This window comes from Morchella importuna (genome assembly GCF_003444635.1).
Source record: "Morchella importuna strain M04M26 chromosome Unknown Morimp01GS064, whole genome shotgun sequence".
Taxonomy (NCBI): Eukaryota; Fungi; Ascomycota; class Pezizomycetes; order Pezizales; family Morchellaceae; genus Morchella; species Morchella importuna.
In genome coordinates, this window is record NW_025763460.1 from 16,405 (window position 1) to 143,695 (window position 127,291).

Here is a 127,291-nt window from a genome sequence, read left to right on the forward strand (position 1 = left end):
CTCTTAAAGGTGACCGAAAATTGCGGAAAGTCGATGGCTAATAATTTGTCGACCCGAAAGGTTAAAGAAAATCGGTAAAGACAAAGTCAAATACTAGTGGTGAAGTTTAGTTATTAGAGCTTGAAACCAGCTGTTTTTGTATGTAAAAAGCACCAAGACTGAGCGAAGTGGAATAATATTAATATACCCATTTATACCCCTCAAAAGTCAATTCCGGCAGGAATGTAGCAAAGTGGCTAGGAATAAGCCCTCCCATTGACTTGGAGTTCACCTTGCAGCCACGATTGTTCTTCCAGATACCGCAGTGTCGTCACCTTTAAGAGTGTGCGCACCATACTTGTTTTTTACTGCCCTATCGGTGCTTAGATGCTGTCTATTTGACAGAATATTATAGTTGCTAAAAGAGGAATGGTGGCAGCGGAATATGTGTGATCCAGACACAAGCCACAGCTGAAAATACGCCGCCCGAATCAATAGGCAGCTTTAACGGACTATGGGATACTGGCGGATATGCAATAAGGCTTAAAAGTCGAGACCTCGGCGGTCTTGCAAAAGATAGCTCATAGTCCAGACCTCAAACTGCTGGTTTTGTAGGCACCTATTTCATGTCTCCTACCCTGCAAGGCCGCATGTGTTATGCACCTTTGCATATGGGTTAGGTTTGTGGATTTTGTGAGGCTCGCTACTGTCGGATTGGATAACTGTAACTTCGCGACATTATGAAAGGCTACCAAATCTACTCGGAAGTCCAGTAATGCAGACGATGTACTCACGGGCCGCTTGGAATTTTATACTAGGAAGCGCCCGTTCAGTGGTGCCAGTGCACAACGCTTTGCTCTCATGAGAACCGAGCCGTTGGAAGCTAGACCCGAGACCAAACCTGTGAATTTTTCAGGGCTAAGGTGTTACCTAAAGGCGATTGAGGCTGCTGCTGTTGTGCCTGTGGTGGCAGATGTGGTGTAGGGTAATGATCGGTTGGCGGGTTTCGGGTGTCGTGGGCGGATAGATGCCTAACGGGTATAGAGGGGGGGGGGGGGGACCGTGCATATGGGTATATCTAACTGGAGATACCTGCCTGGTAGGGGGTTTGCTTGGAGTGGTTGAACTATTGTAGGTAGGGCTCCATGCAGCTGCAGAGGCTTGGATCAGATCACCACCGCAGCCCACGGCAATATATATATGCCCTAGTGCCCAGAACTGTGCCGGTGACAAATTGAGCTTTCATTGATATGATACCACCCTGTTCCAATGCCCATTGTTCCATCGTTTCGATTTTCCTAGGCCTTTTTGTCAGGTGTGGAGTACTCTGTTCCCTGTCAAGCGAGTTCGAACGTACGTTCATTATGCAACGAGTACACCATTGAATTGAGACATAAGTACTTAACTGGGTTGTTGTGGACTGCGGTAGCGGTGGTGACTCTGTGAGTAACAGTAGTAGGAGTGGGAGAGGTATCAGCCCTTGAAATCGTTCCGTGTCTCCTTATCAGGGTTAGGGTTTGCTACCGCCAGAATGTCTTAGTATTTTTTTTTTGTTTAATTCATTAATTAATTGCATGCAGACTTTCGTCTGTGGCAATATCAAAGTACCCGAGAACTGCCCAACAGCCTCCGCTACCTCAAATAAAAATAAAGAAATAAAGGAATCACAAAGGTAAATGCTTGTAACAAATAATTTACTCTGTCTCTTCTAGCTCAATTAATGAAAAGTTAACCCTGTCCTTTCTTCCCCTATTCAAGAGCCATACATTTATCCGTCCAGAAATATTGAAATGTTTCTTCCCTTCTATCCTGCGCCTGGCTAACAAGGGCTGAAACAAAGATCGATATGTTTTGTCCCGTGTCCATCATTACTCCGCGGATCCACAGCAAATATCAGATCGTCATCTTTATGATTTAGAAAGTGCTCCGAGAAGACTTATATCAAATATCTTCGTTCGCTCAGGCGCGTAAGAAGTGGAGACAGTGAGTATTCCTATTTTAATTGTAGATTTTATTTTGATTGCACAGGTATAAACATGTTCTTATATATTCTTATGCATTCTACACACTGAGGACCAGGCAGCAGCCTGGTATCATCGCTAGAAAGGCCCAGCTAAGAGAGCTGGCTATCGACTATTCATCAGGATACAGAATGACTGTAAAAACAAAACTTCCGCTTGTACCAGTCAAGTGGTACGTTTCCCCTTGACTGGATGAAAATCGGAGCGTCCAAATTACTCATGCCCTTATGATTCTGGTCCGAGCTAATAGAGGATAAATGTCAGTATTGTGTATACGGTTCAGTTGGGACCGTCGGAGAACAAACCTACTCCTATCCACACGAGATGATAACAAGGAGATCTCTAAGTTTGGATAGAGCACATCAACAAGAATCCCATCATCCTGGCCGCCGCCTCGGCTGAAGAATGCCCAGAAATAACGCTCCTCGGTGAAGCCGCTTTCCCAATCAGATATGTGTTCTCCAGAAGTAGCAGTCGAGCCGAAGAGTTCCTGTTCAACGCCAAACGACACAAGTGTTGTGCCCAAAATGGCAGAAAAGTCGAATACTTTCAAAGAGAATCGTAGAAGCAAGTAGTTCGGAATTTCAGATCTGTGCTCGTAGAATTTGTTTAGGGTCCTGTCTGAGTGGACCGGATCAACGTTGCTCGCAAAGTGAAGTTCAACGGCCTTTACACCGTTCTATGAATCAAAGAGTCAAGATATTAGGCACTGAGTATAGCCAAATTCAAACATTGCACGGCCTGAGAATATACCAGAATCCTCAGACGGAAACTATCTGCATCCTCAAACTGGCCGGGCTGGTTCACGACGGCGGGGTCTGCCTTTACACTCAGAACCTAGAAAAACAACCCTGGTCAGATACCTATTGCTGCACTGGTCGATAAAACTACTACCTTGGCTTGTATTTTTGCCATTTCATCTATCCGGAAATTGAGAAGATCTCTCCTTGTTTCACCTCCGTTCACAAACTTCTCGATTGGGACTGTAAAAAGGTTGATCAGTATCCTTTATGGCGCAAGAACGTTTCCTGGTCGAGTACTTACTTCTTTCTATGAGGTCTTTGAAAAACAGATATCTAGAGAATGAATCAAAGATTTCCCAACTCTAAGGTTGCACCGGTGAGACTTCATACCATGAATTTGTTTCGACCTGAACCTACCTTCTGCGTTGCATAAGAGTAATTCAACGGCTTGAAATGATTCTTGAAGTTTGGTAACTTCCCGTACTGGCCGAGCAGAGCACTAGGGCTTCTTAGCATATCTCGCTCAAGGTAAGGGAAGAGGCACACACAATCTTCTATAGCTTTGTTCACTCATGTGGTCATAAAACTCATCCGCTCTCCGCTTTAAGTCCAAAAGATCTGCCGGGGTGTCCCTAGTATAGTTCCCACTTCCTTCACTGTGCATTATAATACTTGTATCACTATACTGACCTATCGTTTTCATGGCGCTTTCGACTTCGGCAGTAACTGACCCGCCTACCATGAAACAGGAGAAAGCAAGTTTGGCTCTACGAACGAGCTCAATAATGATACACTTTCTAGCTGAGTGGCGGATCATTTGCTTACGATGCCTTGATATCTTCAATTATATGCTTCTTCCGGACCTTCATTGAAACTCGAGCAAAAAAGGTACCTCCAGTAATGAAGTCTAATGTGTTGTTAGCATGTATCATATAGTAGGTTCCATGTCCCTTGTACGTACCGGCGATATATCTGTCACCATACGTTTCGTGCGGATTACTGGCCTCATACCAGTTAAATTCTGCCTTGCTCGATGCGTCTGCCTGATTTTTCCCCTGAACCAACACTTGATACGTGATATCGCTCGTTTCGAACTGGACCAGAAAGATCAGTACCATACCAAGGAAAAAGTAACAGGCAGTAACAAACCTCGGTGCGGTTCAGGAAGGTGGTGTCTATCTCTAGGTTTACTCCCCAGCCACTAATGGCCGCAGCGCCAGATATCTGGAGAGATCTCGTGAGCTGGCTAAATCAAAGTTAGAATAACACTCCCAAGTTGTTGTCATCCGCTTACTCATAGTCTTCGATCAGGACCGAGCTATAGCTCTTCTGTACACCTCCATCGCCGCCAGGTTTCTGAGGGGTAATAGTGACCGCATCTTCTACGCATGTTTGTTGGACATATGTGTTGTAGCTTCAATTCTCGCACATTCATTAGAGGGCAGCATACGCATAGAGGAACAATTGTGACGCAAACCCTTGGCCTGTAGGGGCGAGTGGTTAGTGAGATTGAATACGATTCCAGGATGAGAAAGCTTTAGCATTACCAAGTTTCATTCCGTCGAAATAGGGAACATATTCTGCCATAGTGATATCGGATATGCTGCTCTCTAGACTATTGGTAGCTCCTCGAAACATCTGTTCACTAGGAAAATCTCCAAGCTATATAAACCCGAAGCAGCATTCATGTATGACGTTCTCCGGCGGAGTCGTGGATGTATAGCTTTTACAGATCGGCTTCAGATAGTCAATCTTAAACACGGTAGAAGCGACGAGAACGAGAGGTGATGAATACGACGGGTCAACTTTGCATTGCATCGAATTTGAGAAATAGGGAGTTTTAGATGGGCGAATTGAACAGAACGTCAAGCAATTGGACAGAAAGTTCAGTACCTCTTATTGGCTGAACTCTTGCAAGTCTTTGCCTAAAACAGCTAGAATTTCTGTCCAACCCCTCCGACCTTCTGTTCTGGCGTAGCTAAAACTTTCTAATATGGCCTCTGAAATCGTAACATTGGGACTTACATATGGATATCCAGCCTACATCGCGATCATAAATGAAATCGACGATTGCAACTCGCTGGTCCCGATTCCAACTCCAATCGAAACCATCGGTGTAAAGCACAACCAACACAATTTATTATAATTGGAGATCTTCTTTCCACAACCGTAGGAGTGATGTCTCGAGACTAGACTCTTTCTTGTAAGCCTTGTTTTGTCTTCTCTTGATTGGCCCTCCGGGTACCCTTTCGCGAGTAGTTGTAACATCAACCTCCTACGGGGTACTCTTAGCTTTGCTTAAAGCTTTGCCATTTTTATAAGCTCAACAGTCTTTTATACCTATATGTAATGTATGTCGTCCGCATGTGCGTAGTGACTGCATAAGAACTTAGCTTTTACAATCTCAATCTCAACTGGGTTACAATAGTAGCTTTAATGAAGTTGAGCGCATGCAGATATTTACCTATAGCTAAGGAGCACATGAATCAAATAACAAGTCATAATCACATTACCGTTCTAGTCTAGCCGCGAACATAGCTCGCTCGCGGAACGTTTTCAAGAGACTGCTTATTCGAAAAAGTATTTATTATGTCGGAATTCATCGCTCAATTGCGGTTCATTCATCAGCGTCGCTGGTCTAGCCTGGAGCTCTACTCTCTTTTATAGGGTAATTAGATCTCAGTGCAGTACCACTGTTTTCGTGTACATATCAATATACTGTCACCAAAAAAAGAGTTTCGAGCAGATTAACTACCTTGTGGATCTCCCACATCTAAAGTAGGGCAAGTAGAAAATACTGCCCGCGTTTGCTCGTTGCTTCATTAGTGCATCGATGAGTGGCTGTCCCCTCTTCACTGTTGGTCTTGAACGGGCATCTGAGAGTCATTAAAATATTCATCTGCTCACAGAATGCTCTCTACTATTCAACCATTAACGTTATTGTAGCCGTTGATGCTGTAAACCTTATTGGCTCCCAGAATTAGCGCTCATCCCTGGCTGAGCGATGTCCGTCAGTAAACTAGAATACTACTTGTAATTGGTAGGTCTTTTTTGTTGGATCACCGGGGGTGCGCAGCGGGAGTTCAGGGGGGGAATTAAGCTGGGCCTTGCAATCCATATATGCACACCCGGATAGCTGCGGTAGAAAGGAAGTAGAGGCAGGAATGGATGCGCTATATGTAGTATCTATTATTCTGGTTGCAAGGTCATGTGACATAATTGTGTGAAGTATCTGTGCGGGAGCATGAGAATTAGTACATATACATCTTCATCTGTATTTGATAAGTGCAATGCAGCTGTTAGAGTCTCCTCATAGCTGGTAGAATTTGGCAGCGAAGGCGGGAGTGGTGGGGCGAGATCGATAGGAATTGGTGAATGCTTGGGCTTTCCAGTGATCTCAGATAGCAGTCCTTGAAATCATTCTAGATCCATCTCTTTATTGGAACATATGTTTATAGGGTTAGGGTTTGATACTGCACCATTTTATAAAATAGATTACCAAAGATACCGCCAGCGTTTAAAAAAAACATGATTTAAAAAAAAAAAAGATACCGCCAGCGCCCCCACCACGATCCAAACAACACCCCGAAATCCCGAGTCCCCGAAGTGGAGCAACGGAAAAGGCCCGAGCCAACTAGACTTATGAAGGTGGGTACTCGTGGGCGCTCGAGTTCTGGGCTCGAGCCACTCGTCTCGTCGACAACACTACTTGGCTCATAGTGGATCGGGCCTCATGTAATTAACTTGATTAGAATTCCTCCCCTATCCCATATCTTATCTCCTTTGTCCTCATTATCAACTTTAGTTTGCATTTTCACCAGCGTTCGATCAATAAGGTATCTATTTCCAATACCAAGTCCCGATCGAGCAGGGCCTGCGGGGTGCGGTGATAATATCTATGGAACGATACAGAAAAGGCTCAGAGCTGCATATCCATAAACGCACGCACTTTCTAGTAGTTACAGGTCGTCCGTTCGAAGTATATAATTGTCCATCGAGTGATTTCCCACGATAGACATATCCGTACGTGTGCAGGGACTGGTGATTTTGACGGACAATCACTGTCTCTAGTAGCAAACTACCAATGACTATGTCGTTTAGTAGAGTCATTTACTATAAGTGACCAACTCAATTAGACTAAACCACCTTTGTCACTTATACTAAATGACAACGTCGAGTGTATGAGGACAGTTAATAAATGACTAGTTTTTTAGAGATATATATTTAATAAATGACTTAGGTAGTTGTTTAGAGATATATATTCATAAATGACTAGTTGTTTAGAGATATATATTTAATAAATGACTTAGGTAGTTGTTTAGAGATATATATTTAATAAATGACTAGTTGTTTATAGATATATAAATTTATTTAATTAATGAATTAAACAAAAAAACTCAATTTATTTTATCAATTCTAATGCTACTGCTGCTGCTACTTCTATCTATTAGTAATGGCTATACTAATCAATGGGTTGGATATGTCTTACGTTGACACTGGTGATGGTGATGGTGACCCAAGCACTGAACTACGTTAGCAAATGGGGAGAACATAGGGGAACTGGTGGGGAACGTAGAGGAACAGGAGGGGGAGCAGAGGGGAAAAGGTAGGAACAGATGGGAGCAGTTGGGGAACTGAGGGGAATAGATGGGGCACTGATCTAATATGATGAACCTGATGTAAATGAGGGAGAAGGGGATGATGCTGAAGACATTGGTGATAATTATTGTGGAGGTGTTGGTGGTGTTGATGTGTTCGTGTTGAGGAAGAGGAAGGCCACCCGTGGTGGTGCTTTAATAGCTGGCTGCTGGCTAAATAGTCATTTAGGTGAACAGTGGATTAAACTGAGCTCAATTATCTTATCTGCAACTTTTTGGCAGTTTAAACAACGAACTGACTTAGCTAAACGACGTAGTCACCTACAGTTGTCCTCTAGAGTGTATACCTATTCACAACTGAAGCCAGACAAGAGGGAATGCCAATATACATATCTTGCATACAAATCCTTTTAATTGTATTATAACATCTTTATCGGGTAGATAATTACTAGCAGCTACCCGACCCATAAGTTGGGTTCCTCTCATCGGTAAGCGAGCGCCAGGAATAATAGATTGCCGCGTTAACATAATGTATATATACGAGAGATCGAAAGATTAAGAACAATGTCCTTCCTAGATACATGTATCACGAAGACTTCCTGCGCCTCCTCAGAAGACCTATCTTCTTCAAAATAATTCAGTTAACAAAGGTTTTAAAGGGTTAGGGTTGCTGGCTACCAGCGTAATTTTTTTTTTTTTTTTTTTTTGGTTTAATTCATTAATTCACCAGCGTAAATGAAATGAATATAATAAAATAAAATTTACCCCGATGCAGGGAATCGGACCCCGATCTGCTCGGACCAGCTTCTCTCTTCTTAGAAGGACTTGAAAGCGAGCACCATTATACCACATCGGATTAAACCAAGTGACGAGAGAGTTATCCATTATACAGATCTCTGCGAGTATGAGGAGTACTGGGGGCGCCTTCAAGACAAATGAGCCGATTGAGAGATTGCTTGTACAGCGATAGGTAATAAGTAATGGAACGCAAGCGCGCCCGTGCTGAGACCCGGATGTCTCAGTTGCGGCTTCCAGAAGGTACGTTGAGTATCACGAGTAGGTTGGTTTGAGGATCTTGGGTGTGTTGGTTTGTATGTTGGTTTGCAGATCCCGTTGTAGGTTCGTTTGTAGGTTTTTAGGATGTTATCTCGAGTTGAGGATCTCGAGTAATATAATAGTGAATGCGCTGTGCACTGGCAGGCAGGCCATATGCAGCAGCAGCTATGAATGTGCCACGACCTCCACCTCCTCCAGATGCCACTAAAACACGCCACCTTGTTGAAACATCAGATGCCCAACGGTCCAAAGTTATCACCCTATTTGAGTTAGGGTTTACCTACACCGAGATAGTTGCAAAGACGGGAGTTAAGAAAACCACCTGCTGGCATATCGTCCAGAGAGATAAGGAGAAGCGAAACCTAGATCGCTTATTCCTTATACAGCTTCAGCACCTCATAGTGGTCGGCCAGAGAAGTGCAGTAACAGGCAGAAGAGACACCTGATTTCCTTATCCAAGCGACACCGGCGGATGCATCTGGGTGTTCTTACTAATTTGAAGAGCCTCACCACCAAAGTAACCATGAAAACCGCACGCAAATACCTCAAGCAAGGCGGTCTACATAAGCGGCGGGCACAGCGAAAACCTTTCCTATCTAAACTACATAAATTGAAACGAATGCTTTGGTGTAAGGAAGCATTGGACAATGGAGAATTGGGGTGAGGTGATTTGGACAGATGAATCACGGTTTGAGGTTGGTCATCATGAGGGCACTTGCTGGATATATCGAGCAGTCCGTGATTGGGTTCAATTCAATTGGGTCACAAGGGTCCGATGGTCATTCTACCTACTGGGGGACTCAAAGGGAAAGACTATGTGGACTTGATAATGAAACCAGCCCTTCATCCATTTTATAAAGAGAGATACAGAGCAACTCGCGAGGGTATTGTGGTGGAAGATGGTGCCTCCTGCACATAGATCTAAAGCTGCTAGGGCAGCTAGAAACAGGCTAAGAATACAAAAGATGGAGTGGCGCGCACAATCACCTGACCTAAATCCTATTGAAAATCTTTGGGGATCATGAAGGCTAGAATTAGTAAAAGAAATATTACTACAGATTTAGTCTTAAGGAGGGCATTGTAGGAAGAATGGGACCGCTTTACACCAAAGGATTTTAGGAAACTGATAGAGAGTATGCCCAAAAGAGTGCAGGAGTGTTTGAGGAACCGGGGGGGAGCGACACATTATTAGTTGAGGAACCGGGGAGGAGGAACACATTATTAATTGAGGAACTGGGGAGGAGGAACACATTATTAATTGAGATCATGTAGGTAGTAGTTCTAATCTATAATATCTATCGTTGATTTTGTTCGACATCATATTCTCGTTCGTCGTAGTTGAGCGCGCTCCCTCGTTGACCGTCGAGAAGTCAATGATGTCGGTGCCGGTAACTGAGACATGTGGCGCGCGCACGCGCGCGTTCCATCACTTACCGTAGGTACTCGATAAATTCGCTGTCACTGTAACGCAAGCCAGTTCGTGGCTGACTCTAATGAGGGAATGAGACATGGTGATCACTGGGTACTGAGACATTGTGTTTAACGACATTGTATTCATTCCTCTCCATGTGCTACAAATTCTATCTCTTCGCTGTAATCATTTTGCTCCGTAATATCTGTAAATTGACCCCCTTGATCTGGTACCTCAAGTTGTCGCCTCCAATCCCCAATCTCAATTTCTTCAAAACCTTTTATCCTCAAAGCCCACTCTTCGCTTCCGTCAACAGGTAAAGACAACCCTACATTCCGAAAAGAATTGATAATGATATGCATGCTCTCAACAGAAAATTGATACCATGCATCTCCAACTGTCCATGTTGTAACAATCCATCGTTGACCAACAGTCCACTTTGTAGAAATAGGGCATTGCGACATCGGTTATGTATGGAATTACTCATGTATAAGGGATGACTCACAGAAGGAACAGGGTTTCAGACAAGGCTTAGTATCAGGGATTATGTAATCAGGTGATCACGTGGTATTAGAATATCTGTATATATAGAGTGCTCAAACGCCCACATTGTCGCTGGAACTTCAGCGGCGCAATAGTATCTTCTTCGCACTACAAACACATCCTCCCTCAAGGTCACGTGTTCAAACCACACTCAAGTCATTTTCTCCCACACTACAAACTTCACACTTCTCAAAAGCCGACCCTTCCCGTTCCTCAACCTCAATTATAGCTTCATCTGTAAGCTCCCGTATACGATGTTTAATAGGTTTATTAATAGAAATGTCAAGCGGCTGTACAAGGCTTGTACAGCCTGCTGCAATAAGAGAAGGGAGAATATGATTCTGGCGGAAAAAGTTCATGACCATCGGAGTATAGTGTGATGTACATTTGTCAAGCGCAAATAATGTAGATCGACCTCCAAGTGCAGGCAATAGATACAGCTCAATATATTTAAGAAATAATGTATCGTTCATCTATGCCGTATCACCGAATCCCACTATAACTCCTGGGTGATATTCAGGAGACTCTCTCATTGGAACATTACCTTTTCCATGAAAAATAATCATAGGCGGAACACGATTTACCCCATCAACAAATACACAAAGTACTAGACTTGCTTGCCGCTTGTCCCATCCACTTCTGCTTTCTTCGACCCATACTGTCTTAGACCCTATCATATCATGTCCTGCCGCTGAGGTATTCAAAAGATAATGGTGTTTTGTCTAGATTGCATATATTGCTTAAAAGATACCTATTTGTGGATCGATTCAAAATAATCTCCATCCAATTGCTCGAGGGAAGCTATGAATTTCTGCGGTTGAACCTCAACCAGTCAATCACCAATTTCCGATAGTCTTCCGGTACGTTCTGTGCCTTTTTGGTAATGCAGCGAAGTGAAATACGGAATCGACCAAGGAATCCCTCAAACCACCCGTTGGAGAATCTAAAAACCGAAGTACCATGTGCTGATAAAGATGGGAAAGGTTCTCTGTATATGGTATTGGCATGCAATCGAAACCAACCTCTTCTAACAGATCGTCCCCTTTCCCGCCTCTCTAAAAATAATTGATACAATCGGGTTTCTAACTCTGACCATTTGCAAACCACCGCCACTCTTGCACTCCTAACAGCACTATTGAACCCGAACCTCTCTATATCATTCTCTCTTTTCACCCGTTCGCTAATTGTTCTCTGTGGTACACCGAAAATAATGCTTGCCTCTTGCTGGGTGGGTGATCTCAAAGTACTTGGATTTCTGGAGGTTGCCGCAATAGGGATCCGATGATGATATAGAAATACTAGAACCCGGATTTTCTGTTGCTGGCTCCAAGACCTCTCTGGCCGTGTAATTGGTCTGATATCAGGGTTTAGGATCCGGTTCTTAATAGCTTTTGGTTGAGGTCCGCGCCGTTTAGCAATACCTGAAGTGGCATTAGTGCTTGACAGCCGCTAAAGTGGTGCACCCGAAGACATAGTGGCTGGTAATGTGAGAAGACTCTTCCTATCTCTTCTCGGAGTGGAAGACTTACATTATAAAACCTCAAAACTACAAGTGCAATTATCAGCCTATGAGCGGGATCCTCAATTCAATAGTCATACTGGGAATTAAGAAACAGTCACGGTTACTTCCCCTACTAGGGCTATCTCTTCCAGCACATTCCAAAGAGAAACCGGTCCAAATACTTCAAAGAAGCAATCTACGCAAAGGTATGTTTCGGCAAGTGAGATGTGATGATGCGCTAAGGGACCACTGCGCGATCAAGTGATAGTTGGTGAATGAACGGAAAATACGCCGGAATGATTTGCACATAATCCATTATGTGCAAATCATTCCGGCGTATTTTCCGTTCGTGCAGGTTGCAACCCACGCGACCGCCACCAACGGCCTAATCCTTGCCTGATATGTCTCACCGCCTCATTTGGCGACGCCTTCAGTCACGGCGATAGCGAATTTATCGAGTACCGACGGTATTACCTACCGCTGTATTGTATCCCGTCCGCTGAGGCTACTTAACCCGGTTGGCAGTATTGTGTTAATGCTAAGTCCGCAGCTGCTAGCAGCCCTAACCCCACTAACCCCAAAATTCTGCGTCGCCGAAAACAGGTACGATCCGTCGATCCGGGACCAGGGGACAAGTCAGACTAAAAACCGGCCTGATAGGAGAGTACACCGTAGCGGATGACGGGTTATATATTGTCCAACCTGATTAAGCGTATAGAAATACAAATACCTTGCATTGATTATGTTGAGAAAACAAGAACTCTCGCTGTTCTCAGACCTGTAATTGGTAACAAATATGTTCTCAGAGGTGATCTATCATGATAGAAATACATATATAGTAGCCCTATAACTAGAATATCATCTTCTATTGTGATAAGTATATACCACACAACACAGCATCGATTGACATTTACATATGTATTTACCTTTCGGCCATTGGAGGAGAAACCCTAACCCTTATTCTTCTTCTTTCCTGCCTCCTCGAGGTACAAAGCACAATGCCACCACCGTGTAACAGGATTTTGGGCATCATGGGGCTTCTTTGAGTGGGCGAGGCTGACAGTAATATTAGATCTTGATTTAAAGACGGTGCGCATCGAAACTATCTGTCAAAGGGGATTTCGACCTCTTTCGTGACAGTCCATGAGTCGAATTACCTTTTTATCAGACACTTAAATGCGTCAAGACGGGTCGGTTTAGCGCCTATATAGTATCACCAGCCCAACCCACGATATCATGTACCTTTACTCCACTTCTTTTACGTTAATTTCATATAGCATAACTCTTTCAACACCTATCTGGTGAAATAACATCAAATCTATAGACTTACCTCCTTCCATCCGAAAACGCACGACTATTCAAATCAAGCACACCTTGCAACGCATTGACAGATAGGTATAGTACTAGGACAGAGGTTTTGGTAATATACCCTTTTTACAGCCAAAGTAGCCATGTTTAGCTACCCGAAGCAACCACCCAACCTCATCCAAAAAATTCCAAAGTTTCAAGGACAGTTGGGAACTATCTCAAGACGGAGCACAGAGAATTCTAGAATTTTAAGTCCATTCTTCAGGTGTGTGCGGTCTAATTTTTAAAGTCATGATTTGAGTGTTTCTGATTTTGTATGGTGTTCCCATACAAATTTCGTGTTGCACCGGCAACCAAAATTTACCAAAACTTCTGTACCCTGACTGTATGTAGACAGTTGCTCCAACGTACGGGCTATAGCTATAGCAAATACAGGTCTTTCACAACCAGCGCGCGCTACAATACTCCGGACGGTGTACTAGCGCCATCTTGGTTGATTGATCATCGCATCCCACCCCAATCATAATTAGTCACTCGCATCATATAGGATCACTCGGTGGTAAGGACGAGTTTCTGCCCTCCCCTTCTTTTTTTTGGTTAGCGGATTATGTAATTGGATTATGGAATTTTCAGGGATGTTGTGCACAAAAACTGGCGTAGTTACACACACAACCCCTGCACACACCAAGAGTACATACCTAAGTACCTGTTTTTACGGTCGCTATGAAAAAAGGTAAAGGGCGGTCGCACCCTTTAAATATACCGCCCCCCCATTACGCAAGTCCCCTAACCCTTCTGCCACCCACCCTCGCGCCCTTTCTGGCACTGCGCGCGCTCTCTAGTATATCTATTCTACTATCTGCTATGGTGCGCCCACGCTTAAAGGTAGCGGATCGCGACGAAATGTCAATGGCTTAAAACTTTGTGACGAAAAATCGTAAAAAAAAAAGCGTAATAATAGAACTCTAGTACTAGTGATGAAATTTAGTTCTATCAATGCAGATTTTTGATATCTGCCTGGGTTGAAAAGCCTTAGCAAGTTGAAATTGTGTATTTTTGTATGTAAAATGCGCCAAGACTGAACAAAGTGGAACAGTATTATACCCATTTATACCCCCAGAAAAGCAAAACCTGACTGATCCGTGGCAGTAATGCAGCAGAATGGCTAGAAATGGGCCCTCTTATTGGCCCATGAGGCCCTATTGCAGCCACAGTTGTTCCACTTCCGTATGCCACCATATCACCTCTAAGAGTGTGCGCACCATACCTATATTCGGTTGCCACCCGCGCCCGCGCCCTCGAGTCGCCCTTGCTCTTGCAATGCAGCACGCCCAACGCTCCCGGAAAAGCACCCGATACCTAGTTTGGTTTAATTCATTAATTGCACGATGAGTTCCCCTCCACCGGGCGTGGCAACCGGACGTGTGGTCGTGTGACCTATTGCGGGCGGAGGTGATATGATGCCAGTGATGGTTTAAGTTGCGAGCGCAGATTTCCCGGCCACATCGAGCCAACAACCGCGGCCGTTCCGAGTCTGGATACCTGATTCAATCTCTTCACAGCATATACCGCTCATCTGGGGGGAATAGAATGATCCTGACTGACTATTCTGCGTGGTTCCAGGTTACTCTCGCGCAACACAACCCTGCGAGTGATAGTCCATGACTAAATACCCCCGCCGCGCGCACACTAGCAACCGCTGTCACAAAACACAAACCGGCACATAGCAAACACTTCGGGCTGTAACGGCGGTAAAGATTTTAGTCCCGGAGTTCTATTGGAGACGTAACATTACGCCGGGCGACGTGGTAACTGACTCCACATGTACTCGTGTTGCTAGGTGTCGCGTGTACTCGCTTTCATTCCCCGCACACTAAGGGCTTCACTTGTGAAGAACTCGGTACGGGTTCACGGTCAAGAATAAGGAGCCGGGTGCGGGGGCGCCTGGTCGATGCGTGCAGGATCGATTCTAGGCTTGATAATGTGATGATATTCTAGGCCCGCTTTGACAGACCGATGCTGCCGCTAGGATCGAGGCGGGAACCACTGCGGCCAGCCATCATGAGAATATTCAATACTGCTCCAAGACTATCCCATTAATTGCATGTCTTGCGATATGAGTTGATAAACTCGGAGTTTTGTCGTCTCCGCAGAAATGGCTTTTTTCCGAGCAGTCATACAGCAATAGCCCTCCTATGCAAAGGGCTTGCCTCAAGGATTTTTTCTTCTCACACACTCGCTCCGAGGTCGCAGAGCTGTGCAACCCCTGACAGTGTTTTCCGGCGGTTTTAACTCAGCGTTCAAGAATACCGCTATAAGTACTAGGCGACGGTTCGTACTGTAGGACTATGAGTTTTGACTTGTATAGCGACCGCATTTATTCTTTCTTTAATTGGGGAGTAGTCTAGTAGGAGTTGTGCGTGTTTTGGCCATGCCTAGTGGAGCGGGGGCATCGATTGATTTTTTTTGCAACTTTTCCGTATGCCCGCCGCAAGCGCGCTCGCTTCCAGGTAAGCCGTACCAGGTGGTGGGTTTAATCATGATATCTCACTCGCGTCATGGGTGATCACTCGGTGGTACTAGCTGCCAATTTTGAACGTAGACGAGTTAGGTACCAACTGAACCAAGCCAAGAAACGATATTTAGGCTCAAATAACCTGTGCGAGGCAGCACTGAATGAATCAAGCACTGTGTATCTATAGCGGGGATTGTGTGAAAAAGGCCACCACCGGCTGTATGGTTCTTGGCGGCGGCGGGGATTTGTCTTCGATCAGATCGACGTGTTCGATGTTAAAGTTCAAAGTACAGAAAGTTTGTAGTGCTGATATAGTCGATGATGCCACTTATGTCTTGCTTCCTTGGGAAACTGGTGTGTTCTCGGCGGTTTCGTTTCATATATTTATCACCGGTTACTCTTCGCAGGCGATCTGGATCATAAACATATATATACGGTCCCGTCCATTACGACGAATCCCGCCGGTATATACCGTAGGGCTGGTCCATCAAAGGGAGACCATAGCCCATAACGGTAGCAGGGCGAATAAAAGATTAATGCGAATTGTTCTTCCCCAGACCGCTAGATACATATCCAGCGCGCGGGGATTTCCCCACATATACCCACTTCACCCACCCCAACCAGCCATAAACAGCAACCAGAAGCCCCCCACAACCACCATGCACAACACCCTACACAGACGGTGCACTAGCTAGCCAGCTAGCTACCGCCATCTCACCCCGCATGCAACTAGGATCATAGCCCATCACTCGCATCATACGGCATCACTCGGTGCTTGGCAAACCCACCCACAGCTGCGTGTTTAGTTTCTTGGCCACCGAGACTCCTATTTAGGCTGGCGTTATGTTGACTCGCTATTCTGCGTAGGGTGTGTTGTGGTTGTGGTTATTGTTGCGGCGTGCAGCGTGCGGCGTGTGGCGTGCGAGTGATGGTTCATGACCGCATCCTCGGCCGCGCGCGGCGGGCGCATACTATCTGTGGAGGGTTATACTATGGTGGGTGGAGCTTAGGTCTCGACAGTATATCAGGGAGATGTCGGAGCCTAGCGCTGGTAGGCGGTAGCTGACGTAACATATACTAACCGGCTGTCAAGTCTTCTATACCCCCTCACACTCCACCCCAACCGCCCCGCGGACACTGATGGCCTTGCTTACCGCACACTCCGGAAACCAGCGGCGTCAGTGGCTCAAGCCTCCGCGCCAGGTTCCGGAGAGTCCTGGCTCGGTGTTGAGACGGTTCCGCCCGGTGGGGTCGTGGGCGGGGGTGGGGGTGGTGCATGCGATGTTGGTGTGAGCGGGCGTATAAGTAGCGTACCTGCCCGCGCGGTTCTGTCCTGCTGCGCGTGGCGTGGTATCGGGTGTATGTGCATATAGCTTCAACGTTCTCGGAAGTGGTGTTGGCTCGGGAAACGGTGGCGTGTGTGTATGGACTCGCGCGGGGCGTGATGGGCTAGGGTTGTTGGGTTTGGTTGTGGGGAGCCGGGGGGCCAGCAGTGGGGGGGGCTTGTGCGGTGCTGGGATGGTTGTGTGCTGGGAGGTTTGGCTTGGTCGGGTATGGAGGGTGAGAGGGAGGGTGGCAGTGAGTGCTCGGGCGCGGAGTAGGGGGAGGTGGCGGTTGATGGACTGACTAGTGCTGCTGGGTGGGAGCCGGGGGTTGTGGACGGCTGTTGTAGGAAGTGATGAGGCTCGATGAGTGGTGGGTTGTAGATAGGTTGCGGGAGTGGTCAACGTGTTCGGGATGCGGTTGTCTGTGCGGTGGTGTTAATTTCGGGGTTTGGAGCTTGGTTGTTTTGGGGGGTCTACGTATACGCTTATTTGATTAGGCAAGGTTTGTGCCAAGGTGTAAGTAACGATTTAGCAGTGAAAACAGACGCGACTCCCCCCAGCGTCGACGCATGGATGCAGCTGATGTGGTTTGGCCATCACCACCGGCTCCGAGTACGAATATATTGGTCTGGACCGCTCAATTGTACGCCACCGCCACCACACGTACACGTACACAGGGACCAAAAGCCTCGTGGAGACATATAGAGCCCCTGCATGCATGCCTACCTGTAGTTTCGATCCCCGTTCGTATCTGGGAGAATCACCACGTTCACCTTATAATACCCGGATCATGTTCGATCACTCGCCTCATGGAGGATCACTCGGTGGTAATGATCGAGGCCCCCACCCGGGGTGGGGAGCTGGATATGGGCTTGCGTTATGTAGGTATTAGGTCTTGTGTTGATGTATATAGGGAGGGGGTTAAAATCGATGCGTCGCGGTATATGCGGGTCACTGCTATATTCTTGTAAGAGTTGATACCGAGTATGGTGTATGATGTGACTTGTGGCTGGCGTGAGGAGTGGCTAATGATGAGGCTCATGGAAGCGAACACACGATAGGCAAGATACCGCACTTCCCCCTCCCCTCTCGGCTCGATCTACACAGAACCCACCCAACCCCGCCACCCCAGCCACAACCCACCCCCCTCGTGCCGTTCCGAGCGGTAGATACCCGACAACGCCTCGGTTTTTTTCTTTTTTTTGTATCTCCGCGACGGACCTACTTGGGGGCGAAACGATATAATACTGACTTTGCGCGTTGGTGAAAGCAAGTGGAGGTGGTTATTGCCACTGCGAGTGATAGCTCATGACTGGCTTTACCACCTGCATGTACCGGGGGTTAAGGGTAAGTACTGAGAACCCCATTTTGGGCTGTAAGGGCCAGCTGGCATCTGCTATTGGTCGATTCCAAAAAAAGGACACTTGGCGGCCAAGAGGTTATTTGAATTGTGTGTGTTACAGCTTTTGCAATGCAACCTCCATCCCCTCTTTTCCACTGATGCTCTTTCCAAACTCCACAAAAAACATGTTTGAAAGTTTAGGATTGCTATTAGGGTGATGGCCAGAGCAAGGGCTATCATTTGGTTATTTTCTGTATTTTTAGGAAAATATTTAGATTTTTGAGTGAGTATATATGAAGTGTCTTCATACTTTTCTCCCCCATACAAATTTCAGGGCCAAGACCAAAATTCATTGGCTGCTTTTTGGTTGCCATGGGCGGTTCCCATACAAAATCCAAGGCGTCTCGGTATCTAAAGTGAACCCCTGGTACGTTGATGGTGCAGGGTTAGGGTTGTCGGTACCGATCGTAACTGAGAATGCGGGGAGAAAGAAACGGTTGATTGGGCGAGAGAAGGAGACGCAGATTATGTGTGTAGCCGAGTACATCATAGGGCTGACTCGCTGTAATGTGTTCCGATATTATGCTGGATGTCGAACAGGAGAAAAGGCTTGTGGGAGAGAGCATGGGTTCGGGTCGTGTAGGCTTGGACTAGACAATGACACGTGCCGTGACGGAGTAAGCTAAAGGTAGATTCGATCTGTCCTGTATTTTCTTTACTAGTCTACTCGCTCTCGCTCTCCTTCCCTTTCTTCTTTCTCTTCAACCATCATCATCTAGTAGGGTTGTGTATCTATCTATCATCAATACAAGCCAACACACTATATTATGCAAGGTTCTACAACCGCAACCCTAGGGGTAATGCGCAGTCCACGTACAAGTGCTTGGAAGTACTCTACCTACATGTATGTGATAGTCCGGCAAAAATGCTCTCTCCCCCCCCCCCCCCCTCCAAGAAAAAGTAAACTATGTCGCTTTGCTAATAGATCTTGTTTCCTCTCGCATGAGATAATAGACCCCACATACAAATTCGATTCCTGTTTTGCATAGGGAGGGCAGCATCACCGGATTATGAGATAGTGAGAAGCAATTGGCCATGAGGATGAGAAAGAGCTAGCTGGGAGAGTAGACCAGCTTATGGATATAGAGAGTTAAACCAATCTGGCAGCGAGAGTGAGAGGAACCACTGTGTCTCAGATGTGTAATCAGCTCCATCCCTCTACTTTAGAATCATGACGAACTGAAGTGGTCATCAATTAGAGGTTACTTCATCTAAGGCTAACACACTTATCTAAATCGTTTAGTAATGAGAAATATAGGTCTGATCTGTGCAATCGGACCGTAAACACTGCCTGAGCTGGCCTCCAGACATAGCGATCCGCCTCGTGTTGAGCCTCGCTCTCAAAAACCGGAGAGGTAACCTTCTGTCCCCTTACGATCAAAGGGATTGAAGTATTCCAGATAACTAGCCCAGTTCAATTCTTTATTCGGGGGGATATCCGGTCTCAATGGGCCCACACTGGCTGGGAAAGAAATCAGATTGAGGCTGCTCTCGCTAAGGTTTCCAATGAGGCTTCTCGGGATTGGGGGGCTACGGCCCGGTATGGAAAGAATCAGGAATGCTCCTCTCCGCGCGCACGAGGATCTTCTCGGACGGGCTCGAGGGCTGCGCATAGTACTGAACTTACAGTTTTGTTTGTTATCGTCTTACTCAACAGTCCGTTCTGGACACCCGTTCTTTTAGAAACATATCTCTTATACGCTCCTTCCTACACACACTCGCCCCTTCACGAATGCGAGCTCTTCATGGACCAGCATAGGTATTATAAAAGGAGCCGAGACGGCCCGGCAGATCCCGGGATCGGGACCATTAGCGCCGCTGTCAATGTAGCCTCAGCCGCAGCCTCAGACTCTGGTAGTGTTTTAATCCTCCCATACTTTGGCCATTTTCCGTCCATAATCCAGACTCGCAGCGCCGAGACGTGACCTATAAGAGTGAAATGGACCAGTAGCAAGCCCAAGCTGATGGACACCATTTCTGATTTGGCACCTTTAGAGCGCAGGTCTCGGCACTGCGAGTCTGGATTATGGACGAAGAATGGCCGAAATAGTATGGGAGGACTAAAACACTCCAATCTGCTTTTTTTCGGCTCTCAAATCAAAGTTCGAGGTTCCATCCGAACCCGGAGACTCCCGCGCCTGCATATGCACACCCAGTCGTATTTGGAAGGTTGTAGGTACTCTACGTACAGCGGGTGCGATATCTCATTCTATGGGCTGAAACAGAAGGCGAGGGTAGGGCTGTGGGGTGGAGATACGAATGCGGGATTCTGGGCTGGATTACATATTATATACAATTTGGCGCTGTTCTTGTTCGGTTGGGCATTTTATTTTTGAAATAAAACCACCAAAAACTGTGTTGCAACCATGTTACATGAGGCCAAAAGTCTTTAACCATTAGGCTTCAACCATCACCACAATGCCAAGCCCACCCCCTGAAATGGTCAACATCCTTGATCACTTGAGATTCAGAGAGTTAAATGAAGACCTTACCGGCTTAACCAACATCAATATCCTATCCTTCCAGGCAGCCGACATGCTCAAAGCCGAAGCCACCACGCACACCGAGCATCTTTTCCTCAACCTCATTGGCATGCTGGGAATCTTCAATCAGAATTCCATCCTCCAAAAGCAACTGGAGAGCCTCAAAGACGACTTTAAAGAGTCTATCACCAAAAGCAACACGCAGGCAATGTCCACCACGAACCGTCTTCAAGTTGAATGTATCGAGGGATGCATAACAGCTACTCCTAAAACCATTCCCCCGCACCCGCCACCTCCAACCTTCACCCCCCACATGACTACCAGCCTGAGCTTTAGTGACCACCACCCCACCCCCGACTGCCCAAAAATCATACCAACAAGTGGCGCAAGAAAACCTCAAACAATAGGAAATCGACTCTCCCAGAAGCAGGCAAAGGAAGCCCACCAACACACCTGAGAAGCCAAAAGACACCCCCACCTTCACAACCCCTCAACATTGGTTTTGTGCCGTCAGATCCTATCTTACCCCTGTCCCCACTGCTGACCAAGTCACTACCAAACTTTCTGTCAAACTCGGACAGCTTCTAGCCCGCAGCAAGCAGGTTGCACCAGTAACAGCCTTCACAGCCTGAGTCTCCATTAGTGTAAGAGGGACAATAAAAATCCTTTCCCCTGACCGCTCCTTCCTCGATCTATATACACTGGTTTGAAGCCATGACAGCTGTACAAAATAACAAACTCGCAAACCCTAAGAACCCCTACAACAGATTCCGCCCAGCCCTTACTGACATCGATATCACCGTACACATCGTCCCCCATTTCACACTCCCTTACAAGAAACACTAGACAATACATTCTTCAAAGTCTTCAAACTAGCTTCCAGTATCACACCCATCGCCACAAGATTCCTCAAGAAAAATGATGATTCCCGCAACTCCAAAGCTCCCTCCACTGGCACAATCATAGTCAGCATCTCCTCGACCGATGCCACATCCATCGGAGAAACAATCTGCCTCTCCTACAGACATCACCATTGTACGGTCATGTGGTCCGCCTCCCTCCCCACCCAGTGCAAGAATTGTTAGAAATTCAGCCACACCTCACAAGGATACAACAAACCATTTGAAGCATACCCAATATGCATGAAACATTATCAACGCAGTCACCGCTGCATAATCTACACATGCTCACGCTTCCAGAAACACACCCCAGCATGCAGTGCAGTATCGCCATCAAAGTGTGCAAACTGTAAAGGAAACCACCCTGTTGACTCCAAAACATGCCCAAACTACATTGCGATCCTCAACAGCAATAAAACAAACAACACTCCCATCCCCACGGCCCCAACAACAGAACCCACTTTAGATGACCCCCAATCCTCCATGTACATCGAATCAACTTCAGACCACTCTGAAAACAGGTCCCCTCCCCTGCCCATTAAATTATAGTATGTTATGTTGGACAACGCAACCAGCTCACGCCTCCTCCGCATCATACAGTACAATTGCGCAAACAGCAACAATGTGCTCCTAACACTCTTCCCAATACCGATGTCATACCAAGCACACATTATCGTAATTCAGGAATCACTCCTAATCAATGGAAAACCCCGTCCAATCCCATTATTTACCCTACTCTGCCCCACCCCCATGTGACTAGAAAATAAAATATCAACCTTCCTCTACCCCAACTTCAACATTCTGGACCAAAGGTCTTTCACCGCACTACCATCCCGTATGGGAGACTTTACTTCCGCCAACCGATTCTGCTCCCCCAGCACCAACATACACACAACTGTAACTAAAACATTCATCTATAACAGACAGTTGAGCAATACCACCCACTCATTCCCCCTCCCGAAACATCTTCAGCGGATTTGGTAACCCCAACCTTTATCCTAGGGGATTTCAACATGCATTTTCCCTCTACTGACCCCCTTCGAACCATCTCCCAACGTGAACTCAGGTTATTTTAAATATACTTCTATGAAGCAACAAGACAAGGCTTCCTACTCCCGAATACTTCAGGGACCTACAACATACTGTCATCCGACTCTAATAAAAGGGATAGCATGATCAATCTCTACTGTGCAAACTTCCAAGCCTCCACCCTGATCCAAAAGTGTCTCCCCCAGTTAAACCCATTGGGATCTGATTTTAGAATCATTGTCATCTCCAGGTTCCTCCCATACACCGATTTCATACAATTCAAAATGCTCAACTAGAAACAAACGGACTGGTCAGCCCTCGACAAAGACCTAAAAAGATCAAAATCCCCCCATGCCCCCTACCAGCAATCCTAGGTGACTAGTTTAACAAGTCACTTGCCACAGCCACACGCATAGTAAAATCCCATACAACCATTAAAAGAATCTCAAAATAGTCCAAACCTTGGTGGAACCCCAACCGCATCCAACTCCGATCTATTTTCCACTCCATTTCTACTGGCATAGAAGACAAAAATAGCTGAGCCCATCTATTCGAAATAAAAGCCGTAAAGAATGCCTACTTCAATGCAATCTGATAAGCGAAATAGGAAGACTGGAACTCTTTTATCTCTAATGCAGACACCCAAGACCTGTGGAAACTGAAGTACATAGCTTTAAGAATGGAAGACCTCATCCCTTCCCTCTCCAACTCACCCACTCTGATCCTCTTCAACAAAACCTCATAAACGTCTTCTTCCCCTGCGAACAGAAAGTCCCTCTCTCCCCCCCCCCCCCCCCCCCATTACATACGAGAATGTGACAGTAATAACGCCAGAAGAGATCCAAAACGTCCTTGGACACACTTTCAACATCTCCGTCCCAAACCAGATACGATCTCATACAGTGTCCGGAAAGGAATCCACAAATCTAACTCCCCAATCATAATCTCTCTGCTCAACCCATTCCTCTCGCATGGATACCATATCTTGAAATAAAACGATCAGCACGTTTCATAGTATTGGAGAATCCTCATCATTTCATTATTGTATTTATAATCGGTGTATGACTCACTCATGACTCGATTTCCTATTAATCATCGTATTACTCATAGGTCTATGACTCATTGGATTTCTTTTTGTACTACCTTTCATTAGTATAGATACGGGGCATTCTCCCTCAACTAGAGCGATCAATATGATCAATTACTTTACTTCTTCTACATACGTTCTCTACCACCCACTCTCACTAAAAAAAGACCAATATAATCATACTCGCAAAGCTAAAGAAACTAGACTACCCTCGCCCTCCGGGTACCTAATCTTCGTCCTTCTACAAATCTTTACTAAAATTCTCGCAAAAGTGACCAGCCTCCGCTTTGCAAAAATAGCCACCGCGATAGGACTAATACATGCTCAGCAATGCGGATCGGTCACTGGCTTCTCCACTACCGATTCAGTCACCACTGTAATATACAAGACAAACGCTATGCAACTGGCCAAACTGAGAGCCTCCATCCCCTTCCTTGATAATAAAGAAGACTTCAACCATGTTCTAAAACAAATCCTCACCCTCCTCCCTACCACAAAAGCAATCCCACCTTAGATAATCAACTGGACTCTATCTTTCCTCTCGAACAGGTAAATCACCCTCCTCTTCAAAGTCTCCACCAAAATCGCCTCCCTAATGCAACTAGGCATCCCCCAATGTTCCCACATCTCCCCCCTCTTCTTTGTTACATATGTCAACTTTCTCCACAACTACGATCCATCTTATAGCCTCACTCTCTCATTTGTAGATCACTTTGCGATCATTATCCCCTTCCCCTCATACCACCAAAATATCACAAGATTACAATCCCACTACGCCATACTAGTCACCCTTGCAACTCACCACAAAGTCACCTTCTCAGCTGCCAAAACAGAGTTAATGCACTGACAAACATCAAAGGACAAGGACCCAATTTTACCTCTCCCCATCATCCTAGATGGACAGGAGTTCTAAACAGGATACCAAGCCAGCTGGGTAGGATTCTGGCTCTGCCAATCCTTCAACCTCAACTCCCGATTTCCCAGAAGGCTGGATTCAGCAAGAGTCACCTTTGGCCTCATCCAATTCCTCTCCTGTGCAGGCAAAGCCCTGTCCTCCCGGAACTGCTGAAGAGTTGCTACTCTCGCAATAAGACCGATGCTCACATACAGCGCAAAAGTTCTCAACTCCACATCCGTCCTTAAATCCATGACCAAGTTCTGGAACTCCGTCCTCCTCCTCTGTACCATCTATTGCTTCAGAGCAACTAACAACAGAGTCATGTGAGATAAGTTGAAAACCTCCCCACTTGACCTATACCTCTACTATTTCAGGTCCAAATACGCAATATGCATCCTTCGCGCATCTTACCTGTAAAACCCTATCATGAGCAGAACCAGCCCCTCGTTCCCAATCTTCACAGAATCTAGATCATACTGCCAAACCCAACTCCTTAGAGCGTGCCCTTGAAGTTTGGAGTTTGAGAGAAAATGACTTGAGTGTGATTTGAACACGTGACCTTGAAGGAGGATCTGTTTTGTAGTTCGAAGAAGATACTATTGTGCTGCTGAAATTCCTCGACAATATGAGCATTTGAACGCTCTATATATACAGATATCCTAATACCACCGGATATCCTGATTACATAATCCCTGATACCTAACCTCATCTAAATCCTTGTTCCTTCTATGAGTCATCTATTATACATTAGTAATGCTATACATAACCGATATCGCAATGCCCTATTTCTACAGCCCTAACCCCCCAAAGAAATGGAACTCAACAGCCACAAAAGGTATTGCCCAACTCTCAATCAAACTCCTCGGCACAATACTCCTCCCACTCATAACAGAAGAAACCCCCTCTGAACAGACGATTGGACGCGCGAAAACACAACATATCACTAACTGGCTCTTACACCACTGGCCATCAGACTACTATCTCTACCCTCTCTCCGCCACCCCTCCCCCCTTCACGGACCTCCACAAGTTCATCGCCATCCGAATCTACCGGATGAGATCAAGTAAAAGTTACCTATGAGCTCAAAAGTCATGAATTACCAGTCATCCCTCCTCCAAATGCGAACAATGCAGATCAGTAGACGAGACACCAGAACATGTCATTCTTGACTGCCCAGGACTAAGAGTCTATAGAAAAGGCCCCCTACAAACCATCACCTTACGAGACAAAATCTGGAACGACCAGAACCTCACCCTAATGGCAGATGCCTTCATAGCCATAACAAGAACAGGGTATCCAAGAGAGATTACCTCCTCTCCACTCGCAATGGGTTCAACGGACATGTCGACACTCACATCAATTACCACTACAACTTCTACAACCCCTTCACACATGCCAGTGAGCCCAATACCCATGATGATCTACACCTCCTAAGAAAGACACATTGAAGGCACCCATGCCTGACCCAGAACGAATAGAAAACTGAGAGCACTACCCTCACCCATTCCGCCGATGACACAGCAATCCAAAAACAATGTGATTTTTTGCTTTTTACATTTTCTTCTGTTTGCGATTTGGATTCTTTTAAGGAGATTTGTTTTCCTTTCTTGTTAGAAAGTTAGGTTTCTTTATGCCGTGGTTTATACTATATGCGACCATTCTGTACCTAGAATCAGAAATGAAATGATATCACACACACACTCTTGTTCGGTTGGGTAAGCACATCATTATCATTATCATCATCATCATCATCATCATTATGTAGTGTAGTACTTGGAATGCACAGATCGGTAGTTGAATTTAGACAGAAACTTATTTTTTTTGAAATAGGACGGTCAGCACGGTTTCATAGTATTGGAGAATTCTCGTCATTTTATTATAGTATTTATCATTGGCGTATGACTCACTCATGACTCACTTTCCTATCAGTCATTCTATTACTCATACGTCTATGACTCATTGTATTTCCTTTGTACTACCTGTGATTAGTATAAATACGGCGCATTCCCCCTTAGTTAGAACAATCAACACGATCAATTACTTTACTTCTCCTACATACTTTCTCTAGTGGTAACTTGTGCAAGACGCGGAGTGTTTTCTTTGAACATTTTCCTTTTGCTTCTTATCATATGGGCTATCTCTCAGCCCGCCCCATCCCATTCTCATTTCTCTGGTTTCTTCCTCCTTGTCTTCGTGTCTTACCCGTCTCTTAGCTACGCAGAGAACGTTTCTACATGGGGCCGCTCTAGAGTACTCCTAGGTTTTTGACGTTTCCGAATACGGCCACTATTGCATGCGATACAAAAGATAGCTTGGCGGGCTTTTTCCGTGTACATATGCAATAGTAGTTGCATCTGGAAACGCTATGAAATTGCGAGTACAGTACCTACCGCCCCGAAATGCACGTGTCTCGTGCAGGGTCTGGCCTGGGCTTCTTTGGCCGCATCGGGGGAGGGACATGTCACGAGTGGAATTATGTAGATAGATAAACGTATATCGATATACACCGTAGAGTAATGAGAAGGAAGCGGTATTGCCGAGTGCACAATAGGGCTCACATGCCGCATTTTTGTACTAGTATTCTGTCTTGATACACATTCATGTGGGTGGTGGGCCCTCGAATTCTGCGGGGGTAACTCAGCATTTCTGTATGAGTGCGTAGCTATGTCGAAGCCCGCATAGAGTGATCATGATAAGAAATAGGTGATGAGCATAATTAGGCTGAGATTGAAAAGCTTAACGACACGACCAGCTGATGGCTGCTGCGCATGCATAGAGCTGGCAACACAAGTGGGGGGTGGCAGGAACTCCTGTGTTTGGAACATTCAATTATAAGATACAGTACGTAGTAGTGCTTCAGTTAAGGTTAACGTACTGAGCTATATAAACTACAGACGATTCATACTCATGTATCCCCTGGGGGTATGAGATATTTGCGAAATCTCGTGAAGAAAAAATGCATGTGATCTCGGAGAAAACATCAGAGTAGGCTGCTTGCTGCGTGTTTCAGTACTTGAAGTACATATGCTCGAACGCCCGAAACCTCGCCGGTCGATACCTTACTTCAGTCAATTACTTCATGAATTGATCACGCTAATGCATGAGAGAGATTTCGCGAATGTTTCATATATATATACATCCAGAAGATAATACCGCAAACCCGCGATAGGCATAATAAACATTGGAACTAGACTAGATCTATAGAAAGACTAACCTGAATTCAGACATGCTACAGATCGATCTGGCAGACCGCGAATCTAGAACATCTGTCCTTAAGCTGGGAGGGGCGCACGCATTTGCATATGCAGACCTGGTCATGTTCTCAATCGCATGGACTCAGCCGCAGCATACATATCGTCTCATGCACATTACCCCGCAATATGCGAGTCCAGGGCAACCCATAATCGCAGTGCAGCAATGCTTATCGGCTAGCCTCTCGCGTCTCAATGAATGCTGAACTATGGAACTTCGAGAGCTGAAGAGATGAAGTATCATTCAAGAGCTGAAATCAATCATATGGGCCACGAGGTGGGTTCCCCGCAGCCATTCTTCGTCGAAAAGCAGCGAGAGTGTAGCTGTGTGCTGAGATGTAGTTAAAACGAACTGATAGCCCACAGGAAACCTTACGAGTCAAAGGTGCTCCCACAAACCTATTCGCTTCAATCAAAATTACCCTCAATACCAATAGCAATAACAGACTTAGCATATCCCATCATGTCTTTTTCCAAGATCACCGGTGAACAGAACCAGGATACGGAGCTTCCTACCACAGGAGAGCTTCTCCGGGGCGGGAACAATGTTGTCGGTGAGGATCCCTGGGACCGTCACTTCCCTGGTCTTCTCGACTCGCTAGAGGGCCTCGAGCGGTCGCAGATCGAGGGTGAAGAATATGTCCGCAAAATGCTACTCTCGATCAAGGATACTCAGGAATTTCTTGCCTTCCTTGAAAGTCTGAACCCAGTACTGCAAAAGAAGGTGAAGGACTTCATGGCAGGGAAGACTGCCGAGGAGGTAGCGGGGAATGATTTTATCCCGCCTCTGGGGGCTACGCGTCCATTGTTCTCTCCGGAGGTGCTGAGGGAAGCCCAGGTTGGTATCCTTCTATGATTTGTGAGCTTTGCTGATATGGAAGCACGAACCCAGAAATCGGGATCCATGACAGTGATAGGAGTCGAGGATGGAGGGGAGAAAATGACAGTATGCTTAACTTCCAGTGGACCCATATCGTATGCAGACAAATTCTAACTCAACAGTTAGATCCTCACCGATGTGGATTTTGACAACTGGGGCGGCACAGTCAGCAACATTCCGAGCATCACCTGCATCCCCACCAAAGTCACCGAGGTGCAGCAAATCGTCAAGATGGCCAAACAGCAGGGCAAGCGTGTCCGAGCTGCCGGGTTCCGGCACACATGGTCAAACATGTACTCTGATAATGGCGACATGCTCGTTTCCTTGCTTAGCCTCGAAATTGCGACTGGTTCATCCGCCGAAGTCACTGCGGACGCGATCGATGGAAAGCCAACCGACTTCAACCAGATTGAGATACCTAAGACATTTACAGCAGCATCAGATGGCGATAAGATGCTGGTGCGAGTTGGCGCCGCGGTCAGTAATGAAGCGTTCCGGAGGTGGTCATTGAAAAGCGGATGGTCACTGCCCATTAATGTCATTATGGTAGAGTACGTATTATAATTATACCAAGCATCACCACACCAGTCGAAGGGTATAGTTGGCTGATCCTGGATTGAGCAGAATTACGGCCGGTGGCGCCAATGCCCCCATCTGTCACGGTGCCGGAATTACACACGATACACTCAGCGACCTTGTCCGTCAGATTGAATACGTGGACGCGAATGGAGATGTTCAGGCTATTTCTGATCCAGAGAAGCTTAAGGCTGCAGCTGGCGCGTTTGGTCTTCTAGGTATATGCCTCTTCCTTTTGGAGTGGCCACCCAGAATTATTTCTTCACACTTGAGCTAAGATTAAATGCAAGGAATTGTTACTCACATCACCCTCGAGCTTGACAAAATGACTTACGCAAATCTCGCGCCCGAGAAGACGGCGGTTGGATCTGCCATTCCTCCTCCGGCGGGTTACAAGGTTCCGGAGGGCATCAGCTATAATCTCTCGGAAGACCAAAGACAGACCGCTGAGTCTGCTTTTATCGAGAAGGCCAAATCCTTCTACTCTGAGTGGTTTTGGTATCCGTACAATCCCCGTGTCTGGGTTAACTGCTGGTATGTCATCGCCGATTAATTAGATACACCTTGTAATTGAATATTGTTTTGAGCTGAAATAACTTGTTTTGAAGGAACAATACTCCGGATAAGAAGGGTTCGGTGGAATACCCGAGTCCGGCTGCTACCTTAGTGCAGTGGTTGGAGAGCTCGGCTGCGGATTGTATTAACAAGGAGGAATGGTTCACGAGCCAGCCTGGATGGAAGCAAGGAGTATTCAATGGTAAGTTGTGTCATTGCTCATAGCTTCATACGAGCGATTACACTGGGCATCAATTACCGAAGTAGGGACTGATTGTCCTTGAATAGGAGGAAGTGCCATGGCCCTCATGCCACCACCCTTCGGTCTCTTTCACAAGACGCGTAAAACGGCTCTCATCAACGGTCTCCACTTCAGACGCGGGGTATGGTATCTTATTAATGGATATTCGTATATCTTATGTGTGCTAAAATTTCCTTCTTAGATCCAAAATTTCCACGTCCGATGTTTTGAACTGAGCATTCCCATCCCCGCGTCCTCAACCAATCCCGAGGAGCCTGACTGGAGCATTGTCCAGCGCGCCTGGTGGGATGCGTTGACCGTTACACAGGAGGACAAGTTGCAAACTGGTGCACTACGTATCGTCCTCGAGCTGCGTATCATGCGCTCCAGCGAGATTATCATGGCCCCACAGGGTGGGAATAAGTGGACGGCATGCATCGAGGTTATCAGCAATTTTGCATCGGGACACGACGGCAGTTGGAAGCCGTTTATCCAAAAGCTCGCTGATGCTTGGACTTCGTACAAAACACCCGATGGTAAACCGCTTAATGTTAGACCACACTGGGCCAAAGAATGGTAAGTAGCTTCACTTCCTTCCTTCCTTCCTTCCTCCACCGTGTATATGTGGCCGGAGGAGTATGGGCATAGTTACTTATACGGAATATCATCGCAGGGAGGACACTACGATCGGTGGTATGGAAATGAAGCAGTACCTAAAGGAGGTAGCTTATGACACTCAAATCCCGCAGTTCAAGGAGGTCCTGACGACAATTGGAGCTGCGCAAGGATGGGGGCTTGATGATCTCCGCAAGATATTCTCAAACCCCCTTTTAGATTACCTGTACTTTGAATAGTGTGGTGTCTTGTTTCGTATCATTACACATAGCTAGTTTCTGCATGTTATTCACACGCGCATGAATTAAAGCTGGGGAGATCTATGATATCTGTATTGTTCGACGGATCCCCGCCGTTGGTGGACCTGTGTTGCATGGTGCAAACCTGCCATACTCGGGGGTGCACAACAGTACTGGTTCTTATCGCTAAGACCGTGACAGATCACCTCATCATGGACACTTCTCTGCGATGTGTCTATCACGACTTCCATATCGGATTTAAGTAACAACATTGGAATCGGTAGTGACGGCTTAAGGGATACACCTAGTGTGGTCTACGAGGCATTCCTGCTCGAGGTTTAGGTAATCATACTATTATTAGATTATAGAGTATACGTATGCATATACTAGGACCTCAGAGTGATTGTGAGATTATGAGGACCTTGGCCTGTCCTGGGAGAAGCATTATATCAATAGTACATATTTGCCTCGATTCCCTCGAACACCTCGAGGCATAATATCTCATTGCTAGAGTAGGACAAGGCACCCCCCCTAAAAGGCAAAGGCATCTCGAGGCGTTTGTCTCTCCTCGCCTCGAGTAGCCTCGTGGACCACACTAGATACACATATTATTTTAAACGGCTTAGGAAAAGACTTGTTACTAGTGCCGCCGGCTAGTATTAACACAATTGGCGGTTTTGAAAGTGCTAGACTCGTCTAAAACCTTAGAAGAGTTCTGGAGTATAATTCAATTGATATTCGATCGGTTCAGCTGCCGTTATTTTCATTCAGTTCAGTAACCAATTCGGTCTAGTTTGGTTTAGTCCTAGTGAAAATATGTAGGAATTGTTACAACCGTTGGAACTTTGCAGCAACCGTGACTTTGTGTGGTGGAATCTTGTAGTAGATTTAGGTAGATAGAGAGTGATTTGATTCAATGATTAGATAGGGGGAAAACGGAACTCTGCCTATCTCTTATATGTAAATGCTCTTAGCCGGGCTAGTGCCAATGGTTACTTGAGACAGAAAACGGTTAGTATAGGTTATACCGAGCATTTTGAAGCCCTAACCCTCCCCGCGGTTTCAATCTTTCGGAGAACTCCATATTTCCGAAAGTAGGGAGTTTTTATTATGTCATTACTATGTCAAGAAAATAGTAGTATATAAGAGTGCCCACTTTCTGTGAAATCGATATCAGAACGGAGAGAAAAAGACATGGGAGGATTGAAGTCCTCTTGCTGCTCAAGTTTATCCTCCACACCTCCACCTCGCTTCCCGTCTGACAACCTCTGCGCTCCCCACCAGCTAGACCGTGTGCACCTGTGCCGAGCATGTACCTGTGCCGAGCACCTTATAATAAAGGCAGCATTTTAGCCACCATTTGGAGTGGATCCCTAGAGATCAGATAAGATGCTCGGCACAGGTACATTCTCGGCACAGGTGCACACGGTCTAAACTGCCATGCCCTCTCTCTCGGTAATGGCGTGGTAGGTTCGGCTGGTAAGGGTCCTAACTAATTCTGCAGGTCTAGATTGTGGTGTCCATTGAGGATGGGTATCGCAATTAGATAATGATACCATAAGGTTGCGTATCGCTCGGTGGGGATGATAGATAATATGTGCTATCGTGTCTGAAAATCACATTTACTAAGTCGTCATAAAAGAAAATTTTCGATGTAACCGGAGAAGATAAAACCAACCCATCCTCTCCCCATCATTAAGACGAGTGACTGGAGTTCAACCTCTCGAGTTACTTTGATGCGATGATCGGTCGGTTTTGGATGGAGGCGGGGGTAGGCTTGCGGCGCGTGAGAACGATGGTCGAGCGGTTTTCCTGGATTTCGGCAGCAGGTTGAGAGGCCTGCGTTGTGGAGTCCTATATTCCGTAGGTCACACCAGTTTAAACTACATCGCTCACAAGGTTCTTCACTGAACCCGGTTTGTGGATGGGCTAGAACATGCAAGGAGCAGCCATACATGAGTAAATGTACTGTTCTCTCCCAACAACGAAGACCCCCGTTCATGAACGAAATCCAATACCGGAGCGTTCACGAATCGAGATGATGGCTACCCCCACTCGAGAAGGTCTCAGAATATTTTTTTTCTCAAACGGCTCATTCAGTTGGGTATATGATACGATGCCCAGGAGGGAGGGCCTGTAATGAAGCATCTGTGGAACTGTGATAACTTTTGCGATAGATGATTGATTGAGGGAGGAGAGCCTCTCTCGACGTATACCAGCCACTGAACACTTGTAGGTCAATGGAGTCTATCTGACAAAAGCCAATGTGCTCCCTCGCTTAGCCTCTAGCCACATCACACCCGTGCGCACACGCTTAGAGGTGACACGGCGGCATATGGAAGTGGAACAATTGTGGCTGCAAGATGGACTCAGGGACCTATTTGAGTGCTCATTTCTAGTCATTTTGCTGCTATCGTTTTTTGTCGAAGTTATATATACGCTCCTCAGTTGCAGTATAAAACCACCAACCCTGCGCCTCTCCTCGGTTACCAATGGAGACAATGATCCCAGAACGTCCCGGGTTGATTTCTCTCAAACAGCTCATTCAGTTGAATCTAGGACATGATGGCTAGGCCGGAGGGAGGACTTCTAAGTTGTAATCACTACATATGTACCGGGTGCGATTACGTACGCCTGAAATGTAGCTTACGAAAGATGTTTCCCGAGGTACATACTTCCATAGTCGACAGCATACCGCGCACTTTTTGCACGGGGGTAGAGTCCTGTTTTTGAGTGTATTACTATGAAGGAGTTTAGTATGTCGTTGTGAATACTTTTTTTTTTTCTCTAAACTGCCATCACGAACGGGGGTGTCGCCGGAGAGTACAAATGTGGATGCGTGCGTTAAAATAGAGGAGAGTCAATCCTTGTGCCGATCATGTCTCGGGCTGATTGGCGGCTTGGCACGCACGACCACCATTGATCGCATCATGGCGCTCAATCTCCTCCAGCTCCCCTTAGAGATCCTATACCTCATCATCGAATACCTTCCCATCTCCTCCCTCTGCTCCCTGTCCGGCACCTGCCGCTTGCTCAACAGCAACAAATTCCTCATCTGCGCGATCGACGCCTACATCGCCTCCGATATCCACGGCATCCTTCTCGGGGTCGCCCTGACGGGCCCTCCTGCGACCATGCGCCGCTGTCTCGACATCGACCGCGCTACGCCGAAGGGATTCCTCCACCTGCTGGCGCATAAGGGACTGGCGTAGCGGTACAAATCGCGTTAGATTATGGGGCCTCGCTGGACGAGGTGGATCGTTTTAGGTATAGCCCGCTGGAGAGGGCCGTGAGATGCGGGAACGTGGAGACTGCGAGGGTGTTGCTGGGTACGGCGGCTGCCTGGGCAGGTCGACGCAGTATGATGATGGTTCCAAGTTTGTCAGAATTGCGCGGCGGAGGAGGTATGGGGAGATGGAGGAGCTGTTGTTGAACTTTGCGAGATGAAGGGGAAGAAACCGTCATAGGGCTGAACTATAAACGTGATGGTGGATGAGTACACATATAAATCTATTGAGCGAGGGGTCAACGTTCGTGCGCGGATTAGAATTACCTTATCTGTGGATCGTTCGAGTGCGCTAAACTACATGGTAGTTATTTAGCTGTAAGTCCGCATTCTCGGGAGTGGCAGTTTTCATTTTCATTAGTAAATTCAACGAAAGGCTTTTAAGCTCGTTTTTATCTAAAATAGCCTCAATTACAATACCCTAATCTCGAGTTTGGGAACAATCATGTGACCTGCGGCTCCCGCCAACTTTGCTCCTATGCGGGAGCGACGCGGAGTGACATGATTGGGGGACTGATCCGTGCGCAGTGATAAATAACCCCCCCCCTCCTAAGTTCCCCGGCACCCCCCCCACCAGCCCAACTCTTGCAAATTGTCATTACTATGCCCTCACCATCCCCGATAGCATCGGTGCCCCCCGAGCTGCTGCTCGAGGTCGCGGAACACCTCTCGGCCCGTGCCCTCTCTGCGATGTGCCGGACATGCCGCTACTACAACTCCATTTGTAGTCCTATACTCACGGACTATCTCTTCAAAAACAAAGAGCGCATCCTCCTCCGCGCGGCAGTCTCGAACCGCCCGCACATCATCTTCCTCTGCGTGAAGAAGGGCGTCACTCTCGGTGGTTGTGAAGTTGGGGAGCTGCTCGGTCATGTCGCAAAGCGGGGGTACGCGGAGACTATGAGGCTGTTGCTAGATGCTGGGGCAAATCCGAATTGTATGGATTCCAGGTACAAAACACCGCTGTATCATGCGGTGGCGTGTAACTGGTTGAAGGTGGCGGTGTGTTTGGTGGGGAGGGGAGCAGAATTTGATGATTTTGTGTGTTATGCCCTGACGGAGCGGGATATTGTGATGAAGTCACTGTTCAAGAAGTTCTACGGGTACAGATATTGATTAAATGGAGGGGATCACCGAGTAGTATCGTTTGGTATATATGTAGGGGAGACTAGTTGCAGCATGGGTGTACATCATACTTGTCATTAGAGTAGGACATCGGGATATTAGGAAGGAAGCGGGGATAACCCTCTCTTCCTTCTCATCATCAATAAAATCAGAAGTACAAGTAATCTCTCAAATCGTATCTCAATGCATCAATTGCAAGAGTTATCTCGTAGTAGAGTCCTCTGCCACGCTTACCTATGTAGTTGGTTACTTGTCTTGGAAGGTCTTACAATTTATTATTCGATGTGATTTAGAGGAAGGACATAGAAAATTACTTTACTAGGTCTCTTAGTAATCTTTTGAGATTGTGAATTCACTAACCTAGTAACATTGCGGACTTCCACCTTGACCTATGCGGAGATACTTGGTTAAATACCTACCGTCTGCAGAGACCTTGTGATTCGGTATGCACAACGATAAAATGGGTTGCCTGAGAAGCAATTATATATGCACAATTAATCATCCGCTTCACCAACATCACACCACCGCGGCCTCCGCATGGCAACCCCGCCACGCCGCTCCACATGTCTTCCAACCCACACCCCCCCCTTGCAAGCTCCCCCTCGAACTCCTCCTCCAAATCTCGGACTACCTCAAGACCGACATCGCCACGTTCTCTGCCCTCTCCCAAACATGCCGCACACTCCATACCCTCCTCTCACCGTTCCTCAATGCCTACCTATAGCGCTACACCCCAACGATTTTGAGAACTGCGTGCAGACGCGGCCTGGTATATATACTAGAGCCCCGTGAGAAACTCGGGAGTTTTAAACTGGTTAAAAACTGGCTGTCGAAAACCTGGGTGTCATGGTCATAAACTCAACAGCCATTTTGGGAGTGGGCTAGGGTAATTTTAGGGCAAAAATTGGTATTTAGGGTGGGTTAGGGTAATTTGGGTGGTCAAAATTAGAAAATTGAGTCTGAGTTTATGACAGTTTTCAGTTAAAAACAGCAGTTTATGACAGTCCGAGTTTATGACGCAGTTTATCACTCCAGCTCTGAGTTTGTCACCGGGCCCTAATATATACCCTACGACGCTTCATCGCTATCGGTATTCGCCCACCCCCGCAAATAGTCGAAGGCTGCGATCGACTTCTATCCCGGGCCGCGATGTGCAGATATGTGGAGGTGATAGAGGCGCTGCTGGAGAACAAACCCGCGCCCGATGTGAACTGCAACAGGTATGGCTGGACGTTGCTGATGTATGCTGCTAAGTACGAGCGGACGGAGGTGATGCGCGTGCTATTGGAGAAGGGGGCTAAGGTCGAGAAGTCGGATATGCAGACGTGTTTCCGGAGAGTAAGTTGGAGATTGTCGAGCTGATGAGTGCGTATTATGTGCCGGTGGTGGAGAAAAAGAGGAAGAGGGATGATAAGGTTTGTCGCGGCGAGGAGAGCGGATTTGACAATCATTACCCGCGGTGGGGTAAATGAAGAAGTCCGAAAGTGTTTTAGGGCGTCTATCTTTTCGTAGGGTTAGGGCTAGGGTAGGTTTCGAATTTTCTTTTTGATTAACTCATTGGTAAAAGGATGAATACAAGAGTCTATACCTGCTTGCTGTGATACCTTTATAATCCCCAATGAACCCAACTGATACACCTGGCGAGAATGTCACCTCCTTAAGGTCCTTTGATAGCCCAGCCAGTCCGAGATGTGGTATGCGTGAGGTTAAAATACAAAGGGTAATGAAGAAGCTGCGATAAAGTGATGGCCACTAGACAGGATGTCTCGGGCTATTGTCTCGAGATAAGACGAGACGAGACAAGACTAGACGAGACTTCGGAAAGTCTCGCGGCTGCTGCACAGTGTTTCCAACAGTACTTCGGTTTATTAGTTCAAACCGGCTTTTCTAGACCCGTTTAAGAAAAACAGTTCAGTTCAGCTTTCTCTTCTCATTATTTGGCTTGCGCTTCTCGCTATTTGCTTCAGTTCAGTTTTGGCTTGGGTAAAACCGGTTCCGTATACAGCTAAAACTGCTCATACAAAGTACAGCGGTGGGTAAGTGATCAGACAGAACGCCACCAAAATACGCGTTTGCAGGCAAAATTGTGGCTAGGCCGTCCGATGACTTAATACCCACCGCTGTACAAACACCCTCCTGAGAGGAGAGCCTAACCCTGAACACCTTTCGTGTAACGTGGGGACACGACGACGGGTCGGTAAAACTCCTTGCGTGACACTCGAGCGCTACCATTTACAGCATTGAGCGATTCGGATTTAACAAATCTGGACTGTTTAGATTCAGCTATCAGACAGTGGAATCCATCCCGTGGATATTCTGAAGGTGTTCAAATCTGATAAATTACAGATTCCACGTAGCAACGGCTCACCACATCAAATTCTGTAGAACAAGTCCAATGCACATAAAATTTCCTTATTCAAAAGAGAGGAGGAAATAAAGTCCCAAAATATCATATCTATATCGTCAATGGCCAATAGTAAACTGCCAGTTTTTTGGGCAGCTTTAGAGGATGTTGTGGTATTATTTTGGTTGTTTGAAGTATGGTGGTGGCAAAGAGACTAAAGATGAGTAATGCTTGTAGACCCCCCCCCCCCTAGGGGGGTCTACAGATTGCATTTGAACGCCTACAAACCCTCAAAAATATCCACGGGATGGATTCCAGTGTCTGAATAAACAAACCTGTATCAACTTCGAAGCGCAAGGCGTGCCCTGTCAAGTTCTTGGGGCATTTAGCTACCAAATCACTAATCAGAATCTGATAGGTCATGGTTACTGCCGGCCACTCTCAGAAAGGTATCGGTCACATCTGAGGGTGGTGAGGTACACCACTACAGCGGGAAGGAAAAAAAGAGCGGCAGAACCCTAACCCTGACATCCTGCCATGACCAAATTCTCTGGAGGATCCTACTCGCGAGTGGTTTTCTATGAACCACGATGTCCCGCCGGACGGTCGTAGGCCGGCATGATTCATTATGTGCGCTCAGAAACGTATGTCACGTGTATAGTCACTTTCAAAGCCCCCTTATTGTCCACTTAACTTGATGCACTTGGTTTGATCCATGCATAATTGTCAGCTGCTCCCTAGATCCATTTCGGAGGCCCCTAAAGCCACCAACTGTTCTTAAGACTCACTCCCTATCACCGGTGTTTGAAATCCAAGCAAATCACAAGCCAAAGCAGGACAGTCACCCATAATCCTTTCCATCTCCTCCCGATGCTTCTCTGAGAGCGTTGCAGCCCATTTCGTTAGCCCCTCATTGAACTTCGTTGGGCCCTCATCTGTTCCCCAGGCCCACATGGTTAACCCTACCCCATATGCTGCTTGCCACAATCGAAGATTATCGATCCCCTCAAGATCTCCGACTACCACCCGGAAATTTTTCATAGCTTCATCGACGAGCTTTGGACAGTCGTACTTCGAGGCAGCTGCGTATACGCTCACGTGGAATAGCCCTTGCGCCAAGTCCGCAATGGGAACGAGAGATTTTCCATCGCGGAACCTGGTATTATCTGGGTTATAGGCATACGTGTAGCCGCCCGAGGATAAGAACTCAATCAAAGCGGCAACGGACGTTGCGTCGTCTTCGGGCATTTTCACCACCTTCTCGGAAGCCTCCTTGAACTCCCCTTTGAGAGCTGCTCGGAAGAAGGGAAGACGGCAAAGGATGGCCTCATGTACATGCAGTGATATAGGCTCTGGGCCGGCCAAGAGAGTAATGACTGGGCTCATGAGATGCCTGTTGAAAGCACTTGTTAGTAGAACCCATAGCAGCGAAACCGCACGCTATGGAATCACTTACACTATGAAGCTTGGGAGACAAGATGAACCGGATGGAGACTTCGCATTAGCAAAAGTCGGTAGCCTCTCATACCTGACCGTACTGTGGGGATGGTCAAATTCGGCGAAGGTAGCTTGGAGTGAGGTGATTTGACCTGAGCTACATGCTTTATCTTAGCGCTGGTGCGTGCACCACGATGAACCCACGGTTTGACACTCACTAGGTTCCACGAAAGGCCAGCAGCCCCATCCGAGGGGCAACGTCCGACGGAACCTTTGCACCAGCATCCCATTGAAAGAACTCTCCCTTTCTTTCCCCAAAAGGGCCAAATGTTCCTAAATAAAATTGTCAGCGGTTCCCTAAGATGCGGATGAAAACATCACCTACGCTTGTTGGTAGTGAAAGTAAGATGGTTGATGATTCCTCCTGTCCAGCTTCCTTCAATAGCGGTAATGAGTTCGTAAGGTTGTAAAATAATCTCTTGCCTATCGCCGCTAGGCGTTCCATGCGTAATCTTGTCGACGCTACCCTTTTCATAATGGACCTATGGCATGTTAGGCTATCGATCCTTGAACTAGTGAAGCCAAGGATATACTGAGAGTCTTTACCTCCAGCGCCGTGATGTGAGCTGCGAAACTAACGTAAATACGGCTTATGACAGCAGTATCGAGACTTGTGGGGCCTGGCGTCCCATCAAACTGATCTCGTGAGGCGACGCCACGGACCTTAGTAGTGGTTAATCGGCGCTTTGGGGTCATTGTTACTACCTTTGGGTGATGAAGTTGGTTGAGCGGGTGATCCTCACGTCTTATCGGCTTATCTTTGCCTCGTCGCTTCGGGTATAGTAGATAGATATTATACCGACACGAGTTTACGGGAGTCTTGTTCGGCATATGGTCCTCTTGTTAAGAAATGATCATATGGCGGGCCTGAGGCCCCGCAGCAGCGCCCATGACGATGCCTTAAGGCAACCAACTTATTTATTGCACAAATATTGTGCAAAGCGACGTTATGCGTCGCAGGCCCCTCACAACCGGAACGCTTGATGAAAACAGCCGCGGCCCGCCTGCTAACTTAGTCAATGGCGCAACCACTGAGATGTTGACTACCGAGTCGGCGCCCTTTGCCTCCTGTCGCCCGATGGGACAAAAACGGCGCCACAAATTTAAACAGCGAGGTAGAGAACTTTAGGTAAGCCTCAGAGGGTTTACCATAAGCTGTGTGCCGTTTATTTGAACCCTCGGAGAGTCTAACATGAACTCAAAACCTTAGTTTAACATGAACTTTAGCGTAGAAGGAGCCTGCGTTACACGTGACATCACTCCATTAAACATAAACTTTAGAAAATTATATTTTCTCAAGTAATGTTCCAAAAAGCCACACCATAATAATGGATTAGATAACAATTAAAATGACAACATCCACTGATGGCTCTAGCCGTCTCTTGGCATCTTCGAAGGGTTGACTGGACAAGCCACCTAAACTCATCACTGTGACTCTAACCCTAACCACGAAGAGGCTGCGTGAGTACAAACCTTGGCGCCAAGGGGTTGGCTGGGCACGAGACAGGTGTGATTCCACGTGACACAGCTAACCGAGAAGGGCTTGGCTGGTTTGCCCGTGAACGATGAGCAGGTATGCAGATGCACGAGCGGAGCGGGCCGTCCATCGTTTGCAGGGATGGTGACGCAAGAACATGTCAATTATGTTTCACACTATTTGAACCTCCACAAAGCTCGAAAGAACTCTCAGATGGATGTGCGAGTGTAGGCTCGATATGGGTAAATGGAGATAGCTCTATATTCCAATAAGCTGACGGGAAAGATTCGGGATCAGCGCCCCAACATGTTTACCGGAAAACATAAATGGAGATGGCTCAAACCCTGTATGTACCACCAAAACTCGAAAAATTGGCTATCTCCGGCCAGGGATTATCACTCGAGTGATTGGTTGAATGGCATTGATCTGCATCGGAAGTTTCCCATACAAGTAATTTTGATCTCTGGAAGCTAGCCAATTTTTCGAGTTATGGCGGTACTATCCCAGCTAGTAGGAGATGAGGAAACTATTATGCATTTTGGAATTTGCTGAGGCCCGGATGTCGCGAGTTCCAAGTCGGAGATTTCTTCCTTAAGACTTAAGTCTAGCGAAACTGATAGAGTGTCGTAACTTGGGTGGGATCAATGAATTAATAACTGAGATTCAATGAAACAATAACTGAGATGCCCTGCCTGCGGTACCTATACCGGTTGAGCCACTCAAGAGTCCGCTGTCTCTCAAAATCCCGCCATGCTGAGCCAAAAGAATCTAACCTCCGACTTGTAATTATAACCGAGTCGAAACATCCCGCCGTCTGCGCACACTTCAAGATTTCGGATTGTAGACCTTACACTACATCCTGTTGGGCTCTCCGCACAAACCCTAACCCTGAGCGGACCCAATTGGTGGATAGACCGTGGGGAAATATTTGAACTGAGTGTCTAAGTTGATCATCTCAGGGCGGAAGGCCTACCGCGCTTATTGACAGATTGTGATAATATGGCGAATCTTAGGAAATGCGTAAGAAATCGACAAACACCTTCAGAACAATTGATTTTGTAATTCGCAAACCGACGAGGAAACAATCTGAAATAAGGTCTCCGGTGTTGACTATTATTGAAAGCAAGACTGTCTTACACTCAACTCAATCGATACATAGTCTAGTAGTATTTAAAATATTCCGAATGTTATGAATGGTTCGAATCTAGGTGCTAGCTTATATCCCCTGGGATCCGAGCCGGATTATTTCATCATAACTACAATACCAAAAAAGGCAATGGATTCACTACAGTATTCCCGTTAACGTGCTAGTAATACAGTAGAATACAACATAGCTACGGTATTTGTTTTGTAATGCCTTTTTAATTCTGTGTTGTCCACTGGATCCCGTGGTCATACGTGTACAGCACTGATTTCACCCCGTTTTTCGTGCTGCATTGATAAGCGTATAGGTGACTGAATTGCCTAATTATGTCGAAGGAGCGGGGCTGTCTGGAGCGGGATACGTCGTCATGGCTGAGGATCATATGACCAGGTGGTAATTGAATTTTACATTAATAAAGAAGTTTAAAAGATAAATTTCCGGGTGACTGGATGCGGGTTTTCGAATAAGGAATGGAGAAGAATCAGAGCGCCGGACATCTGATTCCCCAATTTGACTTGATTGAATACAATAGGGAGGAAGATAATACTCCTTTTGTATACACAGAGCCTCATATAAACGAATCTGAAAATGTACCTTCATCTTGATATTAATCTTGCTATTCATATCAGAGATCTTACACTGGCCACATAGTGTACGAAAGTTCTCTGATGCACGATTCACTTAGAACTAGGGTATTGCTCCTAGCATCGCATCTAATAATTTTAATATAGTGTTTATTTTTCTTCGTCCGAGTGATACCTTGTGATGGATATCCGGTTTACCTTTCTTCTCTCGGAGGCTCTACTGGCAGCCCGCCGGGCCCATATCGCAGTCTATACCATCCTACTGGAGCCTTCGAAGTAGCTGAACTTGAGTCCGGGCGTATGAATACCTCTACTCAACGCCACAAGCTGTCCTACAATCAGTACACGAATATTCCGAGGACCTCAGTCGCCCCCGCAATTCGATAAGTGTTTAACGATCTGAAGACTCTGGCATCGGGGTAAGGACCATGTGTGAAATAGAGCTGAGAAAGCATGATATGGTCACAGCACTAGTCTACAGTAAAGGAATAGTAAGAGATAATACTATATCGTAAAGGAAATACAGAACGTGCCATCAGTAACCCCCCCTCCCCCCCCCCTGTATATTCCCCCTTCTCTCCACTCCCCCAAACTACACACCTTCCCACTCTCCGGCCCCACTACTCCTTCAGATATCCCTCATCATCAAACAGCCCCCGATACCTCGCCAGCTCCACCAGCGTCTCCAACACCAACCCCTGCCAGTAGTCCGCATACTTCTCATGGGTAGTCCACCACGACGCAGAGTTTATCACCCTCTTGATCGTGGGGGTATTACGCAACGTACCAAGATCATGTATCGCAGGCAGATCCGCATACGCACCTCTATCCTCCAGCCGCAGACCAAGCGCCGCAAGACTCGCAAAGATGGTGTCAACGTCAGGCGTCAATCTATCGCGGGCGCGGGGGTAACTTGCGTGGAGCTTCCGCCGCAGGAGGCAGTCAAGCTCGCTGAGTGCTGTGGCAGGTAGGGCATCAACGTCCACCATATGGGTACGGCCGAGACGGCCATGCCAGTTGGTCTTGATGATTTCCTGGAAGATTTCAGGCGAGGCGGCACCACTCCCGGAGGCGATTGTGCATGCGTGGTTCGGATGCGAGCATGGGAGGGGGGCAGTGATGGCGCTAGGGGTGGTAGGTGTGGTGGTGGTAGTGATGGTGGTGGTGGTGGCAGGAGTGGGGGTTGCCTGCTCGGCTTGAAGTCGGGCGAGGGTGGCGATGAGGTGGTGGTTGAAGGTGGTTATGACTTTAAGCTCGGCTTCGAGACTGTCAATCCTAGAGAGGAGGGTGGCGGCGTCGGGGTTTCTGGAACGGTTCTCAGTACTATCACCACCGAGCCCAGACATGGTGGAAGCTAGGGCCTTGAGATTTTGCTTGTTATTGCGGTGTGAATGGGGTTTGGGGGGGGGGGGAGGTTGGAGAATAGTTTGGGGTATGTAAATAGTTGATGACTGTTGAAGGTGGTTTTGTATCCAGCGAGAAGGACAATAAGAAAGGTACTCCGACTGGCAAAGATGATAACTGCCAGATATAATAATAATACAGTAGATACAGACAACGGGAATGTTCCACCAAATGAGGGGTGACATTTATTAAGGGTTAGATTTATCTCTTATAGTTATCGGACCATGATCCGATCTTTGGACTGGATGCCTGATTTGTAGCACAAGACAGCGAGCGACACACGAGATCACTCGACCCACCCCAGTTCGTCTCACATTTAATTCTTCGCTGGCCGTTGGAACTGCCTACGAGCGATACATTGTACGATAGCTATATACTCATTCCCCCAACGATCTCCCTTGTCCGCACTACTCCTCCGCCTTCAGATACCCCTCATCATCAAACAGCCCCTATATCTCGCCAGCTCCGCTAGCGTCTCCAGCGCAAACATTTGCCAGTACTTCCCATATTTCCTGTACGCATCGAAATACGTCGCAAAATTCCTCCCCCTCCTGACCTTCGCGTCATAATTCGATGTGTTATGCAGCACCGGTACGTGGGGGTTGGCGCTGGTGGTGGCTTTGAGCTCGGCCCGGAGAGTGTGGATTATGGAGTGGAGAGCGGCGACATCGGCCGGTTCGCCAATAATAGCCGAGCTTTGTAGATACAATGTACCTACAGAAGGGCCAACCCACACCCCTACATCATAGCAACCATGAAACCCGGGAGAATCAGAATCGATAGTCCCTCTGGATACGTTATAGCAGATTTATTTCAACTTGGTAGAGGAGTTAAGAACGGATACAAAGTTCCTATCGTGATGAATTGTGGACAAATAGAGACTTTGCGCTGGATGAATCCAGCTTCCCTGTAGCCTGGCATTATATGGATTTTCGTTGATCTGGGGTGGTCAAAAATGGAGCCAGATGTTGCTTGCCACTGATTGGCGTTACCCAGTTTTTGGTGAGAGAGAAAATTCAACCTCAAAGTAAATAATTCTTTTCTACAACTAATACCTTAGCTAAATTGTTGAGGATTTAATAGAAGGTGTAGTTGCATTTGAATTTTATCATAAAAGAATCTTCATAAAAAGAAGGCCACCATTTAGTCATTCTACAAAGGATAGGAGGAGTGGAGGTCTAATTTCGCGATTAGCCCTCTCTGGGAGTCAAATGCAAGGCTGGATCTATAATTCCTTGGCTAATTAATGCCAAGTGTGTCAAAAAGGACCCCGCATCCCTCAGCGCAAAGTCTCAAGTCTTGGCATATGGCACTTATGTAGGTACAGCGCCGGACAGTCAAAATCAACCCTCATGATCTTTTCAAGCCAGAAACTAGTCCTAATCGGGTAATAATAATCATCGAATCATCCCAATAGGGTAAGAATTATCCCAATTAATGTGGCCGCCTTGGCATAAAGCTATTAAAGTTATTATTTCACACCTACATTTTTTCGGGCAGATTGCACCAAATGTTTGAGAGGTCATAGTGCAGCCAGTTCTTAAGTATTTTAAATCCCCTTTCATGGGGATGTTTACAACCATGATTAGACCCATTTTACAAAGAACATTATTTTTGGACAAATGTTGCGTTGTTGAAAGTCGATGGGGTGAAGGGGAGTCGGTGGTTGCTCTGGCTGGCTGGTTTTGGCTGTCTGACACCGTACATACTCGGGTCATCCTGCTCGGATCTTACCTGTGCTAGTGCTCACATACACTAGTGGCTTCCTTGGCTATAATTCTTGGCAACTCGAATTGCAATTCTTGGTAACTCTAATCTTTTCGTTCGTGCCCGACTTTCACACTACATGTAATTAAGCGAGAAATAGCGCCGTACTAATCGATGAATTAACCATGATCGGTAATGTAACGCTGCCATAAAAGGGAAATTTCACTAAAGATGACAAACCGTGACATTGGTGGAAAGAATCCTCCACGGAGTCAGGGTTAGGTTCACTAAAGAAATAATTACCTTAACAGGTAAATCCCAACTACCCTGAAAAGGAACGAAGGGATAGTAATTCCGGGCAACTTGATGATTTATCTAGAACTGCTAATTCGGACCTTCTTCTGACGCAGCAGAATCAGACTCATCACCCCCTCCAGACATGCAAGATTCCGAATCAGAGTCATCATCTTTTCCAGACATGCAAGATTCCGAATCAGAGTCATCATCTTTTCCAGACATGCAAGATTCCGAATCAGAGTCATCATCTTCCCAAGACGTGCAATATTCCAAATCCGAGGGAATCTCCACCCCATGCTTTTCCAAAAGCTCTATCATCTCCCAACTGCTCTCCCAATACGCCAGCCCAATTGCTGCACAACGTGTCCAGAACGTGGGGTTGTAGTTAGCGTCCGCACCAGCTCCAGCAACATTGTGACAATCACTACATCCCGCTGCATGACTGCGACCGTAAGCGGGGGCCATTCTACAATCCCATCGACCGCCCTGTTGGGGTCAACGCCATGCGCCAGGAGAAGGCGGACTATTTCGGGGGAAGTTTTGCGGATTGCCTGTTTGAGAAGGATGGCATCAAGATTACTCCAGTCTCTGGAGCTAGCGGGGTGGAGGAGGAGGCAACGTTCGAGCGTGTTGGGCCGATTGTTCTGCGCTGAGGGGCGAGCAGAGCACGAATGACGTGGCAGGTGCGGGCAATGCCGCTCTGCGCGTGGTTAAGGAGTTGGAAATGATGTAGATGAGCTCAGCAGGTAGTGACAAAAGCGGACAGGGTGGTGAGGATGACATGGTCGTTGGACGGATGATATATCTGGTTAAATGAAGCTCTGAGGTGTGTTTGTGGTTTGGATGCGTGCGGCGGCCCCTCACCCGTCGTCCCTACCGCTCTTCAATCTCTGTGCAGCTATGTAGATGTAACACCATCACCAATATCAATATAAAGTGCATAAAGGGTAACTTCGTGTGGTTACGTATGTAACCTCGAGGCATAAGCGAGAGGACAAAGTGTAACAAGCGGGTCATCACATAGCTACATGTATGTAGTCACTGTGTAACGAACAACTCCTAGACATAGACAATACACTCTGCGTTATCGACATTTACATCGACCTCTCATCTTTCCTTCTTACATAGTATTGGACGGCACGTAGCCATAGTACACTCTTCACCACCCCAAAGGCCGTAGTAATGCTAGGTATTGCGGTAGCAGAATTACTTGTTACTTTTTCCGTTTTCCTTTATTATTAATCATGTTCTACTTGTACTTTTTCCCTTCTCTTTTACTTTTTTAGTGTATACATATACTGCGAGGACCTATAGTAGGACCTGTAATTCGGTCAGAATCTAACATGAGGGTAAAAACCATGTGTGAAATCGATCTGAGTAAACTTTATAAGATATATCAGGACCGTGCATACATGTATTCATACATGCAGTACCTGAACTTGACTGGGATGAAATGTCGTTCGCGGTTGCTTGTCAATCTACGGCTTAATGGGAGGCGTAATCAGAACTACTCACACCACCACACACCTCGCATGGAATACTTGGAACAGAAATGGTCTAAGAGGTAAGTTTGGCAGCGGTGTTTAGGGGCATCTGGAAGTCGTGAATCAGAATCTCAGCGGCACCAACAGATAGACGACGGGACCAATTTATGTCAACTTTATAATGCTTGGTAACTTGAACTGCAATTCCTTTTAACTCTAATATGTAGCAATTCCTAGTAACTTGGTGGTTTCTCTCGAACTGCTAATTCTGACCATCTTCTGCCGGAGCAGAATCAGACTAATCATCTTCTCCAGACGTGCAAGATTCTGAATCAGACTCGGAAGATTCTGAGAACAAGGGAATCTCCGCCCCATACTTCACCAGAAGCTCTCCAATCTCCATATTGTCGTCTAGGTACGCCTGTAAAATCGCTGATCTCATTGCGAAGTGCCCGGGATGGTATCTAGCGTCCGCTCCGGCCTCCAACAACATTGTGACAATCGGTACGTGCTGCTGCCTGACTGCGGTCGTAAGAGGAGGCCTTCCTTGCTCTCTCATCTCCTTGGTCGTCCCGTTGGGGTCAACGCCGCGCGCCAGGAGCAGGCGGACGGCGTCGGGGGAAGTATTGCAGATTGCCTCATTGAGAAGGTAGGCATCAACATTACTCCAGTCTTTGGGGGGTCTTTGGGGTGAGCGTCGCGGTAAAGGAGGACACGTTCGAGCGTGTAGGGCCGGTTTTTCTGCGCTGCCCAGAGGGGGCGCTTGTACCAGGTGGAGAGGAAGGTTTGGTCGAGTTTAGAGGCGAGTGCAGCGTGGATGGCGTGGCAGGTGCGGGCAAAGAATGCTGCCCGGCGGACGGTTAAGAAGTCGGAGATGAGGTAAATGATCTCCGGAGGTACTGACAATAGCGGGGAGGGTTCGGCCATGGTCGTTGGACGGATGATTTATCTGGTTAACTGAAGCTCTGAGGTTTGTCGATGCTTGTAGTGGCTGGCTGCTCACTCCCGATCCTCGGTCTCTGTGCAACGCGGTGACTAATATTGTATATGACAGGGCAGGTGCTAGATAGAGAGATGTCAAGACGACTTTCTACAATTGTAACGATTGATAATTTGTGATTATCTACCTTGGCTTTCTATCTATAGCCGTCAAAACCTTTTCATCAAGTTACTAGAGAACGTTCTAGAAACTGAAATATTGCAAGCCACTCCCCAAAAAGTCAAGGAACTATAATCCGCCACTCCTAAAAAGAACAAAGAAAATTATCTTGCATGAACTGGCCGGAAGAGATGACAAAGAAAAATCTAATGGAAAAACTGTTTTTCCGAAGAATAAAGATGGGAAAATCAATAAAGAAAAAATCAATAATCGGAAGGGTAGATGAGTCAACCTTTCCCGATGGGAACCCTGTTCCAGCAGTATATACATGTAGTTATACTCAGTCGTTAATTGAAAAGTCGATATCCGACTACTTAATTAACGCGCGAGTATGTTCAAGCCTCCTCTTTACACCGCCACCACACTCCTCGCCCCATACGCCACAGCAGTGCTATTGCACTAGCGGAATTACTTGTTACTTTTTCCGTTTCCTTTTCCGTTTCCGTTATTATTAATAATGTATGTAGGAACTAGTTTTTCCCTCTCCTTTTACGTTTTTAGCCTACTTGGCATGTAGTATTATTATATAGAGGTCCTTTTCTGGCACAAATCAAAAGGATGAGTGTACTTTTAGGATTTAGAAGCCCCACTATCTCTACATCCTCTACCTCCTACCCCGCCCGCATAGCCATCCTCCCACCCGATCTCCGCTTACTAACGCTCGCGACCGCTTCTAGCAGCATTGTCGCAATGTCCGCCTGGCGGGAGTCAGAGGCAGAAAAGAGGGGGTGAAGTACAGGTAGTCGGGTTTTGCGTTACGTGGGCGCTTCCGTTCAAGACCGCTTTGACGAGGATGACGTCTAAGTTGTCGGTGGTGACCAGGGTGGGGTGCCATGGCGGTGGGGAATATGGATGTGGGAATGTGAGGAGTGGTGTGGAGGCGGGCATCAGAAATTAAAATGAGGTTGAAATGGTTGGGACTGGTCTAAAAAATGGCTTTGGACTAGACTAGAGCATTTTTAAACAATCGCAAGTCTGACCGGACTGGACTAAACTATGACATCGGTCCGGCCAAGGCCGACCCCGGCCAAAAGTTGGTAACGAAAACCATTTATTTATGTTTTAAAGCTTGTTCTAGTCCAATGTTTCTTAAACTGACTTTCTTTCTGCTAAACTAGCTTGATATTGTCGGTGAGAAAGGGCTTTCTGGGTGTGGCATATATTACCAGGTGGACCGGTTCATTTTTAGACATGGACTGGACCGACCATTTAGTGGACCGGTCCAGACCTTATAACTTGCGGACCATTTCAACCTCTTGAAGTTAACGTTGAAGTTGAAGTCGAACAGTAACAATAAGTAGCAGTAACAGTAACAGTAATCTTAGTAGGACAGCGATATGGTTCCCTCCTCAAGCTCACCCATCGATCAATGACCTAATACTAAACCCAGGACTAGATATTAACCAATTTCTAGGATTGGGCAATATTTTAAGAATTTGTGTTAAAAGATTAGGCTCCAGTACGTGATTGTGGATGAGGAAGGCTCTTCACCGACTTTCACCCCGCATTTGAAAACACATTTTCACGCCGAAGGGATGCACACGTTATCGATACTACTTTTCGATTCTCCAAATGCAGTTTGAAGCTTAATCCACAGGGCCCTGAAGATACGTGGTACATATGAAATAGAGCGTCACATATTGAACCCCTCTGTGATACATGATATGGCGTTCGAAAGCACGTCTTCAGCACTCTGCCTCCTGGGTGGCGCTCTCTTGTTCCTTGTAGTACATGATAAAGGGCAAAGGTCCATGTGGTCTTCATCGAAAGGCGCAAAGACCCTTGCGCTACGTGAAATGATAATAGCCACTAATTCTCCTGTTAATATCTCATCTTATGCGATTATTTGAGTTTAATTGGCTACGAACCTACTATATGGTGCGCCTGGTTTACGGGGTGCGCCAAGCTAATATTGAACAAATTGGTTTTAGGGTTAATCGGCCATGTAAGCTCGTTCTCCCCCTGCAAAGCAGCATGGAAAGTAATGGTAAACAGATAGGACCTGCCTCTTTCGTCAATTCGAAAGATAACCCTTCCAAAGGCCCCAGTGGTACCTAACGGCATTCATGATTTCGTTAGTTCTTATACCATGATACAGACATCGCAATGGGTGGCAGCCAACCCGGGCATCACCCGGTAGCACCCGGCGGGTATGGGTTGGGTACGGCCTTTTTTCAACGGGTCGGGCCGGGTTTGGCCTATATTTTGACCCGGGTATACCCAGCTATTTCATGGGTGAGAAAAAGGCACTTCACAATTAAAAAAATTGATATATTTCAAATTTCCACTGTAGTAATTCCCAAATATCTCCGAAATTAGATGAAAGAAATAGTATAACCCCGGATTTATACCCATATAAGAGGCGGGTTTACCCGGGTAAAACACCCATGGGTTGGGCCGGGTTAAGTACAAATATTCTGGGGCCGGGTCGGGTTGGGTACAGACACTTTGAAGTTTGGAGTGTGGGAGAAAATGACTTGAGTGTGGTTTGAATATGTGACCTTGAGGGAGGATGTGTTTTGTAATGCGAAGAAGATACTATTGCGCCGCTAAAGTTCCAGCGACAGTGTGGGCGTTTGAGCGCTCTATATATACAGATATTCTAATACCACATGATCTCCTGGTTACATAATCCTTGTCTGAGTCCCCTGTTCCTTCTATGAGTCATCCCTTATACATGAGTAATTCCATACATAACCGATGTCGCAATGCCACATTTCTACACACTTTTGATACCCGGGTGTACCTATTGAGATGTCTGCCATGATATGTCCAGTGAAACGTTGTTGAATTACCATTGCAATCTTCAATAACAGTGTTTGCAGAGGTCGCTCGTGGATTGATTGTAACTTGTGGTTCAACTTGCCATCTGCCCTGAAAAGCCTCAACCAACTGTCGGAACATATGTTGCCCCGTTAAGTTCCGAATAGTAAGGGTAGCAGTAAATGGAGGCGCTCATGAAGTCATTTTTGAATATGGCCCGCTGAGTTGTAATTGAGATTGATGAGTTTTTGATTGTTGTCACAGCTGATGCTCTGCTTAAGAAATTCCATGGTGAAGGCATTGCTCTTTATAGTTGGGATATATGTAACAATTTCTTTCCTAGCTAGCTGACAAAACAAACTGGTAATCTCCCGTTCTGCGCTCCCCGATGGTACAAAAACTATCGCAAACCTCTTTCATGCAAGGGGTTTGGAAATTAAAGTAAAGAGGATGCATATATCAGCTCATTACTTTCTTAGATGGTCATGTGGGGTCATATATATACTATGCATCGACGACCCAATTCCTTCCAAATGTGATACTAGATTTTACAACTGTATGTCTACGCATAGGTTGGGCTGGTAGGGAAAGTATGATGCATAAATCAGCTTGTGTTTTTCGTGAATACACTACAAGGTACATAAAAAGGAATGTATCTACATAGCATATTTATATTCAGCGATCTTTTGACGCATTCATTGAAAGAAATGTATAGTTGTTGTAGAACTGGGATGGCTGTGCTCCTAGTTTGTCCTGTGTCCATTGTATCCTCTATAGCTCTAGACGAATCAGCACGATGAATTTGGAACAGTATTGTACAACCTCTATATGTGCTGAGCCTCGGTTATATCACCCGATATCTACATGTAACGTATCACCAGCCGGGATGTCTCGTGTCTCGGGAGTTTCATAGAAGCATGGGCTGTGCGTGGCAACCCGCCGTGGGGTAGAGGTTTGCAGCCGGTGCCAACAACTGAGATTATTCGTCATACAGGTCTAGGCTCTGTGGGCTACCGGGGGACGCTGCCTATTGGGGTAGGTGGTAGCCGGCGGCGCGCCTATGACGCAAATGCTTCCTCAATTGGTCAACCTATTCATGGAACGTGGTAGGAGCAGGGCTGATATTCTGTGCATATGAATAGGAAATGTTTTATTACCGGACCGAGTTGTCAAATATATCCAGGAGCTGTCGTACTAAGAAATGGCCTGGAAGGTTCATATTCTGAGAGAGCTATTGTAGTCTTACTACATGTGAATCAGGACGTGAGCATGCTTTGGCAGAGATTTTGTATAGATATAGGCTACTGTCTCCGTCTATATTGGGGTTGGGTGAGAATGTCATTCAATCACGCAATATCACAGGGTGATACCTCGTGGGGGAATCGAGTGATTCTTCATGTTTTGGCAAATCTCAGCTTTGTCTACACTACGAGTTGGGGTTAAGCTGTGAAGTATGAAAGCTTGTTGGGGAGACAGTTGCTGCCGATCATGCTCTTCACTATGGTAGAAGAACTCAGCTGACTGGTCCTTATTTTCGATCTCTCGAAGGCGGGGAACTCGTGCAGCGGAAAGTATGGCATAGGTGCATAGGGGTCTCGAATGAAAGAGTATCATGGGGTGGGAGCACTTACATATGCAACACTTAGAATTGCCAGATATGAGAAGGTGGATCAGGCAGAAACATTTTACCTGCACCAGTTTGCTTTGGGTTTTGAGAGTCAAAGATCGCGTGATTCAAAAGGCTCTAGCACTATAATAAAGGAGATACATTGCCGAGGGTTCAAGGAATGGAGCATGTATCTCTGTGAGCCTATGGCCCTCTACCTACACCCTCGATCCAGCCCTTGATGGCCCCCCCGATCTCAAACCGTTTAAATCTCCCAGATTAAACATATAGATGAAATTGAATCTCCCGTGATCAGACCGCCAGGTAGTAGGCTCTTCTACCTCCATTTATAGTTTAACTAGCTTGGCGGTCCCAAGGGCGCCAATGAGGCCCAGTCTAAGACGGGCCGGGCCAGGCTGTGGGTTCTTTTTAGTAGGCTAGCGGGACGAGAGTTAAATCATGACCTGGGCCAAATGGGTACGGTCAGGCTCTTAGAAGTTCATATTATCATTATATCACCTTTCGAAGAATACTTTCAATGAATTTCGGAGAGTTCTATGCGTAATTTACTGTTACAGGTTGGAACAGTTTAACGCTGTTAAAAGTTATTTGGCTAAAGTGAATGAACGTCTTATATAGTCTGCGCGAACGACGCACATCGAGATCATATGGATCAGGGCCTCTATTTATAAACTAAGGACCGAGCTATTTATACTTGGCGAGGCCTTCAATTTGATAGCGTGGGCTGGGCGAGGCCGAACCTACTTTGAAGCCCAGGCTGACTCATTGGCGCTCCTCGGCCGCCACAGTGTCGACAAGTCAGAACCCGACCTGCTTGAGCAAAGCCTCTGCTCTTTTCTCCCAAGCTTGATGACAACTCAAAAATACAGGTCAGTGCCTTATCAATGCTGCGAGGAGATATAGGGGTGGAAAGGTAGCATTTCCTAGGTTGTGGGGCTAGATGTTAGCTGGCTAATAACTAGACGGTATCCTTGCGCAGCTGGGATAATAGGTTCTAAACCTCATTGAAAATAGCCCGGATATCTTCATCGCATACAATTTAGGAGGTTACATAACTACGTCCTTTACTAACAATATATGCTCATAAAATTAAGATCATCACAATAATCTATATATAACACCCCGTTGGAGTCTTAGTGCTCATCCAAGACCCTCCAGCCTGGCTCACTCAAGTTAAAATGTTGTGGAGATGGTCAAAATTACTGGGGGTAACTTCTCCATGGCTGTGAATTGGCGGCGGGCCCGGCACTCAATACGAGTGATAGCTCGTACAACGGTGGCAGGGGCCGCTTACAGGTGCCAGGGGTTAAGAGAACCAATAGATCAAGTGATGCAGGGAGATCTGTTGCTGTGTACCTGCTTTATCTACTCTAGAATATCCATCGTACTATCTTAATGCAATTAGAGCTTTATCCACCGTGCAATCTTTTGCATGACCGAATGGCCACGGGTCTTATTCCACTCAGAATGCCTTCCAAACGCTTGTAAGATTGTGTCTGTGTGGATTGTTACTGAAAGGTCCTCGTTGAATGAGCTGTTGGTGTATGATTCATTGTCTTGAATATATAGAGATGTCAAACTCTTAGCCCTGGGAGCATGTAGTCTGTTGCCCGAGATGTTGCCTGGTAAGACCATGTAAGGCTGGGTACACCTTCTTTCCTAGTTTTATACAAAGGACGGCAAAGCATAGCTCATATATTTATGATCACCATGACAAATGAAACTCTTAAAACCGAATTAAGGCCCAAAATAATAGGAGCTCTGGACCCAAGTTGTTCCTACACGCAAAGATGGTTTGGTAGGTAACTCTACAGCGTAAGTAAATCAATTAGTAAATGAAGACCTTAGTTCAATATGCCCCATTATTTGACACATTAAATAATGATTAAACACATTGCTAAAAAACAATAAAAACGCTGCTGGTAGTGGGGATCGAACTCAAGCAATTAAGGAACACTTGCTACATTATACCACTTACGCCACATAATACAGAATAATTAGAGGTTCATGCATAAATAACCGGAACATAGTGGAAATGTGCAAAGAAAATACTACTTTCATGCATTTTGAAAAATCACTCTGTAAATGCATCACTTGGGGTTGTAAATTAATCGCTTGTGTCATTTACCAACGGCGTCCCCAGTGAACGAATCAATTGATTCATTTGCCCTATTCGATTTGGTGGGTAATGCATCAATTGATTCATTTACATTGCTAGTAGAGTAATATAACAAGTTGAAGTTGAGTTTGTTAACTACCTTGATGTGATTAAATACAAACCTGAACTCAGTCGATTTGAGGGAAGCGAAGATGGCGGTTTGATGCGGATATAACATGTGACCCCATGTCTCGGTAGGTTGTACCCAACCCGTTCCATACAATTGGACCAGTTGGGTGGGGGGCTGGGCACAGCTTTGTTTGTGGCCTGTTTAGTCAGGTACAAGGCATTTATGCAAAGACATATACCTATGCCCCGTGTTTCTTCGTTTGCATCGCCTTACTTTGGTCAGAACTACAGCTTTTCAAATATTTACTTTCAGCGGATGTCGTGGGTCTCCATGGTGAGGGGCGAGGTATCGATGCGTTCTGAAAAAGGTTAGAGCGAAACATATGCAGCTTTTTTCCTGTGAGATTACCAGCTGTCTGGTCAGCATGGCGCGTAGACAAAGATCTCGAGCCCGTGCCGGATTGGGTGTTTGGGCGTGTTCCGCCTCGGTGTTGAACCTAGAGCACAATGTATACAGAATCGAAAACGTACACCACAGTGTCGCCGAGTGGAAGAATCCGACCTGGAATAATATCAGCAGCAACTATGTATCAACTAGCCATGACTCCGAGCAATTAATGAATTAAGCAAAAAAAAAAAAAAAAAAAAAGCTATGACTCCGAAAGCATGAGTGGCCGAGTGAGTCATGGTGAATCACACGGTTAGACTCAAGACACCCCCGCGAAAGGTCGCCGTTTTTTTTTTTTTTTGTTTAATTCATTAAGCGAAAGGTCGCCGGCGCTTGGCGGAAGAGTATTGTTCGCTCGAGTGGGCATCAGGAAAGCCGGGACCAGCTCTGACGAGCTCCAAATCGCATTTCTGGCTTTGAACCAGCACCAGGACTCTGCTCCTACTCCCCCCACCCCGGAACATGTACGTGTCTCAGGATTAGCATCCGATGGGGTAGGGTTGCTGTTCGTAACGCTGTAAACGCGTAAGTACCTACCTTACTTACCATGCTCTCCGTGGTGAGCCAGTGTTGTATATCGGCCTCTAAGGAGAGTATGAATGGTTTTTTTTTTTTTTCATATCCGGAGTTTGCGCTTCCACCGATCTTTCGATATCTCCTTTGTGAGGTATCAGCTGGCTGCACCGCGGACTGTAAGATTATGGCGAAATATATTTAGACGACTTATTAATGTAGTGTCGCTATCGGTGTCGGGGTGCTGTGCACTGCACCAGGGGTGTATGATCAGGCTCTAAGTATATACATGCAATACTGGAGCTGTTAGATTCACCACTCTGATTGACATGTATCTATATGTACAGATGAATGGTAGCTGTCATACTTGAGATGTTCTAATCATCGTACAAAAGATTCTAGCCGTACGTGGAAAAACCCCAAAACCAAAGCAAAAGCCAAACCCGAGGCGAAACCTAACTTATGCAATAACCATCTATACAAAGCATCAATATATACCAAAACCGAAACCCATACCGATCTCACCAAACCAACGTTCCAATAGTCCTCCGCAATCGCCGCAATAGAAGCCTCGTCTGAAACCCAAACACCTGATCACCACCCACGTTAACCAAGGAGGAGAATGAGGAGGGGGGGAGGAAGGGGAGGAGAACAAAAACACACCACATCACCTAACATCACACCATACCTTCCACCAAGCCCCTAAAATGGCTCACCGCCACCAGCGCGCCCTTCCCCGGCGCCAACCACCGCACAGCAAACACTGCCTCCTTCCCGCCCGCCCTCCCATCCCATGAAAACAGCCACTTCCCATTCTCCCAGCACGTGATCTGGCCATCAGACCTCGCCAGCGTGACAACGACATGCCTGTCTCCCCCGCCGGGAGGGAACTCCCTGCTCTCGGCGATGAGCGTGTGCCTGCCGGACGAGCCGTCGCGCATCATCCATGCGGGCGTCAAGTCCTCGCAGAAACGGATGGATATGCCACCGAAGAGTGTGATGCGGGTGTCCCCGCTCGGGGCACTGACCCGCAGGCGGTATTGCGTGATGCTGAAGGGAGAGTTGGATGTTGAGCGGGTGGTGTTTGACATCCACATTGTCCTGAATAAATGAAAAAGAGGAAACCGTGTCAGTACATGGATAATATAAGCGTAACTGTTCATTGGCCGAGAAAAGAAAAGGGAGAGAGAGAAGAGAGGCTGGGGAGGGACAACATACGCTCCGACCGCCTTCTCCGGGACAATAAACCGCAATTCGCCACCTCTAAACACCGGCTTCACCACCGACGCCGCGGCCCCCCCAGCATTCTCCACCACCCACGCCGACCTACCACTCTCCGAAAACACCACCTCCACAGCCCCGGAATCCGTCCTCCAAGACTGCAAAACATGGAACACCGTCGGCAGTGTCGCAAGCCCCTTGATCTCCATCGCAACCTCCCCCTCCGCCTCCTCTTCCGCGCACTGCACCAAGAACTGCAGACCCTCTGGCGACGCCACCGCCGCCGTGTGCTCGATCCTCTTCACCACCCTCCCGTCCTCAAGCACAATCACAGCACCAGCCTCGTAGTGCAGCATGATTCTGTGCCATCTGCCGTCCGCGGTGACGGAGGAGTCGGCTTGTGTCTGGAACCCCCCCCCGCTGAGATCTAATGTCTCCCACCTGACACCACCGTCGCTGTGGCGGAGCACCAGGGCCGTGCCGTCGATTAGTTTGATGGGAGAGCGCAGGTGGACGTCGGATGCCTGCTTGAGCAGCGTCCAGCGAAGGTCGTAGATGACGGTGAAGCCCAGTGCCATGCCCAGGGATGGGAGCTTGAGAGTTGCCTGTGCCAACTGGCTGTGGACTACTTCTTCGGAGGAGGCGGAGGAGGAGAGGGCGGAAGATTGCGTTGCGAACGTGAGGAGGCGGAGGTCGGAGGTGAGTGTTGCTTTGATGCTCTTCGAACTCGAGACGGACCATGCTATAGTGTCGGGGACGGGCGGCGGCAGGTGGTGGGTCAGGGTATTTGAGGCGTCGCTGGAGTAAACAGTCCAGGCGCCGTCTTCCGGCGGCGGTATCGGGGTCTTGCCGTACTTGAGGCCAAGAGTGATGACACCTGTAAGATTTTGTTGTCGCGCCAGCAGTCAGCGTCATTATATATGGATAAAGTCAATTATCACCCCCCGTTGAATGGGAGGGATCAATATGGGAGAATGAATCACTCACCCCCAATTACGCTGGAAATCTTGACATTGATCTTGTTGTTAAAAGTTGAGTCTATCTTATGCTCAATCCTAGGCTCTAACTCCTTTAGCATTTCGGGCTCTGTCTTGGCTATGTAGACATGGAACTTCGCTGGGTCGACCTCCTCTGCTGATGTTATGGCTACTGTGAAGGTACCTCCCGAAGCAGCAGCAGCAGCAGTGTTGGTGCCGATATAGAGTGGCAGACCGTCAACCTGGAACTCTGCTGGTGGAGGCGGCTCCTCGACGACGATAGAGAAGTGCGGCACCTCCGGCAGTAATTGCATGGCTGGAATGAACAGCTTGCATCTGTAGGTCCCCACTGCGATAACACATTACAGTTAGATCATGACACATCACTCGAAGTCATATCATAAGAGAAGTAAAAACGAAAAAGAAAATTTAGCACAACAACACCACGAACCTGGCACAGTCTTTGGAACAGTGAACGTCGCAATCCGCAAGCCAAGAGCATCCGCAGCTTTCACCTCCACATCCAAGACCTCCGTTATAGCCTTATCCGCCATGAGGACCAATTTCCCCTTATACGCCTTGTCATCCCCCTCCTTCCCGCCTCCTTGGATCTGCAGAGTGGCCGATTCATCAAGTTCGGCCTTCAAGGTCTCCTCCTGCTCCACCACCGTCGGTGCCACCGCCTTCGGTGATGTGGCAAGCTCAAACGGAGCCAACGCAACCCCCTCCACAATCACCTTCAGGACGGTCTTGCCCTCATTCTTCGGGTCCGGATAGTAATCGATTGCATATGTGCCGTCTTCACGGTCGAGGACACCCACCACCGGATCATCTATCGCCGGATCACACGGGACCAGTATCCGGTCTCCGCCAATGAGGCGACGGCGCCCTTCGGTGTCAATGGCGACAAGAATCGCCGTGGACAGCTCGTCGACCTTGTGGAGCTTCGAGATGAGCACGCAGCGCTCGGGATCGATATTGGCTGGGGCAGTGGCGGCGGTGGAGACGAGGAAGGGGCTGCCAGTGATATGTTCCCCTTTGTAGAGCATCCCAATGATATTGTCCGTTCGCAGCTCGGCGGGGGGCGCGTGTACGAGATGTTGAGAAGGTTGTCTGGTGTGACTGTGATCTCCGCACTCTCGCTGCTCTGGGGGTGCAGGAGGAGGACTTCGAAGGCGCCCTTGTCGCTCTCGGTAATGGGGAAACCCTTACCGGCCTGGTCGAGCCCGCGCACACTGAACGTTGTTGGCCCTGCGACGCCCGACGAGAGACCGGGTCCGTAGCAGCGGAAAGAGGTGAGCGCCGGCGGGGGTAAAACAGCCAACTCGTGCTCGGGCAGGATCGGCTTCCCCTCTGGGTGGCTGGCGTCGGTGGGCACATTGCAGGTAAAGGTGTATGTGCCGTCTTCCTCGAAGCCCAGGTGTATATCGTATCGCCCGTCTGGATGCTCCACCCACTTTACGGGTGTAGGTATGTCGGAGCCCTTCTTCTGGAGAGTCACATCAATGTCTGCCCGAGCAAGACTAGTTCCAGTGTCAGCACTGGAAAGGTAGCGCTGCCCATACTGGTCGTATGCCTCGATAGTGGCTAGGTATGTCTTTGATGGTCCTGCATAGTACGGCGGGAGTGGGAGTGTCAGGAGGCTCTTTGTAAACTTTGCAACTGCGGCATCGGGGGTGATATTGAGCCTGACGGGGGACATGTCGAGCGGGCGTTCGTTGACCAATATACGGATGTTGTAATAGGAGTCTGTCACTGGGCGGGTGTAGTCGAATGTTACGAGATGGGTTTGGGCGTCGAAGGCAGAGGGGGACAGTTCCAAGTCCCCGCCCCCGCTCCCTTCTTCCTCGCCACCTCCTTCCAGGAAGGCGGAACAGGCCGTGTTATCGTTCGCGGTCATAGCGGCGTTAAATTGGTCTCGCACCTCGATCGAGAAGCACGTTTTCTGGCCGGCGACACCAGAGCAGAGGCCTTCACCGTACGCGATGGAGTATGTCGGGTCTGCAGAGGACTGCACCTCGACCGTGGCTGGCGAGCCCTTGATGTCCTTGCCATTGAGGCTCACTCTCAGCTCGTAGGTGCCCGCTGAGGGCGGATCGAAGCTCAGCTTTATGGCGTCGTTAAGCCAGTTCCTAGCCACCAGAATCTTGTCCTGGTCCGGGTGCAGCTGGCGCAGGGCGGGGTCTTTATAGTGCATTTCAATGGTGAATGCCGTGCTGTCCTCTGTGTGAGCAAAACGAGCATGCCCTTCAGTGTCCTTCGGAAAGATGTGTGCGTAGCCACGCCGCGTGATGACCGGGCCAAGCGCCTCCAACACCGACGTGGTTCCTAGTACACTTGCGCTCTCCATCACGGCGCAGGCAAAGTCGAGGGTGTCCCCTGGGACTCCGACTCGGATGGTGTAGTCTCCCACGGCGGCGGGGCGGGTATAGGCGCACGACCAGCCCCCTCGATCGACCTAAATGCGGTGATGACTTTGACTGCCTTGAGTGCCTCAGCATCGTGCAGGATGGCGTTGGGTATGATCTGGACCTGAAGCTTCCCCTGGTCTTCTCCCCTTTTGTTTGAGCGACCGACGGGATAGATGTGCAGCTTAACCTCCTCGGACTTGGGGCCTGGGGTTCGACCGGGCCCGCCAACGATCCATTTCGCTCCTTCCTTGGGGTGTGCGTCCTTGGTGGGTTCGTCGCTCTCTGCGCCGTCTTTTCTTCTTCCTCTATCGCTGCTACTCCCGCTGCCCCCTCCAAAGATGGAGGAAATGAAGCCCCAAACGGTGGCTGCAGCTGCACCGACCGCGATCAGCTGTTTAATTGGCAATAATCATTGTCAGTCTCAACAAACGAAAAAGCAAAGCCAGATCAAGACATTTGCACGTCTCTGGTAACGAGGTCATGGGGGACAATCATGGTATGGTGCCCCCCCAGCGTTAAAGGTAATATGAGAAAAACGCCAAGCCCCAAATAACATTTTAACTGCAAAAGATATTAAAAATCCGTACAATAGAACACTTCCTCACCAAAAAGGTATGCAACTTTTTATCGTACGGATTTCTAAAATCTGTTGTGGTTAAAAGGTCCATCGACACTTGGCTTCTTCTCACGTTACCCTTAAGACTGGGGGCACAATATCTGAGAAACAGCAGACAAGAAGCAAAGAAGAGAGCAGGAGAGAAAGAAAAAACATACAGCCGTGCCCAACGCCCCCGCAATCACAGCCCCTACTGATACGGCGCGTACAAGCTTCAACACAGCCTGCACCACCCCCGCTACCGTCTTGAACATATTGTAGAGCTTCCTTCCCAGCTTAACCGCTTGCACAACGTCGATGCCCGCGATCCTCAGCGGACCCTTGGGTAGCTCGTAGCTCATGCTAACTCGCATGCCTAGAAATACGAGCTGTCCATCCAGCATCCCCGAGACACGTCCGCCGCGGACAACGCTCAGAGTCAAGGCGGGCTTCTCCATGCTGGCAAAGTCGGGGTACACCTTTGAGAGGTTCCAGTCTTCGCATGTACCTCTGAACCTCCCCGTCGGCTTGTTCTTCCACACAAGGTCGAGGTCGACCGTGAGGAGGCGCGGCCCAACATCGATGTCGAGCGAGACGGCCCCGGCGGTGAGCATGTACAGCAGCTCCGTGATGTTGCAGCCACCCAGGGTCGACACCTGCTCCTTGGCCCGATCCTTCGATTTATCCCCGAGGTCCAACGCCAGATGCAGGTTTTCCTTTGCCGCCACTAGGTCCACCAACACAAGCCCGCTCGCGCTCGGGCTCTTCTTCACCGCCAGCTCGCCATGTACCCCCACCGTCAGCTTGGCGCTCTCCATCATATTCTCGATACTGACGAGTGCAAAGATGTTCTGCAGCACGAGTGTCGGGCGGATGATATTCCAAGCGGAGCCCTTCACGCTGTACACACGGAGCTCCATGCTATCAACCATATACCTGTCCCCTTTCTTGCGGAACGTGAGCGTCGCAGTTGTCGTCTTCTCTTTCCATTCCCCAACCCCGGTATCGTCAGGCACTCCCGGCGCGTCTCTTACCATGGCCACGGTCACTGGCCCCGCGAGTGCCGCCGCCTCGGCAGCCGTTACGTTCTCAACCTCAAGCTTCACCGTCTCGCCGTTGTATGTGGCTGTTACCGTGAATGGAGCGCCCCCGATCGTGACACCTCCGGCGATGGACACGCTCCAGGGCCACTTCTCCTCCGCCGACGCAGTATCTTCTGCTTCCGCTGAGCGTGTGAAGAGCGCGCGCAGCCTGATGTCCGTGATGGTTATATAATCGCCGAGCGGCCAGGATGTTTCCATGTCGAGAGTGAGCAGGATCCTCGTCAGGCCCCACGACGACGACGGCTTTGCATCCGGCCTGGAGGCGAGCACGTTCAGCGCAAAGCCGCTGTCCGCTTGCGGCGGCGCGTCCAGCGTCTCGGCTGGGAAGCCCGAAGGGACTACCTCCGAGGGCCGGCGCGAGATGAGCGTCGAGACGAGGGAGGCGGGCGTGCCGCCGCTGGTGACCGTGAACGAGAGTCTCTGGGCGGAGGAGAAGTAGATGGTGGTCCGGACCTCGCGGAGCGACTTGCCGATGGTGAGGAGGCCGGATGCGGCGAGAGTCACCTCACGCGGTTTGGGGCCCGAGAGGTGCATGAGTGTCAGTCCGAGGGCGGCGCGGTGAAGAACGATGCGGGGGGAGCTGGTGATGGGCCATTCCTCGGTGCTGGAGAGCGTGAATGTGAGCGAGTCGAGAGAGAACCTGTTGCTGGGGCGGCCTTTTTCGAGATGCGGGCGCTGGCGGTGAGAGTGCTGCCAGCGGGGAGAGTGCTGCTGGCGGTGAGATCGCTGCTTTCGGTCTCGGTGAGTAATTTGGGTTGGATGGGGTAGGTATCTGCGTTGATTGTGTCCCGTCATATGCATCAGTCGGGCCTTCTGTGAATAGATGGATAGAAAAACTGAAAGGGGGCGGGGAGGTTTTTTTCTTTTTTTTTTGGTTTAATTTCTTAATTTCACGCAGCCTTAAAGCTATGGCAATTGGGGGGGGGGGGTGTTGGAATAGCTGTGATACTAATCATTGACCCATGCCGCCAATGATTAATCTGGCAACAAAGAAATCATCCCCACGGTACCAAGCCAAAGATCGGCCAAGTAAGAAAAAATAATTTTTTTTAGTTAACTCATATAAGAAAAATAAGATTGTTGTTTGATTTCATGAATTGTTTGCAAAAGAATGGGGTGATGGCAAACAATTTGTATCTCGCAGTGTGCTCACCTGGAAGGTCCCCCTTGGTATCCTTCTCCTCTGGCATGACATTCCCCATCACACCCGTCTCAGTGAGCGCTTTCGGCGACGGCACCACTGACTCTCTACTCCCGCCAGCCACAGCAGACTCCCTGATCAGCGACACTGCAACCTCCATTGTCGTGACTTTGGCTCCGTGGTGTGCGAGGCCCAAGAACTCTACACGGTAGTTCCCGTTCTTTGCCTTCACGGCGCCAAAGAGCTCAGCAGCCCAGTCGTATCCCCCCTCTTCCTTCTTATCATCCTGCCGCGAAACAAGCACGTTCAGGTGGGCGTCTGTGAGGTCTAGCCCTTCCCAGATCTTCCAGATGCCCTCGACGGCGACGTGTACCTTGACCTGCCTGAGGTGTGTCTTTCGCTCCGGCGCTTTTTGCTCTTCTTGCACTACTCCTTGCTCCCCTTGCTCCCCTTTTTCCCCTTTCTCCTCTTCACCCTCTTTCTCCCCCTCCCCCTTCTTCCTCTTGGGGGATCCTTTGCAAACATGACGAGCACTTTGGCCCTTATACTTTTCAGCGCCTGATCCGGCTTCTCCGGAAAGTTCCCTACGTCCCACTCTCCACTATCCGGCGCCTTCGTGCCCTTCCCACAGAACTTTCCATCGGCGATCAGAGCCAGCGGCGACACACCCAGCGGCCCATCCGGCTCCACATCGACCGAGAAGCCCAGCCAGAAGGCCGTATCCACGTCGCTACTCTTGATTCCCGCGGCGAAGGCGGAGAGCGTAATATTGCTGTTGCCGAGTGTGGCTGTGCCATAGACGTAGCCGGAGATGATGCGTTTGGACAGGTCCCGAGGCGAGACGACGTCGAACATGACGCCGCAGTTTGTGATGGAGAGCGAGTCGGTGACGTGCCAGGTCTTGTTGTGGTTGGCGGTGAAGCGCGCGCGTGTGAGAGTCTTGGATTCGAAGCGGAGGAGGAGGCCGCGGTCTTTGCCGTCGATAGGGGAGGTGATGGCGCTGAGGCTGACGGGGCTGGCGGCGGGGGCGGGGTGGCTGAGGGCGGATTGTTTGAGGGGATCTGGTATTAGTTCGTATTCCTGTTTTTCCCCCGGTTGTTTTTCTTTGTGTTCTTCTCCGTCGTCTGCGCCCTCCTGCTCCTCCTCCTGCTCCTTGTCCTCCTCGTCCTCCTCCTCCTCCTTCTCCTCCACTTCCTTGGTGTCGGGAAGCGTCAGGAGGGCGGTGTCTGCGGCGAGGGCGGACAGCTGGCAGTAGCTGTTGTCGGGCATCGTCCCACGTATCTCGACAATCTCCTTCTTCGAGTTATAGCTCATGACGACGGGCACTATGAACTGGCCCTGCCGCAGTGACAGCTTGGCCTCAAGAGTGGTATCTTTAAAAGTCCATTTACCGTCCTTGCTCTCTGCCTGTGATTGTGCCTCCTCTGTGCCTTCTAGTTCTTCTTCTGCGCCCTCCTCTGCGCCCTCTTCCGTACCCTCTCCCGCTGTGGCTGAGGTACCGCTTGTTCTCGCGAGCTTGAGGGCAAATGCAATATCGCGCACCGCGAGTCCCTCCAAGACCCTCCACTCGAAGCCCCTCAGCTCCACCCTGAGCGAAAGAGTCTTGACGCCCCAGTCACTACTCCCGCTCCCCGCAGCCCCCTTCTCGATTCTCACCATCGCCCGCACCGAGAACGCTGTCTCATCCATGCACCTGTCAGCACTTGGGATTCCAGGCGGCGCCGCCCCCAGCAAACCTGAGTCCCCGCCCCCAGTCATGGCCATCTTCTCTCCCAGAACCGCATCGATGAGGTCCTCGGACTCACATCCCTCCACCCCTGGACGCTGACCTTGACCACCGCCGCACCACCGCCCTCCGCCTCCAGGTCAATCGTCACACCGACATCCGCCACCGCCGGCCCAACCAACATCTTCCCCACCAGCCCCACATCCCAGTTCCACCCCCCTCCTCCCCTCCTCACTGTACTCCCGCCACGCCCGCATCTCCACCGCCCCATTCGTCACCAGCAGGCTCGGCACCGGCCGCCACTCCATCCGCGCCGCAACACAAACCTTGACCTCCTTCACCGCGTACACACCGTCCCCCCCACGCACCACCGTCATACTCGCACTAAGCGCCCACTCTGTAGCCCCCGGGTCCCGCAGCGCGCCCACAATCTCATCATCCAGCCCCCCAGCGGCAGCGCCGACAGCCCCACCCCGCCGTCGCCTGCCCCAGCCAGTGCCCGCGCAACGTCTTCCGGCGTGGCTAGCATTCCAGCCGACAGCACGCGCAGCGACAGCGTAAACTCGGCCGGCGTGTTTCCGCGCAGGTCCGGGATTGTGCCCGTGACGGCGAGGAGGCAGCCCGCGAGCGTGGCGGTGGCGCTGAGGGTGGCGCTGAGGCTGCGGTTGTGCGTGCTGGTGCCGTAGTAGCCGTCGAGGAGGAGAGTGATGGAGGTGAGGGTGAAGCCGGGAACGATCTCCCAGTCGCTGTCGAGGTGCGCGTAGAGGTGGGTGGATACCATGTAGGTGAGCGTGGTGCTGGCGCGCTTGGTGCTGGTGCTGGTGGGGAAGGAGATTTGGTGTTGGGCGCTGTCGAGGAGGCCGTCCATGGCGGTCTTGATGGCGGAGTCGGAGTCGGAGGCGATGGGGGGCTTGGTGGGCTCGGTGGGCTCGGTGGGCTCGGTGGGCTCGGTGGGCTCGGTGGTGGGCTCGTCCTCGGAGGCGGGGTGGTGCCCGATGTCGGCCACGGCATCGGTGTTGGTGTCGGAGTCGGGGCGGACATTCTGGTTGTGAATTCTGGGTGATGATGTTCTCTCTTGTGTGGTGTTTTAGCAGCGAGTCCTGGGAGGGGTGACGAGTGTCGGGGGGGATATGAATTCAAGTTGGTCTCTCTTCTTTTCTTTGCCAGGCCTTCCTTCTTCACTTCTTCTCCTTCTTTACGAGTTATAGGATAAGCGCTCAAAGCAATATACGCTGTCGAATTGAATACGGTATTATAGAGCACTTGGGTCCAGCAGGGCAGACAGAACTCGACGGCAATCAATTGTTCGCAGCCGCAGGACAGTAAGTATGTGTATACGTATATAAACTCGACGTGAGCAAAGGGGTACGGTACAGAGGCAGCAGCAGCAGGCAGTGGAGTGTGTACCGGGAGTCTGTCTCTCTGGCTGGGCGAACACATCCCCGCAATTGCAGTTGATGTGTCTCTCCACTCTCCCTTCTGCTCTCATCCCCCCGCTATCACGTAGCCCGATATTCAGGGACCCTGCCACCACCCCTGCAGGTCACATTACGCACAGCAAGAAAAAGCAATGATAGCGCAGCTGAAGAAGATAGATAAGCGAGGTCTGTTCACGAATCTGGCAGCGGCTGCAGAAGGGCTGATCGTAGCAGTGTGGTGCGCCACGTGGCACCCTGGTTCTTTGCAGGCACGGCGATTGCCATTGGGTACGGCGGATGCGAAATGACTAGGTTCGGCGATTGGCGGTTTGGCGACGTGCAACTTAGGAAAAGGTGCGGGGAATAGTAGTATACCGAATATGAAATGGTAATGTTAATAAAGAATAGAATAAAAGAAGGCGAAATTCGGTTAGAGAACTGCAAGGTGATGCTAGCTTCCGCTGCGACCGCCGTATAGGTCCATGTATATAATATTGAACAGAGTATCCACCTAAGAAGTGTAACAAATACAAGGATATTAAAATTGTAATCTTCTCTACCAATCACTATTTGGGTTTTGATTATCAAAACTATTGAACATTCATTGCAACTAGGCATGATATCTCACAACAACAGTCTGAAATGTAATTCGGTTAATCCCTTCTGTAAAAGGGAAATGTAACATTCTGAAAAATCAAAAGGTGTGGACAATATCATATATAATATAAATAAGAATCTAGCTATTTACCAAAGATTATATAAGGAAAAACAAGGTTGAAGGAGATAGAACTACATGTAGTTTTGTTTCTCACTCACCCGAATGTATGGGATTTCACAAAGCCTTGACTGTACAATTCAGTTCACACTGCGTTCCCCGCACTGCCCCAACCTGTCAAAGAACTCTATCAATGACAACATTAACTTCTACAATTACTACATCCCAAACCTAGTGTAGAGTTCATAATGGTTTCCTACGTTGACAGTGTTCGTTGCGTTGCGCCCAATCGCCAAATTTGCTTTTGCACTTTTGTACGCACGAGTCGCCGTATGAGCCCCCGTAACTGGGTGTGGTGGTGCGGCTGAAGAGGGATGGATGGTACTGGTGTAACGACATGTCGAGGGCTACATCTAGATCACAACTAAGCTACAGAAGCAAACATGTATGCAACTTCTCCATCTTTGCGCCCCTCCAAAGCTGACCTTGAACTCTAGAGTTGTCCTCGTGAGCCGCGATCGATCTGGCAGTAGTCCGAATCGCCAATTGGTCACGACACCAAAGGCGGGGATCCCAAAACATTGACGGTTAGAGAACGTACAATACCGGTCGCGACCAATTGCGTGTGTTTGTGCTGCGCCACCCCAGAGTGGGGCCAGCCAGCGCTGCATGCATCTTTGGCGGTCGACGCTATCGGAGAAGGAAAGATAGACAAGGGGAAATTGATTATGGAGAATCTCACTTGGAACCTCCCGAGGAAGCACAGTAGCAGCTCCTCCTCCTACTCCCCCTCCTTCGCTCGATACCGTCTCTTGACATAAACCCTGTCGATTCCATTCGGCGATTGCTGAGGAGCATTCGGGTGACCGGTCTATATCTCTTGCGCGCCCCCCCCCTTCACCACCTGTGGACATCTCCCCCCTTCCTTTCACCCCACCCCAATACCAAACAATGGCAGATATCTCCAAAAAATTCGAAAAAACAATCTTCCAGGACCAATTCCCCCCGGAAGTCGTCCAACCTTTGGCGCAACTCATCATGCTCGACGCCAACCACGGCGACAGCAACATTATCGACATGTGCGTTGAAGACCTCCGAAACGGCCGATATGTCGGCAAATCCTGGCGGCGTTTCCTGATCGATGTGGGGCCAGATGTTAACGCTGTAAACCGTAACGTCATCAGGGTGATCGTAGCGTACAAGTTCCCAATTGGTCCCGGTGGAGATCAACCATTGGGAGACGATGTTGAGCCGAAGATTCAAATGGTGCAGTTTACGCATACTGATGAGGACCATAGTGGGGGAGGTTCGTAGGATCTATCCCCCCCCCAAAAAAAAAAAAAAAACACCAACAACGATGCATCTCCTCTCTCTCCCCCTGGCCCTGGCAAGACTACAGCCACCGGAATGATCTGTGAAAAACGGGGGGGTGGTGAAATTGTATGGCGAAATATCTGTGCACCGTATAACTGTTTTTTCCATAGATCATTCCTATCGCTGTACGATGGTGCATATAAAGATGATGGCTGATGATGCGGTGATTGTAAATGATGCAGCTTGTGCGCTCCTTAAGGCGTTGGCTTGGGAACCAGCCTTGCAGAGACACTTTGTAAACACACAACTCGCGTACCATCGCCTGCCGCAACAGAACCCGGAGTGGAGTCTGAACTTGGAAATCACAGGTTAATACATGCGTGCCCCCCCCCCCCCCCCCGGGCCACTAGTTGGAGATTCCACTGACGCATCATTCCTCACGTTTGTCGTGATTATGTGAATAAGCCTCGAATCAAAGACGAAAGTGTATGCTCACACCCCCACCCCCCCCCCCCCCATATCCCCTCACCGGATCCTCTACAACACTGGCTGATGTTCATCCCTCGATCCAGACCCCTACACGATTGTATGTGCTTCCGAGCGGTGGGCCGATTTCGGGGCAGACCTTAAGGATGGAGACTATAACGTCTCTCTCTCGTACAACTTCACGGTCAATAACCTACGCGTGGCCGAAAGCCCCTCGCCCCGCCTCCTGATCACCAAATGGGATATAGACACACCGAACGAACTCACCGTCAAATGCGTGGTGTCCTTGTCCAGGCGCAAGAACGTGGGCAGGACGAACCAGCCAGTCGAGTTCAACATGCGCAAGGCACACCTAGAGATGTTCACCGTCACCAGGACCTACGACATCACGGACGGGGTCAGGGCTGGGCAACGCACTCTGGCGCTGAGCAACAAGCGCAAGGTAATATCCAAGAAGAAGAAGGATGAGGACAAGAAGAAGCCCCGATACGACCCGGTGACGAGGCAATTGGTGCCCCCGGGAGAGAAGAAGAGGGCCGACCAGCCGTACCATCGTATCGAGGAGGAGCTGGCGAAGATCCGTCGCGATCATGCCAGCCGTATCCCACCGCTCTTGGATGCGAAAGTCTCCTCTCCTGTGCAGGGTCCGTATCTCCCTCCCCTCTCCCTTTCCCGTTTCCCTTGTTCTTTCCTTTGGGGTCCTTTTGTCCCTTCCGTCGCGATGAAATCCAGCTCCGGCGCGGGACGGTTTTCGAACAGGGTGTCCGCTGACCCCAGGGGATTGCTTGTGAACATGCAGGCCATGTGGAACGCATGGAACTCGCGACGGTCAATATCGTCGGCCCAACAAAAAGAATCCATGAAGAGTTCATCGGTGACTGCGTGCGCGTCGAGTACGACCAGGGTTCCGTGAAGGCCATTCCCGATGTGCAGGACGCCCACAGCAAGGACGGCGTCCTCCACAACATGGCCAGCATTGTGACCCTCTTTCGGCGCTGGACCAACGTGTTCGGGGCGGTGGTCGCCGGGTCGACACCGCTGCTCAGCATGATCTACACCGGCGACGCCCACGACCGAGAGTGCCAGATCCGCGATACGGTGCTCGACTATGCGGGGACAATGCCCCCCGAACTGTCGACGTGCTCAAGATCCCGCACCACGGCTCGCTCTGCTCCACCTCCGTCGAGTTCTACAACCGCGTCAACGCGCGCGTCTACCTGATCTGCGCGAAGCAGAACACGCACGGCCTGCCCACCCTGCCAATCCTGAAGGCCATCGTCAGCCACACGGCGAAGTTCGGCAACCCCGGCGCCCACCTCTTCTTCTCCAATCCGGACAGCCTCTGGAACCTCCCGTCCAGCTCCGCACCCAGCGACGGCGCTCCGTCGAACGTCAACCTCCTCCTCTCGGAAGAGTTCAAGCCCGGGGCGAAGTGTCGTGGCACGGTAGGGGGGACGTACAACTACACGTGCTACATTATGAAGCATCGTCTGTCGCAGTGGAGGTGGGACAAGACCTCAGAGGAGAAGAATGCGGGCATAATACTGCTGGGGAACGACAAGAACGGCAAGCTGGTGATTACGGCGAGTGAGAAATGGTGGGATATATGGGATGAGAAGAGGATCAATCAGGCGAACCCAGCGGATGTGGATCGTCTGGCGTCGTACCGTAAGCTGAGGTAAGAGTAGGATCGGTGGATTCATCTCTGGATGGCTGTGATGGTGGGGGTTTTGGTGGCTGTGAGGGATCGGGTGGTAGTTTCTGGTGCTTAGAAATTGTATCCAGGACAGAGACCCCTTAAGCTGTCGATGCTGACCCCCCTATAACAGAGGAATTAAATTTGTATGAGAGATCTATTATTTGATAAGAGAGATAACGAGAGCTGTTAGTAAAGCCACACCGAATTTGCTTTTTTTGGGGGGGTCAGCATTTTCGCGACAGCTTAAGGGATAAAATATGAAGGACCACCGATCGATATATCATTGCTGTCCACGTAACTTAATCAGCCTAGTATCCTTGCCTGAGACCCACAAAGGAATTTGGCCTCATGTGTCGCACAGATTGCCCCATATATTTGAAATGTCCCTGGTGTTAGTAATTATTGAAATGTTCGTTTGGTGACAGCACAGTTGCTTGCTTTCTTTCTTTCTTTATCTCATGGAAGTTCCTAGTAAGGGAGTACGATCCTATATGGGGAAGAGAGATCTCTCCTATTTTGTAAAGAATAAGAAATAGATCAATTACATTTTACAACAGTAATGGTGAGCACGGCACTACATTACAAATTAATAGTAATACACACAACACACAACACAGAAGACGGGACTTATGTTGAGCTAGTTGCGTCCTGCATCGAGTTGGTATTTTGGGTGAGCAGACATATACGGTATAGGGTGGGTGGCCATGCAAACTGCCCAGATCACAGCTAGAGATCGCGGGCTACAACCCCAACCACGGCAAACCAGGGTTAGGGTTTCTATCCATGCCATAACGACTTGACGCAACTGTCTGGGTTTGAGCCTGAGACTCAAAATTCATTACGGTTGCTATAACTGTTGAGCTGTCATTATTGATGATAGTTGATATTTTTGTACTCTATATAAGTTTATCTGTAGGTACTGTTACGGCTCGTTCACGAACCCGGTTTATTCATGAAGTTCGGTGAGTGAACTAGTTCATCCAGGAAGTGAGATATATATCCGAAGGTCCCAGCTCAGTCAGGAATAACTCAGTCCACCCACGAAGCCAGTGGCAAAGTGTAATTAGGGGACCCTGGGTTTGTTCTACTGAGTTTCATACCCATTGACTCTAATCACCTAGCCCTAATTAATGCTTCCAGGCGCTCATACACCATAACGCAGTGCTCCTCCACTGCAGGCCTGGGTGATTTTCTTTATCGTGTAGTTGCGGAATATTCTTTGCAGTACGCGGAGGAGAGAAGCTGAGTTGGGGGGGGGGGGGGGGAGACATTATCCGTAATAGCCAATACTTCCTGACTGAACTGGTTCACCCACGAAACTTCGCCACTGAACTGTCCTCGTGAATGAGCCGTAACGGTACTGTAACAGCCGTTTTGTGTACCGAATTATTTAACATGTTTACGCAACTGACAACCACACTTAAAAAAAACTATCGTTATGAGATATAGCTATATTGCATTATTTTAATTCAATTTATCTTCTTAAGGTGCCCGGATGGCCCGAATCCGCTTACAGTACATGGGATAATAAAGGGATGAGAAGGAGATTGGAAAGGGATGGAAAGGGGCCCAGTGTAACGGGGATGGAAATGCACCTCAAAGCTCGTCAGGCTGGTGAAAGTGTAGGTGAGAAGTATTTAAGTGAATTAGTTAAATTGATCGCTTGTGGCTTTTACAGGAGCTATTGAGTACAAGCACATTAACAAGCGCATTCCCCACAACCGTTTGTGTAGGTAATGTGTTTATTGGTTCGTTTCCCGAGTGTGATAGAGCAGGAAGGTATATGGCTACATGTAGTTATCCTTATTCCCAATGGGTAAACAACAGGGGACAAGTATTCTAGCACACGTGCTCGACCCTTGTTTCTGTTTCTACAACGAGTTTGAATGATACGCCCACCAAGCGAGTTAATCGGCATTTACCGAGTGTGAGGGGTTTATCTGGCCGTTATCGTAACCATACCTCACTAGCGACCGCACGGGCCATGCCGCGACCCGCCCCCACTGTGTCACAACTGGACAGCCCGCGATTTCAGACACGACCGACTGCACCCTTGCATGATGAAGCACTTGTACGACAATGTCTCAACACCACAGCTGACAAGTTTTCAAGAGCAGTGTGCTGAGACAGCTGGTGGCTGGCGGTGGGCGTTTCCCGGGAGAGAAACTTTTCCCTCTGTTTTTTCCCTTGCAGTACTTTCTCATGTTGTCAGGGAAGTGGGGTATTGAGACAATTGATGCCTGGATCGAGACTGGTGGCGGAGAGGGAGTACGAGTGTGACTAGGCACGACGAGAAGAATGTAGCGGGTACTATGTGGTTTGAGGCCTGTCCTGGATGTACGGTGGGAAAGCTTTGAGAAATTAATTGGGGTTGATTTCTCTATTTCATGTACATTATCAACCTGGACTGTGGCAATTGTACAAGTCGTATCACTGCCCAGGTAGTCTAATGTCAATTATTATATCTTCTTTTCTCCCCCCGCGCCCCACCACCCCCTCCCCCACGTAATCAACCTGCTCACTTAACTTTACCCGAATTCCTTTCCTCATCGTTCGGTCCACATGGCTAATACCCGTGCGTATGCATATGTTGTCCCGTATGAAAACCAATTCCACTAAAGCGTCCGTCTAGAGCACTCTATCGTCCTCCACCTCCAAAACCACAGTGTCACATATGCCCGTTACTCCTGGACCACTGACGCCTCTCTGAGTTCCACAATTCCGCCGATCGAGTCGCATGGCATATCCAAGGACGAAGGCACCATCTACACAGTCCTCACCCAACCGGGACTCTTCAAGCAGTCACTGGTCTCTGCCGCAAATGAGTTCGGCGGCGGCCCTGGATCCACAACGCTCATTTTTGTTATCACCCAGACGGAGATACGCCAAAACGCGGACTTCCGTTCCCTGCCAGAGACATTGAATGCGCTGATTGAGGGGACCAAAAACGATGATGGGAACGTGTTTAAACTGGTGGCGTTCGATGAGTTTGATGATTTGAATGATGAGAGAAAAGGGTCGATTACGCGGCATCTTCGAGCGGAGATGTCAAAGGAATGTGCTGAACCCCTCATATATATATGTCCTTTGCAGAACAGCTCGATCTAGCGTGTGATGTGCTGACATGCGGCGATGGGGATAAATATGTAGGCTCCCGTGACATGATTGTCTTGACCCCCGCAGAAGATGGCGTTGTGAAAAAATGCCATCTAAGCCACTACCAATGGAAAGAGACCGACTCGGAACCCAAGGTCTTCGAGAGCGCAAAGAATAAGGCGGTAATTGATAAATGTAAACCACTTTTCTTTCTCCAAAGTTAACGTGTAATCCACATAAGACTGATAAACGTATTAAAGTCATCTTTGACCTCACCTCCGCCGACCTCCAAACGGCGCTCTCTTTTGTCAGCCCACTGATCCATGAGTCAAGACATGCCGTCAAAGTACCTATACTCCTGCAAGCTGGCCCTGCCATCCGCGGAAGATCAGAATTTATTGGGCTCCAAGCGCGTCTGACAAAAGAACTTGGAGATGTGCGACTGATGAATGGCATCAGGTTCATCATGGTACCCTATAAGCTTCCGCAAGGCGGGGATGCCAGTGCGCGTGTGTCTGCGCTTGCAAAAGAGAGATTGAAGCCGAAATGTAAGACTGTCGTGTAGTACTGGCTTATTTGATGTTGGAGTAAATACATCGCTGATTGATATATAGTTGCGATGGTGTTGTTTGTAGAGCGGAATGTGGCGGCGGCATGGCTGTACCGGTGGGTCGCTGTTGATGGGATCGAGGGACCACGGAAATTAGAAGTTGTCGGGGATAAGACTTTCAAAGGTTTGTGAAATTATCGTTGATCTCCTTCTAGTGTTTCTATACCATTTCATTTGATTTTTCACCTGCGTTTTCAGCACCGTTGACCATCTCGGTTTGGAAGAGGGTCAATAACACCTTTAATTCAAGCGAGCTCTAACGCAATATGTAGCACCTACCTCGGGCTCCGGCGGTATTGCCTGGCTTGAGGCGTCCCTTGCGCCGCTGGCCAAGCTTGCTTGTGCAAATCTTCCAACGCGCGCCGGGGGCGTCAAATTAATCCTTCTCAACTCCACCGCGGTGCAAGCACTTCCTCGCCATAGCACCTCTGGCTCCTATCACACGCTCTGCGATGCACTACGGGCCTGTGCGAAAGATATCCAAGGCACAAGATTTGATATTGAGGCTTGCCCTCTGATCCCTGGATACGAGGAGGCCGACGCCAGCAAGGAGTACTATCATGAGGAGGTCTTAAGGTCCTTCTTCGTGCGGCGTGAGTGTCACCCATTCGATCACCCTCTAGTGCAGGATGCATTGGGGGCATGTTGCTGATATCGACACAAATCTCTCGTATACTCCACATAGGTGCCCTTGTCCTGAACAATAATAAAAAGGACGATCACAATATGACACTTACGTTGTATGGACTCGAGCTTATCGACCGAACTGTACCTCTTGGACACGTGAAGCTCTACAAAACTCAACGGTCGGCTGATGGTATGCAGTCCCTTCTCGTCCATTCCTCCGTATGCCAGGTATCCTAAGTAGGCTAACGTTCAGCCAGTGATTCTCGACTTTGAGCACGATAGGAACGAAATTAGTAACCTCAGCGCCAAACAGATAGATCAGTTCGGGAAACGGCAAAAAAATAAAGACAAGAAAGCAGTTGAAGCAGCCCTCAAGAAGGCTTTTAACGACGCTCTTCCATGGGTGCCAAGGCTCGAGGGCAAAGTCCCCGTTTTCTTTGTCGGCACAGTAAGCTCCAATGAACAGATCCAGCGAGAAAGATATGACGCCGCTATTGAGATGGCCAAAGTGTATGCAAAGAACTGGCGGTATCCTGGAGACTCGCCGCCAGTTCAGTGGGAGTTCATTGTGGCGCCGCCGAAGGATTTGTCGGGGGAAACAGATGATCGGGTTGATGATAACGAGGAGTCTAGCCGGGAGAGAATCTGGAGATATTATAATAAATGTAAACTTTGTCACATCCTGTAACGTCTCTGCACGTGCCCTCCCTCCTCTTCCCTCCTCGGCCTGATGCACTCCGAACGCTAATCCGTCCGCTGTAGATTCCGTTGTGGTGTCCAATTCGAAAACAACAGTTTACAACTGGCACGACTGGGCTGCCGGTGACCGCTGTCTGCCGCCCCTGGAGGCCATATCCATCTGGGACACCGACTCATCTACCCCCAACGTCATCCCCGATATCCTCAAGCGTGCCCGAAGTTTCCTCCCTACATACGCTGGCCAGGTCCCCGTCTTCGTGTGGCATACCGGCAATACCGATCCCTTGCCGGATACTGTTGAGGAGCTCCGCGTCGTAATCAACTCCCTGCCATCGCCCGACGGAACTACTAGTTTCATCCTGGCGGAGTTCGCTGCCGTCCCCGACAACGAAATTGTCCTTGGAGCGGCCGTGGCACAGGAATACGCCATCGCCGCTGGCACCCCCAACAACTCCACCATTGTTAATGCGGCCAAAGCTAGACACGGCTGGTGGTACTCCCCCACCGCAAAGACGTACCTTGAGGGGCGAATGTTTGGCGTTCAAAGCGGCGGAGAAATACTCGACGTTTTTGTGCAGGGTTCGCCGGCGGTGGCGGCCAAGGACATTAGAGCGTACCCCATGGAGCTGTATGACTTGCTAGTTCCGGGGGTGGAGGGGGTTTTGCCGGAAGGGGTACTCGTGGGGTGTGCGGCATCGGAGTTGGCGCAGGTCAAGGTGGGTGAGGATATCAAGTGTAATGCGACGAGTGTGCATGTGTGTGCTGAGCACAAGGACGGGGAGGGGGTGGAGCTCGCGAGCGGGAGAAAGGCATTTGAGGAAGCATCGACGGCTTTGAGGGTGCTTAGTATAGGCTTTGGCATGGAGGTGGGATGGGAGGGGATGGATCTGGGGATGGAGAAGTGGACAATGGGGAGGATGGCGTTATGGGCTACACTAAATGCGCAGAACGACATGTGGCAGTAGGGAGTAGGTGTTGATATTTGGCCGTGTTTTGACTTTTGCTTCTACCATAATCTGCCAGTATCGAGCTGCACGCAATGTTTATCCTGTGTGTTGAGATCCATAATGAAGACAGATTTTCAATTGACACTCATCCCCGCCTTCAAGATATTCTAGTAGCATTCTCCTAGGAGTAGGGATATACCACCTTCATTCATTTACTGATTCCTTTACACGTACTGAGTTTGTGGCAATTACTTGTGCCATCATAACTCATTTCCAGGGTTCATTAACTGCCCCGCCCACCCGCTCCGTGGGGGCAGTTATAATACCTGCTCCTTTAGTGCTATCTACCGCTGGTGATTCTCTTGCTTTGATGATCAGTTCCGCTTGCGTTGAGTATGTACCCAGTAATATTTATGTTTGTAAGAGATGTAAATTGTAGTTTAAATAAATCTGGGTATCTAGGGATCTCTGGAGAATGCCACTAATTCAAAATTGAGGTATGAGGACAAAGACAGCATACAACCTTACTCAAGCGGTCTTCCTCGAGTTATAATCATATATATATAGAGATCAATTGCTGTATGCGTTGACGGCCTGAGAACGCTACTTCAAAGGGTATACAAATAGTAGTGTTTAGTTTTGTAGTCTTGAGAAAGCGTTTCTCTACTATGTGCTTTGAAGTCTGCCACGGGCTGTAAACTGTGGTCCATAGGCACAAGGACATTGTGGGTTTTGTTTGAGGGACCATCCATGAACAAGTTTCCAGTAACCGATGTAGAATGTTCTTCGTCGTTGCTTGTTGGCTCTACCAGCTATGTAAATGATTCAATTGATTCATTTCCCGGGGATGTTTGTGGAAAAGAGATACCATGATGCATTTCTTTTGATTCATTTCCAGGGTTTTACGCCATGCCAAATGATCTTCTAATGCCTTTTCTGATGACTCTTTTTCAATGTCTTCTCAATCACTTTTTTGATGTTTTTTCTTTCTTTTCTCCGGCTGTGCCGTGTAACAGAAATGCCTTTCGTATGCCTTTTCTAATGCCTTTTCTGATGCCTTTATCGTGCCTTATTCTTGTCTTATCTAGAGCACCTCTACCTCTTCCGATGAGTACCTTGCTGATCCTGCTGGTCTTTTGTGACTACTATTGTTAACGCCATTTTTAGGGCCATTTTTAATGCCTTTTTAATACCTTTCCTCGACTACACCTGGACCAGAAATATCCTCTGCGGTTCCTCTTTTGATGCCTTTTCCGGTGCCTTGGATTCGAGCTGCTCCGGGATTTATCACAAATGCCCTTTCTTATGTTTTTCGTATCTTCTCGGGTTGCTTTTCTGACGCCTTCCCTAGCAGCTTTGGAAACGAATCAATCAATTCATTTCCACACCCATTTGATACAATTCCCAATCCAATGCTCTTAATACCGCCTTTACTGACACCTTTGCTCCCACAAATGTTGATGCTGCCTTAACACGTTTCCCGACACCCTTCTGGACGCCTTTCCCGATACCGTTCCTTGGGTCCGGCGGTTGCTCTTGATGCTTTCACATGTAATTTATTGTTTTGACTCGGAGAATGCTGTTGAGAAAGGTGTCGGGAAAGAAGCAGGGGGGTGCGTAAGAATGGCACAAGCAAACTCACCAGCTAAGCAGTGTTTCCAACGGTTCTTCTATTTATCAGTTCAAACCAGTTCTTTAGAACCGTTTAAAAAACCAATTCAGTTCAGTTTCTGGCTTGGGCTAAACAGGATTTGTATGCAGGTAGAACTTCTCATCTATTATGTACCCGGAGGTGCCGGAACAAATCTGTGGTAATTTAGAAGCTGGAGATCATAGTCATAGTGAGAGTCAATGCGGTTGACTGTTGCTTCTCCTTTTACTACTGTCACTTGTCACAAGCCATTCTGCTGCAGTCTAAAAACCCCAAATCAATGGCCTGGAAAGTTGCAGACTCTATTGTAGAGACTCATTTATTGGTGTACGACTAAAATATCTATCCCGCTCAAGCATTGTGTTGTGTTAAAGGTTGAAGTTCTGAGTACCTTTCGGCGTTGCTAGGTCAAGCGTTACACCCCTTCCAGCACCGCCCGAGTACTGCATTATGGTTTTTTCAAACGCTTGCGCATTTGATTGACTGAATGGTACAGGAGTGGGTTTACTAAGCATGACACATCAAAATTGGCGGGCTGCTAAGATGATACTGGCATGCCAGGTATTAACTTGGCATGAGATCGATTGGAGGAAAGTAAGAGGGGGAAAGTACAGAATGTGGGATCGGGGAAGTATTATATTGACAGATATTCTAAGTTTAAATGACTAGTTACTCCCGGAGGGGGTGGGAAGCTATCAGAGCTGGCTATACGTATATATATATAGTCAACTATGAGAGCTGACTGTGGGAAAAACTACTCGGAAAGCTGACTATAGGCAGCTATGGCGCTTGCCATGGTCAAAATTACTGGAGCTGGCTATTGGCAACTATTGGAGCTGGGGAAGGGGAATTTTACTCACTGGAGCAAGCACCGGGAAGTACTGGAGGTGGCTGAGGGTAATATCAATCAACTACTGGAACTGATTAAATAATAGGTGAACAATTACGTGCACTGGAGGTGGGAGAATTTCCGGGAGGGGGTAGGCCTCGCGGCCACGAGGTGGGCTACTACTAGTAGGTATAAAGTACTGTGGGCCATGTCAGCGGCAAGAGGGTAACTTCATGTCACGCAACTTAGGGGCACACGTGTCAGGACAGAGTGTCACAATCGTGTCACCACATAGATACTCACTATGCATCCGGTGTAAGCAGTGAATCGAATGGTTCAAGCAGGTTCATATTTAACGAAGAACATTACAAACTTCACCATTATTATTCAGTTAGCCTGAAAATTGCGTGCTCAGGGCAGGTAAATAGTACCGGATAATGGAGGTCTTGTTCCATAATGGGTGCGCTTGCTCAGCATCAACTACAGCAAAAAAAGACCAGAGACAAAACTTTCATTGTCCAGTACTTTTTCCATGCCACGAGTAATACAAATTCCTGCACTGTTTGCACTGCATGAACCGCGGTGCAGGTGTTGATTTTAATAATGGGTTTTAAAGAGTCTCACCAAGCGAAATTGAAATCTGCGGACCCTGAATTGCCCCACCTTGCTGCAAAACCTTGCTTAAATCTTGTGATTAAGGCATAAGGCGCACTTAGAATTGTATTTCGCGCTGTCACCAGAACTTACTGTTTCCGAGTGATCTATGGTGATTAGAACTGCCTCGGGTATACCTGCCCCTGCGTGGTGATACTGTTCAAACTAGTTTAAGTTCAAGCCCGTCCGAGTACAAGCATCAACTATAATATCCCAAATTGTACATTCCGTCTCACTATCATTAAAATTTAAACCGGTTTAGTCCTAAACCGATACGCCGCTGGATTCACTGGGTGTAAGACTTACTTAATGCGTAGCGGCTGATATAACCCAGTATATAGGGGTCGCAGATGTTCGTTCGTCGATCAGTAATCCAGGCATTATTCCTTACATTCCCATATTGATGTAGGGCGTCGCTGCCCTAAGTAGCCTCACTTGCTATAACCACATAGCCAGATTTCTTAATTGAGAGATGCCCTAGTTCAAGATTAGTCCTACAAATTACGTCACTTTCTGGCAAGACTAGCTTGATTAGTCTCGATGGAGTGCATATGCGGGCATGTTCTTCCCATTCTTACGTTACTCATACTAAAATAGTTATTTCCGCGACCCAATCACATTCTCATATTGTACTCCAAGGAATCCGCATTTCTCCTAGGAGCTGACAGTCAGCAAGAGACACTGGGGCGTAAAGTCTAACTTATTTTCCGTCACGCTATCGGCTGAACAACGTGTGGAAGTAACACACTCCTTTAGTGCTTATATAGACCCCTCGCGCAGACGCATCATGCCGCCATACCTTGCATTTGGAACTTAACTAGCCGGCCATCGGATAAGCCAGACATCACCTAAACATTTAGAGTAAGAAGCCGAGCTATAATACGCCCCCTGTGTAGCTCCGTTCCCCAGAATACAGATGCAGATTAGCGATATCATCAATACACGATAAGGTTGGCTGAGTTTAAACTCAAGTACTGGGTGCATATAGCTTAGCAGCTGGCCTTAGCAACCTGCTGGGTAGCTCGGTAGTGTTTTATTCTAGAGCTGAGACCTGGCAGGTTAATAACCCTTGCACCGTCACTCAACTACCGACCCTCCATAAAAACGCAAATATTATTTGGTTTTACAAACACCCTTGTTATCTCTCTTCTCAAATCGTGGATTTCACATAGAATGTTAATTCCCAAATGATAGGTGTTTAGCAATTGACAGCTCAAGGGATACACTATCGAGCAACCGAATAGATTTTCCGGTACAGCTTTCCGCCATAAGAGATTGGCAGAAGTGTGTTAAGGCGCTAACCGGCCGAGAAAGATCAATTGACACCGTTCGCGTTTAAAGATGATTCAAAACTGAGAGGGCTACAAAGAGCTTATATACACAACATTATCGTTGATTAGATACGTATAAGGGAACATGTAACCCATGTAATGCGACTAGCGGATGTCTCATAGCTCTGGAGGGGAAGTACCCGTGGTATTCAACCTTACAAAGTCTCTATTGCGTCTTCAGTTCAAAGCCACCGCTGCATATGTTCCCCAACAGGGACCGGAACCACCACGCCTCAGTCTTTCCTCCATCGCGACTCCTATTAACGAACTCGGCCATGGTGCGCTAGCAACAACGCCTGCATCTCCACCGCCCGGGCGCCCCCTTCCTCCCAGACCCTCGACCCCTTCGCCCCCGCCCCCAGCAGCCACTTGACAGTCTCCCCATGCGCTCCCCGCGGTACCCTCACTAGCGGCGAGGCTCCGCCCTCTTTTCCATCCACGGGCAACCCATGATAAGACACCAGCCTCCTGACAATGTCCGTGCAGCACCTCTCAGCAGCGAAGTTGAGCAGGTCCAGCTTGCGCTTATAGTCGGGTACTTTGTGGCACCGCCCGTTTCGCCACTGTTGCTTGACGAGGCGGTAGATGAAATTTGGGTCGGTGGTGACGAAGTGGGCGGTGTTGAGGTGGTTGAGGCTCAGGTGGAAGGTGCGGCAGGTGGAGGGAGTGAGCGGGCGGGTAGGTACAAGGCGATCATGATCACCAGCTCGGTGGGGAGATTGGGCAGGGAGACCTTTTCTGAGGGTGGCATGAGTAGCGTTTCACTTTGGGAGTCGTGGGATTGGGGGGGGGGATGTGTGAGGAGGAGGTAGAGGCAAAGAAAGCGAGGGAGCTGAGCCCCTCGGGAGCGGGGGAGGGGAGGAAGGGGTTTAAATCGCTTGCGTGTACTCGCATACCAGGGTAAGAACCAGAAAATGCAGGTGTTGACGCCGAGAATGCCGAGAAGTGACCGGGATCATTGATAGGGAAATGATCGAGGTCTTGGTATCAAAATCATATTGCCGTCACTGTCACGTAATGTAGAGAAGTTTCTAGATATGGCGGATTGTGAAAATAAAATGGCAAAGAATAGTACTCTAGTATCACTAGAAATCACAATCAAAAAAACCCGCTACTATTCACCCGCTACTCTACCTACTTCCCATACCATAATGCCTATCAAAAGCATTGAAGTCTCCTACAAGCAGCGGATTTATATCCATGTGCTCCGTTTTAAAGCGGGTTGGACCCTTCAGAGAATTGCAAGTGATCAAAATCTCAGTGTTAGTACTATTTGGGCCGTAACCAAAGGTCCGGAAACACCTAGAAAGAAGAGAGGAAGGCCAGTCATTATCGATACACCTACAAGGAAAGCCTTGGTACATAGTGCAACATTAAGCGCCGAGAACCGCCGCAAGCCACTGTTTCAGATCGCCAATGAGGAAGGCATCCATGCTAGCCCTGAGACTGTTAGACGCGCATTTTTGAAAGAAAGTTATGTTCGCCGTGTGGCAAGGAAGAAGGTTCTTTTGTTAGTCAGACATAAGGAGAGGAGGCTACAGTTTGCTCGTGCTCATCAAAATTGGACGATCGATGAATAGAGGAAGATTATCTTTACCGACGAGTGCTATATCTGGCTTAGTGGGAATGCTGGCAAAGTGTGGATCAGACGGAAGATTGGCAAAGAGGAGGTCTTTATTCAGGATTGTGTCTGCCCTACCTTTAAAAAAACAAATGGTATTATGATATGGGGTGCTATCGTGGGAGGTACAAAATCAGAACTAGTCTTTTGGGACTGGCTAAATTGGGGCAATATTACTGGACATTCCTACGTTGACCGGATTATGCAGCCTGCTCTCCATCCCTTCTGGTTTCACAGCTGTCTGGACTTGGGTGGTTGTTTATGGGTAATGGAAGATGGTGCACCGGCTCACAGGGCCAGATCTTCTCAACAGCAGCGTAACTGGTACAACATGTCCTCATTGGTGTGGCCAGCCAACTCCCCGAATCTAAATCCTATCGAAAATGTTTGGGGGCTATTGAAGGGTAGATTGGCATCAAGAGTTCCAAGACCTCGAGGCGATGATGAGATGAAGATTGCTATCTTGCAGGAGTGGAATAGGATCACGGCTAAGGAGATTTTGAAGTATGTTGATACACTGCCACAGAGGATGGCTGATGTAATTGCGAATGGAGGCGGGCACACAAAGTGGTGAGGAAGCGTTCTATGGGAGTCAAACAATTTATTTATTTGTATTTTATTTCTCTATCAATTATGTCTTTACTGTTCATTATTGTGATCTCATGGTGTCCTCAACGAGTGTCCAATGAGCCCTCAACGAGCCCTCAATGGAGCTCTCAACGGGTGACAGGTGAGGTCTTCTGTAACCCTGGCCCTTCCCTGTTCCGGACCCAGTCCGTTCTCAGTGCCAATCATCAATTTTCTGGTTCATATGCTGGTAAGCGAGTACAGGCACGGCGGTGGGGTGCCTGAAGTGTGGAACATACATAGATTAGTCATGGTACGTAATACCAAGCCGGTCACCTACATAGCCTGAGCATACTATGTAGGTACTAGGGTGTAGCGAAAAGTGATCAGAATCTGATAAGACAATTACATGTATTCACAGCAACATTCACTTATCAGATTCTGATCACTTTTCGCTACACCCGGTACAATCAATTCGCGCGGAGGAGGTGGGATCGGCCGATGATAGAGTACTGTCGTTCACGGGATATTGACGGGCACTGGGTGTTGAACAAACCAAAAACGAGACAGCCAAGCCAAGTTTTGCCTGCAATCCGTGTCCGCCAATACCCCGTGAATGATAGTACATGTATTTTTCGAACGGAAGTCCCCATACACACTTCAGCGGATTGCCAAGGCAAAAAGGTGAGGATCTTCACCTTTGGAGGCAGCGATCTTCAAGAAAACAGCCCTCTTCGCAGGATCTAAACTAAATGTGGTTTAGCAGTCGGTATGCGTACTGGGTAAGATATGTACTTGCAAATGCCTAGTTTGTATGGCAGCTCAGCGCCACTCCATAGGAATAATCCCTGCTTTCTCACTTGCATGTTCTGGTTCTTTTTCCCTGATGCGAGTAGATATAGAGTCGAGTACCTACATAACCCTGCTCAATTTACCGATCCGAGGAGTGAACGATGGATTTTCGGTTTGTATATGGCCTCTCATCGACCGCAGAGGATGAGGAGTCCTAAGAGCTCCCATTGAAACTGTCCCCACAAGTGAAAGTGAAGAGGCTCCTAGATAGAACATGTTGCGCTTCCCTTCCTCGCCGAGTATAATGTAATATAGGCACATGGAGTACATACCTACTTACCGCAATTCGAATTTCCGTACTTTCTTGAGGCATCGTTGGCCGAGAGCTAGACGCCTGAGTACTCCGCTATTCTATGTATACCCACTCACATTCACGATTTTCTTTTATTCGCCCAACACCTCTGTTCTTCGGAGGACATGTATGCACGTGCCTAGTCATCACCACTACTCTATGTAACACCACGGTTCGGCCCGAGCTGTCTTCGTATGCAGTTGCCATCACCTATACAATGATTTGTAATCTTTTTACCACCACCGCAAGCTCTACCAACGAATATGTATTCCACCACCAACCTTCTATCCCGCCCATCCTTCAAGATATCTCCCTCCCTTCCCCATTATTTCATTCCTATTCTCTTTTGTACTTTTTCCTGCTTTTCCGACTCATGCCTCGTCAGATACCAGTGACAATGTACCCCTAGAAGATCCGCAGCACTACTCGTGTTAAGTTCTGAGAATTCTTGGTAGCCACGACCTCACAAAATCTCTCAGGACTTAATTAACGCGCGAGTACATGTAATGATAAACTACATGGATTATTACACAACTACCGGGAGTTCCTATTGGAATAGACCAAACACCAAGGAGCCAACCGCGGAAACCGCACCCAGATAATCGATAACTCCAGGTTCCGTGTTCGGGTTATTGGGAAGGAACTCGTTAGGTTAAGCAACATGAAGGTCCACAAACAAACCCCCATACCCCAAGAGTCTGGTTTCGCCGGCTCCATCTGAACTGCCACGTGAAAGCTCGGATAGGACACAGAACGTACCGAGAACTATCGATGCTTTGGACAGGATGACGTAGAAGGAGGATACTTTAGAGCCCGAGGCAGGCCCAGAGACTCCTCCGCTCCATCTACGTAAAGAAACATCAGATATCACATCAGAAGCTGTACACCGCCGGAAGGAGCGGATGCCCCAACAAACCGTTCCTAGTACTGTTTCTACCACCCAAAGCGCCTGGGTCTTCTGCACTATCCGCGGTACCTGATTTGTCTCTACCACCCACGGCGGTGAGTCTTCCACACTATCCAATATACCCAATCATCAAAAGAATATGGCAAAGACAGAAAATCTGAACCGACCCGCGAAGCCAATATTGCCAACTGAGCATCTTTCGCGGTAGTTTTGTCTCTAGGACGAGGACAGTAGGGGGGGGGGGGTTGCAGACCTCGCAATTGGTGAACCCGGGTTCAATCGAAGCCTCACCCAAACGGACCCATGTTATTAATATCCTTACCCATACCCAACCCGATCCAAGCTGTCGTACCCGGGTTACCCACCATGGGTACACTAGCACAGAAATCTCGTCCGCTGGTGGATCGGGGATGTTTTTTGGATAGTGGGTTAGGGTTATGAGACATATTTCTGCCAAGAATCGTCCATGACGGTCCATTTTATATGTGATCATGGCTCATCTCTCAGCCCATGGGTTACATAGGTAAATCTTTCCTCACACCCAACCCAACCCATTCACCATTTGGTGCTTACCCAACCCAACCCAAGCTAATTTACCCGGGTACATCCAGATAACCTATATAAACCGATTTGAACGTTAACAATAACGAGATGGTTGGTACACTTTGCATATTTTTGTTTGATGTTGAACTCCGACGGGTTCCTAGTTAAACCGGTTCAAACTATATTATTACCATTAAGCTGTGGAATTAGCCGGAACTAGCCGGAACCTCAAATTGGATAGTCACTGTTGATTACCCGAAATCAATATCTCCTATCTGTGGGACTAAAAAGTACACTCTGGGTTCTGCATATTGAGTCTTTGGGAAATCCAGGGAGATCTCCGCATGATTTGGTAAGACTATAATGTCCTTTGATAATCTCAATATTTCCAACTTGGTGCATGCAGTACAAAATGTACATAAATCTGGAGCATACAGTCAGCACGGTTTGGGCTTTCAACTCAACGATAATGGTTAAAGCCATACAGTTATTCCTCACAGACGAACCGGTTTAAACCATTGGATTCATTGTGTAACAGTAGTAATATATATGTTGACTTGTTTCATTAAAATTGATGCGCATCTCAATACATTCCCAAAAGCCCAATAGACCAAAAGCTCAGAAATCACTACCACAGCTTCTCCCCCACCCGGCCCGTCCCCGTCGCCCACAACGCCATCCTCCCCATCGTCCACTTGTCCACCCCGAGATCCACCACCTCCCCGCCCACCTTCATCCCAAACCCCTCACTCAACACCCGCAGCGCCGCCGCCACCTCGATGAACGCCTGCTTCCCCACCGCGCCCTCTAACCCCTCCCCGCCTACATCCCCAGATATGGCATACACGTTTGCCGCGTGACATTTTACCTCCCGCGAGCCGAGCTCCGCCACCGCACTCCACAATAACGCAGCACCTACCATCCCGCCCCTTGACTCCCCTACCTCCCGCTCCGGCCCCTCTGGCACCAACACGTCCATCAGCTGTACTTCCCGCCCCCCTACGTCCTCAGGCGCAGCCACCGCCGGCCACCGCTGCACAAACACGTCCACCACCACCTGTGTCCCCAAGCACACCACCGAATACATCAGCCCGGCCATGTTCGCCGCCGCGTCACGGGAATAGCACCACGCATATCTTGGCACGCCGACCACGGGCGTAGGAGTATCAGCGGCGGTGACAGCCCTAGCGAGCTCATACTCGTGGGCTGCGGAGGCTGCAAACGCGATGTCATGGTCGGCCACGGGCGCGTACTCTGCGAGCATAAAGGTGGTGGCGCCGCCGGGGGCGGGGGGGGAGTCGATGGCCTCGCGGAGATCGCTGATGGCATCTAGGGTGGGGGCGGCCACTCCGGGGGGGGTCCAGACGAAGACGGGAACGGGGCCGGCGTGGGTCGTGGGCAGGAGGTCGCGGGCACTGGAGAGGAGGGTGGAGATGTTGGCGGGGGTGGGTGTCGGGGTGGTCCACGTGCTGATGGCGGCGAGGGGGGGGAGGGCTCGGTCACTGACGGGCCAGGTCTGCCAGTTGTAGACTATCGCTGTTGTGTCCACCACCACCACGGCGTCTATAAAGGGAGAAGAGGAGGGGGATAGTCAGTCGTCCGCCTCGGGGGGGAGAGGAGGGGGCAGGGGCAAGAGGAAGGGAAGAACTCACATCTATCATAATACCTTGTGATGCGCTCACGATCGTCATCTTCAACGTTCCATTTGGGGTCCTCCTCGCCGGTGTACACCCGCGGCGGCACCACAATGAACTCCACGGATAACACCGGATTCCCGCGGTACTGCCAGTTGCGTGCAAACTCCTCTGCGAATTTGACCCCGGCGTCGTACCGCGCCTGCTGCGCCGTCTCCCGCGGCGTCACTGTGTCGACAAAGAATACGGGGATCTTCTCGGCCAGCGGGGACACCCACGCGCGCGCGACGTTGAATGCGTCCGTGAGCACCTTCCGAACCTGCTCGACGTCCTTGCTCTCTCGGTACTCCTTCAATTCCGTGAGCTGGGCGGGGGTGAGCTCACTGATATAGTCTGGTCGGTACTCGTCCTCATCCTCGTAGAAGTTGAGTATACCTGAGCCGGAGCAGTGACAATGTTAGCGTTCTGGGGCGGGGGCAAGGGGGGAGTGGTGAGGGTACAGACACCTGCTAAAGGCGCGGCCCTTGTTGTACAGCTTAACGTGCCCCAGGGGAGCGGTGGAGTCAATGAGCTCCAGGCCGTAGGCAGAGACGTTGAAATTCCCGCGCAACTTGCCATTTTCCAGCACAAGAGCGCCTACCGAGTTACAGTCATACTCATGTGTGTCAGGAGTGATATACTACAGATCGATTCCCGAGGCCTAGCAAGGGGGAAGTGGAGTAGGTGGGGGACACTCACGCCGCACAAAGAACGACCGCAGCACTTCCGTGTGGTAGTAGTCATTATTGACCTCCGATTCGCCGTAGCCAGGGATCAAGGCGCAGGCCGCGACGACAGATCGACTGCCCTGGGCGTTGTGGCCGGTGCAGGCCCGCAGTGCTTCGCAGAGCGTGTGGTAGGAGCCTGGGGTTCCATGGCGGGAGAGTGCCTGCACTACGGGAGTTTCAAGGAGGATCAAGGAGACATGCCCGGCGTGTGTGGGGAGCCGTTCCTGGGTAAGCTGGGTTAGCGGCGAGAGGTATGCCTTGAGTTTGGTGTCGTCGGCGGTGGATGTGGTTATGCCTCCTGTGGTTTTATGGTGTTAGTGTTCAATGGACATGTATATATATATAAAGAGAGGGGAATAGAATATAAAAGAATAGTGCATAATAAAAGAGAACATCAGAGAACGAAATACAAACCCTCTATAGTGACCTTCTCTATAAGATCGAGCCCCCGCGGCCCGTCCATCCCGTCCACCGCCGCCCAGCGGTACAGCCATGCCGTGGTCTGCTCCCGCCCTGCATACACCAGCATCGCAACTATAGTTATATACGGCAATCAGCAACGGCCCCAGCCCATATTACAACACACCCAGTCCACCACCAGAGATTGCAAAGCATATGTGCAGATCCTTACATTTCGACCTCATCCTCTCCGCTGCGAACGCCGCCACCTGCGACTGCGCATCGTTGAGCCCCTTTTGCTGGAATCTGTCGGGTACCATGGTGAACATCGTGCTGCCCCTATAGCGCTGCTCGGTGGGCTCCTTTCGGGGGCGGCCCTTCAACCGCACCTCGCCGAGCTGCTTTGCGAAGCGCGCGCGCAGCCCCGCAAACTCTGGGTGGCTGCGGGTTGCGGCGCCGGCGTGCAGGAGAAGGGGGACTATGGCGATGCGTCTCACCTCGGGGATAAGGAGATTGAGGAAGGAGAGTGCGCTTTGGAGGTCGGCGGAGGTGAGCTCGAAGACGGCTTGATTTGTCACATTGTCAGTACTGACTGCAGTGTCATGCTTGTTGCATGTTATATTTTGCGGAATAATATAATACAAGAAAAGAAAGGAGGGGGGGGGGGATAGCTATATGATACATTTATCGATTATAACTCCTCCTTGGATCGGGCGCTCATAGACCTCGGGGTGAGAGTCGGGGTCGGTCTCCATCCACTGGTAGTGGCTCAGCCTGCACCTCGTCGCGCCATCGATATCGTCCACAGGCGTCAAGACGACCATGTCCCGGAAGCCTATATATACAACCTCCGTCAGACATTCAGAGGAGAAATGGAAACATCGGCAGCTCTTGTGCACAAGGCCGATAGATTTAGAGATATATACATACATTCCTTTGCCATCAGCACCCTCAGATACTGCCTGACCGAGCCCCGATGCGGATCCTCGATATCAAACGACTGGTCCACCGATACCATCCGAAAACCACTCCCATTCTCTGTCGTCGCCGCGTCTACAATCGCCTTCATCCTGCCGGGCAAGAAGCGGAACTCTGGGTCCTGGCGGACCTCGGCATCCGTCTCCAAACATACAACGATGGTTCCGCCGGGCCCGGGGCTGTTAGGGTCGCGGCGCGCGAGGCGCCCCCAGCCCGCGACGAGTTCCTTCGTGAGACGCTCGGGATTGGCAAGCGCCTCGCGGATGCGTGTGTCGTTGTGGAACCCGCCTTCCCATTTCGGGTGTGGGGGAGTGGAGGTGGGGGATTCGGCGGGAGTCCAGGTGTAGCGTGTGAAGCTGAGACGGCGGGTGCTGATGCCGAGGACAAGAGAGTCTAGGGGGAGTGGGGGTCAGTATCCCTTTTTTTTTTCCTTTTGGAGGGGGGGGGGGGGCGAGGGGAGTGCGCACAGGTTAATCCGGGCATGGCGGAGAGGTTCTCAATCAAGTGCCAATGATGATTTTGAAAAGGCCGGGGAGGGGGGAGGACAGTACGGAGGGTACTGTACAATGGTAGGGATCCTACAATTGCCATATACGCCACGGTTTATATACATCACCTTCAAATCAACCCCCCCCCCCCCCCCACAAACAAGAAAAAAAAAAACCGAACAGAAAGACCCTTCCCAACCCGTCAACGAACTAACCCCACTCCCTTCCATTTCTCCTCCGCACCCGTACTCACCCCCGGCTAGCCTTGGTTTCCTCCAGTGCCTCAAAACCCCGCTTCCCTCCAACAGCAAAAAGAAAAACGCAAGATCTTTCAGCTCTGCTTAGCTGAACAAACATGACCATCACCAGCTGGTCTGAGACACCCCAGAGGCACAATTCAAAATCTTCTTGGTACCCCTCACAGCGGCGATCGTTTGCAAATGGGTCATAGGTCCCCAGGGGCCAGTGCACTTCCCTTGTGACGTGGGTCACGGCCTTATAGCAAAGGTATTATTATCGGCGCTTGTCCCAAGAGTCACGAGAGTGATGATGCTGATGGTGAAGACTACTTGGTACTGGTGATCGGGCGATCGATCGTTACGCATGAGATGAAATGTTACTGACCGTGGGGGGCCGGGAGAGTGGGATTGATAGGATTGATGTTCATCGTCATGAGGTGGCTATCTCGGCATTCACGGTCATGTTAACGGCACTTGCTTTGAACTTGCGTGAGTTTGTAGAGGCAGAAGATGGGAACTTCAGGCGATTAGTTGGATATTACTATAACTGTAAGGTTACATGCAATTAATGAATAATAAAAAAATAATCATGCCACTGACCAATCCTAGCCCTAATCATAGTCGGAATGCCCCTTCCCCATACGTACTTGACGGACTTTACGTGGGCTGCACGATGGGAGGATATTGCTCAATCAAGCCGTCTTGAGAGGCGTCAAGTTGGTTGGAGTTTTTGCATGGAATGGGATTAAAGATCTAGTTCCTGCTTTTGTCGTCTTGCCCCCGGATGAATTATGGCAGCTTGGACACGCGGATTGTACACAAATATCACTAACAAAGTGACATTGAGAGGCCGGGCGGCGCTCATTGACGGGCATTGATATGTAAGGAACGTGCCACATGCAATTTACTGAATTGAACGAAACAAATGGCACGGGCAACGGCGGACAATCTGAGCAATAAAATCTTATCGCCCTAGCGTTAGGGCTCCATGCGCTTTATGAATAAAAAAAAAAAAAAACTGCAGGCCATCACAAAATATCACCCGGCTACATGGCTTACCGAATACAATGTACACCACAATGGTGTCACAACATACCACAGAGAAAGTTCAACCACACAACTACTTCCTCGACTTTCTATACTCCTCCAAATCATCCGCGGGCGTCTTAGGCTTCCTAATCCTCTGCTCGTCCCATTTGTCCCACCACTTTGAGTCCGCCTTGACCACGATCTTCCCCGCCGTGTCGAGGCCAAGGAGTATTATCCCTGCGTTCTTGTTAACCGAATTGGTGTCCTTGGTCCACGTCTTTTTCTTCCCGGTGCGATGCTTCAGGATGTAGCACGTGTAGTCGTACTTGCCCGCCTGGCCGACCAGCGTCCCGGGCTTCTTGTTGCCGGAGAGCAGGGTGTTGAGGTTCGACGGCATGGGCTCTTTGTGTTGTGCGCTGGTGATGTTCCACAGGCTGTCCGGGTTGGAGAAGAAGATGCTTGCGTGACGGCCGCCGCCCTGTACGGTGGTGCCGCTGACGATGGCCTCGAGGATGCGCAGACTGGGCAGTCCGTTGTTGTTCTGTTGCGCACACACGAGATAGACGTCTGCGGTGATTCGGTTGTAGAACTCGACGGAGGTGGAGCAGAGGGAGCCGTGGTGCGGTATTTTGAGCACGTTGACGAAGCGAGGGGGAACGGGGCCCGCAAAGTTGGCGACCGTGTCGCGGACCTGGCATTCCCTGTCGTGGGCGTCGCCGGTGAAGAGCATGCTGAGGACCGGGGGGGCAGTGGGGATCTTAGCTGTGGCGGTGGCGGTGTCGGCCCAGCGCCGGAAAAGGGTGACGATGCTGGCCATGTTGTGGAGGACACTGTCCTTTTCCAGGGCGAGCGGAGGGTAGGGGGCTTCCCTCTTGGGCTTTGTGCCCGCCTTGGGCGTTGGGTTTTTTTTGGCCGGTGGGGTTTTTTTGGGCTTTGTGTTTTTTTTAGGCTTTGTGTTGTTTGTGGACGTTGAGTTGTCTGTGGGCGTTGGGTTGTCTGTGGGCGGTGTGTTGTTTGTGGGTGGCGGTGTGTTCGGTCTGGGCTTTTTGCCAGGTTGTGGGGGGGTATTTACCACGCCTTGATCGTACTCGACCCGCATTATGTCGCCGATGAGCTCGTGGTGGATTGTGGGTGTCGGGCCGACAATCTCCATGGTTGCGAGGCCGTAGGTTACCGTTTCGTCTATATATCAATATCGCCCTGCTGTTAGTCACTGCTAGCAAGCACACACAGCAATATATCATATCAGAGGGGGAAAGGACTGAAGGGAAGGAGAGGAGAGAGAGAGAACCAGCGCGGGGGAAGGGGTGGGGGGGAGGCAGACACCCTGGGGAACTAGGGAAAGGAGGGAGGGAGGCACAAACTCTGCTTTGGAACCCATATGTCCTCCGACTTGAGGAGGGGCGTAACCTTGGGAGGCGTAACCGTGGGCGCCGTAACCATGGCCGTCCTACGCCGGGTACCTACTCTAGTGCCCTTAAGACGTCTCCTGTCCAGCTCGACAACCTTCTCCAGCCCCTCCATGACGCGATAGTACATCTGGCTTGCCCTCCTTCTCTCCCCGTCCGGCACGTCCTTGTTCTCTACAATTTCTAGCTTGGGTGTTGAGGTGGCGCGCTTCGAGCCCAACGTAACCACCCGCTTCTGGGTTTTCTCGTCGACATGGATGGGGAAACGGCTATTAGCGGTGAAGATCTCCTTGTGAGCGGCGCGCATCGTGTATGGGGCCAGGTGGGTCGTGTTGTGCCCGATATGACGTCTGTGCAAGGTCACGTTGCAGTTGACGCTGAGCTCCGTGCCGGCGAGCTGCTCGACTGTGATCGGCACTGTGGGGGTGTCGTACTCTATGCGGGCCTTGTTGTTGATGCTGAAGCTGTATCGAAGGTAGACGTTTGACTTTTCAAGGTCGAGGCGCTTGTCATGCCAGCCTAACGCCTGGCATGTCACCGTGTAGGGCTCTGTATCCCCAGGCGGGGTGGGTGTTGGCCAGGGAAAGTCGGGGGAACAATAAGGGGGCCGGGGGGAGGAAGGGGGCATACTGTTTATGTTTGTGGGTACTGCTGCGCGGCGACGGCGAGAGCGAGAGCAAGGGCCGGGGATGCGTCAGTATATATATACATGTATAGATGAATTCCCAACGAATGAGTCTTTCCAGACGAAGAGGAGGGGGAAGGGATTGACCTGGGGCGAACGTGATCTTCCAGTCTGGGTGCTGCTTCGGCGGGCGATGGAATGCAACAACGGTGTTCGAAAAGTGTTCTCGCAAGGCTAGATCAGTTTCCAATGCCTCAAAGAGCTCCTTGCCTGTATGACCACGTAAGATGTTCACAAATGCATAAATCAGCTACCCGTCAATCGCCCTGTATATCCCCCCCCGGGGGGGAAAGTGGAAAGAAAGGAAAAAAACGAATAAGTGTGGACACAAACCTCCCCCGCAATGATCATCATCCGTATGCGTAAACTGAACCATCTCCACAGTTGGAACCTCCAGCGGCGCATGCCCCCCTCCGACCTTTGGGTGCTTGTAGCTCTTAAGCACCCGGATGAGGTTCTCCCTAATAGCCTTATAGCCTGGCCCGCTATCAATCAGGAAGCGCCGCCAAGAGTCAGGTTCGTAGGTGCCGTCGCCCTTGAGATCCTTGATGCAAATGTCGATGATGTTGCTGTCACCGTGGGCGGCGTCGAGCATAATGATCTGCGCGAGGGGCTTGATATCCTTGTCGAAGGTTTCCTGGATGGGGTCGGGGGTCTTGGTGGCAGGGGTCTTGGGGGCGGCGGGGGTGGACATAGCTGGTATGGGGCAGGGGAGATTGAAACGAAGCAGAGTTTGGTGTATTGGTAGATGGTTGAAGAAAGGGTCAAGCTGGAGATATAGAGTGAGAAAGGATATCTAAATGCTATCCAAAATTCGCCCTGATTGATGGACGACAAGTTGAGGGCGATGTCGAAAGATAATATCGGCTGAAGGAGCTCGGCCGTCGAGGGGGTGGGGGGGGGGGGGTGGCAGCCAGGGCCTCTTGCTCGATTCGAGTGGGAAGATGGGACTTCGAAGAGATTCTTTCCCCTCCCTACCCATCCTCTTTTTTCTTCTCCCATCTTCCTCCCTCTACTCCCCTCGATCCGATAATGTTGACCCTGGAGTCCCGGCCCATTGTCTGGCTAGTTGTCAGCGCAAGTACGTACGGTCGAGGCCTCTATCGATATTTCGATGTTTCGCATCCCCGCCTTTGGATGTCATCACAAGACGGATTCCAGCTTCAGGGTTGAGGCAAGGTCGCGCAGAAAAGTGCATATCCCATGGATATTGAGCAGGTCTCAGTATTATTGGAGTAAACAAAAGAAAACAAAGTAGGTCCAAGTGCGGGCTCGTTAGCTAGCGTGGGCGGGGGTTGGCAGATCTACATAAATACGCGCTCGGGATGACCGCCAAGAGCTGAAAATTTGGTTGATCTCACGGGGGGGGGGGGCATGGGCGCAGGGGAGGAGTCCTGCGTCACTGTTTTTTCTTTACTTTTTTTCTTCTTCTTCTGCAGGGTACGAGACCGAATAGGCATCGTCATGGACGTGGTCGATCTCCGATTGAGTGGCCGGAGTTTGAGACGCTTGACGTTAATCAGGGCGAGACGTAGAGTAGCTGCACGGACTGACCGATAAGGCGATAAGGCCGGAGAGTTCGGGCATGGGCCTTTTGATGGACTTGGCTACATTTTACATACATGCACATCGCAGAATTCTCTGCAGCAATCTTAGCGAGTCTCCCGTTGTCTCGGAAATTCTTCAGACCATGTGGGTTGCAACCAATAGGAATTTCAGCCAAGCCTTGCGAAAAATTGAATTATCTTGTAGACTCCTGGACTCGTGTGTTTCTATTGATCGGGAGGGCCTTTTTTCTTTTTTCCGACTTTCACGCATTGGGTGTGGAAGCATCTCTTATCACTCGGAATACGGTATATGCGCGACCACAACCCAGGCTTCATAATTTCGTTACGCAGTAGTAAGATTCTACCTTCTACTAATTACATGTACTGTTCTCTGTTAGTGTCAAGTCCCAGCGGGACACTCACACACTCTCTCTCCCAGCCTCCCCGCACCACGAAGGAGCGCCGCCGACCACCACCACCATCACCACAGCGTCCAACTACTAATGCAGCTGATGCCAGATTCGTACTCGGGTGCGCTGTGCTCGGTGCTAAATACTCGCTCGGTTATTACTTTTTTTCTGTGACCTACTAGTGTGAGTATCGGTGGAGTAGTCTATGGAGGGGTTGTGCGGTCTGATGTCTCAGAGGTGATGAGTCGCAATGTCCTTGGTAGCGGGGACCCTAACCCTGTAATGACCGCATTGAGGAGGGGCGGACGTCGAGGATTGGGCAAGGGGTTGGGAGATGGATGGATGGGGGGAAGAGAGATGGGAGGGGGTTAAGACTTCCATGGCCTGCCAGTGGGATGGGTGGTATCTGCCACCCGCGCGTTCCATGTGTTGAGCTGGCTTTTTTCACTGCTTCTGCTAGTCGTACGGTCCTGCTTTGACTGCTATTGCGATTCACGGTTCGTTTTCGTTTCTGCTGCCAGCTGCGGTATCTCATAGCGATATCGTACGTGCACAGGTGATTATTGGGGGTGATTGTTACTTCTCCGTTGAGCTCAGGGATAGAGCTAGATCTCCTATATACTGGCGCTGGGTATGTTGTTTCCAAGTCTTGTCCTGTACCCTGAGATATTGGGAAGAAAGAAAACTGACTTGATTAATCCGTCTATCCTCTTCTGCAGGAATCTCCCCCCCCCCCCCCCCCCAAACACACAAAAAGAAACATTACCTGAGAAAGCAAATCTCTCCATCCATCTAACCTCTCACCACTCCCCCCCCCAATCAATCACCACCATGTCAACAACCACCGGCACCACCGCCGGGGCCGCCGACGACGACGCTATCAAGACAGCAATGGGCAGCCTCCTCGACAAGGCCCAAGCCAAAATATCGTTCCCCATCGGCAACCACGACGACGACGACAGCGACGAGGAAGCCGGCGGCGACGGAGACGATCACAAGGTAAAGACGTCCGCCTCCAGAAGACTAACATACAATGTCTCCGGCCATCTCATCGCCCAGCTATCCACCGACTGGGAGATTGTCCCAGGCTTTACGCTTAACTCTGTTGAGCTCTCTGTCGACGCCTACTATGGCAGTGAGAGCATTAACCGCTCTCTCTCCGCGTCGCTCACCGCAAACGCAACGGTCGCGGGCTGCCTTCTCAGCGTAAAGGGCGAGCTCCCGGACCTGCGCAAGGACGCGCCGACAGAGTTCACATTGTCGGTCGCGGTGCTGGCCGCTGAAGACCTGGCAACGCCGGAAGATGTGGCCGAGGCGCTGGCGGGCGACGACACTGACTTGGGGCTTGGACCCGTGATTGGCGGGCTGGATAAGGATGTGGCGGGGGCCCTCCGGAACCCGTCGGCGACGCAGGGCGCGCTGTTTGCAAAGGTGACGGTGCTGCGCACGACGGACGGGACCTATTTCGTGAAGGAGGTGCGGGTGTCGGTTGCGGCGAGGTTCGAATGGGCGCCTATCGAGCGCCTGAAGGTCACCAATGCCAGTGTGGATCTGCGGGCGTGGCGGACCACCGCGCAAAGTGATTGGGAGTATGCGGCGAAGGTGTCGGGCAAGATGGAGATTGGCCAGGCGGTGGCCACGGTGGTTGGGAAGCTCAACATCAATGTGGGCGGTGCTGGAGCGGCGGCGGAGAATAGCGCAGAGGTGACGGTGCGCGTCGAGGCGCGGCGCGGCGTGAGTGCGAAGAAGCTGATTAGTGAGCTTGTGGGCGAGGAGGCGGCCGGGAAGGTTACGGGAGTGCCGCCGGACCTCCCGGATGTCGAGGACTGTCTGGAGGGGACGTCGGCAGCAGCGGAAGCGGTCGTGAGGATTGAGAAGGGCGCGGCAGCCACTGGAAGCGGGTGGGGAATCAAGAACGTGGCGGTGAAGGTAGAGCTGTCGGGCTTCGTGTGGGAGGTTGTGGACGGGTTCGCGGTTCAGGATATCGCCTTTGCCCTGCTGGTGACAAGAGGGCCAGCCACAGAGAGCGGGGAGAGCAGCGAGAGTGGAGAGAGCAGAGCACTCACAGCGAGGAGGGAGGAATCAGGGTCGGGAACAGAGAATAAATGGGTGTTCAAGGGCTGGGTGGGCGCGACTATGTCAATGCGGGAAGGCCAGTTCATCATCCCCGTGTCGATAAGCTACGATTCAAACACAGACCTTGTGACGATCAAGGGAACTCTACCTGACGATGGCTACGGCCAGCTGACTGCTCTCGCCGCTGACCCCTCTCTCCTGACTCTGCCCGAGAATGAGGGCGGGGTCGAGGAGGAGGAGGAGGATATGCCAGACCTACTCGCAGATTCAGCCGACAAGCACCCCGTCACTACAGAGTGCCCACTCCACCTCTCCGACGTCGCCTCTCCCACCGAAGGCAAGGACCGCGGCCTCCTGCTCCAGTTCACGTCGACCACGCTCACTCGTGCACGATTCGAAGCCAACCACAACGTGGACTGGCAGGTCACCGAGAATCTGAAAATTACACACTGCGGCATCATGTTCGACGTCAAGGAGCCCCGGGACAAGGCCAAGCGCAACATCTCCGGATACGTTTATGGCTCGGCTACCATCGGTCAAGACATCAAGCTGTTCGCCTTTGCCGCTGGGATGAAGGACAAGACCGATACCGCCTTCTGGCTCGGCTTCTCAGTCGACTACGAGCCCGAGGGCTCCCTCGGCGTCAAACCAACAGACCTCATCAGCGATCAGAAGTTCTGCGGCGAAGGTACAACGGAGCCGGACAGCGCCGGGTGGGACGTCGGAAGCTTCCCAGGAAAGCCGGATGAGGTGGTAAAGAACGCCAAGGCAAGAGTGCTCGTCAAGTTCGCCAAGGACACGGAGGGCGACGAGGCGCAGCGCAAGACACGCCTTAGGCAGGTCAAGGTGAATGTCGCCGTCGGGGGCACATGGCAGATCTGGGAGGGGCTGGAGCTCACGGACGCGCATCTGAACGTGCTCGTGGAGCGACGCAAGGGTATTGAGGGGGGGTATGACTGGGCTGCTGAGCTATTTGGCGCAGTCAGGGCGAATGGGACCTATCGTGTTCAGTTTCTGGCCCTGGCAAAGCATGACGTGAAGGAAACATCGATGGCGGTTGCGGTGACACTGGTCAAAGAGACTGCTGCTGGGGAGGATAAGCCGGTGGTGCCGTCGCCAAAGGCGCTGACGGAGACGGGGGTGTTGGGGAAGGTCACCCCGGAGAAGAACGAGACAGACGGGACGATTCCAGGTAAGTGTCCATTTTTCTGTTATTGGTGGTCGATGTGGTGATTTGTCGTCATATCGATCATTGACACTCCGAGTCCATGGGGATCATGACACCACCACCCCCCTTTTTTGTTTATTCACAGACAGTAAACTAATCCACACGGTGGGAATCAGACAACTACCCCATCCAACCCAACTCACTCACCAACACAACAAGCACCGATCTTGCCGTCACAGCCCGCGTAAAAAAGGTCGCTGGCGGCAAGTTCTCTCTCGAATCACTGACATTCTCGCTCTCCACCTCAAACGCATGGACCATCACCAGCACCCCCCGTATTGTCCTAGAGCGCGCAGCCCTCGATCTAATAGTCACAAAGACCGGCGATGAAAAGCGGGCCGTCACGTTTGTTGCGCTGGGTTACCTCAAAATCGGTAGTTCCCTCGCTGTCCTCACGACACTTCAGTTCTCGTCCAACGCCAAGAAGCTGTCGTTCACGGTCACCACCGGCACCCCCGCCGATCTCATGTCGACACTCGTCACGCGGGGTTCGTCGGCGGAGATTGTCCCCAACGGTTTCCCGCCTGTTCTGAACACACACGGAGACCACTTTAAGCTGGCTGTCGATGCTGACAAGGGGGAAACCTCGTGGGGCCTCGGCCGCGTGGAGCTCGATGTCAACGTGAGGCCGGCTTGGGAACTAGGCGAACATGCGAAAATCACTGGAATCACGCTGAAGGCAAAGTTCACAAAGGCCACAGGCGGCTGGGACAAGGAAGTCTCCATCGTTGGAGAGGTCATGATCAACGGCACGCCTGTCAAGGTGACCGCCACGCTCAACGGGGAAAAGGTGACACTCGAGGTGCGGGGTGTCACGGCCGTTGACGCGGCGGCACTCGCGGGCCCGGAGACCGCGGAGTTGGTTAGAACCGCGCCGGCGATCCCCAGCGATACCGGCGTCGAGGATTACAAAGACAGGGGGACGAGGGCGGTGCTGACATTCCTCAAGAACGGCGGGGGATACAGGGTTGATAGTGTGGCGCTCCAGGTGGGCACCACGGAGGGCTTCCAGTGGGTGATTATCAAGCCGACGCTCGTGCTGCAGAAGGTTTATGCGTCGGTCAGCGTGGAGAATATCGGCAGGGGGGCCAAGCTGCAGCTTTGTGTGCATGGAGACCTGTATGTGAAGAAGAGCGCCAGCAGGGATGGAGTGGTGTCGGTGGATCTGACGGCCAAGAAGGAGAGCATGCACCTGGGACTGGATATGAGCGATGGGTCGAAGCAGACGAAGGAGAGGGAGCAGGTCACGACGCTGGGGGGTTGCAACATTACGGAGCTGCTGTACATGATTACCGCTGGGGGCGCGGCTCTCGATATCGACCTTGGCCCGCGCATAGTCAAGGTAGATCTCGATCTCGTGTGGAAGAACAAGACGGGGACCTTCAAGGGCTCGTGTGCGGACTGGAACCTGTCGGATGTGTACCCAGACCTCGTGGGTATGAAGGAGCCCTCCCTGACGCTGAGCTATGTGCGGCGAGGTCGGCTGTCGGGAAGTCTGGATGGGTACCTGGGCCTCCTGGGTGGGCGCGTGAGTATGAGCTATGGCATCCCGAAGGGGCCGCTGTTGATTGCGGGCATCAACGTCAAGAAAGCAGTTGAGCTAGCGAAGAAGCTATTCAAGTTATTCAGGAAGGTTAAGAATGTCGTGATGACCATATTCAAGATTGTGAGGACGGTGGGAACGGTAATTGCAGTGGCGAAGATGGTGGGCCCGGCGGTACGTTCCCTTCTTGTTCCTGCCTGTTTTCTTTCTCTCTTTTTTTTTTCAGTCTCATATCCCTCCTTATTTGCGTGTCTCGACGCAAATCCATGCACGACTGGGTGTGGGTCACTGACACTAATCTCAATGATTGTCCGAACAGCTTATTGCGCTCGGCGCCGCTACGGGTATCGTCTGGGCAGCCTTCGCCATCGTCTTTGGCAGCGGGGGGGCGGCGGCGGGGGCGGCGGCGGCGGCGGAGGTAGCGACGACGACTCGGAGAAAGACGAGCACCACAGAGACGCGGACCACAAGGAAGGGGCGAAATGGGTTGTTGGTGGGCCTGGCCGAACTGTAGGCATCAAATCCGAGACAGTTGAGCTGTACATCTACCCCGTCGATTACAAGAAGAAAGACGGGCCGGGGGAGCTCCAGGTCCAGATCATACCGAATACAATCCTGGGGGATGAGGAAGCCATCAAAGCAGTTCCGGTCATCAATAGCTTCACGGCTATCGAGAATGGCTGGTCCTGCACCTATACCCGCCCGGCTACCCTGGGGGATTACCAGATCCGCGTCGGCACGCCCGGGGACCTACACGACTTTGACTGCGCCGTCACCGAGACTCCAAGCCTGCTAGGGCCACAGTCGAGGCTGGAAGCACACGGGCCAGTCATTTCCCGCCGCGGCTATGCGTATATCTTCCCGAAGGACACTGCGTCACGGGCACGCTTTGGCCACAAGGAGGACAGTGCCGCGTTCGCCATCTCGATGGGATATGAAAAACCTGAGCTGCAGGAGCTGCATCCTGAAGGTGTGGCGGTGGCGGTCAACTGGCTGAACGACTCGATCAAGCTGAGCTTTGAGCCGCCTACTGCGGGCACGTACCAGCTCAGTGTGAAGCTCGACGGCGTGGAGATCGAGGGATCGCCAGCCACCGTCGAGGTACACTCTGCCGGCGATCCGACGTATTCCATCGCCTACGGGGAGGGCCTTTGCTCCGGTGTGGCGGATCAGGAAACGGGCTTCTCGGTCGTTGTGCACGACCAGTTCAATGCCATCTTGACGGCAGTGGAAGAGGACACCTGTGTGGCCTTCCTGGAGGGTGCTGGGGAGGATGGGCAGGACCTGAAGTTGCCCGCCGCTGTCGACGCCGCTAGCGGTCATGTAACGTTCAAATACACCCGCCCGAAAGAGGACTATGACCTGCGCATCCTGGTTAACGAACGCCCGCTGGACATGTCTCCCATCACTCTCAAGGTCACCGCCGAGGCCGCCGTTTCAACCACCAATAAAAGTGGCTTCACGCTCCCGCTGCCACCATACCATGCGGAAACGATATATATCGCCACCATCGAGGCGCACGACCAGTTTGGCGAGCGCTTCCGCGCGAGCACCGGTAATGCCACAAACCTTGCGGTGACGATTAAGAAGTGGGACTCGTCCGAGGCGGCCACAACCATGCAGTTGGTAGACCACCTCGACGGGAGTTACGATGTGTCACTGAGGTTTGAGGAGGCTGGAAGATGGAAGGTTTGCTGTGATGTACCCACCACCGTCCATGAGGAGGGCATGGCCATTATCACGACCCACGAGTTTATGGTTTTCCCACCTGTAGCGCTCACAAATGCCCGCTGCTACGGAACTGGTCTGTCATCAGGGCTCACGGGGGCAGCATCCTTCAATGTACGCGGGCTCGACCAGGCTGGTAAGAACTTTCCAATCGTTGAGAACGACGAGGCGGACTTTCAGGTTCTGCTACAGCACGGCGTGCCGGCGGAGCTGACGGTGAGAGATGGGGTCCTCCATATCGACTACATACGCCCAGAGACGGACAACATCATTGCGGTGCTCTACAAGGGCCAGCACGTATCTGGCAGTCCCTTCCTCGTCCCCACGGCCGCCACTGCAGTGCCAAGCATCGATCCCCAGCGCTGTGTCCTCACCTCCAACCTTGATAAGGTCGGCGAGCTGTTCACGGCGCTCCTGGTCGCCATCGACACTGACGGCCGCCGCATGTTTACCGGCGGGCATAAGGTGCTTGCCACGAGTAAGACGGACACGGTGGTGGACATTGTCGACCGTGGCGACGGGACATATGCGATCGAGCACTATCCGGACCCGGCTAATGACGGGGAGACGGCCCTACATGTTACGGTCGAGGAGTTTCAGTTGACAGAGTTTATTCCTGCGAGGGTGCCAGCGACGCCGAAGGTGGAGGATGGGGCGGCAAAACAGGGAGAGGTGGCGGAGTTGCGGATCCATGGGATGGGTGTGGGTGAGGGGGCGCTTATGGGGAAGATGGTAATCATGACGGAAACAGTGATAGTTGAGGTTATGGATGTGGAGGTGAGCGGGACAGATAACCTAGGGTTGAGGAGTGCGCATTTTACTGTTCCGACTAGTGTGGAAGGTGGGTGTTCGCGGTGCGCTTGCCTCGAGTGATGTGCGGTGAGCTGATTAGATATAGTCGGAACGTACACGTGCAAGCTATTTATTCTGGCCATACCCGTACCGGGGATGCCTTTCTTCTCTATTGCGGTCGAGGAGCCTACGCCACCAACAACATTCACGGTGGAAGGCCTGCCGCTATATATAGGTAACTATGGTGATGAAGGTACCTTTACGGTGGTAGTCAACGTCCGCGAGAACGAAGAGGTCGACGTACAGAAGCTCAGTATCGAAACGGCCAACACAAAGCCCGAGATGCTAAACGACCTTGCTCCAAGATTTGAGACTGAGATTGATTCCAATGATGACAAGAAGGTTAATGTCAAGGTTGTAGTTGTGATTGGAGGTGAGTGATATCTTAGGATTCCTGCCATTGGCCCTGTCCGAGTGGTGCTCACTGTTCGTGCGAAATTATATAGGGGCGATTACTCTCGGTCTGACATATGACGAGACTACTATCGAGCCTCCCCAAGATGGATGGATGGTCTACTCCAGTGACGCATCCAAAACCATCACGCACCACTTGCCCCCGTCGGTCCCCGTTCCTGCCTCTATAGCATGGGCGGTCTCGAGCCAGGAGGGGATCAAAGCAAACCTCACCGCTGACCTGCTCACTTTTACAAAGTCCTCATCGCAATATGTTTGGAACCAGTGGGCAGAGGCAGTGCTCAAGCTCCCCGGAGTAGTTACTTCGCCCGGTTTCGCCATCGTCTACGACCTCCGCTGGACCACGCTCACGGGGACCTCGGAAGTCAAGTTACACTCCCCCGTGCCGCTCGCCGACGATACATCGCTCCTCCTACGCTATGCTGATGGCAGGGTCTCGTGGGTGACCTTTGAGCGGAACGGGGGGTTCCAGCACCAAGGCAACTCCTCGGTCACAGCAGACGGCAGGTGGCACAGGATCATGTTCTACTATGAACAGGAGGGGCAGTAACGGTGCTAGAGGACGGAGTCGTCGCGACGAGGCTCTTGCGCGGGGCAGCGCCGTTCGAGGCGGTCAAGTTCCAGGCTCAGTGCTTGGATAGGGCTGGGGAGGTGGCGATGGAGATTCGGAATGTTGTGACGGTGCCAACAGGGTTCCATCTTTATTCTGATGAGCCGTCGTGGAGGACTGATATGGAGGCGGTGGAGGTGATATTTAATGAGGAAGCGCCGGCGTGGAGGGTGGATGATGATGCGTCAGAGGTGAGGCCGGAGTTGAGAGATGAGGAGTTGCAGTTTAATGTTCCGGAGTCGGGGGTCGGAGGGTATGTACACCCCTTCTTACTCTTCACGTCTTACAGCTAAGGATGATACTAACACATTTGTAACAGGACTATGTGGATGAAAAACACTGCCCGTTTTCCGTTAAATACTACCTTCAGCATCGTGCAGTGCCGCCTCCGCGTGACCGCCCCCGCCCCCGCTGGGGACACCCGCGTCACGTTGTTCGGCGGTGCGACGCTGCGCTTCTCGGAGGATAGAAACCCAACATGGATGATGGAGCACTATGACGGTATGTACACCCTGATCGCAGAGAGCAGGGCGTTCCACCCCAACTCAGTTACGGTGAATGGGTATGTTGTTGTTACGCTGGTCGGGTCGGAGAATGAGATTTCGTGCTGGGAGGATGGGATGTGGGTGTTTTCGTGGAAGGGGAGGACGAGGGGTTTACAGGCAGAGTTTGGTGTGGGGTGGTTGGCGGCCGGAAGGGAGTCGGTAGTGGGGATAAGTCACTTTAGGGGACTGGTTGAGGGTGGGGTGGTGTAAATAGTCATTCTATTCTTTTTATTCTTTTATTTCTGTTGCTTTCTAGGTTTTCTTTTGGGGGTCATAATATGGGATATTATGTGGTTACGGGGTTGAGATGGGTGGAACGGTGCGGGCTTGTTTCTGCTTTGGATTGGCCTTGGGTTTACTTATGCAATTATTATATTTTGGAATGAGGAATTGTGTTATGAGGGCTATATATATATATATCCATCTGTGTGTCGATGTTCTGACGTGGGAGTGGGGCAGTGTGTTGGTATCGATTGTGCTTTTTACTTGCCCCAGTATCATAAGAAAAGCAGTAAATAAACCTATGGGCGCCCTCATGCCTAATCACTAAAATGGAAAATACAATGCTGCGCGCATGACATGCGAAGTGTGGCATGGTATTGATAGTATGGGCGTGCGTGAGAGAGGGGAAATAAGTGCGGAGTAGAGCTGGCAATGGGTGCACTCACATCATCTTTATAGATTTCATTATTTGCGTTCGATGTTGTCAGTTCGTTGGTGTTTTCAGCTGGAGGACACTGCGCCGCGAAGGGGTTTGGCACAACGGATTTGAGAACTCTCTCGATAGGGAATGGGACAGAATAAAAAGTATGGCAAGTAGTAGACGCTGATCTTTTTTGTGCCAATACTTTTTCTTTCTATTTGGGTCAATCTCTCTATTCAATGTCGCATACTATAGCTTCTCTACTACCCCGGTAAATTCATGAATAATGCCTTTTCCCATACAGGTAGGGTGGTGGAGGGCGCGGAAGGGGTACGAAAAAGGACATTTACAGTCGATCTCTTGTGTAAATGTATCTGTGGATACTTTTACCTACGAATTTACTGCCTGTAATCCCTTTTACCTACGACTTTTATCATTTCCAGACCCTTTTCCATTTCCTCCGGGAAACATTCCTTTTTCCGGTGAAGTCTTTGTTAGACTCACAAGATACTTGATCTTTGAAACAGGGTATGTATTATGTTAATGGGATTGTAACATTTGGGAATACAATTTAGAAAATGCAGTGTTCAATTGGGATGTAGAGGGAGTTCTGTTTTGGTAATTAAACTCTCGCCATTCGGGTGTTTCCCTTGATCAATATGATCGATTGTGTTGCCAACCCAGTGTACCCATGAAGTAAAGCAACCGCAAGCGACCACAAGTGGAGGCGGTCAAGTTTATTCCCCCTTACCCTAAATGATATGAAATCGCTGCTAAATAGGTATGGAAAGTGGTTAGTAAAATCGCCCAATTTCCCTAACTACGACTTTACTGATGTATCTAGATACACCTTTACCAATGATGCCTTTACCCACGGCTTTGCTGATTGATTTACAGGGTCATAAGAGCTCAAGGTGTTTGCAGCCATACGCCTGCCCGTTTGGTTCTTTCTGGTTGATTTGTTAAACGCAGCAGGAGCGTGGAATAGATCTTACGCCTTTACGGCGCAAATCAGAGCATAGCCGGCAAGATCACAGTTCAGCCCCGCATAATTACCCCTCTTCTCTCTACACCTCTCTCAACCCGCGACAATTTATTATACAAGAAATTAGAATTTTCCTGACTCTCATCATGTATTCGGCGTCGGCGACTTTATCGCAGTTTCCAAACTTGCTTGGGGTCTATACCGCACCTGCTATGGTATTGTTAGAGGTGCTCCTCATGGGTTTCAGCTCCTTGTGCACGAGTTGACAACCTTGTCGCAAGCTATCAAACTCCTTGAAGAGGTATCACAAGACCCAGAGTCGACCCTATGTAACTCAGGCGAAGATCGTATTAGGATGGTGAAAGAAATGATCGTTCGAGTGGAGGAAACTTTAAAGAGTTGGAGAAGGTGGCTAAAAAGTACGAAAAGCTCGTGAAAAACCCTGCCTCGAAGAAAATATGGGATAGGGTAAAGTGGGCACTTGAGTCACCGGATCTGGATGCATTGCGAAATAAGGTACGTTAGGCGGCTTCTGAATTCTTGAAGTGTCCCCTTTTCTCCCAACGTTGATTCGCGGTACCCCCATTCCTCAAGTTACCATCGACCTCAGTTGTGCTAACAGCGTTGTACCTCTGTCACAGAGTCTTTGAGCTTAATAGGCCCTGAGATTGTTTAACTTTAGTTAGTCTATCACAATGGCATGATCAACCTTCTCTTAGTATCTTGTGGGAAGTAAGCACTCTGCTGCCCCCCAATCGCGGATCGCGGTTGCTGATATATATCAACCTCATCCCTTCAACGGATGGAGGCTTCAAATGCGAGACTGGAGAGACGTTTTAGTCAAATTGATGCTTTGATTAGGACATTTCGAAACCAAGCGGATAGAAGCCTTCAAAATCACGTAGTCCCACCTCTCCGACCATCTCCGCTCTCTCGGGCGGAGCATTCAAGGCAACATTCATTACGGCTTGTTTCATGACAAATGCCGAGTTGCAGAACCACCGGTGGTCTGCAATCGGGGCCGAGGAATGGATCCAGGCGGGGAGGTGGTGGCTGGTGGGGGTAGTCTCGCCCAAAGGGAGATTCTAACCGTGCGCATCTGAATGTACTTTGTGACAATAGGCTCAGAGCGAGTTGCTAGCCAACCACCGTCCGGGTTCTCTCCCCGCGAAGCAATTATATACCGACCTGATTAAGGCTTCTTGGATCTTGCTTGATGTCATTCGGATACACCCACAGCTTAATCTCATTGACACAGGTATTCAGGGTGATGCGCTAGTCTTGGCAGAGGTTGGATGTAATTTTCGAATACAGGGCACATTGAGCTCTCCTGCTGAAATCTGTTAGGCTGTAACAAGCGAGCTTGAGCTGTTGGAGTCTTCGGGATTTACAAAGCCCAGCTTTTCAGAAATAGAGACCTGTGACCTGAATATATGGGAGGGTCTCACGCGGGCTCCTTCCTTCCAACTTAGGCATAGCGATAAAACCTCTGCAGGGTCGGACAACCAATATCGCAAGTGGGAAACCGCAGAGGAACGAGTTCTATTTCAGGGGTATGGGGGGCCGTTGCTACTGTTATTATAGCTTTAGATGAGTTGATCCGGCTCCTCTGGGCTTGGCCGCTATCAGGCTGGCCCTTCGGGAACGCCGACACCATCTGTTATGCTATTTGTGGCTCATAAAAGAGATCAAGCAGCGCATATTATAATTAGAGATCAGAGTTGGATAATTATCGCTACATCTGATAGTATTATGCCTTATCCCCTGTTTTCTACCTGCTCATTATTCTAATTTTCTACCACTCGCAAGCACAGAGCTTATAGCTGAAGAGAAAATTATCAAGTTGTATCCGGGTGACCAGTCATTGGCGTTCTCAAGCGGAATAGGTTAGCTTTTATTCAAACCTAAGATCTCGCATAAAAGATCACTAAATCAACCAGATGCATTATATACGTTCATCCTTTGGGAATCGGTTCGTGAGTATATCTCTCGATCCCACCGACGCAATGAAGAGCACCTGCCCTCAGGGGGATAGCCTTGCTCTTTGCATTGAAACGGTACGTTCCCGACATATTTGAACGATTCAGGCAAGTGATACAGGACCAGCCCGACTCAGGCAATAGGAACGAATGCCTAGCCAGCAGACTCTTTAACGCTGCAAAGGCCCTGAACATTTCGCCACCACAACAACCGTCCAACCCTCCTTGCCAATCTCAAGGGAGATCATTATTGTGTTGGACAATGAGATGTGTATACACGAGGGTAGCTGAGCTGCTCCTCGAACTGAAAGGGGTGGTAGACAGTGACTATGACCTTTATACCTCGTTAAACCTGGCTGCTGATGCGGGTGCCTTACATATTGTCAAGTTCCTGCTCTTACAGGAATGTGGCAATATAGATCGTCCGGATGTGAAGGCTTCTTCCCACTTCATTTGGCCATTCCTGGTCATCATCTTGAGATTGTCAAGTTACTTTTCAGCCATGGCGGAAGCCCTGATTCATTCTACAATCATCCTGAATTCAGCGATAGTATCACCCTAAAACTTCTGACAGAGAAGGATCAGCCTGAGATTATAGAGTTCCTCGTGACGCACAATGTAATGCGGTACAAAAAGCCCCCTAGGCACTCGCGTCCTGCTCTAGAGTCTGCCATTGATTGTGAACGACAACATATGTTAAGGATTCTTGTTCGAGGAGGATATGTTCAGTGCCTAGAAGGCCAGGGTATTTTGCTCTTAGGCCTTGTGAGATCTATAAACAGCGGGTTTGTAGAAGGTGTAGTGGTGTTGTTGGAGCATGGGCCACCTTTGGAGGCCGGGGTGGATGGTCGGACGGTACGGCAGGTCGCATCTGAGGCCGGTAATGAGTCGTTTGTACAGCTGCTACTTGCAGCTGGTGCGAATGTCAATACAAGCCCCTTCCGGAGGGCCCAGGGACGGCACTACAGCTTGCAGCTGGAGTCGGTAGCAAGTCAACTGTGAAGCTGCTACTACAGGCCGGTGCAGATGTCAATGCTGACCCGCCCGGCAGTAATGGCAGGACGGCTCTGCAGGCGGCATGCGAGAGCAACAACGAGTCGGTTGTAAATATGCTACTCGAGTTCGGTCCTGATGTCAATACCAAACCTTCCTACAGGAATAAAAGAACGGAGCTGCAATTCGCAGCTGCAATCGATAACTTCACGATGGTGAAGCTGCTAGTACAGGCCGGTGCGGATGTCAATGCCGGCCTGTCCGTCCGTGATGGCAGGACGACACTGCGAGCGACGTGGGTCAACAGGTGGGTTTTACCGACGCTATTTCTGGCTGGTACGAATGTCAATGCTAGAGCCTTCCCGGAATGCCCAGCGACGGCGCTGCAGCTCGCAGCCCTAAGCGGTAACGTGTCCATGGTGGAGCTTCTACTGCGGGACGGTGCAGATGTCAATGCTGAGCCGTACTCATTTGGCGGTAGGACAGCTCTGCAAGCTGCATCCGAGAGCAACAACGAGTCGATAGTGAAGCTGGTACTTGTGGCTGGTGCACAAGTGAATGTCCAAGCATGTCCCATCAGAGGCATGACAGCACGGGAAGTTTAATTCAAGTACAGAAATACGTCGACAAGTAAGCTGCTCCAACAGGCCGGTGGGGATAGTAACCCCTGGCTCTGATTCATCAATGGCCGGAGGCGACCGCATGCGAGGTTCGAGATGGGCAATAAGTCGACAAGAAGGCTACTACTCTAGGAAGGTGTGGATTGATGTTGATGCTTGTGCGGGCTATATTTGTGGTAGGACGTCACTGCAGGACAAAATCAGGCGAAAGAAGGTTTTAGACACAGAGCTTGTCGCTAGGGTGGTCCACGAGGAACTTCCGCTCGAGGCAGCTCAAGGCGCGGTGTCTACGAGGTATGCATGCTCGAGCTGCCCGAGGTTTAGGTAATCATACCATTAATAGTATTTGTTCATTGAAGAGTGATCTCAGAAGTACTTCATGAATATCAGTCCAGTAAATTCCAGTTGAATTCTCGGAGGACTTTGCAGTGTTGGGGCCGAGACATTGTTTTATATTGGGCCTATAAATAGCCCATATTTACCTCGAATACCTCGAACACCTCGAGGTATTGTCTCTCCTTGCTCGAGCAGAGAAGGCATACCCTCTAAAAGGCAGAGGCACCTCGAGGCATCTAGGTATATGCGCCTCGAGCGGCCTCGTGGATCACACTACTTGTTGCAAACAGAGATATGTTGACTAAATGTGGTTGCTTTTACATTTGTTCGTGTCACATGCACGCCTTGAAAGGGAATAAATACTCACTCGATCACTAGATGATTAATATTCCCGTAAAACCGTGACGTAGAACGTTTAGGAAATTAGGGCGGAAAGGGATTCCTGACCCTAACGCTACGTTTAGTTGCGCCCTGCCATAACGCCCGATAGATTTCCGCCCCAGAAAACCACTTCTTCCTTTGCAGCCAGTCCACACACCCAGTCGACACACCCAGTAAACACACCTAGTCCACCTCGACCCCCACCGCCGCCTCCCCCTCCACCTATTTAGGCACCTAAATTGACAACTATTTGCACGCCTGCAGGCACTGTACCTGCAGCACCTAGACTAATGCCTCCGCAAACAGCACCGCCTCCACCTACATCACTACCTCCACCGCCGCCTCCACTACATCCGCTGCTGCCAGCGCGTGCAGTAGCACCTAATTGAACCAAATTGCAGCGGTGAGGTGAGTGATAGCCGGTGACCCGGAATGCGAGTGATCCCCCATGACCCGTTAAATATGGGTGACATACTGCGACCCAGGGCGACAAGGTGCTGTGCGGAGGGTCCTCTAACTCTATTCCGGCCCTGACTACGGTACAGTAATCTGGACACTTTTCTCGACGCACACTCGCGCCCTCATATCATCCTATTAACCCTAATCAGAAACGAAAAAAAACACTTTGAATTATGAAATATTACTCGCCTCACCCTGTCACATAGTATCACTCGCTTTCGCCGGGTCACCTGCTGGGACTCGCATTGGCCCTGCGGTTTGGTGCAATTGGGCGTCAAAATCGGCGTCGAAATACGCTTTGAATTAGGCTTTGAATTAGACGTCTATTTAGGCGTCGATTTAATGCAATTAGGTGCCCGATTCGGTGCTGCTTAGCAGTCCAATTGGGCGTTGAAATTGGAGCCCTTTGGGCGTCAAAAGGGGCGTCTAGTTAGGCGCTGCTGCTGCTGCTGCTGCAGGCGGTGCAGGCGGTGCAGGCGGTGGCGGAGGTGGCGGAGGTGCTAGTAGTGGCGGCGGCGGAGGTGGAGGTGATGGCGCAGGAGAGGTTGCTATTTCTGAAGGCGTAAGGGAGGGCGCCATTTGTAAGGGGTTTTTCTTTTGCGGGGCTTTGTGGTTTGCGAGATTTCGACCTCAAAACCTGCTATTTCCGGGGTGGAAGTAAACCCGCCATTCTGGCGGGGACTCCTACGTATCTTGCACCAATGAGGACCATCAGTTCGATTCTTCAGCAGAAGGTGATGTTATCTAACAATTTCGAGTAGATCAAGGGCTCTTATTTAACAGTGTCCATATATCGTTAATCTAAGTGCTGCCCAATTCTTAATTATCAATGATTTCTTACAACCTTTAGATGGAGACACTCGGTTCCCCAAAAATGAGATTTTCTGTTCAGACATGGAGGTCACGGAGGTCAGGGAGCCCAGGGAGTATACTTTAGAGGATATTTTGACGGTATGAGAACATGTCTGACCACTTTCTTGCTAGTCAAATCACGTCATGGTGGCGATTAGACAATTGATATAGCGAATGGTACCTCCCCCGGAGCAACATGCGGTACGCGAGACCGTCTTTATTCAATTATCCCTAATAGATATTTGCTGTCTGCGCGAGTACCTACCTGCAGAGGCGCTCGATTAGGTGCTGGATTCGGTGCTGAATGATGTGCCGCGCCTGCCTGCCTGCCTGCCCCCGCGACTACCTCCTACCTAGTCTCGATTTGCTGCTCGATTAGGTGCTCAATTATTCACTCTATTTGGAGTCTAATTAATTGTCGATTTGGGTGAAGGATTGGGTGCTCGGTGCTCTCTTCGGTGTCGAGCTCGGTGCCGTGCTCGGGTTACTCACGAAATTATTTCGGGCTGGTTTCTTCTGTCTCAGCACTGGCAGGATTACGAGCGGACGGCACCTCTTGCCGAATCAGCACTAGTAAACTCACGACTGGACGGCAGCTCCAGCAGAGGCGGCGCTGGCAGGATTAGGACTGTCCGGCAGCTCTGGCAGAGTCAGCGCTGAGCCTGACACTAAGGTCACCCCACCAGAAAGGCATATAATCTGCTCAAACGGTAATTTTTAAACAGGATGGGACCGAGGACATTCCAATATAGATACGATGTGTAATTCACATACATCCTACAGTAGAATATCCCGAGAGTAGGTACGTAAATGATCTACCACCGCCGGTTAACTGGGGGTGAAACGGGGTAATATCGGCCTCTTTAAAGGTTTCCTGTTTATCTATCCCCAGAGGAAAGTAAAGCTTGTGCTGGCTCAAGCTTGATAATTTGGCTAGAGTAGAGCTATGATTACCTCCAGGCAGAGGTAAATATCCTCACTGACATACAAAATGGCTCAATTCAACGAGTAGCTATATCTGATTCGTAATGTCATAGAGAAGGTGTGTGGAACCTCATATATATATACGGGTTCAATCCATACTGAATTTTACATTTTTTATTCTGTGAAACAGTAAGGATTATCTCTTATCGAGGGTAAAGATAAGTCATCCCTCCTGGCACACTATTCTTTTGTGACATTCTCCCATGGGTGTAAAATAGGGCACTATTTCAGGACAGGTAAACACTCTTTCGAAAATTGTACTGTAGGGTACACACAACACATTTCACGCTACAAGCGTAGACCACCAATCAATAATCCCTTCCGAGATTCTCCGTTCCCCTTACTATAGAAATTACGCTACCACAATTAGTGCGTGCGATCCATGAGCGGACTTGAAGTGTGCATTCTGCGTATCATGATTGCATATCTGCTGTTCCAGTATGAGCGGTGGGATCAAGTGTTTGCTGATGGGGGGCCAGCATACGGTTCTATACAATCTGGCAGGCAGTGGGCCTAAAGCAGGGAAACATCTCGATCAGAGCACTGTTGCAGCTGCAGAAGGCTGCAAAGCTGAACTTGCCATCCATATCTGGGATGCCAAGGGCACTCTAAAGGAGCTCCTCAGCAGTAGCATCTCGAGATCCGGTAGTGTAATGGTGGACAGTATTTTGAGGTTGCCCGGTAACTGTCGCCCCACAATTCCCGATTCTGTGAATACTGGTTAAATAGGATGCCCGAGTCCATCGCCATCGTCAAATAAGTCGGTACAGGGGGTCGTGATGGTGATGTTAGGGGCATGGGTGGTAGTTGAGGGCTGTTGGGTATAGTAACTCCCTATGAGTCTTGGCGACCTGTCCTGGTGCACTTCAGGCACCACCACTCACCGGTCAGGTATCACGATCGATGCCTGCATGATATTGAATGTATTGTTACGAGCCCATGATTATGACGGCGTTCGGATCTTAACGATGCCGCATTTCCCCATCCTCCGCGTCGATAGAATACATGAATTTCAGATTCTGACCTTCGGAGTACCGAATCGGGCGACTCCCACTCGTTGACCCCAGTGTGTTTTTTTACACCGACTCGGATTCTGATCTGCAGCTTACCGCCCGGGTGTGTTTTCTAACAGTAATTCGGATTTCAATCTCAGACCATGATATTCGCAATACTTGAAACCCAATATGTGAGTGATGATCCATGACGACATTCCATATTGTGTATTGTTGCAGTCTAGTAAGGCAATGTCTGACAGCATTTTGAGGTTACCTGGGAACCGTCGCTCCACAATTCCCGATTCCGTGCCTATAGATTAAATAGTCCGTCCCGAGTCAATCACCATCGTCAAATATTTGGTTATTGGGGGTCGTGGTCGTGATGGCAGAGGCGTAGGTGATGGTTGGGGGCTTTTGGGTAGGGTAACTCCTTTTGAGTCTTGGCGACCTCATCGGGCGAATCCCACTCCTAATCTCTTCTGGGTTTTCTTAACCTGATTCGGATTGTGACTTATAGGTTACCACGTTGAAACAATCCTGATTCTTACATCCTGTTTACGTCATTAGCCGAATCTTACTCTTTGCCACAGATGTCTTTTCTCAAACTAATTCGGATTTCAATCCCAAACCGCACTATTTAGAATACTTCTAAAACAATATGTAACTGACAGTATATGACCGACAATCTGTATTTTGTATCGTTGCTGTTCTTGTGTGACTGTTGGTGGAAATGCTGTTCTCCTCGATTTAATTTTTAGCGCGTTATCCTGTTGGCAAAGAAAAAATTACTTATGAAAAACGTTAACCGGGGCAAAAATACTAGTATGGAGATGCTAAGAGTTTACTTTGCATCTAGATATATTACCAAAATATCACTTAATAAAAGGACACAAAGCTATCATTGTGGGGTATCCAAGTCTCAGTAGGTAGGTAAGAAATCCTTTCATATCATCTGGCGTACCTCGGACCCTAACTACCCACAACTCAGCTTCAACCTCCAACAAATAAACATTTGAGCATTACATTTCGAGAGGGACGCTCATAACCCTAGCTCCTCACAATCCAGCTTCAACTTCCACCAAAAACAGATTTCTGAATTACAATTCCAGATTGCCACTCGTAACCCTAACTACTCACATACCAGTGTCAACCTCTACTAAATACAGATTTCTCTATTATCCTTCGAGAGGGACGCTCGAACCCTAAGTACCCACAATACAGATTCAACATTCAACAAATACACATTTCAGCATTACACATCGAGAATTTTTGCCCCCCCACGTTTCGCCGAAACCAAACAAACTCAATCAACTCAATCTGGTATCATCGAACAAATCCAACTGAACAATGAATCATTCTTCACCTTCACAGAACACACCCCATACAATGAACAATACACACCCCGATATGACTACCAATACTCAATGATTCTCCTCCAGGAATCAAACGCCAGAATAGGTCTGAACTATATGTTGTGGGTAGTTAGTAATACCCTCACCATCGCTATTGAACCGATCAAACAAAACACCAACCAGATCAACTGCGATAACACTGCCAGCAAGGAACACATCTTCCAACAAAATGGGGCTCTGAAACACACCTTCGACATCTCAGCAAAACAGATGTTCGAAATAATCAAGAAACTTGGCAAAATAAACGAGACACTCCACCGACTACAACACCAAACTTCCTCAATTAACCAGACTCAACAGAAACATTCCAACAACCCCAGACCGATCATAGCCCCCCCAGCCCCAGCTGCAGGCCGACTACCCCATCAGATAAAGGCAAGAAACTTGAAATATTTGTGCCCAATGGCCAACCTAATTCAGCAATGAACACGAATCACACCCTGTCACCACTACCCAAAATAAAGGCACTGAATTCAAAATAGTCACCAACAAGCAGAAACAAAAAGCTAAAGGTGACCTACTGTTTAAATCAGAATTCACAAAAATCAAAAGGGAACTCGTTATCGAGACAAGCAGGGATCCGATAATCGGCCCCCGATGTCAGAACCCAAATCAACTCCAAAATCCAAGATCCTAACTGCCATGTCATCGCCAATTAGAAAATGATCAAAGATAAGTATATTCCAGAAACAATATTCACAACCGCAGCTACCAAAGTCCTCAAATACAAAACAGAAATCGAGGCCGCCCGCAATAAACTAAAAGTACCTATTATTGACAGCGGGGTTAATTTCTCGAGGCCATTACCACTGCTTTCCGGGTTCACCCTGATCGACAAGAGCCGGAAACAAGACCGTGGACCTCCACCAATGCGGACTGAACCCCAGACTCTGCCAAGTATTAACCTAGTTCCACCGGACACTGAAGGGATCTTTCCAAGTAAATACGGAGTAACCCTAACTTATCCCAGCTCTTTTTCTGACTTTAGGTCCGAACTCTGTGAATCATACATAAGTGACGATCAAGACCTAGCAACACGTCCAGCAAGATGCCCACTAGCATCAGTAGCTACTCCTTCCTCAGAACATATCAGTTCTTCCCCAGAACCTCTTGTATGGAAGACCATACTTCGGGTTAGTGCAATCCCATCAACATCCCCTAGTGCTCCTCGAAAGAACATTGCCTGGAAGATCATAATCTCAAGTCAAGTTCTCACTCGGTTCAAGTCTAGTGCAGTCCGCTCAACAGGGCCAACAATAACAGGCCCAATAATAGACCCAGCAACAAGCTACTTGACAGCCTCAGGAGGCGCTACTACTCCCTCACCAGCACCGGTCATTGCTCCACTGAAGGCTCTCGCACTGGCGACCTCTACATTTACGCCCCGACACCCCTCTCAGGTATTTTATAGTGCAAGTCCATCCAAACTAGTAGCCCATCCTTCACCAGTATGAAAATGATGAATTAGACTTGAGCTATCGCCGATTGTTCAAGAGACATCCCCGATTGTCCAAAAGAGATTCCCGAATGTTCAACAGATATTCTCGAGCTCGAGGACATTTAACATGACTTAAGCAACTGAAGCGAATATGACTTTAGGTCTACTCAAGCTATCTAAACTGTACACCAGCATCCGCAACGTCCTAAAAATGGAAATGCAAAATATAGGTTGGGTCAATAAAAACACCCCCGGATTGGCTGCGTTTCATGCCCGATCCCTTCACTTAATGAACCTGCACTCCATTAATAGTTTTGTGACAATTCGAATTGCGCGTGACGCCGATGCCAATAGAGCACTGTCGAGTACTCCACAGTGTCTCATCGTGAATGTTGGTATGAAGGATAAGTTATCATTGGGACAGGGAAACTATCAGGTGAAAGAGGTTGACGCTTATAGTATTGATGATAATGACGGCGGTGGTCAGGCAGCTGAAAGACTCTATCGCAAAGGAAATGAGCTTGCACACTCCCGGAACTAGTGTGATCTTCCATAATGGTTACCGTAGTGGACCCCAATGGTGTAGGGCAGTCTTCATCCTTGTATCACCGTTTGCTTATGCCTGGAATTATCACCTGAACGAACCTTCTTTCATCGGAATTTCGACCAAAATAGCTTTCCCCCACTTATGCAATTCGATCCTGAAGCACACCATACCCAGCAGAGCAGTCAGGACTATCTGGGTGGTAATTGAGAAAATCTCCCCGGTAGTTGTTCCTCTTGGTTGGCCGGTTGAGGTACAAATTACACATTCAGAGGAGCTCAAAGGTTGATTGAAGAACATGAATACCAAGCCTCTGAAGATATTGGCGGTCCTCCAAAGAGCAGGTGCGGATTTTAACCTGGGTGATGCGGAATCCCCTCTGTTCAATCCGGCTTTCCCTTACGTTGAAGAAGATGATTATATCATGATCGATATTCCTGCAGACAGATCGGATTACGAGCAGGGAAAGCACCGGATTAATGCCAAAAGACTGAGGATATATATGCCTAGAACTGATTCCAGTAATAAAAGGCTAAGTCAGACTCTGGTTAGCGATCGCGATAGAAAGCAGGATGCTATTGATGATTTAGCCCCAAATACATTCGGTAGTATCCTTTGTGTTACAGGAATTACGGAACATTGTTCTAGAGAGTCTTGACAGTGGGAAATACGAGTGATTGGTTGTCATTCGAGGACAGTCGGGTAATGGAAGGACAAGCATCGAAAGGTATCGGGTAGTATGGGGGCACGCGGTTTTACCATACTAGTATTATACTATTGTAACGGCACACTTACTATTGGGTGTCTTACCCGAAATAGAATAGGAAGCGGAGCTTACGGCTGTAGGCTGTTCTACTTAAGGAAGTAGGTCGGGGACAATAGTATGATGCAGCTCGATTACTGACAATTGCAAGGTTCATGGTTACGTATCGGAACCAGAATGAAGGACGGAACTATGCGGGGACGCTTTTCTATCTGGGTTATCTTCGGGAGTCTTATCTTATTCTATTATCTTTGTATCAGTTAGTATTAGAGAGCGGGCCTTGGCAGAAGTTCCAACAAGTATAAATAGGGTAGGATTCTGCGACGACTTGAGGGGGCCATCAAGCATCAAGTCAAGGGAATCCGGTTTACAATATCATCAGTTTAAATGCTACAGAACTATTGCTTAGCATGGGCCGTTTCCCCAAACACTTTGGGTGTCTGGGTTGTTGACCCAAACTTCTTACAGGGGACGATCTGTATACCTGCCAGGATAGCAGCTAAGAGATCTGGTGACGCACTCACAGCTGCTGGTGCTTAAAGTGATGGAGATGGTAGTGGAGGTGATGGTGATGGTGGTGGACATCATTAGTTCCCTTTGGTAGAGTCTCTAACTTTCTTTCCTGCGGAATTGTCACCAATCTTTTAATAATTGTTAGAATTACTCTATGGGCAATCCCGATAGCTGCTGAAGTGCGGTACAATTTGGTGTTTTGAATTTCCCTTTGTATATCAATGGATAATATATATTTGATAAAATTGGATTAGATTAGATTAGTTTAGTTTAGATTAGGTTAGATTAGTCCAGGTAGTAATTGCATTACTATTGTTTCAAAGTCGAATCAAATTCCTAGATTGTTCTCAAAGCACTCGGTACCGCTTCAGAAATTGCAGTAAAACGAGTGATGATAAATGATTTGGTCTAGTGCGGAAGTAATGGTAACATCAAATGATCCCTGCCGTAAGAGAATAGGCAAAGCGAATTTTCTCGCCAAGAATTGATTTCTAATTGAAGATATCGCGAGTGCTTCTCGGGCACGGCAGATATTCCTACCAGTCATCAAAATGGCTCCCACCAAGCACTCCTTCAGTATAGCACCTCCTGTACCAAAGCGCCCATGACTCCCAATATGACCTGAAGAAGATGGAGAGACTGATGAGTATGAGATGTCTTACCGACCATTGACCCCACTGCCAGCCATTACTCGAACTGGTCAATCAACAAATGTTACCCAAATAACTCGGAAAGGCCTTCTCGGTTCTTCCGAAACCTCAACTGGGAGGAGAAGTTCTCGGAGGTTAGAATTTCATTTCCCCGAGGATAATACTGACAATTTTGAAGCACAGGGGGAGCCTGGGGTAATTTAGATGCCTGAAGTGGAAGACATAGTTGATACTAGCCACTAAGACTATGATGATGCTCCAGAGAACGACCACGAGATCTCTTAGGGGGATGAGGATGAACTGGAGGATGAACCTCAAACCCTCCACTCAATCTTCCATCCGGAGGTTTCAGACTGTTGGAAAGAGACCTCATAAAGTTCAACCAACCACTGCAAGAGCACTGGGCAATGCTCAGAGGAGACCAACTGACATGGTAGCAGAGGTCATTGCTTCTTCCGACGTATCGGTGGATGTGGTACAGGTTCGATTCTATCTTGCCCATTGATACTTTTTAACATCTCAGTATTAGTGCTTAACAATTCAGAGAGGAACTCGATGGGGCACGAAGGTAATACGTAAACAAAGGAGAGTAGCACACACTCTAGCACTCAGCCAGAATGCATTCTAGTGAGCACTCCCGGCATCCCAGAGAGCACCCCTGGCATTCCAGAGAGCACCCCCAATACCCTCACAGTCTAGGCTCTCTGCACTTATTTATCCACATGGGTATACCTCTTCTACGCACTATGTTGAATTTTCCTCGATACGCTGTCAAAACAGAGAGTCGTCTTGCACTTATCGGACATACCGTTCTTCACCGCGTAGGGAGGCAATTGGAAAGCACTCTGTGAGCAGTTGTTCCAGGAATTATTGATATATTGTATTTTAAATACTTCAATAGGGTAAGAATGCGATGGGTTAGGGATACCGAATTCCAAGAGCGGATAAACCCTACCCTTTCCTGCCTGATATCGATGGCGATCTAGTACAGTGATCAGGCATACATCAACAAGATTGTACATTTTCATGTGTCTCCCAACAGTCCCCTGGGCCTCCTGAGGTTCCCCTGAGACCTCAAAACAGATTTTAATTCTCTGGAGACACAGGAGACACTTTACAGGGTTTGTTGAGCTTGCTGATAAAGTCGACAAGTAGTTACTTGAAGTCTGATAATCTTGACTCACAGAATGAAACTCTTGTGAGTAACTATGGCCTGATGACTTCATAGATATGATGAGTGCCTTGGAAGCAATGCTGGAAACTCCTATGGCTATGCGGGATTGCCGAGCTGATATCCAAACTCGAGTAGAAACGTTCAATTGGATGAGGAACACTGAGAAGAGGGGAAATAAATAGGAACAGGAGGCCACCTCGAAGGTAATCAAAGATCACTTTCGAGAAAAAGTATGATTCCTCTAGATGCCGGTAATGCGATTGGTATTCTAAATTCTGACCGTAATAGATACGAGATACAAAGTTGATAACTATTGAGGTGATACCGGAGGAGGATTTTCTAGTAGGAGAATGTCGGACAGGATTTTGAGGTTGCCTGGGAACCGTCGCCCCACAATTCCCAATTCCGTGCTTACCGATTAAATAGGCCGCCCCGAGTCCATCGCCATCGTCAAATATTTAGGTACCGGGGGTGGTGGTCGTGATGGCAGGGGCGTAGGTGGTGGTTGGGGGCTGTTGGGTAGGGTAACTCCCTGTGAGTCTTGGCGGGCTGTTCTGGAGCACTTCCGGCGTCGTCACTTACCGGTTGGGTACCATGATCGATGCCAGCATGGTACCGAAAGCACCGGCTCAAGCCAACGATAATGACAGCGCCCGAAATTGAACTCAATTTCAACCTCCAACAAATACACATTTCTGTATTACCATTCCAGAGAGATGCTCGTAACCCTAACTACCAACAGCCCAGCTCGAATCTCCACCAAATACACATTTCTGAATTTCAATTCCAGATTACTACTCATAAGCCTAACTACCCAAATACAAATGTCAACCCCCATCAAATACAGATTTCTGTATTAACATTCGAGAGGGATGCTCGTAACCCTAACTACCCACAGCCCAGCTTCAATCTCCACCAAATACACATTTCTGAATTTCAATTCCAGATTACTACTCATAACCCTAACCACCCAAATACAAATGTCAACTCCCATCAAATACAGATTTGTGTATTGTTGCACTCTGGTAGGGCAATCTCGGACCGGATTTCGAGGTTGGCCAAGAACCGTCGCCCAACAATTCCCGATTCCGTGCCTATGGGTCGAACAGGACGCCCCGAGTCCACCCCCATCGTCAGGTATGTGGGTACAGGGGGTCGTGGTCGTGATGCCAGGGGCGTAGATGGTGGTTGTGGGCTGTTGGGTAGGGTAACTCCCTGTGAGTCTTGGCGACCTGTCCTGGTTCACTCCCGGCACCGCCATTCACCCGGCGGGTACCACGATCGATGCCTCCATGGTACCGAACCCACCGTCTCGAACCCACGATCATGACGGCGCTCGAAATTTAACGATGCCGCGTTTCCCCATCCTCCGCTTCGATGGAATACATGAATTGCTGATTCCGACCTACAGGTTACCGCATCGGGCGAATCCCACTCCTTGACTACAGTGTGTTTTATTACACCGACTCGGATTCTGATCTTCAGCTTACCGCCCGGGTGTGTTTTCTAACAGTAATTCGGATTTCAATCTAGGACCATGATATTCGCAATTCTTGCAACCCAATATGTGAGTGACGATCCATGACCGACATTCCATATTGTGTATTGTTGCAGTCTGGTAGGGCAATCTCGGACCGGATTTCGAGGTTGGCCAAGAACCGTCGCCCCACAATTCCCGATTCCGTGCCTACCGATTGAATAGGCCGCCCCGAGTCCATCGCCATCGTCAAGTATGTACGTACCGGGGGTCTTGGTTGTGATGGCAGGGGCGTAGGGGGTGGTTGGGAGCTGTTGGGTAGGGTAACTCCTTGTGAGTCTTGGCGACCGAATCGGGCGAATCCCACTCCTCATCTCTTGTGGGTTTTCTTAAACTCATTCGGATTCTGACCTATAGGTTACCTTGTTGAAACACTCTTGATTCTTACCTCCTGTGTACATCATTAGCCGAATCCTACTCCATGCCACAGATGTCTTTTCTCAAACTAATTCGGATTTCAATCCCAAACCACACTATTTAGAATAATTCCAGACACTAGGAGTTTACTTTGCATCTAGATATATTACGACGATATCCCTTAATAAAATGACACAAAGCTCTCATTGCGGGGCATCCAAGTCTCCGTAGGTGGGTTAAGAAATCTCTTTGTATCGTCTGGTGTATCTCGGACCCTAACTACCCACAACTCAACTTCAACCTCCAAGAAATACACATTTCAGCATTACACTTCGAGAGGGACGCTCGTAACCCTAACTACCTACAATCCAGCTTCAACCTCCAACAAATACACATTTCTGAATTACAATTCCAGATGGCCACTCGTAACCCTAACCCACATACCAGTGTCAACCTCCACCAAATACAGATTTCTGTAATACCCTTCGAGAGGGATGCTCGTAACCCTAACTACCCACAACCGAGTTTCAACCTCCACCAAATACATATTTCTCTATTACACTTCGAGAGAAAAACTCGTAACCCTAACCACCCACATCCCAGTGTCAACCTCCAACAAATACACATTTCTGTATTACACTTCGAGAGGAATGCTGGTAACCCTAACTACCACATACCAGTGTCAACCTCCACCAAATACACATTTCTGAATTACAATTCAAGATGGCCACTCGTAACCCTAACTACCCACAATCCAGCTTCAATCTCCGACAGATACACATTTCTGAATTACAATTCCAGATGGCCACTCGTAACCCTAACTAGCTACATACCAGTGTCAACCTCCACCAAATACAGATTTCTGTATTACACTTCGAGAGGAACGCTCGTAACCCTAACTACCCACATCCCAGTGTCAACCTCCACCAAATACAGATTTCTGTATTACACTTGAGAGGGACGGTTGTAACCCTAAGTACCCACAATCCAGCTTCAATCTCCGACAGATACACATTTCTGAATTACAATTCCAGATGGCCACTCGTAACCCTAACTAGCTACATACCAGTGTCAACCTCCACCAAATACAGATTTCTGTATTACACTTCGAGAGGAACGCTCGTAACCCTAACTACCCACATCCCAGTGTCAACCTCCACCAAATACAGATTTCTGTATTACACTTTGAGAGGGACGGTTGTAACCCTAAGTACCCACAACACAGATTCAATCTCCACCAAATACACATTTGTGTATTGTTGCAGTCTGGTAGCGCAATCTCGGACCGAATTTCGAAGTTGCCCGGGAACCGTCGCCCCACAATTCCCGATTCCTTGCCTACCGATTAAATAGGCCGCCCCGAGTCGATCACCATCGTCAAGTATGTAGGTACCGGGGGTCGTGGTCGTGATGGCAGGGGCGTAGGTGTTGGTTGGGGTCTGTTGGGTAGGGTAACTCCCTATGAGTCTTGGCGGCCTGTCCTGGAGCAGTTCCGGCGCCGTCACTCACCGGTCGGGTACCACGATCGATGCCTGCATGGTACCGATTGCACCGCCCCAAGCCCACGATCATGACGGAGCTCGAAATTTAACGATTGCCGAGTTTCCCCATCCTCCGCTTCGATGGAATACATGAATTTCGGATTCCGACCTCTGGGTTACCGCATCGGACGAATCCCACCGTGACTCCTCGACTCCGGTGTGTTTTATTGCACCGACTCGGATTCTGGTCTTCAGCTTACCGCCCGGGTGTGTTTTCTAACAGTAATTCAGATTTCAGTCTCGGACCATGATATTCGCAATACTTGAAACCCAATATGTGAGTGACGATCCATGACCGACATTCCATATTGTGTATTGTTGCAGTCTCTGGTAGGGCAATCTCGGACCGGATTTCGAGGTTGGCCAAGAACCGTCGCCCAACAATTCCCGATTCCGTGCCTATGGGTCGAACAGGACGCCCCGAGTCCACCCCCATCGTCAGGTATGTGGGTACAGGGGGTCGTGGTCGTGATGCCAGGGGCGTAGATGGTGGTTGTGGGCTGTTGGGTAGGGTAACTCCCTGTGAGTCTTGGCGACCTGTCCTGGTTCACTCCCGGCACCGCCATTCACCCGGCGGGTACCACGATCGATGCCTCCATGGTACCGAACGCACCGTCTCGAACCCACGATCATGACGGCGCTCGAAATTTAACGATGCCGCGTTTCCCCATCCTCCGCTTCGATGGAATACATGAATTGCTGATTCCGACCTACAGGTTACCGCATTGGGCGAATCCCACTCCTTGACTCCAGTGTGTTTTATTACACCGACTCGGATTCTGATCTTCAGCTTACCGCCCGGGTGTGTTTTCTAACAGTAATTCGGATTTCAATCTCGGACCATGATATTCGCAATACTTGAAACCCAATATGTGAGTGACGATCCATGACCGACATTCCATATTGTGTATTGTTGCAGTCTGGTAGGGCAATCTCGGACCGGATTTCGAGGTTGGCCAAGAACCGTCGCCCCACAATTCCCGATTCCGTGCCTACCGATTGAATAGGCCGCCCCGAGTCCATCGCCATCGTCAAGTATGTACGTACCGGGGGTCTTGGTTGTGATGGCAGGGGCGTAGGGGGTGGTTGGGAGCTGTTGGGTAGGGTAACTCCTTGTGAGTCTTGGCGACCGAATCGGGCGAATCCCACTCCTCATCTCTTGTGGGTTTTCTTAAACTCATTCGGATTCTGACCTATAGGTTACCTTGTTGAAACACTCTTGATTCTTACCTCCTGTGTACATCATTAGCCGAATCCTACTCCATGCCACAGATGTCTTTTCTCAAACTAATTCGGATTTCAATCCCAAACCACACTATTTAGAATAATTCCAGACACTAGGAGTTTACTTTGCATCTAGATATATTACGACGATATCCCTTAATAAAATGACACAAAGCTCTCATTGCGGGGCATCCAAGTCTCCGTAGGTGGGTTAAGAAATCTCTTTGTATCGTCTGGTGTATCTCGGACCCTAACTACCCACAACTCAACTTCAACCTCCAAGAAATACACATTTCAGCATTACACTTCGAGAGGGACGCTCGTAACCCTAACTACCTACAATCCAGCTTCAACCTCCAACAAATACACATTTCTGAATTACAATTCCAGATGGCCACTCGTAACCCTAACCCACATACCAGTGTCAACCTCCACCAAATACAGATTTCTGTAATACCCTTCGAGAGGGATGCTCGTAACCCTAACTACCCACAACCGAGTTTCAACCTCCACCAAATACATATTTCTCTATTACACTTCGAGAGAAAAACTCGTAACCCTAACCACCCACATCCCAGTGTCAACCTCCACCAAATACAGATTTCTGTATTACACTTCGAGAGGAATGCTGGTAACCCTAACTACCCACATACCAGTGTCAACCTCCACCAAATACACATTTCTGAATTACAATTCAAGATGGCCACTCGTAACCCTAACTACCCACAATCCAGCTTCAACCTCCGACAAATACACATTTCTGAATTACAATTCCAGATGGCCACTCGTAACCCTAACTAGCTACATACCAGTGTCAACCTCCACCAAATACAGATTTCTGTATTACACTTCGAGAGGAACGCTCGTAACCCTAACTACCCACATCCCAGTGTCAACCTCCACCAAATACAGATTTCTGTATTACACTTTGAGAGGGACGGTTGTAACCCTAAGTACCCACAATCCAGCTTCAATCTCCGACAGATACACATTTCTGAATTACAATTCCAGATGGCCACTCGTAACCCTAACTAGCTACATACCAGTGTCAACCTCCACCAAATACAGATTTCTGTATTACACTTCGAGAGGAACGCTCGTAACCCTAACTACCCACATCCCAGTGTCAACCTCCACCAAATACAGTTTTGTGTATTACACTTTGAGAGGGACGGTTGTAACCCTAAGTACCCACAACACAGATTCAATCTCCACCAAATCCACATTTGTGTATTGTTGCAGTCTGGTAGCGCAATCTCGGACCGAATTTCGAAGTTGCCCGGGAACCGTCGCCCCACAATTCCCGATTCCTTGCCTACCGATTAAATAGGCCGCCCCGAGTCGATCACCATCGTCAAGTATGTAGGTACCGGGGGTCGTGGTCGTGATGGCAGGGGCGTAGGTGTTGGTTGGGGTCTGTTGGGTAGGGTAACTCCCTATGAGTCTTGGCGGCCTGTCCTGGAGCAGTTCCGGCGCCGTCACTCACCGGTCGGGTACCACGATCGATGCCTGCATGGTACCGATTGCACCGCCCCAAGCCCACGATCATGACGGAGCTCGAAATTTAACGATTGCCGAGTTTCCCCATCCTCCGCTTCGATGGAATACATGAATTTCGGATTCCGACCTCTGGGTTACCGCATCGGACGAATCCCACCGTGACTCCTCGACTCCGGTGTGTTTTATTGCACCGACTCGGATTCTGGTCTTCAGCTTACCGCCCGGGTGTGTTTTCTAACAGTAATTCAGATTTCAGTCTCGGACCATGATATTCGCAATACTTGAAACCCAATATGTGAGTGACGATCCATGACCGACATTCCATATTGTGTATTGTTGCAGTCTGGTAGCGCAATCTCGGACCGAATTTCGAAGTTGCCCGGAACCGTCGCCCCACAATTCCCGATTCCTTGCCTACCGATTAAATAGGCCGCCCCGAGTCGATCACCATCGTCAAGTATGTAGGTACCGGGGGTCGTGGTCGTGATGGCAGGGGCGTAGGTGTTGGTTGGGGTCTGTTGGGTAGGGTAACTCCCTATGAGTCTTGGCGGCCTGTC

The 127,291-nt window shown here is 49.3% G+C and overlaps 20 protein-coding genes across 20 annotated transcripts; 10 read left to right on the plus strand and 10 right to left on the minus strand.

The window, feature by feature from the left end:
- Positions 1-2,119: 2,119 nt before the first annotated feature.
- Positions 2,120-4,330, minus strand: LAJ45_11318 (uncharacterized protein; the record flags this gene model as incomplete). Its single annotated transcript, XM_046120827.1, has 13 exons — positions 2,120-2,243; positions 2,306-2,679; positions 2,754-2,837; positions 2,895-2,983; positions 3,045-3,105; positions 3,161-3,242; positions 3,292-3,510; positions 3,569-3,650; positions 3,705-3,837; positions 3,893-3,989; positions 4,038-4,157; positions 4,221-4,227; positions 4,291-4,330. 13 exons carry the CDS (start codon positions 4,328-4,330, stop codon positions 2,120-2,122), a joined length of 1,512 nt encoding a protein of 503 aa, XP_045965961.1.
- A 16,490-nt stretch (positions 4,331-20,820) lies between these two features.
- On the plus strand, positions 20,821-21,342 carry LAJ45_11319 (uncharacterized protein; the record flags this gene model as incomplete). The annotated part of the gene is made up of 1 exon (XM_046120828.1): positions 20,821-21,342. The coding sequence occupies one exon, from the start codon at positions 20,821-20,823 to the stop codon at positions 21,340-21,342; it is 522 nt and encodes a 173-aa protein (XP_045965962.1).
- Positions 21,343-28,248: 6,906 nt separating this feature from the next.
- On the plus strand, positions 28,249-31,155 carry LAJ45_11320 (uncharacterized protein; the record flags this gene model as incomplete). The annotated part of the gene is made up of 11 exons (XM_046120829.1): positions 28,249-28,326; positions 28,416-28,434; positions 28,502-28,887; positions 28,942-28,995; positions 29,056-29,480; positions 29,554-29,723; positions 29,796-30,039; positions 30,114-30,262; positions 30,349-30,443; positions 30,504-30,877; positions 30,975-31,155. The coding sequence occupies 11 exons, from the start codon at positions 28,249-28,251 to the stop codon at positions 31,153-31,155; spliced, it is 2,175 nt and encodes a 724-aa protein (XP_045965963.1).
- A 2,930-nt stretch (positions 31,156-34,085) lies between these two features.
- On the plus strand, positions 34,086-34,367 carry LAJ45_11321 (uncharacterized protein; the record flags this gene model as incomplete). The annotated part of the gene is made up of 1 exon (XM_046120830.1): positions 34,086-34,367. One exon carries the CDS (start codon positions 34,086-34,088, stop codon positions 34,365-34,367), a length of 282 nt encoding a protein of 93 aa, XP_045965964.1.
- A 19-nt stretch (positions 34,368-34,386) lies between these two features.
- On the minus strand, positions 34,387-34,888 carry LAJ45_11322 (uncharacterized protein; the record flags this gene model as incomplete). Its single annotated transcript, XM_046120831.1, has 3 exons — positions 34,387-34,629; positions 34,709-34,738; positions 34,862-34,888. The coding sequence occupies 3 exons, from the start codon at positions 34,886-34,888 to the stop codon at positions 34,387-34,389; spliced, it is 300 nt and encodes a 99-aa protein (XP_045965965.1).
- A 156-nt stretch (positions 34,889-35,044) lies between these two features.
- Positions 35,045-35,557, plus strand: LAJ45_11323 (uncharacterized protein; the record flags this gene model as incomplete). Its single annotated transcript, XM_046120832.1, has 1 exon — positions 35,045-35,557. One exon carries the CDS (start codon positions 35,045-35,047, stop codon positions 35,555-35,557), a length of 513 nt encoding a protein of 170 aa, XP_045965966.1.
- Positions 35,558-38,687: 3,130 nt separating this feature from the next.
- LAJ45_11324 (uncharacterized protein) lies at positions 38,688-40,238 on the minus strand (the record flags this gene model as incomplete). The annotated part of the gene is made up of 7 exons (XM_046120833.1): positions 38,688-39,303; positions 39,367-39,504; positions 39,566-39,680; positions 39,733-39,889; positions 39,954-40,091; positions 40,151-40,152; positions 40,211-40,238. The coding sequence occupies 7 exons, from the start codon at positions 40,236-40,238 to the stop codon at positions 38,688-38,690; spliced, it is 1,194 nt and encodes a 397-aa protein (XP_045965967.1).
- Positions 40,239-43,232: 2,994 nt separating this feature from the next.
- On the minus strand, positions 43,233-43,958 carry LAJ45_11325 (uncharacterized protein; the record flags this gene model as incomplete). The annotated part of the gene is made up of 1 exon (XM_046120834.1): positions 43,233-43,958. The coding sequence occupies one exon, from the start codon at positions 43,956-43,958 to the stop codon at positions 43,233-43,235; it is 726 nt and encodes a 241-aa protein (XP_045965968.1).
- A 2,149-nt stretch (positions 43,959-46,107) lies between these two features.
- Positions 46,108-46,485, minus strand: LAJ45_11326 (uncharacterized protein; the record flags this gene model as incomplete). Its single annotated transcript, XM_046120835.1, has 1 exon — positions 46,108-46,485. The coding sequence occupies one exon, from the start codon at positions 46,483-46,485 to the stop codon at positions 46,108-46,110; it is 378 nt and encodes a 125-aa protein (XP_045965969.1).
- Positions 46,486-47,802: 1,317 nt separating this feature from the next.
- LAJ45_11327 (uncharacterized protein) lies at positions 47,803-48,431 on the minus strand (the record flags this gene model as incomplete). The annotated part of the gene is made up of 2 exons (XM_046120836.1): positions 47,803-48,176; positions 48,221-48,431. The coding sequence occupies 2 exons, from the start codon at positions 48,429-48,431 to the stop codon at positions 47,803-47,805; spliced, it is 585 nt and encodes a 194-aa protein (XP_045965970.1).
- Positions 48,432-50,296: 1,865 nt separating this feature from the next.
- On the minus strand, positions 50,297-50,727 carry LAJ45_11328 (uncharacterized protein; the record flags this gene model as incomplete). Its single annotated transcript, XM_046120837.1, has 2 exons — positions 50,297-50,472; positions 50,532-50,727. The coding sequence occupies 2 exons, from the start codon at positions 50,725-50,727 to the stop codon at positions 50,297-50,299; spliced, it is 372 nt and encodes a 123-aa protein (XP_045965971.1).
- A 6,035-nt stretch (positions 50,728-56,762) lies between these two features.
- Positions 56,763-67,118, minus strand: LAJ45_11329 (uncharacterized protein; the record flags this gene model as incomplete). The annotated part of the gene is made up of 15 exons (XM_046120838.1): positions 56,763-56,831; positions 56,905-56,943; positions 56,997-57,342; positions 57,460-58,339; positions 58,450-58,788; positions 58,891-59,456; positions 59,534-60,818; positions 60,878-61,241; positions 61,625-63,320; positions 63,702-63,731; positions 63,794-64,166; positions 64,238-65,518; positions 65,573-65,750; positions 65,801-66,470; positions 67,030-67,118. The coding sequence occupies 15 exons, from the start codon at positions 67,116-67,118 to the stop codon at positions 56,763-56,765; spliced, it is 8,205 nt and encodes a 2,734-aa protein (XP_045965972.1).
- A 1,381-nt stretch (positions 67,119-68,499) lies between these two features.
- LAJ45_11330 (uncharacterized protein) lies at positions 68,500-71,030 on the plus strand (the record flags this gene model as incomplete). The annotated part of the gene is made up of 6 exons (XM_046120839.1): positions 68,500-68,854; positions 69,105-69,230; positions 69,328-69,348; positions 69,435-69,992; positions 70,148-70,446; positions 70,497-71,030. The coding sequence occupies 6 exons, from the start codon at positions 68,500-68,502 to the stop codon at positions 71,028-71,030; spliced, it is 1,893 nt and encodes a 630-aa protein (XP_045965973.1).
- A 2,579-nt stretch (positions 71,031-73,609) lies between these two features.
- On the plus strand, positions 73,610-77,044 carry LAJ45_11331 (uncharacterized protein; the record flags this gene model as incomplete). Its single annotated transcript, XM_046120840.1, has 9 exons — positions 73,610-73,622; positions 73,680-74,105; positions 74,198-74,338; positions 74,404-74,691; positions 74,758-74,877; positions 75,026-75,346; positions 75,439-75,570; positions 75,638-76,045; positions 76,143-77,044. The coding sequence occupies 9 exons, from the start codon at positions 73,610-73,612 to the stop codon at positions 77,042-77,044; spliced, it is 2,751 nt and encodes a 916-aa protein (XP_045965974.1).
- Positions 77,045-81,940: 4,896 nt separating this feature from the next.
- LAJ45_11332 (uncharacterized protein) lies at positions 81,941-82,303 on the plus strand (the record flags this gene model as incomplete). The annotated part of the gene is made up of 1 exon (XM_046120841.1): positions 81,941-82,303. One exon carries the CDS (start codon positions 81,941-81,943, stop codon positions 82,301-82,303), a length of 363 nt encoding a protein of 120 aa, XP_045965975.1.
- Positions 82,304-86,901: 4,598 nt separating this feature from the next.
- LAJ45_11333 (uncharacterized protein) lies at positions 86,902-90,534 on the minus strand (the record flags this gene model as incomplete). Its single annotated transcript, XM_046120842.1, has 9 exons — positions 86,902-87,836; positions 87,926-88,342; positions 88,412-88,543; positions 88,646-88,972; positions 89,089-89,208; positions 89,306-89,638; positions 89,756-89,908; positions 90,004-90,444; positions 90,519-90,534. The coding sequence occupies 9 exons, from the start codon at positions 90,532-90,534 to the stop codon at positions 86,902-86,904; spliced, it is 2,874 nt and encodes a 957-aa protein (XP_045965976.1).
- A 1,364-nt stretch (positions 90,535-91,898) lies between these two features.
- Positions 91,899-94,595, minus strand: LAJ45_11334 (uncharacterized protein; the record flags this gene model as incomplete). Its single annotated transcript, XM_046120843.1, has 5 exons — positions 91,899-92,989; positions 93,172-93,765; positions 93,847-93,864; positions 93,989-94,111; positions 94,235-94,595. The coding sequence occupies 5 exons, from the start codon at positions 94,593-94,595 to the stop codon at positions 91,899-91,901; spliced, it is 2,187 nt and encodes a 728-aa protein (XP_045965977.1).
- Positions 94,596-96,689: 2,094 nt separating this feature from the next.
- On the plus strand, positions 96,690-105,064 carry LAJ45_11335 (uncharacterized protein; the record flags this gene model as incomplete). The annotated part of the gene is made up of 8 exons (XM_046120844.1): positions 96,690-99,126; positions 99,279-100,879; positions 101,025-101,123; positions 101,177-103,274; positions 103,332-103,658; positions 103,732-104,245; positions 104,341-104,562; positions 104,629-105,064. 8 exons carry the CDS (start codon positions 96,690-96,692, stop codon positions 105,062-105,064), a joined length of 7,734 nt encoding a protein of 2,577 aa, XP_045965978.1.
- Positions 105,065-106,628: 1,564 nt separating this feature from the next.
- On the plus strand, positions 106,629-108,652 carry LAJ45_11336 (uncharacterized protein; the record flags this gene model as incomplete). The annotated part of the gene is made up of 12 exons (XM_046120845.1): positions 106,629-106,676; positions 106,730-106,783; positions 106,837-106,998; positions 107,368-107,544; positions 107,605-107,700; positions 107,762-107,779; positions 107,830-108,035; positions 108,195-108,229; positions 108,297-108,368; positions 108,423-108,454; positions 108,510-108,539; positions 108,620-108,652. 12 exons carry the CDS (start codon positions 106,629-106,631, stop codon positions 108,650-108,652), a joined length of 963 nt encoding a protein of 320 aa, XP_045965979.1.
- Positions 108,653-108,866: 214 nt separating this feature from the next.
- Positions 108,867-110,059, plus strand: LAJ45_11337 (uncharacterized protein; the record flags this gene model as incomplete). The annotated part of the gene is made up of 2 exons (XM_046120846.1): positions 108,867-109,341; positions 109,416-110,059. 2 exons carry the CDS (start codon positions 108,867-108,869, stop codon positions 110,057-110,059), a joined length of 1,119 nt encoding a protein of 372 aa, XP_045965980.1.
- Positions 110,060-127,291: the final 17,232 nt, after the last annotated feature.